Consider the following 144,179-nt stretch of genomic DNA (forward strand, 5'->3'; position numbering starts at 1 on the left):
TTTCGCTGCCACCCTTTTCCTTCACATTGTCCATTCTTCTCTTAAATTTAAATTCTTTATATTATTTTGAAATGCAGTAAGAATGACAAGACAATAAAAGGACTGGCAGCACCTTTTCGATACACAGTGTAGCGGATATAATCCATCTGCACTAAGTAGAGACTACGCGTCATTGCAAAACTTCGCAAATCATCCACGGTTTGTGCAGTGTGGCATCTTCAGCTGCAACAGGCGATTTTTTTTTGTATGTCATCTTTCTTCGAAACCTCAATATGGTTTGAGAGAGAAGGTGAAACGTAATAGCAGATACAGGAGGTTCTACGAACAGTGTATCAAAATGGCACATCAAGTGCTAATTGAGCCCGATAGGGCTGCACTCCTACCTACCTATCTCCCTTCATTTTGCTATTCATGGCCCTTAACGCTGTTTGTCATTCACTATTTAAAAGTAACGAATTTTGTATGACCAAGCAAGAAGCTAACTCATGGCTATAAACCAAAGCTGACAGTGAATGTTAGTGAATGTGATACGCGAACCTCACTAATATTATACATCATTTCGGATAGTCGAGTAAGGAATAGAAAATGCGTGAGAAAGGGTGTGTATAAAAAAATAAATTAAATCTATGTATTTTTATACATATACCATACGTTTATATTAAATAAGTCCTAATAATGACGTATTCTGAAATTCTGTTGCTCTTTTTACAATTGTAAAATTTATACGAGTATTATATCCCTATTTTTCCGCTAAGGTATCATTGCGGCAATGCTCAGAAGATAGACTTTACGCAATTGAAAAACTGAGGGAAAATGCAGCTGCAAGGTTATACACAAATTTTATTTCATAATCTTTTTAATACAGATGACAGCTTGAGTACTTTGGAATTATATCCGCCCAAAATTTTTGAAAAGTGTTTGTGCTTTTTCTTGCGCTACGGCTTAGAAATTAGTTATGAACGAAGATGTGTAAGACCTACGTATTCCATTTACTTCGAAGTTGTGGCACACTCTATCGTCCTTTAGAATTGAACAAATAAAGGATATTGTGAAAAATTAGCGAGTTTCTGTAGTCTTCTTCTTCTTCTTAATTGGCGTAGACACCGCTTACGCGATTATAGCCGAGTTAACAAGCGCACGCCAGTCGTTTCTTCTTTTCGCAACGTGGCGCCAATTGGATATTCCAAGCGAGGCCAGGTCCTTCTCCACTTGGTCCTTCCAACGGAGTGGAGGTCTTCCTCTTCCTCTGCTTCCCGCGGCGAGTACTGCGTCGAATACTTTCAGAGCTGGAGTGTTTTCGTCCATCCGGACAACATGACCTAGCCAGCGTAGCCGCTGTCTTTTAATTCGCTGAACTATGTCAATGTCGTCGTATATCTCGCCTTCGTACAGCTCATCGTTCCATCGAATGCGATATTCGCCGTGGCCAACGCGCAAAGGACCATAAATCTTTCGCAGAATTTTTCTCTCGAAAACTCGCAACGTCGACTCATCCGCTCTTGACATCGTCCAAGCCTCTGCACCATATAGCAGGACGGGAATTATGAGAGACTTATAGAGTTTGGTTTTTGTCTGTCGAGAGAGGACTTTGCTTCTCAATTGCCTACTCAGTCCGAAGTAGCACCTGTTGGCAAGAGTTATCCTGCGTTGGATTTCTAGGTTTCTGTGTCTAACTATGGAATAAAAAATAATTTAAATATTTATGTATATATGCATAAATTTCTAATACCGCCAATATTGAAAATGTCATATTATTTCCAAGAGACAGCGTCATGCGTAGGTATACCTTTGACCTAACCTTCAAAAGAGACGTACATAAATTAAACAGTCGTCGCATAATTGGTTCGTAAAACCCTGAAAATATTATAATACCTTAAATCGTTTATAAATAATTCTCATCTATCATCTTGAAAATGTTTGATGGGAAAAAACGGTGAGAAATTGCTTCATTTTAAGAAAACTAAACTACTGTTCCTTTAGCACATCTCATCTATCCTATTATCCGGATCCAGTTCACCTTTAGACAGAATTTTTTTGTTAGCAGCTTTCTGGAGAAGGTTCGCTTGAAACAAATTTGGGGCCGTTGAAGAGAGACAAAAAGACGTAAGTTCGTATTTGAATCGATAATACTCTATATTATTTCATCCATGATTTAAATAAAAATAAAATTAGGTTCCTTAAAGTTATAGTAATTAGATCCAAGTTTTAAAGAACTAAGAAAATTAATTATTTATTGTAATAGCATTATTTAGTAAACTACAGTTAATAAGCAAATAATTTGTAACTTATAAAATCACAAAAACAAAATTTAAAGCAGTACTTTCCAAACAAATCAATTAAGAGTATGTGTTTTGAACCTTACCTCTTACCAGATAATGTAATACCTTAACACGGGATTATCACAGAAGCGTGGATCACATGTGAACTAAAAAAAAAAATTTAAAACTGGACGTGATTCTTCATCATTAAATGGTTAAATATACAAATCTTCCAAACCCCACAAACAAACTTCTTAATGCTCACCTCTTCACACCCTATGGGAATGCGTAACATCATATTTAAATAACGATGGTATATAAAAGTTATGTTGAAAACTACTTACATTGCAATAATTCAATAAATAAATGCGCCACAAGGATTAAATTTCACATCCATGATAGTAAGAAGGGCTTTATAGGAACAGATTTCAAAATTGGACTAGGGCGTGGCACTGTTCACCCCACTTGACTAATTTCAATCAAATTGGTGAGTGAGTTATCTAAACATTTCCATTGTAAACTGTGAAAAGAAGAGCAATTCAATGACAGCTACGCCTCCTTCCCATATAACAAACTTTTTAATAATATCTGGTTCCTTCATTTTACAGTGCGATATGTGGAGCACCAATGAGGCCTAGTATTGAAAGTTGGAGATATCTTTGTTGTGATGACAGCATTCTTTGTTCCAAAAAAGATAATATCGGGTCGGGTACTTCACTTAGCTACCATATAAGTATATACATAACTAAATAAAATATTTTGAACTTTCGACTAGGAATCAGGCAGTTTTTTCTTTCAAGAGATATATTTTAAAACAAACTGACATAAACTAACTTCAATAATCTAAATAAATTTGAGTCACCCATCATTGATTTTAATTAAAAATTTTTCAAATTACATACATTAAACAATTATATTATAAGTTATATATTATTTATTAAATTATAAAACAGAAGGAAAGTGAAAGCTAAAATTTGTTTTATTAATGCTTGAAATATGGACCAACATTGGACATGCTTGCAAATGGATTTCAGAATTGCATATCCATGTTAACCCATTTGAAAATAAGCACCAAAACGCATTACATTCCTTTGTAATTAAAATCTCATTAGCATTAAAAGATGTCACTCGGCGGTTTGTTTAATGACTGCAAAGCGTTTAACAAAAGTTTTATCTATCAACTTTGAACAATACTGCGTTGCTGAAAGAAGTAACAGACATTCAACAAAGCATTTAATTTACGAGTGTAACATATGTAAATGGTGATTTTTTAAGAGCTTGATAACTTTTTTTAAAAAAAAAACGCATAAAATTTGCAAAATCTCATCGGTTTCTTTATTTGAAACGTTAGATTGGTTCATGACATTTACTTTTTGAAGATAATTTCATTTAAATGTTGACCGCGGCTGCGTCTTAGGTGGTCCATTCGGAAAGTCCAATTTTGGGCAACTTTTTCGAGCATTTCGGCCGGAATAGCCCGAATTTCTTCGGAAATGTTGTCTTCCAAAGCTGGAATAGTTGCTGGCTTATTTCTGTAGACTTTAGACTTGACGTAGCCCCACAAAAAATAGTCTAAAGGCGTTAAATCGCATGATCTTGGTGGCCAACTTACGGGTCCATTTCTTGAGATGAATTGTTGTCCGAAGTTTTCCCTCAAAATGGCCATAGAATCGCGAGCTGTGTGGCATGTAGCGCCATCTTGTTAAAACCACATGTCAACCCAGTTCAGTTCTTCCATTTTTGGCAACAAAAAGTTTGTTAGCATCGAACGATAGCGATCGCCATTCACCGTAACGTTGCGTCCAACAGCATCTTTGAAAAAATACGGTCCAATGATTCCACCAGCGTACAAACCACACCAAAACAGTGCATTTTTTCGGGATGCATGGGCAGTTCTTGAACGGCTTCTGGTTGCTCTTCACCCCAAATGCGGCAATTTTGCTTATTTACGTAGCCATTCAACCAGAAATGAGCCTCATCGCTGAACAAAACACGCGCGTGAAACACATTTCGAACCGAACACTGATTTTGGTAATAAAATTCAATGATTTGCAAGCGTTGCTCGTTAGTAAGTCTATTCATGATGAAATGTCAAAGCATACTGAGCATCTTTCTCTTTGACACCATGTCTGAAATCCCACGTGATCTGTCAAATACTAATGCATGAAAATCCTAACCTCAAAAAATCACCCGTTAGTATGTAATTAAAAATTGGTCACCAAGCACGGGTTTTACACATAGGTACATATGTATGAACAACTTGCGGATTTTTAAAACACAAGTGACACAGAAAGTGTTACTCACAGATTCTCTTTTGGTTAGGCCTACAAGGTTCATTTGATTTAATACCATCAGATTTCTTTTTATACAAGTATGGTTATTTAAAATCACATGTCTATTGCAACAAGCCCACAACCACGTGTGCTTCAAAGGAGGGGATTTAACGTTACACCAATGAAATTCAGCCAGCTTTATCCAGAATAGTCACAGAAATTTTCAACATTGCGTATGAAAAGTACTAAAGTACTAGGTAAGGCGTATGAAAAAACGTGAAGGTTTCCCGATAATTTTCCCGATCATTTTCCCGAAAATTGCTATCGAAGGATGCCTTGATTTTGGGACACCCCTTATTTAAATAACCAAATTTATCATTTGTGCAATCTAAAGATTAAATACACTTCAAATGAGGTATTAAAGACTTAAAATTAATTTAGTGTATAGCACATTAAGCCTTAGTCTCCCAATTCGACACCCTACTTGATTTATACTCAGTTTTGTTTGCTACTTTATAAGTAACTGGTATAAAGTTTGCAAATTGTGCTTGGTTTCGCATCACTTTTACTTTAGTGTTATACACATTCTCAAAGACAGCGTACAGTGCGAACCGCAGCTGCTACTATTGCAGTAGCACAGATCATTGAATAAAGCCTGAATGAGTCTATCCGTTATCGCGCCTTCCAACTGAATCTGTTACCATCGATTTTATTGAAGGATTTGCGGAGGGATCAAGGTTTGACTGACATCAAAACGATATAGCCACCGATCCCGTATACATCTTTTAGCGATGAAGCTCACTTTTGGTGGAAATACCAAAATTTTCACCTTTGGAGTTATGATAATCCACTAGCCCTGTTGAGACACTTTATATCTTCAAAACGTCACTGTTTGATGGGTAGAGAGAATTTTAACCATATTTCTTCAAAAACTCAAGCCGGCCATAATGTTTCAGTCAATGTGTAACGCTCACGCACTATTATTAATGACCTGATCGTGCCTGAATTGGAAGATGTTGATATTTATGACCTTTGGTTAAAAAGAGAGAGTAAACGAAATAATCAATTTATTGAAGGAAAGGTTTGGTATGTACATTATCTCGCCTCATAGGCTCTTAAATGGTATTGAGATAGGTTAATTAAATTTATAAGAGCGAGATCACGTCCACTTTCATAAAGGTTTAAGGCCACAGATGCCCCTCTCATCTGTACTTCGTTAAATTTTATATTCTGGCCTTAGCTTTGGCATTTTATAAATACTCAATTAATGGCAATTTTCGATGACGTCCATCTACATTACCAAATTTATGGTGCCAAGGAACATGTTTTAAGTTTTAAGTTTCAAATAAGAGCTTGCAATCACTCGGAATTCAACTCGATTTGTCATTCTGATAATTTGTATATACATACATAACTCTATATTAGTTTAAGAAGCTTCGGATAACCATTAGGTGAGCGAAACTATAATACTATATATGTTACGAGAGTATAAAAAGACAAGAAATTACTTTTCAAAGACAGCTGAGTGGAGTACGCCAATTTTTGCATAGAACAAGACTATAAGAGGCTATGAAATCCGAGATCGATGATTTGCTCCCCCGCCCCGACGGAAGACAAAGATGCCTTCCATAAGCGCTTTAAGCGCACCTACTGCGATGTCATAATCGTGCATGGCGACTTTTACGCCAGGGTGAATAAAGAAAATATCTCTGGTACAACGGTTGGTAAATTCCACTTCTTTGATGAAAAATTCCCAAAAAACGCGCATCAACAAACACAAGGAAGACTCGAAATCGAAAATCTGCAATCGCATCAGAGCAATTTTCTACTCGACTTGCACATCTACTCTCTGAGAGTTCTCGTCAACAACTCGATCTAACTCGATGTTTTCCATGATTTGATCGGTATTCGTCCTCACAGGTCTTTCGCCGGCTGAAAAAGAGGTGACTTTAAAATGTATGTCTAAAAGGTCTCATCTGCGAAATGGTTTTACCCCGGGAAGTATTAGCTTTGTGACTTTCTTTTCATCTTGCAAAAAGCATTATAGATAATATGGTTCAATTATATAAGATAGTTAAGTGCAGATAGACTATATACGAGATCGATTGGAAAAGTATTAAATTGTTCTATAGAAACTATTATAATGTGTTGGCTGCCGAAAACACCAATACAATGTGTATGCATACTAATGTGAATACATGATATGCAGACCTTCCTAAATGATATTATGATTTTACTTTACAAGTAACTACTTCGTCAAAATATACTAAACGTTTGGAGGCTCTATGCACACACCTCAATTCAAAGAAATGACTCAAATAATTAGAGAAACATGGTGCTGCAGTTTCCTCCTTAGTGCGTAACATAAGAATTAATTAGGCACATAATATTCACACATCAAGAATACTTACTATCACAACATGTTAAGCGATGGAATGGACAGTAATCACTACAAAAAAGCAGCAGCAAATATCTGAATGCTACCCATTTTTATACATATGGTAGACGCTGACCGCCATATTTATGGTTGCACGTTTGCATTTATATCTGTGTATGTACATATGTATATACGAAATTAATGTTTTAGAAAATAAGAGTAGCAGGGCTGCAAAAGAGCCAATTTGGCTGTGGCAACATAAACAAAAATAAATATGACTCGTTTATATAAAATGGTACATTTGCAGGCGAAACCAAACTAATTCACACCTCAAACGCGTAACGACTATTCCAAGAATGTTTATGTATTTACATAAATGATGGCGATCTTTGTATAAGCCGATTCAAATTTACATACATACACGCAAATATAAGACATAACCATCACAAAGAGCGTTTGAGTACTTGAACACACGTTTCTACAACTCAGGGATGTTAAGAATAACTTTTACCAAGCAGCATCGTGGAACATATTAGCAGCCTCATAAAAGATGATGACATCATTTGTTGCGGTGTGCCGCCAGTTAGTAAGAGTCGACCAATCCATATTAATGTAAATTTACTTGTATGTATGACTGCGCATCAGATTCTTTAAATGCGAGAGTAGGAATGTGCAGTCCTTTTCTGCTCTTTTACGACTTCATCTGCCTGTTAGTTTTCTTTGTAGAGAGCAGCAGCCACATAACCACAATGTTCGTTAAAGCGACTATCTCACATACCAATTTGCTTTTGGCTAACAGTGACAAGCAATTTTCAAAAAATTTGCATGTAGTTGCTACTTAGAATTCACTTTCACCTTTTCGTTTGCTGCTATGTTTTCAAGATATTCGTGTGTGTTATGCTCACACGTTTATATGTAGTAAGCATGACTTTGCAGGAAATTCGCAATTGTAAATGTGAGAGTATGGTTATTCGAAACGCTCTTCTAATTTGATGTCTGGCATTTTTGATATGCCAAAGTATTACTTTTTTATGTTCTTTAACAATTTTTATCGTCGTTCCACCTCTTCCGCTCTGTTCCTTGTACCTATCTTATGCCAAAAGTTGAAGCTGCATGTGTGGTTGGGGTCAAAATAAACGATCCATAACCGATGTATACATACACTTAAAGGGCTGAATTTGAATACAAGCAAAAGTGAGCATTGAAGGAGGATTGGACTTAAGCTTTAACATCTTATATAACTGTATATGTATATATTTTACACAAATTGCCACATTAAGTAAAGTGTGATTTGGTTAAACAAGTCGTTGTAATAATAATTGAATTGTAAGCCGTCATGGCAATAGTTTCAACACTCTTGTAAGTTCTACAAAAAATATGGTTTATTTGAATAAATGTTTGTCCACCTAGCTTATATGAAGCTCATAACTAATAAAATGTAAAAAATTGTTAGCGCTTAATTCTAACGTCTTCAATTCCATTTCACATTACAAAGTACCACTAATTCTACAATAAAAAATATTCGAGAATCTGCGATTCTGCCATATCGATTTTTTAAATCGGCAAGGTAGTAGTGCGTATTTAACACTCTTTTGATATATACATATATGTTGCAGAAATTAATGAAGAATTGCTGTAGTTTACAATTACATTACGACTCTGATGTTGGAGGCTGTTTCTAGTTAATTTGGGTTACAAAAACCGAAAATGATAATAAAAGACTCCTAACACGTGGAATCTTTTTGTTGTAGTCAAGGAGTTTAGGGGTCAATTCTGAACTTTAAAATAGTTCGTCTGTATCTTATAAGAAGTAATTATAGAAAACATTTTTATATTATTGCATGTTGCTAGAGAGTATAATAGTTTGTAGTAAAGCCATATTCACATACCCGAACAAAAATCAACACAGTCACTCTTGTGAAGTTTGTGAACTTTGTGAAGTTTTGCATATTGTGAGGTTTTTCGTACGCTGATGTGAGTTCAAAAGCTCAAATGCTCGCAATTTCCTTACTGTTTGTAATATCTGAAAGCAAACACCACAATGAAAAATTGTTGTGTATGTTTTGTTAATTTCAATTTTTAATAAAGTTTCCCAATTTTTTATAGAAATAGAATATAGAATAGAATCGTCCAAATTCGTTATTTATGATAAATAAGTAATTTTCTTTACAATAAATGTGTAACTTACGGTCTTTTTACATTTTACATTCTTATAAATATGCATAAAAAGACATATACAAACCTATTTTAAATATTTTACCAAGAATTTATTTGCAAATATGTACATATCTACTTATATAACATTTGGTTGCTGTTAATACCTTCTTAAGGCATTCAATGTTTCCTGCTAACACCTACCACGACATGCTGTAGCTGCTCCTCAGTTGTTTTTTTCATATTTTGTAATTTCAATACCTAGGGATCTGCATGTACGATTTTAACTAAATTATTTGTGTTACATCTATATAACGGGTGATTTTTTTGAGGTTAGGATTTTCATGCATTAGTATTTGACAGATCACGTGGGATTTCAGACATGGTGTCAAAGAGAAAGATGCTCAGTATGCTTTGACATTTCATCATGAATAGACTTACTAACGAGCAACGCTTGCAAATCATTGAATTTTATTACCAAAATCAGTGTTCGGTTCGAAATGTGTTTATCGACAAATTTTGTTCAGCGATGAGGCTCATTTCTGGTTGAATGGCTACGTAAATAAGCAAAATTGCCGCATTTGGGGTGAAGAGCAACCAGAAGCCGTTCAAGAACTGCCCATGCATCCCGAAAAATGCACTGTTTGGTGTGGTTTGTACGCTGGTGGAATCATTGGACCGTATTTTTTCAAAGATGCTGTTGGACGCAACGTTACGGTGAATGGCGATCGCTATCGTTCGATGCTAACAAACTTTTTGTTGCCAAAAATGGAAGAACTGAACTTGGTTGACATGTGGTTTCAACAAGATGGCGCTACATGCCACACAGCTCGCGATTCTATGGCCATTTTGAGGGAAAACTTCGGACAACAATTCATCTCAAGAAATGGACCCGTAAGTTGGCCACCAAGATCATGCGATTTAACGCCTTTAGACTATTTTTTGTGGGGCTACGTCAAGTTTAAAGTCTACAGAAATAAGCCAGCAACTATTCCAGCTTTGGAAGACAACATTTCCGAAGAAATTCGGGCTATTCCGGCCGAAATGCTCGAAAAAGTTGCCCAAAATTGGACTTTCCGAATGGACCACCTAAGACGCAGCCGCGGTCAACATTTAAATGAAATTATCTTCAAAAAGTAAATGTCATGAACCAATCTAACGTTTCAAATAAAGAACCGATGAGATTTTGCAAAATTTATGCGTTTTTTTTTAAAAAAAAGTTATCAAGCTCTTCAAAAATCATCCTTTAGTAAAGCCATATTCACATGCCCGAACAAAAATCAACACAGTCACTCTTGTGAAGTTTGTGCATATTGTGAGGTTTTCCGTATGCTGACGTGAATTCAAAACCTCAAATGCCTACAATTTCCTTACAAATGTGTGATGTGTGAAAGCCAACCCCACAATGAAAAATTGCTGGGTATACTATGTTAATTTCAATATTTTTTAAAGAAATTTCCCATTATTTTTATTGAAATAGAATATAGAATAGAATCGTCCAAATGTATTATTTATTATAAATAAGTATTTTTCTTTACAGCAAATGTGTAACTTACAGTCTTTGTACATTTTACATTTTTATAAATAGGAATAAGAAGACATATATGTACAAATCTATTTTAAATAATTCGGCCAAGAATTTATTTGTAAATAGGTATATATCTACTTATATACCATTTAGTTGCTGTTCATGTTGGTCTTCTTAAGGCATTCAATGTTTCTGCTACTACCACAACACGCTGCAGCTGCTCCTCAGATGTTTTTTTTTCGTATTTTGTAATTTCAATACCTAGGGACCTGCCTGTACGATTTTAACTAAATTATTTGTGTTATATTCCTTTATAATTTATATAGCACAATGCGAAAATCGAAATTATGTTTGATTCTTTCACTTTCCAAGATAATAATCAAGCAGCAAATAATATAGCCAAATAAAACTTTACACAAATAGTGCCTTTAAAAACATGGCACCTTACTCGTATAATCGAAAATGTTTGAAATCGCACCAAAATTGTTCAAGCGCCTAGGTGCCGAATATGTTGATCTAAATCTCTATAGTTGACAATTTGCCGAAAGTGTGATCCATTTTGAGGTTCCTTACTTTTTTAAAGAATAATTACAGAAACTTCAAATTCGAGGACAGGCGGCCTCAGTTCTTGAGCAAGCAGTATTTTGTATGCATTCAATTTAAGATCTCGACGTCTAATGTACCACGTTGTTCCACGATGGACGTCTGTCCCAGTACGTGGGGTCTAGAGCGAGTTTTTGTCCGACTTTATTCATACTAAGCACAAATATGCATCGTTATAAGAGAAGCACTCTCTCTCAATTTTATTAAAATAAATCCTTATATTGATTACTCGAATTACTGACGCCATTAAACCCACTTGCAGCACACAGATAAACTACTGTCAAAAAGTATTCTGTCTGAATTCAATTATAAATCTAACATATTGACCAATATTTTCGGTAAAAGGTCAACTATAGATACTGGAGCCAAGTATTCGGTACTAGAAGCTTAAACAGTTCTTGTTGGACTTGGATAATTTTTGGCCCTAAATGCTAATCCTATAACCATCTGGCTTAGTTTTAGGTTATTGAGACCGCATATGTGTTTCCATATACATATAAATTTACATATTTACTGGTAGCGAATGTAAGCCAAGGGTCCGAACGTGCCATTAAAGGTGCATATACATATGTACATATGTATATGGTGATTGGGCGTAAATAATCATGGCGTCACTTTTATTATTTTCTGTTGTTGTCATGTTGATGAATGCACAACATTGCAACCAAAACTGTATGCAGTCATTTATACAAGCTCATACGCTTTCAAAACCGCATACAAGAGTGCAATCTGTGGTAAATGAGTCTCTCATAAATTTGTGTATGTGATTGCTTTGTTCCCACATCCTGCACCACATTTCAATACATTTTTTTGCTAAATAAGCTGGCCAATGATCAGTGATAATTATTATGGACCAATACGGTTTTGCTTGCCGCTTATAGTTTTTTTTTGTTTTAAAGGTTTTGTTTTCTCGTAAAATAATCGATTTTTCGGAATCGATCTCCAGTAATCGAAGTCGATTAAAAAATCGGTTCTATTGATTGAGGTAAGGAACTTTGAAGTCACTCATACGTCATGTTGCCCCCTGCGACCTACCAATGACAAACACGTATCATGCCTGCTACTTACCGATTTGTATATGAAAATTTCAATCGAATTAAGTGAAAAAAAGTCTCAATAATCTTAGCTGCGACCCCGAAAGCAATCTACGTATATCATTCCCATAGAGACCTACGAAAGCCCGTCGTTGTCACAGCAAAATAGCCAAACCGCACAAATGCAATCAGGTGGAGCAAATTTGTGCATAATGTAGATTATGCATTGGCGCACGACAATTACATAGCTTTCAGAGAATGAACGTTTCGGCTACTTTCAACGAAAGTTGACCCACTCTGATTAATAAAATTTGTTGCTCACTGCTAAAGTATTGTTCTGGTAATGATTGTGGTATTTATATATAAATCCTTCGCAGTTTATGTTCACTCTACACAGGCATATGGTACATAGTACAGCAGTAGTTTTTATGTTCCGAACAGGCTACATTAAGTTTTCAGCGATGTTTTTAACACCCCGAAGGAAACGTGTGGGATCCAATAAAATATAAATATAAATTATCAGCATGATAAGCTAAGTTAATTAGCGACGAACTGTCTGTCCGTGGGACCGTCTGTCCGTCTGTCTGTCTGACTATATATCTGTATAAAAAATACTACTGTAAGCAAGACATAGTAAGACCTTTGAATTGATCGTAAACCCCATTCGACGAAATTATGCTATGCTGGCTGCCACAAACACCAAAAGAATGAGTATACATACGAATGTGAATACTTGATGTGCAGACCTTCCCAAATATTATTATTATTTACCTTTGCAACTAACTACTGCGTCTAAATATACTAAACAAAGAAGTTCATCAACGAATTAGAGAAACACGGTCCTTCGGTTTCCTCTTCAGTGCAATAACCACTTCAAAGAAGCAGCAACACAAGCAGCGAATTTTTGAATGCTTCCCAGTTTTGTATGTATGGTGAATATGCATGCATGACTGACCGCTTTGTACGTATGTAGGTATATACGAAATCTAACATTGAGAATACTAAAGTAGCAGGACTGCAAAAGAGCCAATTCGGCGGTGGCAATATAAACAAAAATCCATATAAAATGGTACATTTGCCAGCGAAAGCAAACTAATTCACACCTCAAACCTGCGTAACGACTCTCCCAGAATGTTTATGAACATAAATGATGGCGATCTTTGTAAAAGTCGATTCATATTTACATACATGGAAGCAAATATAAGACATAACCATCAGAAAGAGTGTTTGAGTACTTGAACACACGTTTCTACAACTCAGGGATGTTAAGAATAACTTTTACCAAGCAGCAGCGTGGAACATATTAGCAGCCTCATAAAAGATGATGACATCATTCGTTGCGGTATGCCGCAGTTGGTAAGAGTCGACCAATCCATATTAATATAAATATACTTGTATGTATGATTCCGCATCAAATTCTTTAAATGTAAGAGTAGGAATGTGCAGTCCTTTTCTACTCTTTTATCACCTCATCTGCTTGTTAGTTTTCTTTGTAAAACGCAAGCAGCCCACAACCACAATGTTCGTTAAAGCGGCTGCCCCACATACCAATTTGCTTTTGGCTAACCGTGACAAGCAATTTTCAAAAATTTGCATTTACTTTCACTTTCACCTTTTCCTTTTTTGTTTTAAATAAAAAAAAAACCGTTTGCGATATCAATGAAATTCTTTATTTCTGTGAAACTGCATTGGATGCCATTATGTATGGAAATCGTTTTCTTTTGCACGGCCACCACGGGCACGCTTGCCGAAGGCCAGACGCTGAACCCGATTTTTTCAAACATAAATCGGTCGATAGTCCTGCAATTTCACGTTCCCCAAACTTGCTTTTCAACAAATCGATTGTGACATTCGCTGTGTGATTTCTGGCCCCGTCCGTAACCAAACCGTAAATTTGCGGAATGAAATGCTCCAGAACTATTTGTGGATTGCTACCTCACCAATAACGCATATTTTACCAGAAACGAGCCTCTTCGTTGAAGATGATTTTTCTCAGCTCAATTAGCCAAGTAAGCCGAGATATTTTCGCAGAATTCGCCACAACGAAGTCATAGTGTTGCCCAACGCTTGAGAACTTGGGTCTTCCTCAACTAATGCGCTAGCGGCAGCAATGTTTTCGACATTACGAGCTCTTTTTTATCTCACTGCCACGGAAACATTTTGTACTATGCCAGTGGATTCAAATTTTTTCACCAGAAGCTCAATTGTAGATCTGACAAAACAATTATAACGACCATAAATTAGACATAGCGCTATTAAAGTTGCGGCAAATGAAATTACAAATCTTACTGAAGAGGAATGTCAGATTCTTCTGAAAAAATATGGGGTCGTTTTCTATCCCTATCGGTCTACTTTTGAAGCGTCCCTAACCGTTAATATATCTGTGTGTTGAAAATGCGATGAATGGGGTCAATACTTCCATTAACTTCATATACGTAATATAAAGACCTTCGATTTTCCGGGGATGTTATACCGCATACATTTGTCAATACGTGAGCTAGCTTAAAATATATTTTTTCTAACAATGGTGCATCTTTGTGCGAACAATGAATATAATTGTTTGAGTATAAATCTAGCCCCCAGTAAGTAAAGCCAGGTTCGGGTAAAAACCGAACATTTTCTACTCTTGCCATTTGCAAGGATTAAAGTCAGGGAACATAAGCCCTATTAGGAATATGCAGTCTAAGGCGAATTGTCATCCTATTTCTTTCTTTCAAGCACAAGTATTCACCGTTCTCTCAATTTTATTAAGACAAGAGTATAAAAAGTGAGTGGTTACTCGTAGATGGGTTAGTGCGTTTCCGTTTACCTATGTACATATGTGTATAATTTAAGCGAAGGATCCGAACACCAGCAGCGTATCAATTCTTTCAAGCGGTTCAATGCCGATAAAAGTGCATATACACATTAGGGTGTCCGTTATTTACCAAGTTGGCTATTTCCACTTGGGTATCGTCAAAATCGTTTCTGTTTGACCTAAAAACAATTTCGGAAGCAAAGAATTTTTCAATGCCGTTTAACCCTGCCTAAATAAGAATACTTTTCCCATTTAATTAACATGGGATTTTTTCACTATTTAGCAAATAATTCTTATTTCGTACATTATACTCTTTAACTTACCAGCAATGCCCAATTCTGCTATTAGGATCCCCCCCATATAACGGTAATGTTAAAAACTTTTAACAGCGCGATAAATGAATACCTAAATACGCCAGGGGACATTAAATTTTATCTTCGAGATTGTATGAGAGAGGGTCGAGCGGCTTCAGTTCTTGTAAAGCTGTATTTTATGTGTTTAAAATTTAGGATCTCCACGTAAAATGCGCAACGTCGTTCTATTCATCAATACGAATTGCTGCAAACGGCGCCGAATCAACTCTCCACATTTACACACATTATTTACAGAACGTGAGTTTCCGTAATTAAGTTAAACGAATTGTAAACGCTGTTCAGGCGTAATTCTTGCCATGATGAAATGCCGAGCGATACTGAATAAAAAAAAGAATGACAGGTTCATACGACGCACGTGTTAGAAAAAGGCTATTGAAAAACTTACATGTACTTGGATCACCCTTTAGTTGTTGTACAAACTGATCTTATAACATTGAAGTCTAAAATGGAAAACGTGTTTATTTAAAAACATTTTCGTGAGAACTAACATAAATTATTGTCCATCGCAACGTTACAATCTCCACAACTTTCATACAGCCGAAGTTAGCGTCTTTTCTTTTTTTGGTTTAGAAAAGTAATTTTAAGGAAACTGAAGAGATTTTAGTAAACTGAGCGATAAAAAAAAACACATTAACATCATTTTGAACGCAATCCTCATATATAGCGCCGGAGAGAGTATTACCGCGAAAGTGGCTTTTAGTTTCAGGGAATCTGGGTTCTTAAAAGAAAGCGTTTCTGAACACTCGGATATCCAACACACTTTGATTGTATACCGGATCATCTAGATCATGGAGTATCCAAACCGAAAGCTAGCGGCCTCTCCTCTGCCCATACACTGACAAGGGAGCTCTGGGTGGGAAGAAGCCGTTGGAGGAAAGGGGCGAGCTTCTTTACGGTTGAGTAAAAGGTTGGTGGAGAGGTTACTGTCGAGTTTTCTATCAACTCCAGTTTCAGACTTCTTGACTATTGCAGTGTCTTCCAAGCTCAGGTTGCAGCCATTAAGTTAGTAGTAGAATTCGGAGTGCGGTCTCTTTTAGAGAAGTAACCATTCACTCAAATATCATAGCGGCGATACTAGCCTTGAAACTTATTTACAGTGCGTACAGAGTTGGTCGAGGAGTGTCTAACCTCTCTATCAATAGCATCAAATTTTTTTGTGATAAGACTGGTATAATTGCCGAGCCATAGCGGAATCGCAGGTAATTATAAAGCCATCTAAACCTAACCTAACTAAGCTAAACTGAGCGATGTTTGTGATTCCATTTGGCAAATTTTTAAAACCAAGAGGAGACCATAACATCTACAAGTACGATGTAATTTTTTAAGATCTTAAATTTCAACCAAATATCCGTGGTTCCACACGCACTGTTTGAACTTTTGATTGCTCATTATGTAATATGTAATATTTTCGGTGTTAATTGACATGTAATTTATGTCACTTTAAGTAATTTATAAATAAATATAGTATCTGAAATTACAAAACTCAGTATCACAATCTTTGTGTTTATTATAGAGCAAATTTTTAAATATCAATAAACAGCTTTAACTTAAATATATACTATACAGCCTAAGCAAATGCGTTGCTAAGAAGCCTATATCACTACCGAGTCATGCGTTGGTGTAAAACTCCGTTAAGTGCAGAATTAGCTTGAGGATACCCAGAACAATTTGAGAAATGATTGTCATTTACAAAATTACCAAAAACCAAAGTAACCGAGAGCTAGAACAAAAAGTTACATGGAGCGTACAAAGTAAAAATTATATAAAGTAGCAAGTGATGACCAACTTAAGCTTCTGCTCCACTGTGAGTGCAGTTGTAATGTAGGAAAAAAAAATAGTAATAATAGTACCTACTTTATGACATCTATGGAGGTGTGAAAAAATTTGATCCAGCATGATGATGCATTCTTAGCTTCTCTTTCCTTGTCCCAGTATGGCATGTCTACGATTCTATAAGACTTCGGGCATCGCTTATTTTACATAACAGCTAAAAAAAAGATAATATGTCTTATATATTTTTTGCTCTTTTATTGGTCAATAACTTTTCTTCCGCCATTCTTTTTTGTAAAGTTAAGGCTTTATTGTATTAAAAAACGGTCCAAAAGTGTTTTCCCTCAAAAAACAATGCTTAATTAACACACGAAATGCTTTACGAACCATTTTTTTGTAAATTAACACAAGTTGCTTTACAAAAATTCTATATTTTTTTAATACCTAATAGAAGAAATTAAAAAATAAAAGCAAAATTTCCGCAAATGTCGAGAATTTGGCTCAAAACCTGACATTTTCAGTTGAGAGTAAGTTTGAGATGCAAACAGATCTCTACAAATATTTTGTTGGGTTAATGTTGGCACACATGTCCAAAATCGATATAAAACGATTTAATCGATCAGTGCTTGACCCTAGAGACATTGGAAAACGGCGGAAGCAAAGTTGTAGACCAATACTTTATTTGAGTGTAAGGAGCAGAAGACGTACCATACGCATAGGTAGATGCATTAGTTAACCCTTTCATGTCATAATTAAACTGGGCCTATTTAAAAATATTTTGAGTATATGGGGATACTATTTGAGCCTTGAATATGAAACGATATCAATTTCAAACCTGTATCTCTTCTGATTTTTGAGTTATAAGATGTTGCTTATAAGCAACATTGAGCCATGGTAGTATACAATCAAACACATACAAATATTGATAGTTTTCATTTTTTTGTATTACTTTTCATACATTTTATATGTGATATGAGACAAAACAGTTTTTCTGTGGGTTACAGCATAAGTGCACCTTACATTTTGAGCATTTAGATTTTGGAATACCAGTCTGGCATAATCTACACCTTCCTTTTCCTCCCCATTCAATCCAATGACCGGTTTGATCAAGACGAATCGACTTTGGGGGTTCACTTATGTATGATCGCTTTGACGACGAAGAGCTCATTGAAATTTCTGACACGTTAGATGGTACCGGCGACGCTGGTGAAGATGAACCTGGTTCCATTCTTTCAGGTATTTCCGATGGACGACCTCTTTTACGTGGGTTTATTGACGTAATATTAGACGCGTGAAGAAGCTGGTTTGCTATGGATAATTGAAAATCCAGCAATGTCATATATTTCGTTCGTGTGACTTGATTTTTTAGGTCTCGTCTATACAGCAACCAGCTATTGACTACCACTGTGCTGATGCACCAGTAAACTATGCGCATATACCATTTCTTAGAACGGTGGTTGATTTTATATAAGTCTAACAACATGTCAGTCAAGTCTACACCTCCCATGTGCTTGTTATAACATTCAACAACAGCCGGTCTAGGTACATCTAACTATGTATGTACTTTTTTTGTTTACGACACCAGCGTCTGCATTGTGAAACCGGATTTTCAGCTATATAATTTGACAAAAGTTGCACACCTTTGTTATCGTACCAGCGACAGGCAGCTAAATTATGTACAGCTTCATACTTGAAGTCGTATGATCCCCGACCTTTTTTCAAGAGGTCATTTTCATTCATAAGGCTACAGTTTTTAATCCGATTGCCTCGTATTGTTGCTGCTGCTAAAATACCTCGTTCTTTGAGTGCAATCATCAGGCTTATGGAAGAAAACCAATTATCGAAAAATAACTTATAATTTTTTGTCTCTAGGCACAACTAGCCAAATACAACACAATATCTGACGAAATACCCAATCCAAAAGATGGACATGTTCCATCTCCAACATAGAGAGCAAAATCGTATACGATGCCTGAAACTCCAGCTCTTGTAAACATTTTAAAACCCCATTTATTGGGTTTCATGGGTAAGTATTGCTTTAGACTGTGACGTTCCTTAAATTTTATCATCTGTTCATCTATGCTCTGATGTTCTTCCTGCTGTAATTTGTTGCATTTCTCCTTCAGTTTGGCCAATATTGGGACGTATTTTATATAGCTTGTCGTAATCGGGTGATCCTGGTTGCGGCTGCTATCATTTAGGTGAGAGGCTCCTTTGATTTTCTCAAACCGTGTTCTGGATAAAGAATCCGCAACAGCTGATAATTTGAGGTTTGGCGTCCAAGCCATTCACATATTTGGAACTTGTATCACGCCCAAATAAAGAAGTACGCCAATAAATCGTCTGATTTCGAAAGGTGCACAATGAAGCTCTACGCCATTCGTTTGCATAGAATAAAGATTTGTTTCGGTACAAATCTTCGTTATGATCTCATCATCGAAGAAACCATTGAAGTAGTTTTATAGGATCTTTGACTTCTTGTAGGCATGCTGACCTCCATCTCAAACTATCCAGGTTTACTTTCTCATACGTTTTCACTGACAATTTTTTCTGTGAGCACTTCTTTTTCAACTTCATCAGAATTTCCACCGCCTTCAATGATTTCATTTAACAAATTCATTTCCACGTTTTCTCCCTTTTTTTCCCCTCTTCAATTGTTTCTTCAATAATTCTCTCCAAATTCTCTTCCTCTTCTTCTTCTTCATTCTCATCTTCAGAATTATTCCAGTCAAAATTGATAATTTTATTTATTTCTGATTCTGTAAGACCTCTGTATATCTAAAAGAATTTAAAAGAAAAAAAAAAAGTGACTTTGGACAAATGTTGCTTTATAAGCAACATTGTGTTTAAAAAAATTCCTGGAATCACAATATTACACACAATTTTGTTCTGTAAATTTTATTTCATTTTCTTACTTGTTATTTATAAAATAAACCACTTTGTATAAAGAAATGGCAGTCAGTTTACTTTTTATTTAACTTTTTCAAAGCTTATTTTTGTCACTTTCTTTTTCACAAGCTTTTACGCAACTTTAGCTAGTTATCAAATGAACACCTGTTAAGCTATCGTCATGAAACTTCGCAAACTAGTGCTCACAGATATCCGTTAGAGACGAAAATAAACAAATTGTAAAAATATTGATATTTCGAGAAGTTATCGACAGAAATATGCAATGTTGCCTATAAGCAACAAATGACATGAAAGGGTTAATTTTTTATCATCAAAGGATACTGAATTAAAAGATCATATTCTGCCCTTATCCAAGCATTTTCGAGTCCGAATTTATTTAAACAAAATAAAAGTATATTATTTAGTTAAAGAAGATTCTATTTCTATACTTATATTTAAGTTTATTTGGAGTCATTCTCTTTCTCTTTAAATTACGTAGAAGTGTCAATAGAAGCCAAAATTTCTTGTAACGAAGAATTGCATCTGAATGCTACTCCCTCCTTCGCCTATTACCCGGTGTTAAACATATACATATATAATTCTGCTCCTTTAAATAAATGACTGGAGTTTGGTCAAATGCTCACTTCAATAACTAATAATAATTACCTTCACATCAATCATCATATCAAAATCTACTTTTCGAGAACAGTAACAGAGTATTGTCTGATTACCCTAACTAATGCTGTAACAAATGCATTCAATAATCATTAAAATATTAAAAAATAAATACGAGTGTGCGTTTTTACTAGAATATTAATATATATTTTTACTGCTGCAAATTAATCTTTAATTATATCATTAGGCATATATTAATATTACGCACTTAGTTATCTGTTTTAGCGATGATAATATGATGACGGTTTCAGTTCGGAGCGCCATATTTGCACTGAAGCAATAACGGTGGCAGTTTGGAATCGTGTCTCAACAAACGTATGGCAATGTACTTATGTACATCGCTGGGTCCCAGTCATCTATTTTGTGGTTGATAGAGATAGTGCAAGAGAGATTGAGAAATGAGATTATCTTAGTATGACTGATATGTTGCAGACAAACAGGTTGTGCGCGCTTCATATTACTTACTTTATTACTTTATTGTATTAACATCCGTCCAAATACTTTGTGTCATAACTATCAATCACTTGGAATGCAGTCATTGGTTAATATGCGGTGCCTCCTTTGGTGCCGTTCACGAGCATTATCCGGCAAAAAAGTATATTACACCTGAAACGTGAGAAAAGGTGTACCGGTGAAATGGTTGCCGTGACAAAGCAAATATATGGATATTGTGAAATATTAATAAAAAACAAGACTATGTAAACCTGTAGGTCTTGTTAGTGTTGACCGCTCATTTTTTCGCTTTCAGACAAATACATATGTGCATGTAAAGGGTGATTTTTTAAGAGCTTGATAACTTTTTTTTTTAAAAAAAACGCATAAAATTTGCAAAATCTCATCGGTTCTTTATTTGAAACGTTAGATTGGTTCATGACATTTACTTTTTGAAGATAATTTCATTTAAATGTTGACCGCGGCTGCGTCTTAGGTGGTCCATTCGGAAAGTCCAATTTTGGGCAACTTTTTCGAGCATTTCGGCCGGAATAGCCCGAATTTCTTCGGAAATGTTGTCTTCCAAAGCTGGAATAGTTGCTGGCTTATTTCTGTAGACTTTAGACTTGACGTAGCCCCACAAAAAATAGTCTAAAGGCGTTAAATCGCATGATCTTGGTGGCCAACTTACGGGTCCATTTCTTGAGATGAATTGTTGTCCGAAGTTTTCCCTCAAAATGGCCATAGAATCGCGAGCTGTGTGGCATGTAGCGCCATCTTGTTGAAACCACATGTCAACCAAGTTCAGTTCTTCCATTTTTGGCAACAAAAAGTTTGTTAGCATCGAACGATAGCGATCGCCATTCACCGTAACGTTGCGTCCAACAGCATCTTTGAAAAAATACGGTCCAATGATTCCACCAGCGTACAAACCACACCAAACAGTGCATTTTTCGGGATGCATGGGCAGTTCTTGAACGGCTTCTGGTTGCTCTTCACCCCAAATGCGGCAATTTTGCTTATTTACGTAGCCATTCAACCAGAAATGAGCCTCATCGCTGAACAAAACACGCGCGCGAAACACATTTCGAACCGAACACTGATTTTGGTAATAAAATTCAATGATTTGCAAGCGTTGCTCGTTAGTAAGTCTATTCATGATGAAATGTCAAAGCATACTGAGCATCTTTCTCTTTGACACCATGTCTAAAATCCCACGTGATCTGTCAAATACTAATGCATGAAAATCCTAACCTCAAAAAAATCACCCGTTATATATTTTTGTATACATATAGTAAATTTAGGTTTCTTTAAATGCTGTTGTGAGAGTGTCACTGTAGCTGGTGCTTATAAATTTTTATCGAGATATTTGCTAGTTGAGGTAATTGTTTACAAATCACCACATTGACTGAGGATGGCATTTATTAGCAGAGACGGAGCACAACTACAGAACGGATTGAGTTGCCAAAAATTTTCGTTACAGATTGACCATAAGTATTTATACAATAATATCGATTGTCATATAGACCTGTTAGCAGATGTCAAAAGAAAAGATTGGGTTAAGATTTACCTTGATATTGAATCGATAAAATTTCTTTTAAAGGTTTTGCAAAGTTTTGAACGATTATTAGCTTAAATCAAGTTCTTAACTTCTGCATAAATTAGGTAATTTAGGCATGTCTAATTTATCGACCTTCGACAACATACAACCACAACTTGTGTAGCCCTTAAAAGCGACGCCTTCTTCGAATATAACACAAAGTTAAGTTCCACACGATTCTTTCACTTTCCAGTACACAATCAGGAAGTAATTAATAGAACAGGATAAAATAATTCTTATAAAGAGTTGCCAGCTGGCGATCAAAAATTTTCAAGCCCCTAAGTACCGAATATGTGAATCATGGTACCTATAGTTAACTTTTCTCCGAAAATATCATTCAATGTGTGAGATATGCAATTGAAATTCACACAGAACCCTTTCCCGACAATAGAAACGTGGCTGAGCACGAACATGCTTCAAGATAGATTAATCGGCCTGGCGTTGCTGTACACGTGTCATGACATTGAAGTCACTGCAGAAGAAGTTTATATTAGAAGGTCGATTTGGGATTTTTCCAACATGATTCTAAACTGTATAAGGATATTATATTTATTATAATAATCTTCGTGTTTGAAGTAAGTGTTTATTTCTCTCTCAAAAAACTATTTCTGGATCCGCCCCTTTACATATATATAAATTATATAATTGCTTGGATCTTCGGGTTAAGTTTTGTACCTTAAGATATATATACCATCCAGGCACAATTTAATAATATAAAGAAAAATGATTAGTGTAAATGTGACGACATTCACAATTCAGCAATTATTTGGAAAAGACGGCACCGATTTGTGCATATATGTATACGAACCCCTGTTTTTACTTTTATGGAATTTTTATTTCTTTCTGTTTTACTCATTGCAATGAAATTTTAAATTTCATTACCATTAACATTCGTTGATGCTGAGGTGGATTCCATTTCGTTTTCTTTCTACGCTTCTTTTTTGTTTTAATGAATTAGTAGATAATAAAATTCTGCGCGAAAAGATCTGTGTACAAAAAACAAAAAAAAAATTCAGCGATGCTGCCAGTAGACAGTGAGATTAATGTTCACAACAACACAATAAAAGCGATGACATAATAAAAACAAAGAAAGAAAAGCACAGAAACCCATCTGGTACTGGGACATTGTACGGAATTCCCAGTAGCCCCTTTGGCACCCACTAGCGCTTCTGATGAGCACTGAAGCTCTTGACACTCTGTGTTGGCAGGCGTTAATGAGCGGTGACAGAGCGAAGCAGGGCATAATACTACCATCATCGCTTTTCCGCTGAGAATGAACCACCGCAGTTAAGTAGCGCTTACTTTCTTTACACTAAAAGGTTTCCCTATTTTTTACATTTTCTTTTTTTCGGTATTTTTTTTAATTCTTTAAAGATTCTTTCTTGTACATATTTTAATGGCATTCGGAATGTGTAAACAAGCGAGCATGCACAGTTGCCAGTGTGCACAGACGTATTCTTTATAAGATGCGATATTGCAGAATAGTTTTTGGATTTTAAAATAAAAGTATAGGTCAGACAGTGTTGACAAATTTACGGATAAAAATAGAAATTTTTGGGAGGTAATTGACCAACCGTAAGGTAATGTTTAACGTCAGCGGGGCGATAAAAATATGTCGACAGTAAAATTTCAATGACATTAACATTTCGGGTCATAGCGACTTTATTCTTGTATATTAGGGTATCCATTATTTCCCAAATTTATTTTTGAGTCTTCAGCGCCCCCAAAATTTTTAGTAAATGCCCTAAAATAAATTATGAAGCCCATAGTAGTAAGAATTTGAGGCGACACTTTTATGAAACAATTTTAGTAAATCATAAATCTTGCTCACAAGACTTCAATCCCTTTTTGGGCTTGTAATAATTGTTAGAAAACTGCTATCTACTATCTACTGTCATTAAGATGAATTGTAATTAAGGGATAACCCCCTTCCTTCTTCACCATAACTCACTTTGCGTTATGCTTGCTGAGTAGCGCTTTTTATGACACTTGTGTTATCACTGACCATTTTAATGACATTCGACACACAGGTAGATGAATGCATTATCACACATGACAGATTTTAATAATTATCGCAGACATTTAAACTGTACGTACGTATTCTGTTTCTTCCGCGTGTTACAGTACGCGTTCTAATAAGCACTAAAATTACCTTAGAAACTACACGCAGCTTAAACCCCAAAAACTTGCATTCAATGCTTATTAGTAAACGTTGTGTTGGCGTGTGTGTGGTTGCTGGCTAATACATGTTTGTTGATTGGAAGCTGTGTTTTAATGCTGCACTACTGCTGTTATGCTGGTCCTGATGACCCAGTGTGCCGAAAGCAGTTGATTGTTGAAAAATTTCCGTACTCGGCTCAATTCGGTTCATTGTGCTGAAAGTACGAACTGCTGTACTCTCCCATAGACGCGAGTAAGATATAGAAAATTTGTTTCTATGTCACATTTCTCTTTAACATATTGCAACGGTAAGGTAGTATAGTGAAAAGGCTGAGAATATCTTTTTGCATTTATGATATGTTGCATGGCAGTGATTCCAGAAAGCTCGGTAAGTGGGTCAAAAGAAAACTAATATGAAAGGCGTTAGAGTGTAGATTTAAAAGTAACTTTTAATACTAACATTCACTAATATGAGAAGAGCAGTATTGGGGAAGGAAGAGCACAAGAGAACATTTGTATTGTATTAAATACTTGAACAGTATCAACAAGTATCTTCTAGTTATTGACCGGGTAGGTCAGTGACATAAAAGCAATATAAGAGAAATTGAGCGATAATGTAAAGTTGAGTTACTCTTCAAAACTGCTCAACATCCACCGAATTGGTTCGGCTGGGACATCTTTATTTTAAATCTTCTGTTGTTTAGTAACTGTTACTAAAATGAGCTATGGTTAAATTTCCCTAGTCAGCCCTATCCAGCATCCACAGAAATGTTCTTTTAACAGTTGAAATCATTACCTACAACAGGGCGATGTAACTCGGTGAAAAGAGCGGTAGCATTATAAAAGAAATGCAGAAACGTAGAATTCAATTATCTTCCAAAGTTACACATAATCCACAGGATGTCTTTTTGTAACATTCTTTTCCTGCACATGTTCACCGTTTACTAATATCGTAAGCCTCAAAAAATAACAGAGAAGATGAACGAGATCGTAAATTCTTGTTATACTCGTATATACGGCACAGTATTCAGAAGACGATTTTACGAGATTTATATTTTAACATTAAAACCCTTCAGGTGTAGTGAAAACTGCAATAATATGCAAAAAGCGAACTGATACTTCAGTCATTCTTAATATTTGAACAAATCTCCGGGTGTAATAAGAGTACAATTGCGTCAAAGGAACAGTAACAATATTAGAAATGAGCAAGAGCATAGTTCTTAATAAACACTTGGTCAGCATCAGAACGATGCTATAAGGTAGAATTTTTCTGATGAATTGTACAGCATCTACAGATATGTAGGTGGATCTTATACGGTACTTGCATATTTGTGTGGGAAAATAATGCCAGACTGTAAATTGCGATAAGATTTTGACAGTATCCACAGAATGATTTTTACGACATTTTCGCTTATGAGTCTTGAAATTATTAACGAACTAACAGTAAACAATAACCATAATCGCGGTAATATACAAGAAAGAGGGCGAGACCGTAAATTTTGCTGGTAATTTGAGCAAACAGTGCGGCAGCATGCATTTGAACAGCTCTCCAACATACACAGGATTTACTTTACTTAAATTAAATTGAATACCCAAATTAATTTGAAGCTATTAGTACTAGAACATGCAATAAGTGGACATACAGAATCCACATAAGAAATTTGGAAGGAAACAATTCTGTGAAATATAGTATGAATCGAAAAACTTTAGGTATCGTTAAGAGATCGACTGAAAAATTCTTGTGATAACACAAAACACAAACACATTATAAGTCAAATGTACTAAAAAAAGTTCCAAACTTGGTACTTAATTTAGAAATGCTCTCTTAAACGCTACTTTCTATGTTATTGCAACATGTTGCCACAGAGTTTCATAGTTTTTTTCACATAGCGGTTATCCGTATCACCTAGGACTAATCGAGATATATGATGGTTTTATATGTATAAATGGTCAGGATGACGAGAGGAGTTGAAAAATAAGGAGAAGTTCGTAGATGGGCACCATCGGATCACTGTCACGCTTAAAAAACGCCATTAAAAGAAAAAATATAAAGTGCCATAAAGAAGCACTAACATAAGATATATAACTGTAATTTGGCACAGGGAATTGCATTAGCAAGGGACACCTGTGGTTGAAAATTTTGAAAAAGTGAGCATGGTCCCGCCTTCTAATAGGTGTAATGAACATATCTCTTAATCTACTAAAGCTACAATAAACATATTTACCCAAACCAAATAACCATTTATTATAGGAACTACAACCGACTGTATGAAAATGAATAAAATCGGATGATAACCTGTTAAAAACTACTAAAAGCGCGTTAAATCAATGATCAAATACCCCATAGACATTAAATTTTACTCCGAGATGATATGAGAGAGCAATGTATGAGCCGAGATCAAAATTGGACAATAGGCGTGACACTTCCAATTTTTTTGATAAAATCACATATCTCGGAACTCCTCGATCCCTTTCACCAAATTCGTACATAACATTCTCTTATTGTGAGGTTCTTTTATTACTGTGAAAAATGGGCGATCGGACGACAATCGCTCCTACTTATCATACAAAAAAATTTTAAATTTGAATTGAATTTTTCAGCATTCAAATTAAGCGTGAATGGATGAATGAATGAAGAGCTATTGGACTTGTAACATGCTTTGTGCCGAAAATATATCAAACGAACGAAAACTTACCCCTTCCCCCATACAACAAAAATCAGGTTTTCAGACATCCGGTTGACATTAGAGATCTCGAATATAGTATTGATGGTATGAGAGGTACTTTAATAAAATTCATAGATCATATTTTTCTGATATTTATTTCATTTTGTAATTTGCAAATAAATTAAATTTGTTTAGTTTTTAATTATATGTAGTTAGCTATCAGTTCTGGTTTGGATTTTAGCTAAAGAGTGTCGAAAGAAACTTCTAAAACAGAAAACGCTAAAATGTTATTACATTTTCTCTGGTTTTGATTCCAAATGGTTTATTATTCTGTTAGGTGCAAAACTAAAACGTAAAAAAGTTAACATAACGTCTCTCAACTATTATCGTAATTTCTGTTAACATTGTTGGAGGTTTGTTGTTGGGATATTCACATTTACAGTTACAAACACGAAAATCAGAGAGTGATGTTTCATTGATTCAATTCTTACATAAAATTTTTACCGCTAGCAAAAAATGTAAATGGATTAAAATTATAGTTGGTAATATTTAAACCTGTCCTAAAGGTCATATACCAACTTGATTTCATTGTCATGTTTCATTTCATGTCCAAAAAATATAAAAAAAATCTAATTAAGCTCCAAATTTTGCATAACAAAAATCAGTTCTGTAGGAAGGTACAATGGCCATAATGCTTACTACCGAACATAGGTTGGCATGAGTGCAATTGAGACTACTGGCGAACCCGAAAACAGAAGTATGTAATTTTACATTTTGAGAATATGTAAATCTTGAACTGAGTGTACTAAGTCTACCACGAAGTTTGCTATATCCAGAAGGAAACGTAATAACACTTATTTTTAAAATAAATTATCAGTTTGTTGAGCTGAGCCGAACGATAGGAATCAAGCTCTTTTAGGAAAACTCATTTCATTTGAAGATATATTGTGTCTTCAGGATATTTGACATGAGTTATTGATTTAGACAATGCTGCAATATCCGAAGATATAATATCTTAAGTGCAACGAAATTACCTTTTTATAATCGTTCAGCATGTTGCTACAGAGTATAGTAGTATTGTTTCTCTTCACAGTTAGCTGTAAAATAACCAAAAGCTAATCGGAGAGATAGAGTTAAAAGTACATTTAAATGTTCAGGATGATGAAACGTAAGGTAATCAAATTTGAAAAACGAGTTTCCTGGCAAAAAGACAGGACGAGTTCAAAAAAGGGTGAAATCGGAGCCCTTCAGCGACCATAAAACGCCAATAGTCGATTTCATCGAATACTGAATGTTTAATACTTTCGCAACATTTATTGCGTTAACCCAATCGTTTTCGTACTTCCTTTTAGTCATATTTATAATAAAATATATTGGACCCGAACGCGTTAACTTTTCTATCAATTCTGCGTAAATATTTTACATGCGGAACAATATATACAAAGTAGAAAATTATCTGATTTTGTTCTTTTAACATATGTAGTATGTTGTCTTATTTATTGTCAGTGAAAGAGTCAGAAGATAATTAAAATTGTGTTATATGGAAATTGGAGGGATTGTAGTTACATTTCGATCATAACAAAATTTTGTTGACATTGATAAAATTTAGGAGATGTGGGATTTCCATTGCAGTCCTCCTTAACGAACTTTCAGTAGTTTTCAGCATATCTCTGTAATTTTTCTCTTCTTCTGTAACACCTTAAGGCTATTGCTTTATTCAGGTGGTCTTTGTTGGACCTAGAAGTTCGAATTCCTGTCGATAAAACAATTAATTACTACATTTTTTAACAAACTGGGCTTTTGATTTTTAGCTGGTGGTAATTTCAATGCCAAACATCCATTGTGGGGATCTCATCTTACTAATCCCAAAGGCCGCGAACTATACAATGGCATTATTCATCATAACTCTCAACATAGAGATAAACTCAACTAGGAATTTATATCTCAAAACCATAAGACAGGTTCCGGTTAAAGATATTCGGTGTACATCAAACATAAAAAGCACACGCTTTTGCCAACCATCTTAAAGATATTTTCCAGTAAGTAATAAGTATTCAGTAGCACTAGCATCGTGAGGACGTCGAATCATCACGATTGCCCAAGTCTAATGGATAGCCTCTTACATACGTAAGACTCTCAGGGGTCCAATCTGAAATATCGCGTTTAAAAATACAAAGTCTCCAGGTCCTGATAACACCGACGCTTGGACAATCAAAAACCTTTCAAAGAAATGTCTATTACTTTTGGTCTTGCTTTTTAATAGTAGCTTCAAATTGAGCCATTTCCCCACGAAGTGGAAATATTCTGAAATTATAATGATACCAAACCCAAACAAGCCGGAAAATGAATTATCTTCATATATAAGCCTACTGACAATATTCTCGAAAATACTCGAAAAAATATTTCTTCGAAGGCTACTGCCAGAGCTGGAAAACGATCAATTGAAGCATGTTCGCGAATGAAATTGTAAAGCGACAGATTTGGAAATGTTCAGGAAATGAAACCGTTTAAAAGCTTAAAGTTTTATCTATTTTGGATTTTTTTTTATTTTTTCAATAGTAATCTGTCTATTTAGAATGAATAAATTGAAAGAAAAAATTAATAAAAATAGTTAAACTAATAAAAAAAACGAAATTAAACTCTTTAAATGTTAAAACGTTTTATATCCAAAATTAAATGGATGTTAACACGTTATTCCACTATGCATAACATATAGTAGGATGGCGTTTGAAACGTTTTTCCGTCAACGTATTTGGAAAGTAAAGGTTTCAAAACCAAAAAAATTGTATTTCAGTAATACAAACAAACAAAGAAGAACAAAACGAAAAATGTTTTATTTCAAATAATTTAAACGATATTTCCGCAAAATGTAATTCACAACGGATATGTAGTAAATAGTATAGGAGTATCAATATATGTATTGATTTATCTTTCATGGCAACTGTTTTTATAAACAGAAATTTGTATCCACTTTGCAGCAGTTATTTTGCACAAAGGATTTCTATATAAATTTTTGACTAGCATCTCGAAGTTTTTAAATTCATATGGAGCCATTTCATGAATGTGGAATGGATTCGAAGGCCTTGCAAAATGAATCATATGACACACATCTGCTGGTGTATAAAGTTGAGCTGTTTTTTTCTTATTTTCGATAAGTGCAAAATCCCGGTCGCATGGCAGAAAGCTGTGCCCTGAAGTAAGAAATTTTTGATTCACTTCAGAAAAGTATTTGGTCAGAAGGCTGTGGCACAAAGCAATCATAAGCCAGTTGTTATTTTGTCCAACGCATCTATCGGACCATATAATCAATTTTCTAATTTGATCAGTTTCCAGAATACTGAATTTTAATGTGTTTCCAAATACATGAAGCTATACATATCGACCGTATTTTCTGAGATATTATGGACAGCAAAATTATAATTGGAATACTGTCGCTGATAAAATACATCAGAATGTGTGAGATTCGGTGTGAAAATCACTTGCTGCATATCGACACATATGACTACGGTATTTTGTGAATTTTTGCCAGCGTTGGAATCATTTCGAAGTAGCGCATATGTTTTATCTGCTTGCTCGTGATGAGCTGTCGCCAATTTTTGAATATTTTCAAATCGTTCCGTATTTTCAACGGCAATCATATCAATAAAATACTTGTCACAAACCTTGCAAGTATCACTTCTTGGGAAACCAAATCGTAGTTTGCGTTCTGTATGAAAAATGTGCTTATATGTGTTGTACGAAATTTGAGTATCCGGATATTTAACTTTGTATAACTCGTACATTGTTTTAATATTTAAATTGGGGTTAAGACAATTTTTCGGGATGTTGAACGACCATAGTGACTTTCTTGGCTGGGAAAGCTTACTATGTGTTCATCAACGCTCAGTTTTTTCTGTTCTATGATTTTGTGGGGACGATTTTCATGTTTTCCTCGCTGATCATCAATGTTTTTTCCATATTTTACTTTTTCAACCAAAATTTGAACTCTGCGCTGCGTTATCTTCATATTTTAAAATAAAAAGTAAAGTAAAAATCAACGAAAAACAACAGCAAGAAAATATTTACCTGAAATGTGTGACAAAACATTTTTTTGCACACTCTCTCTCTTTTTCCGTTTGAAAGCACCAAAAAATAAAATACTGTTGTATTTCGTATAGAACTCCCCTCTTTAACTCTTCTTCTTTTAGGTTCGCTCAATTCAAGAAGTGAGGATAGAAATAAACATTGCTCGTTATAATTTTTGCTATAAAAGTTATCAAAAAGGTTCTTCATTTGTTCATTATCAAGTTTTGCACAATGGAAATTACAATGGCAATCAAAAATCTATTACAAAATAGTTCAAAATGTATATGAAATAAAAATTATGTACTTAAAACGTTTTTCCACTATACCTGCTTGGGGGCATATTTTGCTGGTATAACTTGTTTTTTTCTATTAATATAAGATTGCCCACTATTTTTTAGCTTTTTATACTCTCGCAACAAAGTTGCTAAGGAGAGTATTATAGTTTGGTTCACATAACGGTTGTTTGTAAGTCCTAAAACTAAAAGAGTCAGATATAGGGTTATATATACCAAAGTGATCAGGGTGACTAGTAGAGTCAAATCCGGATGTCTGTCTGTCCGTCCGTCCGTCTATCCGTCCGTCCGTCCGTCTGTCCGTCCGTCTGTCCGTCCGTCCGTCCGTGCAAGCTGTAACTTGAGTAAAAATTGAGCTATCATGATGAAACTTGGTACATGTATTTCTTGGCTCCATAAGAAGGTTAAGTTCGAGATGCGCAAAATCGGTTCACTGCCACGCCCACAAAATGGCGGAAACCGAAAACCTATAAAGTGTCATAACTAAGCCATAAATAAAGATATTAAAGTGAAATTTGGCACAAAGGATCGCATTAGGGGGGGGGCATGTTTGGTCGTATTTTTTTTTGGAAAAGTGGTCGTGGCCCCGCCCCCTACTAAGTTTTTTGTATATATCTCGAAAACTACTATAGCTATGTCAACGAAACTCTACAGAATCGAAATCGTTTCTTGAGGCATTTCCATATACAGTTCAAAAATGGAAGAAATCGGATAATAACCACGCCCACCTCCCATACAAAGGTTATGTTGAAAATCACTAAAAGTGCGTTAACCGACTAACAAAAAACGTCAGAAACACAAAATTTTACGGAAGAAATGGCAGAAGGAAGCTGCAACCGAGCCTATTTTTAAAAATTGAAAATGGGCGTGGCGTCGCCCACTTATGGACCAAAAACCATATCTCAGGAACTACTCGACCGATTTCAATGAAATTCAGTATATAGTATTTCCTTAACACTTTGATGACATGTACGAAATCTTCTTCCAATATAACGCTATTTTAAATTCCATCTGATGCCTTCTCTGTATAATATACATTAGGAAACCAATGATGATAGCGGAATAAAACTTTACACAAATACGGTATTTGAACTGAGGTATCCCTTGTGGAAAAATTGTCGTGATCGGTATATAACTTTTCAAGGTCCCTGATATCGAACACGAAGAACTCATTGCCTAACCTAACCTAACCTAATTTCCACCGAAAATATCGGTAAATCTCTCAGAATTTCATTCTAATTAATTTTACAGCAAAATAAAAAAATATGTAAAAGACGGATAATGAAATCTCGATTATCACTTTATCGTGCGAGAGTATAAAATGTTCGGTGACACCCGAACTTAGCCCTTCCTTACTTGTTATTATTGAAATCTTTCCAATTTTCTAAATTTATTTTCCTTTTGGAGCCTCTACACAGTGGTTCCATTTGTATGGAGGATAGCGACAAAAATAGTTAGAATAGAGATACTGACCTGCAATATACACAGCATATTTCTGTTCATGCAAGTACGATATTCTGAAAAAATCGCAATTGTATAACGCCCACTTTTCATATTCTACATACATATATAATTCTAACGTTAAAATACCTGAGCATGTAATAAATTTTGTTCCAATTCCCGGATTTATTATTAATAAATAGAAAGGAAAACAGATGTGGCATTTAATTTTATAAACAATTTATTTTCACAGTTCAAATAAAATTTTTATTAATTTGGAAGAAAAATATGGACGTTGTAAACCTCAATAAAAAATTCCTTTACATAATTTGTCTTCCAACAATTCTATTGTAGATTTTAATAATGCGCTTTTCTTTTTGCATGGCAATTTTCGTTGACCTGTAATAAATGGATCTGAGCTCAACAATAACATATTAAGTTAAGTCCGTATTTGTTTGCAATTCGAGAAGTTTTCCTCATATGTTGAAGCCTATACCTCTTAATATCCTTGTTTTTGGCTTCCGCAGCTTCCTCTGATAGTTCTCCAATGGATATTATTGCACTTTCGATGACTTCGGAACCATGCACTAGGATCTTGTGAACTGAAGGTGGAAGATAGAACCAAGGGTACTTCTCTACAAGCCCTTTCGCAGTTTCAAGTGCGAATTGCTTAAATTTGTCCGCGTTTATTTTAATCTCAGAGAGAGGGAGTGAGACAACAACAACTAATTCTACATTTGTTTATTGACATTACTTGCAAAAACCAATGCTATAACACGCACATTTGATGTACAAAATACACTTTGAAACTAAAAAGTTAGGTTAGTTTAATGAACTTTATTTAGAAACCTGCAAATCCCTGCACATGAACTTAATACTATTTTAAACTATATACTTTTATCAACATTTACACACTAATCCGGTCACTGCATTCGGTTGACAAAGTTAGTAAATCTCCAAATACATTTAACAAAGAACAACAAAACTGAATCAAAAAGACACTTCATTAAAATTTGTTATTCTAAAAACAACAGCACAATTTAAAAACTTGTTATTACTGAAAAATAATACTATTACCATCTACTTTAATTTCCATTTTCAGTATTTTTAATTAGACACTTTTTTAAATTAAACTTTTGCAGTTGAATGTACACGTTGCTTTCGCTTTTATTTTTGTCAACTATTTACTTCTGTGCAAGGCCGTACATATGTTGCTTTCACTCAAGAAGTTCCGTTAGAAATAATCAAAACAAACTCAAAATATATAAATTTGATGGCATATGCAACTATTTATTTAGCTACAAGCCCTATATATTAAACATAGACTTTTTTATTTTTGTCGAATGGGAGAACCACCGTGCTCTAACACACTTATCAAGCACACGAAAACACTCACTTTTTGCCATTGTACACACAATAAATAAGTCACTTGGAACGTTATTCCACTGAGTGCTTGTATTAAAATGCGATTTGAATACGAACAAGTGCAATAATATGCCTAATTTTGATTTGAATTGATAAAAGAGAGCCATTATAACAGTAATCTGCAAAAAAACCGGTTTTGAAAAAATTGTCGCTTGCAACGTTATTCGCGAACTTGCTTCAATTATTCAGATCATCAGTTTGGTTTCAGACATATGCACGGCACACCAAGACAATGTCGTCGCGTTGTGAAAACTATACTTAGTAGCTTGGAGGAGAAGAAGTATTTTAGTGCAATTTTCCTAAATATTCAACAGGCAATTGACAAAGTCTGGCACTCGGGCTTACTGTATAATATCAAAGAGATATTACCACCATAGAGTGGAGTACTATCTCTTCCTCAGATCTTATTTGAGTCAAAGAAATCTCAGATATACACAAAATAAGGGTAGGTGTCCTGCAAGGAAATGTTTTGGGACCAACACTATATACAAATTTTACCGCAGTCAGTATTGGTAAATGGTAATTTAACAGTTGCCACCTATCCAGACGACACTGTTGTACTCTCATCTGCCTGCTCGGCTAGCGAAGCTGCTGAAACTGCACAAGCACAGCTAAATGAAATGCAATATAGGTTTTGCAACAGGAACATCTTTGTAAATCTTGGAAATTCAACACATATAACTTTCACTTTGAGGAAGGAAGAGTGCTCCGGTGTGAATCTTAATAATTCCAAAATCCAATTGTGTAAAATTTCTCAGATTATATTTAGAAAAATGGCTTTCTTGGTGTGAGCAAATTAAAGACAAGAGAACACAGCTCAAAACTAAAAGTAGAAAAATGTGTTGGTTGTTTGGCCCTAAGTCTAAACTTAGTTTACAAAACAAAATTCTTCTCTATAAAAATATGTTGAAACTCGTATGGTTTTATGGCATTCAAATCTGGGGTACAGCAAGTAGATCCAACATAGACATAATTCAAACGTTCCAATCAAAAAACCTTAGACTTGCTAACGATCCGTGGTACCTTAAAAATATTCATCTCCATAAGGATCTTACAATGCCTATGGTGATTGATGAAATAAAAAGATACAGCTCAAGGTACATAACAAGATTAAATTGGCTCCCTAATCCAAATGCTCTATATTTATTAGACAACTGCGACTACACACAACGATTGAAAAGACTACATCATCTAGACCTGCCATTTAGATCGTAAGGACTATGTATGCATAAAATGCAAGGTATATATATATGTAAATACTAGTCACTAATAACCGTATATTAAGGCCAAATTGCACTTAATGCATCAATGTGAATCACAATAATCAATTGCATTTACTTATTGTTTTACAACATATTGTAAATTAAGATATATAAATAAAAAAAATCAATGCAGAGGAGTCGATATACAAAGCTTTGTTAAATAACAAAAACCAATGAAATTCTCATATCAAATGAATTAATTTTCGACAAAATGGACATGATAAGAGTATAAAATATTGAACTAAAATGTACTTATTCATAAATTTGTGTAACATGTTGTGACAAAAGCCAGAATTCATACACATGTAATATTTTCATGTATTTTTTCAATTTTTAATACCACATAACATTTCTAACTACACCTTAACTAATCAAAATTGTTTCCTCTATATGAACTATAGAATAGGAAGGAAGTATGTAGGAAATAACATTGTCAGTGAACTTTTCAAGTTTGAATTGAACGTAAATAATAAATGTATAAATCTTCAAGGATATTTGTTTGTTTTACATTATAAAATGTGTTTCAAACAAAGCTGCAAAATGGAATATATACTTTCGAAACTTTTTGGCAGTTTTAAGTTTCAATTTATTTATGCATTTCAAATAAATTTTGCGTGGGCACTAACACATATCACTAGGCTTGGAAGCATTTTATTAACACAATTTTCAAGTAATGAATGGAAAGGGAGAAGTTATTTTTGTGCTGTTGTTATTTTCATTTTTCATTTTAATTCGTTAAAAAGAAAAACTTTTAAGGTAAAATCAATTTATCGTAAATATACATAGCATATATGATAGAAATTCAATTTGGTGCGCAAGCAGAAAAGTGTGTCACGACATATGTCCACAATATTTGCATATGCATATTAGGGTGCCCGTTGATGACACTATGAGGTTTCGGCTTTAGCCCTAAAAAAAATGATCGAACCGAAACAGTCTTTAATTTCTACTAAACTTTGCCTAAATCTTGGGATTTTTTTTATTTTATCCTAGGTAAATAAACTTACAATTTAGAACTAAAAGAAAATTAAATTAATTTGTGCTCTACAGAAATGGTTTTATTAGTTTTTTGCACAAAAAAAACCATTTAATAGTTATGCACAGTTAATGTTATACATCAAATGTGTTGGGCATCCAAACAAGTCTTACAAATTCAATGTTGATCATACAACATGGTGTACTCGTACTCATGAACGAAGTAATAACATTTAGACACAATTAAAACTAAATGAATGTTTATTGATTGAGTGTAAGAACTAAGACTTCAGGGCTAAAAAAAAAATGATTTGTAATAACGAATCCCCTAATGTCCCAAGCGAAATTTCATTTTACTTTCCACACTTACCAACTTTGTGTTTTAAACGGCTGAACGGTTCTGTAATTCCAAAGCACCGGGCCTGAAGGGAATCCCGAACGGGGCCTGCAGCTCGCATGTCTGCGAGAAGAAATTTTTCCTAAGGTAAAGAAAATGCATTTCATGTGATAAACGCTTTTAATTCGGCTTACTGGCACATACATATATTGCATGCATTAGGGGCCAAAAGCACAATTCTACCAGCTGAGCATCATAAAGTTTGAAATGCTGCTATTTTATAACACAGATAAGGAATCATCCAAATTTAGTGCGCAGGAGAAGCGATTATATTTGTAAAAATAATCTTGCCCTCAGATTTCATAAGCCGCAACTATTCTAAAGTTCTATCCATGAACTACTTCAATATATGTATATAAATAACGATAACAAGCACTAGGAAAACATTAAAATCCTTATAAAAGATGAGTAAATAAATGAGAGGTTTTATAGTGAGAGAAAAAAACCGATAAACATAAAAAGATATAAACATAAATTGAGGAACACTATAGCTCCCATAAAAGCTGAACGACCGGAATCAAACGCTTGTGTGGTAAAATTTTATTATTTGACGAGATATCTTCAAGAAATTGGGGTTATCTCCCAAGGCAACGATACATTCATCCAAGAAATTGTACAGATCGAAGAACTATAGCATATAGCTGCCTTAATAACTGAACGATCGGAATCATGTTGTTGTAAGGAATCTTCTGTATTTGTGAAGAGTGATATAGCTTCGGTGCCAACCAAATTTAACTTTTTTTATCAAACCATTTGATAATTTTGTTTCAATATGATAGTTTATCCAAATGCTAAAAGTAATTGCTCGGATCTAAAAATTTTTGTAAGAAAAGTGACAATACGCAGAGTCAGTGCAGTCTGGCTATTATAATTTTTGTACGTCAATAAAGAGACAAAGTTTTAAAATCATTGTTAATGAACTTTCAAATAAACGCAAATTCAACGGTTATACAGGAATAAATTTTATTCAAAGTTTATTTACAGAAATATAAATCTCTTGAAAAAATCCAAAAGGGGTATGCTCTTGCTCTTGCAAAACCTGGTGCACGGTGCAAGCATTGCAAATTTACAACGGCACAACAACAAACACACGCAGAAAAATATTTGCAGGGGCTGTGAAATATGTCAGACCAAAACCCGTGTATATTAGCGTGCAATGTCACGCAAAAATAAAATTGCAACCCTGTTGTAGTTGCCATTTTACATAAAGACATATTACGTCGTTAAATTGTTGAGAAAAGTAAATTTTAATTAGATTTTATAATTTCTATTTAAATTATAAAGTTTTGTTACAGTTTTTTTTTGTTAAAAATGTATGCAGAAGGTGCGCCAATTCACAATAGCCATGCACAATAGTCATTTACAATAAATTGACTGAATCAGTCGCTCATATATCACTAGATTCTGCAATGGGTGCTCTCGTGCCCTTGTAAATTTCGGTGTAGTATTTTTGCAATCTGCAATCTTGCAAGAGCAAGAGAATACCCCTAATATAATGTCTCTAAATAAATAAGAAATAACCAATAACTTACAACTCTGTCTGAAAAAAATAAGTGAAATTCTATAGAGAGATATGTGTATAAAACAAATAGATATTTGTATAAATCGAAGCGTATGAGGGCAAATCCAATTACCAGTAAATAAAATTTGACATTATTGCTTTGCTTGCAACAATTTAAAATTGCTGGTATACCATGCAATTAACAACAACAATGCTTTTATTACACAAAGAAAATATATGGCACGAAATAGTTCTACTAATATGTACATATTGGTAAACCAGTATGGTATATATGTACATACATCTGTGGATGATATTGAACAATGAAAAAAGCTCAAGCGACAAACCAAAATGGGAATGCAGCTGTAATTGCAGAACTTTTGCACACATGCAATTATTTATGGGCGCATAAATATGCACACATACATATGCTCGTATTTGACTATATGGAAATGGAAACGAAGATGCTTGCTTTATATAGTTTCTCATTTCTATAATATTAAGTCATGGTTTTATGTATTTTAGAAAAAGTTGCGACAAAGCAAATTTGCGTGTTAGATGCGCCAAGAAAAACTAGAAAAAACAAAATTTACGATTACTGCAAATTTTATTGTGATTTTATGCACGACCAATTGACTTGATAGTTTTAATCCTTGTTCTAATATACACAATAATAGTACTAGATACATAATATCAAACAATGTATATGTATGTATATGCTACAGTTTAACAAGTCTCTTCTTCTTTAGTAGAGTAGACACCGCTTACGCGGTTATAGCCGAGTTTATCGCACCAGTCGTTCATTCTTTTCGCTGTTTGGCGTCAATTGGAGATACCAAGCGAAGCCAGGTCCTTCTTCCCCTGGTCTTTTCAAAAGATTGGAGTCTTCCGTTGACTTTGCTCTTAGCGTCGGCGCATCTATACTCGTACATATTCGCACTGTAAGACAAACTGAAATAATCGCACATACTTGTGCTGAATATGTATACTTATGGATGTGTGTCATCACTTCGAGCTATAAGGTAAGAACAGATCAATTACCTTAGCCGTTTTTAAAGTTCGTTGAAAATTTAATAAGATATAACAGAGAAACTAAATAAAGTATAATAACAGCGTCGAACGATGTCCGTTGTACAAAGGATACCCCATAAAGAGTTAAGTATTGTATAAAATAAAGTCAGTTAAAGCCTATCATTAGTAAAATATAGTTACGGCCAAACAAGCACATGTGTCTGTTTGCAAGTGCATTTGACGGAAGTGTTTGTAGCAGCGACACTTATGCTAGTGAGAGAGTGATTGGTTTTTGCCATTCAGCGCTAGAATAACATTTCAAAGCGTACAAGGTGCACTCACGATGTAAGTTTTGGTCAACAAATTTGCTTTCACGGACTTAAAAAAAATGGGGAAAATCATATAAAAGAGTTCGGAAAAGGAGAACTGTTAAAAACTTGCCACTTTAGAAATAACTGAACTCGTCTTTGCTTATTTTCTTACATTCACTACATACCATACATATGTATATGTGCATGCGTTTTCAGCTATTTTATACTTTTTTATTAGCTTCACTGGCAAATTGATTTCTGTAAACATTTAACAACGTTACTTGAAAAATGATATGCTACAATACGGTTATTCATGCCACCAATCAAGAGCCACGAGAACAGAACGAAAGCATAGCAGACGCACAGAAATAGGGCGAATCAATGCTTGCAATGATGCTAGCCATATTCTACGTGGTTTCATTATAAAAATTTCAGGCAAAACTCCTTGTCATGCTTTATATGGAATGCAGATAAATGTACCTCGGCCTGGCAGGGCAAGATTTTCATCGCTGAATAAAAAGTGGCGTATGACTGACACAATTACATGCATGCATTTCAAGAAACACTAGCCGCCATAACATTGCTATATCGTTATTTTTGTGCAAATGCATATCATAAATGAAAGTCAAGAACTGGGACAAGCTTTAACTTCTAAGCGTGGAGTTTATAATTTATATCTTTATTTTTTTAATGTTGATGACGATTAGCAGTAAAAATTGTGAATTTTAAGAATCCTTGTTGAAATAGCCAAAATTCTAATATTGAACGTTGCTCGAACATAAAAGAACTGACTACTTCTGAATCATATAGCAGCATAATATCTAAAAGTACTTATCAAGATATATTTTCCATTTAATTATGAAGTGTTACTTTTTTATAATTTATTTCTACCCTGAACAGGGTATATTAAGTTTGTCTCCGAAGAAATTGTTCAGATCGGTTAACTTTAGCATATAGCTGCCATACAAACTGAACGATCGGAAAACAGTTTCTTGTATGGAAAACTTTTGCATTTGACAATGTATCTTCACAAAAGTTGGCATAGATTATTTTCTAGGGCAAAAAAGTTATCTCCGAAAAAATTTTTCAGATCGGATTGCTATAGCATAATAGCTTCCATGTAAACTGAACACATAGTTAGTAAAAGAGATGCATCTGTGACGTGTATATTATTAGCTTCCGTGCAGCCGAAGTTAACGTTTTTTCTTGTTTTTATTAAGGTTTCGGGTAAGAAAAAAATAAATATTTACCCAGAAGAATTGTATATACACACGATCAACATCATTGAAGTATTTTCGTTCGTAGCACATATGAATGCAATTGGTTTAACTAAAATAAATCGTAAGCAAATGAACACACACAAGTTATGTACATATGTTTTATGCTCACACCAAGGCAGCGCGCCAAAAATTATGTTTACATTTTTATATAAAAGAGCATTTGAATAGTGACTGTTGGCGGAACTGAGCACACTTCTCATTAATTTATAAAATCTTTTACCAGAATAGAATCCCATTACCTTATTCTTTCTGTTGAAAAAGCGAATAGAAGGCAGCTTAACCGTCAACATAAGTAAAACTCAAATGCTTTTTATTTTCTAGGTGGTATAAGTAGCCAACGTGCCTTTCCTCGTTTCTCTGGAGGTTCACGTGGTTAACCTGATGACAAGGTGAATACCTAAGGCTAAACCTTTATAATGGCCTAGGAATTTGGCAGTTTGAATGGTTATAATCAAAAAAGTTTTTATAAAAATAATCCTTTGTATCTGTGAAGGGTATTTATTAGCTCCGGTTAACATTTTTACACTTTTGCAACATGTTGTTGCTACAGAGTACTATAATTTGGTTCACGTAATCATTGTAAAGGGTGATTTTTTAAGAGCTTGATAACTTTTTCTTAAAAAAAAACGCATAAAATTTGCAAAATCTCATCGGTTCTTTATTTGAAACGTTAGATTGGTTCATGACATTTACTTTTTGAAGATAATTTCATTTAAATGTTGACCGCGGCTGCGTCTTAGGTGGTCCATTCGGAAAGTCCAATTTTGGGCAACTTTTTCGAGCATTTCGGCCGGAATACCCCGAATTTCTTCGGAAATGTTGTCTTCCAAAGCTGGAATAGTTGCTGGCTTATTTCTGTAGACTTTAGACTTGACGTAGCCCCACAAAAAATAGTCTAAAGGCGTTAAATCGCATGATCTTGGTGGCCAACTTACGGGTCCATTTCTTGAGATGAATTGTTGTCCGAAGTTTTCCCTCAAAATGGCCATAGAATCGCGGAGCTGTGTTGCATGTAGCGCCATCTTGTTGAAACCACATGTCAACCAAGTTCAGTTCTTCCATTTTTGGCAACAAAAAGTTTGTTAGCATCGAACGATAGCGATCGCCATTCACCGTAACGTTGCGTCCAACAGCATCTTTGAAAAAATACGGTCCAATGATTCCACCAGCGTACAAACCACACCAAACAGTGCATTTTTCGGGATGCATGGGCAGTTCTTGAACGGCTTCTGGTTGCTCTTCACCCCAAATGCGGCAATTTTGCTTATTTACGTAGCCATTCAACCAGAAATGAGCCTCATCGCTGAACAAAATTTGTCGATAAAAAAACGGATTTTCTGCCAACTTTTCTAGGGCCCATTCACTGAAAATTCGACGTTGTGGCAGATCGTTCGGCTTCAGTTCTTGCACGAGCTGTATTTTATACGGTTTTACACCAAGATCTTTGCGTAAAATCTTCCATGTGGTCGAATAACACAAACCCAATTGCTGCGAACGGCGACGAATCGACATTTCACGGTCTTCAGCCACACTCTCAGAAACAGACGCAATATTCTCTTCTGTACGCACTGTACGCATTCGTGTGGTTGGTTTAATGTCCAATAAAGTAAACTGAGTGCGAAACTTGTCACAATCGCATTAATTGTTTGCTCACTTGGTCGATTATGTAGACATAAATCGGACGTAAAGCGCGAAACACATTTCGAACCGAACACTGATTTTGGTAATAAATTCAATGATTTGCAAGCGTTGCTCGTTAGTAAGTCTATTCATGATGAAATGTCAAAGCAACTGAGCATCTTTCTCTTTGACACCATGTCTGAAATCCCACGTGATCTGTCAAATACTAATGCATGAAATCCTAACCTCAAAAAAATCACCCGTGAGTAAAACGTATCATCCTTCGTGGCTAGAAGCAATACTTCGTCGCATTATTGCAATCTTCCAACACATGATTCAAAGCACATTATTGCCTCCGGCTTTGCTCTGCAAATACAAATGTATAAAAGCACGCATACACACGTGCTCCAACAACTTTAATAATGTACAATTTATGAACTTTTTCTAAGTTCAATTTAATTTCAAATGCTGCATACTTGGAATATTCAGCTACAAGAAAACCTATGCAATATAAAGCGCGAGTGTTTGAGTAAGCTGTGAAGAATGTGAGAACTATCTGCCTGGTACATACAAATACAAGATTACAATAGTCTGAAACCATATTTTGGCAAGCAATATTACAATAAAACCTTAAATACACGTTTGTAACGATGTATTCGGTAAGGGTGCCTTGAGTTCAGCCGGCCATCTCAGTGTCGTTGCCTGCAGCACTGGGAGGACTTTTAGCAAATACTAAGAAATATAACCTATAAATATATGTAAGTTAATTTATAAATATGAATGGGTCCATCCAATAGTGGTCATAATTGCAATATATTCAACCGTTGGACAGAGGTTCTATGATCATCCTCCCAAAATAGAAAATAGCAAAATTATGCCGAGTAGTTGCGTGCCTTCTGTCGAATGTATGTACAAACGAGGTTTTGTATGCTTAAAGCAATTGTTCAAAGTTCAATAAGCGAATATCTGCATTGCGTCTCAGGACTACGTACTAATGTACGGCGTATATATGTATGTAAATGCAAACCCATAACAAAATATTTGTGCAATGCATCCGCATTACATAAATAATAATGCACATATGTAAGTAGTTATATTTTGATCTATGACTGTGTTTGTTAGCTAAATGCGAAAGTAAGAAAGCAATATTTCTTAACATATTATGCCCACATGGAAACACACGACTTTACATGTTACACATATTAGAGTGTCCTCCAATTCCCAAGTTAATTGATTTTTTTTTTTTTGCAAACTCCCTCTGAATTTTCAGGTTTGCCCTAAAAATAAATATCTAATATAAACAAGCTATTAATTTTGCTTTTACAGTAAGAGCGTGGTCGACTTTACGGATAATGAAAGATTTCGCTCTAATTTCTTCGCGAGCTGATAGAGGGAAGCGTTGTCCTTGATGCATTGTCAACAAAGGTTCAGTTGTCGTTGATCTTTTGAAAGAGAATCACGTTAAATGCCATGAGTGCTACGAAGCCGTGTTCCTTTGCATCCACCTGAAAAGTCCCAATATGTCACAATCAGCGGCTGCTAAATATATGAGAAAGTCGAAGGCATTTGTACAGAAGTGTATACAGATATAGTGGCAAAAAATGTCGATAATTTACCACAACGTGGTTCGATAGAAAAAGTGAACAAAAAAGATGAAAAAAGAATAGTGAATCTGTTTTCACGGAATCCTGCGAACAGAACTAGCAAAATTATTGGCGAAAGGTTAAGACATATCCTACAAAACTATCCGAACCCTTCTTCATAATCATGATCTGAAAAGGCGCAATACAATGAAAGCGACTCGCTTGAGCGCATGAGAATATTGATAGAGATTTTGAAAATGTCATTTTTACTTATGAATGTTCTATTTGGGCACGTTCTGTCCTCACGCGAGCCTGATCAACTTCCACCAATAGGCTTGTTCAGCGGACCGTAAAACATGGAATAAAGGTGCATCTTCGGGGCTACTTCTCAAAACAGGAATTCGGCACTTTGTACCTCGTTACTGACAACCTAAACCGAGAAAATGATAAAAATCTATAAAAAGGCTTAACTGCTACATATTTGCCAAACGATGGTTCATCAGAAAAAATGAAGATTGGATTCTGCAGGAGGACAGCGATCCTGAACACCGCAACAAGCTCTGTACTCAGTGGAAAACTCAATCTGGCATCGTTACATTGGATTGGCCGTCGCAGTCGCCCGATGCAAACCCTATTGAAAATGTGTGGGCATATATGTATGTATTAAACAGAAGACGCACATACACTTTGAAGCAGTTGTCCTACGAAATTCGTCGGATCTGGAGATCCTTGCCACTAGAATAAGCCGTCAAATCAGTAGAAAGCATGCCTCGGAGATGCCAGGCAATAATCGACGCCGGTGGTGACTGGAAATATTATTGACGAAATTGCATCATTGTTTGTAATGTGTACAATGCATAAATAAATATGAAAGTTTCATAAAATATTTTTTTTTTTATAAATTAACACGACCACGCTCTTACTTGACAGACTGTAAATCGTGCTTTAATCGCTTTACTCTTGCCGTATATTTAACTGGGATCTTTTTGAGTAACACTAGCAAAAAACATATTTTCCTCTTTATAAAAATGCGTCCAATGACCTAAGCAGTCCTACAAGTGATTTAGTATACATTTTGTGTTGCTCATACGGCATGGTGTACTATATGAATGAAGTACAAATGTAATCAATGTAAGAAAAATGTAATACAATTCTAGATACAAGGAAATATTTCAGTAAAAATTCAAAAAATAGTTGGTAGTATTTAATAGTTTCTCAATCACAATCGCATTCTAGCAAGAACCTGCAATACAAGTGTAGAAAGCTAGAAAATCGTCTAAGTGTCCAAATATATAGAATAACCGAAAATTTTAATACTTTCTAAATATTTCCTTGGAGTAGAATCGTTTCACACTGTTAAAATTAAATATTTATACTTTATAAGTAAAGTTCAGAAAACTCACATGAGAACAAAGGAGTCCACAATGTGTCATTGCTTGGTGTGAATTTGAGCTGGAGTCATAATTAGACCATACTGTTTTAAAAATGAGGCTGATGTCATTTGCTGGCGCTCGATATCGTTACATGAAAGCTCAGTTTCCTTTGCCGGAATTAGATGATGTTGATGTGACCAATACGTGGTTCCAGCAGCATGATGTCACATGTTATACAGCCCGTGAAACAATTCTTTTATTACATGAGACATTTTCAGGTCATATATTCTCTCCTTTAGGTGCTCAGAATCGGTCCGCTTGATCTTGTGACTTAACGCCATTAGATTGTTTTTCATGGGATTATTTAAAATCAAAGGCCTTTTACAATAACCTCACAACCACGCGTGCTTTAAAGGAGGAGATTCAACATTGCATCAATAATATTCAGCCACATTTATGATAAATAGTCATGGAAATTTTCGCAAACGAGTGCGTATGTGTTAACTAAGTTTAGTTTATCCACAGTATGGAAAGTCGTGGAAGCCATTTGACCATTGTTTTATTTCATAAATAGTCTACACTATGTACTTTAGGGTTAATAAGAAAATGATAATAGGAGGACTAAAAACTTTTGTTTTCTATTTAATTCCAATATTGCGTTAATTTTGAGATATCCTTTATAAGCGCGATTGGGTAAGGCAGTATGGCGGTCGAAAGATAAGCATTATTTATAAAAAAAATAGTTTTTACGAATGTCTAACTTGTACTTAAGCACGCGTAAAATAAATTTTGGTTGCATATTAAAAGCTTCGACAACCGAAAAGTTAAAAATAATAAGACATAAATTTGTTATATAGGTGTGTATAAGGATTTCAAACATTCAATTCAAAATATGGTTTGAAACTAACTTTTTATTCAATTATAAATATGAGAGTTTAAATATAATGAACTGTTAAGCTCAAAAACATCAACTTAGAAGGTTTTATATAGATATATGCAAATATATATGTGTAATATACTTAAAACCTTTAATATTAAGTACAGTTAAAATTAAATTAGGACTTCAGCAAAGTTTGAGAAGAATTGCTTAATTGAGATGCAACATTTTAACTTTTGCTTCAACTATTTATTTCAATAACTGCATCTCAACCAAATACCCGCAGAAAATTGTTTCAGTCAATGAAGCTTAACTATTTCTACCAACTATGCATTCACAAAAAATATATGATTCAGAGGAAGTGCTCTACTGTGTATGGAAAGTGCAAACAAACCAACAATTTCAAAGCTTGACAAAAAATGGCAAAATCAGAAGAGAATGAAGTCTGACAGCAAAAAAAATTAAATAAAAACAAAGCACTGTGGACAAGCTAAACTTAATTGATGCCTTAAATTGAATTAAAAGATTATTAGCATAAATGAATACAATTAATCTGACTTTGTGCTAGTTTTTTGTTTGCTTCGGAAATACATGTTTAATTGCAGTACACCTGAGAATGCTGGCATTTCGAATGTGCATATACATTAAGGTATTACTATGTTAATTGAGCTGTGTTTGGTGTATTATGAGCTCTGAGCGTGTGGCGAATTTCATAGTTACATACTACGCTGCTGCAATTCCATAGTTTTGTTAGAGTAGCAGTGTTCATAGCTGCACGTGTTTGAATAACAACCACATATAAATTATCCTTTATTTATAGAATAAAGCATACAAATAAACTTTTCTATACTTATCTGTTTCGCACTGGTGCGCCTCTTTCGTGAATTTTTTCCTTCAGGGTACGTATCCTGGCGGTTAGTCTTGCGATTTCAATATAGTGTTGAAATCTTCTTACAATCACATATATATTATGTAAATATAAAAAAAATGGTACGATTGTGACCGAAAGCAATGAAACCATCCGTTCGAACAGATGAAACAAAATTCGCCACCTCAAAAAGTACTTATGAAAAGTGTTTCAAGGACTGGAAATATTACTGGCATAAGTGTATTACATCTGGTAGGGATTACATTCAGATTAATGATATTCCAAAAACAAATGCATTTTGTTAAGTTGGTAGGATTGCCCTTAATTACTGTGCCAAATATGAGCGCGATTTGTCAACCAGTCTCTTTACAGCAGTTGCTTAAGTCGGTACACATCAGTAGTGCATTGCAATTTACCATGGATAAAAATATAAAAAAAAGAATTTGTCTCAAATTTTGTTTTTCTAACAAAATTTTGTGTGCGGAATTATTGCGAATATTGGAAAAACACAAGCCTAAAAGTGGTGCAAGGCCGTCAAAGACGGTCGATAGATCGCTGAAAACATGACTCGATCTGAATGACATTCGTCTCTTCAACTGATGAGAATATAATGAATGTGAAGGATACGGTAGTTGAAAATCGTCAGACATGTGCTATACAGATGGAAAAAAGTCTCTCGTGAGCCTTTTCGAATGACTTTTGTGGATATTTTGGATGTAAAACATGTTTTTGACGACTCGTCCCGATAAGACCACATTTTTTTTTCAAAAGTATTGAGGCTGGTTGCGTGAGAACGTCCAAAGTGAAACAACCGGATTGGTGGTCTTAGGTTTGCTATATATCTTTTTCCTAATGAGACTTGAGTTATCTAGTCTAAAGTCAAATAAGCTGATGACATAAGTAATTGCAAAGTTTTTCTACTTGAGGTTGCTACTGCCAACGTAGAAAGGCTAGAATAAATTTTTACAACTTCTTCCACTTAACTTCTTCTTTAGGCTACAACGCAGAATGTGTATGGTGATTGGTGCTAATATTGTGGAGTGGGGCAGACAGTGTGCAAAGGGTGATAAAGTAAATAAAATTCTTAATAAATGTTCTATTAGAATGGTAATCTTATCAAATAAAATCCTCAATAGAAAAGTTGAGAAGCATTCAAACCGCTGCAATGCATACAGCTAATTAGTTGGCTAAGATGTGCACATCTACATCCGTGGTTAGGCCTTTGGCGGGATGCTACAGAGAAACTGATAAGTTTATGTATTTCTACCCTACATTAGTATTCAGAGAATTCATATATACAAACATATATGTATAAGAAACTATAGTTCTATGTTAGTTTGCTCTTCTTACGTTGTTCTGGTAAGCACATACTGTCTGTGGTGACATTAAGAATTTTTCAAAGTTTTCATATCAGTGAAGTATATTTACTCCTAGAAATGCTGTAAAGCTAGTGAAAATGCACAAATAAAGAAATCAACGGAAGTCATTTAAAAATATACAGCTGGCGGAGATGAAAAGTTTAAACTTAAATATTATTTGGTAATGGCAATAAATTAAGACGTCATCTTTAACATTATAAACATAATACAACTTGTAACGGGTGATTTTTTTTGAGGTTAGGATTTTCATGCATTAGTATTTGACAGATCACGTGGGATTTCAGACATGGTGTCAAAGAGAAAGATGCTCAGTATGCTTTGACATTTCATCATGAATAGACTTACTAACGAGCAACGCTTGCAAATCATTGAATTTTATTACCAAAATCAGTGTTCGGTTCGAAATGTGTTTATCGACAAATTTTGTTCAGCGATGAGGCTCATTTCTGGTTGAATGGCTACGTAAATAAGCAAAATTGCCGCATTTGGGGTGAAGAGCAACCAGAAGCCGTTCAAGAACTGCCCATGCATCCCGAAAAATGCACTGTTTGGTGTGGTTTGTACGCTGGTGGAATCATTGGACCGTATTTTTTCAAAGATGCTGTTGGACGCAACGTTACGGTGAATGGCGATCGCTATCGTTCGATGCTAACAAACTTTTTGTTGCCAAAAATGGAAGAACTGAACTTGGTTGACATGTGGTTTCAACAAGATGGCGCTACATGCCACACAGCTCGCGATTCTATGGCCATTTTGAGGGAAAACTTCGGACAACAATTCATCTCAAGAAATGGACCCGTAAGTTGGCCACCAAGATCATGCGATTTAACGCCTTTAGACTATTTTTTGTGGGGCTACGTCAAGTCTAAAGTCTACAGAAATAAGCCAGCAACTATTCCAGCTTTGGAAGACAACATTTCCGAAGAAATTCGGGCTATTCCGGCCGAAATGCTCGAAAAAGTTGCCCAAAATTGGACTTTCCGAATGGACCACCTAAGACGCAGCCGCGGTCAACATTTAAATGAAATTATCTTCAAAAAGTAAATGTCATGAACCAATCTAACGTTTCAAATAAAGAACCGATGAGATTTTGCAAATTTTATGCGTTTTTTTTTTTAAAAAAGTTATCAAGCTCTTAAAAAATCACCCTTTATATGATCTTGTGAATAAATTCATCACAAAAATATCCTCGCGGCCACGCAAAGCTTACCACTAAACATTTTCGAGTGCTGTGAATATTTGTCAACTCTTTATAGCGCTACTTTTTACAGTATAATATTTTTTATTTATTTAGAAATAACATAACCTTCATGTTATTTATCAAAAATATTAAAAATTTAAAAAACATCACATTCAGCTATAGACAAAATCATTTGAGTTAGGAAGCCTTACAAAATAAGCTCAAATGTAAGAGACTGACATGCGATGAAGAAATAATTTTTTTTTTAATTAATTCCATTTATATTTTAAATTAGTGTTTTCTTCTATTATTTTCTAATTGAAACACGAAGTTTAGTTGTGGTATTACTTTAAAAACAATAAAATCTACTTATTAAACGTAATAAATTAGAAACTATAAATATAATTAGATATAATAATTTAGTTTATTTCTGCTTACTAAAAACTTAACAAAAAATAAAATAAAGAAAATCCCGAACAAACCAAACAGACCTAAAAAAATTTAAGACAGCATTGTGGTAAACTTTGCGTGGCCACGGGTGTATAAATATCATAATATTAAGCATATAATATATATACAAGGGATGTACTGTATGACTAAGAAGTATTAACCCTTCGAAACGCCAGGGTATATAGCGCAGGAAAATATTTAAAGATTTCCTTCCTAAGATAACAGCTTTAGATTAAATTCGCTAAACATGGGCCGCTGGTTTTAGAAAATTATGAAAAAGTTGAAATTACACTTCATTCATTTAATAAACTTCGTTGAATCTGGTTTCTTTTTTATCATTTATATTAAGATTTCCCAACTATATCTCAGCCGATGATCCGCAACTCTCGATTAATCTGAAATATAAAGATGCTCGTTTTTCAACTCGGAAATTCATTGCTAGTTAATAATATTGCAATATATACATATTTATATAAAGACTGGTTTTATCAGACTTAACACCACCAACATTTGAATGTATGAGTTTAATAATACACTCTATAAATTGCTGGGTTTAAAAGTCCAATTTCTGTAAAAGGCTTAAATATGGACTTCAGTTTTTGATGCCAATTCGCTCGCATAACACAAAGTGCTATAGCCACTAAGAAAATACTTTCATTTGCTTTACATATTATTATTTCGTTTTCGGATATGTGGTACATTTACTGTCTCTTTAGATTATTGCCTTAGTTGGCTTATGGCTTGGTATTGTATTTTTAAGTGATTTCGTTAAAAGAAATAGTTAATTTTGGATTGCTGTCATCTTGTCAATTTTTGGCATCACGAAGTACTACTACCAAAAAAATACGCTGTCTGATTTTCCTTAAGATAACTATTTATTGATAAGTTAAAAAAAAGTTAGGCTTCGCCACCTTAATTTCATAATGTCACTTTCATATGAACCCTGGTCTTTATTGGTGAAAAACTGGGTGAGTCAATTTTCATAAGCTTATTTTGGGCGAGTTTTTTAGAAATAAAAATATTCACCATAGAAATGAACAAGTGGAATGGATTCATATTAACATCTAAAACAACCTCCCACAAATTCTAGCGAATCACTATTAATGTTGACGTGATGAAACACAACTCCTCTAATGTTGGTCAGCCGGCGGTAACTTGCTCCTGAACATTTTCAAAACATAACGGCAAGCCCTTATCTTTACAATAAAACTAAGTTCTTGGCCATAACATCGAAGTATATACGATTTATTTCTCCCTGAAATATTATAGTACCAAGTTCAATAGCAATATATTTTGAATCAGAAAAAGAATGGTAGGCCAAACATAATTTCTATACTTTCATTAACTTCTATCAAAAATTTTCAGCTTAAAGTTTGTATAATCGTAGCACCAATTAAAGAGCGTTTCTACACACAATCTTCCATGTATGTGGGTTTAGAAACCGAAAATAGTTGCAGTAACATAAATGAGGGCATAAAACTCGTAATTTTATATTCTGTAAATTTATTTTCCTTTACTTTCCAAGTATTAGCTAATCTTCCATTTCACTGCAATTGTGCATTGCTGTAGGAACACGTTTACTGCATAAAGCCACAGTCACTCCACGAATGGTATGCTAGCCTACTCTGCACTCGCTGCATTAGGTGTCACTAGTTTCTGCCTCCTTTAAATTTAAACATTTGCAGCTCCCAAGCCGTAGAAGGAACGCTTGCTGAAATTTTTGTATTCATTGTGTTAGTAGAAGTTTTGTTTTCTTATTTTAGTTACCACAGTTTTTGCAATTTTCGTTTCCGTTGACTTTTGGCGGTAAAGACCAACAACTTTTTGTGGTAATAATGGAATAAATAAAGAAAACTTAAGGAGGGAGTATATTTTTTACATTCTTACTAAACGTATGTTAGCACCATCGTATTAGCTTTCGTCAATCTCGTTAGTAAGCGTTTGGCCTAAAAGAGATTTTAAGCTTATAGCTGCGATAGAGGTTCTTACAATTTCTAAGTTTTATAAATGACTGGAAAATAGTCCACACTTACCGATATATTGGGACCGACGAATGTGCGTAAAAATTAAGATATTAACCTGTAATTTGGCACAAAGTATTGCGGTCGCAGGGGAAACCTTTAGATAAAAAAACTTGAAAAAATAGACGTAAATCCCCTTTTTAATAAAAAGCTATAACAACCAAATTCGTTCAAAACAAATGCCTTAAGCATCCCCACCAACACTGTTATAATGGACAAAAATGGTTGATTTGATGAGACATCCACCATATAGTCCTGACTAAGCACCGAATGAGGTGCCTCTGAAGAGGAGGTATATGCGCTCAGTACGCGTGTTTTGGAGATACCTCAATAAGAATTAAAAAGAGCTTCGAAAATTGGTTTGAACGTATGCAAAAATATATAGATCTTAATGGAAAATATTTTGAAAAATCATAAAGCGGTTTTCGTTGATAAAAATTTTTTTTTGTTCTCTTATCCCGTAATACAAAACCAAGCTACGTATATAAAATAACCGTTGCGATTGTACTACTGTCTATCGCTTTTTGTTTATATAATCAAAATATTTCATGTTAAAGTTATGACAATATAACATAGCTAAATTGCTTTATGCATGAACTCTTTGTCACTTTTATCTAATTCCCTTGAATTATATCGAAGTTTTATTCAAAAAAATGTTAAACAAAAAAAAAATAATAATTATTGATTCTAATTTTCAAGCAAACGCAGTGAGGCATATTTAAAAAACAGTTATTAAGCTTATAGCTCTATAATACTCTAATATTTAGTACGTAGTGCTAACTTGAGAATGAAAATATATTTTTTGACCTTTTGGAGTTATTTGTCAATGATCTCAAATAGGAAGACTCACATAAATTTAGATCAAAGGATAAGGCTATTCCTACCTTTTTAGGATATGATAAAAAAATATCTGCACGTAGCAGTACATACAGCTATATAAAGTATAGCTTAGCTTAACCCAAATAAATAAAAAATAAACTTTGCTTCTTATAAAAGTAATATTTTTAAATGTGTGCTCACATTTGCTGTCAGTCATTTGTGCATGGCAATAACCCACTTACATTATGTCATTTCAGGTGATAAAGTATAAAATTTATGTTCATAACGCACATGTGTATAAGCCTCAGCTCATAGCACTGATATAAATTGTAGTCAAATAACCTTTTATTAACATGCAAGCGTATGTGATACTTAGAGTACGATTTATACTATATACCACTAAAATGTATGGATATTATAAAAGTCATTGCAGAAAGTAACGGCAAGTGCTCATATCTTTACGGAATTATATTGATATAAGATTCATAAATATGTACCCTATATGTTGGATAGATTTCCATGTTTGATAGCAAGATTAATAGCACAAATTTAATTTAAGCAATTGTAGCTGTAAGAGGATGGAGTCATGTGTAGAAGTTCACGCAAGTGAGGAAAGTTCTCTGATCGCCATTCACTTGGGAGTGGCCAGAAACGATTCTTTTACATATGACTCAAGCAGATCACGACTTCCGGTCTTTGACCAAGTATCCTCTGTGTAGCCTAAGAACATCCATTTGAAGGCGAGCTAAAGTGAGATGATATTAGTATCATCGGCCTCAACACCCGCGCCGTTAGTTCTGCTTTCTCCAGACTGAACAAGGAAGCAACGCAAATGGGTCTGGCAGTGAACGAGGGCAAGACGAAATATCTCCTGTCATCAAACAAACAGTCGTCGCACTCGCGACTTGGATCTCACGTCACTGTTGACAGTCATAACTTTGAAGTTGTAGATAATTTCGTCTATTTAGGAATCAGCATTAACACCACCAACAATGTCAGCCTGGAAATCCAACGCAGGATTACTCTTACCAACAGGTGCTACTTCGGACTGAGTAGACAATTGAAAAGTAAAGTCCTCTCTCGACGAACAAAAGCCAAACTCTATAAGTCGCTCATAATTCCCGTCCTGCTATATGGTGCAGAGGCTTGGACGATGTCAACAACGGATAAGTCGACGTTACGAGTTTTCTAAAGAAAGGTTTTGCGAAAGATTTATGGTCCTTTGCGCATTGGCCACGGCGAATATCGCATTCGCAGAGAAAAGACAGCGGCTATGCTGGCTAGGTCATGTTGTACAGATGGATGAAAACACTCCAGCTCTGAAAGTATTCGACGCGGTACCCGTCGCGAGAAGCAGAGGCTTCACTTGGAAAGAGAAGAAACGACTGGCGCGCTGTTGTTGACTCGGCTATAATCGCGTACGCGGTGTCTATGCCAGTAAAGAAGAAGAAGAACTGTAGCTAGTAAAAGGAAACAAAAAAAATCAAATAAAATACAATTACGAGTACTTATTAATAAGCGCAATATATAAATAAAATGTAGTTGAAACGTAAAATTACTCTGGAAATTTGCACTGAACTGTTTGGTAACACTGTGGAAAATTTTTGGGATTATTATCTGGGGGGTGAGAAATTCCAAGTCAAGGTGGTGGTACTAGGTCAGTACAGTAAAACCCTCAAAGGGTTTGGCGTTCGTATGTGTCAGTTTTTTTTTTATGACCTTTTAAATTTTTTCCTTATCTTGATTTAGTTTTACATAACTCGCGAACCACTTGTCCGATTTTGATGAAAGAAATTTAGAAAAAGTCAGAATTACAATTTCTATTTGTTTAAATTCAGAAAAGGGTAAAAAAAAAGTGTGTGTGTGAAGCTTTTGGCACAGGAATGTGGTCCGATTGAGGCAATGGTGTTACCAACGTAATTATACGATTTTCTTATCCTTTTTGCGGCTCCTTTATTCGCACATGCATAACAATTCAATGGATTGTGACCTTAGCCAGGATTAGTCCAAGTCTTTAGGATACCGAATGGCATACTTTCACGTCTTCTATTTTTCCAATCCATTACAGCTTTTACACACTATATTTGGTACCCAATTTTCGTTCACTATAACATTTTGGTTGAAGTACATCTCGTACGTTTGAACAAAATCAGTACTGAAATTTCTCCTTTTTTATGTGTTGAGGCATATTGACCACAGTAGTAGCAAAAGCTATTTATATCTGGCTTGCACAGTTCCATATTTTGCTCTCTTTTGTTTACTTTTAAAAAATTTGAGAAAAATTACTTTTACTGTTCGCGTTCGTCGGCACTTGTTGAATGACAAAAATCACAGAACCAGTGTGAGAAAAAGAAGAAGTATAATGACAATGCATGTTTTATGTGAACATTACAGAACCAGTATTGTTGGATTTTTTATGAATTAAAAAAAAAAATTTAAATTTTTAGGAAATACATTCATTTTTAACTTCGAAAGTGTTGCACATATAGGAAAACGGTATAGAAACAGATTAGAGAAACTGTAATTCTTAATTTTTCTAAATTTGTTTCATCAAAATCGGACAAGTGGTTCGCGAGTTATGTTAAACTACATCAAGATAAGGAAAAAATTTAAAAGGTCATAAAAAAAACTGACACATACGAACGCCAAACCCTTTGAGGGTTTTACTATACTGACCTAGTACCATTACCCTGACATGGAATTTCTCACCCCCCAGATTAGCTGTTGTACTGTGTAATTAGAAAATAATTGAACTCTTACTGAAGAGTCTGAACTTTCACTGATTCTGTAAATATACGAAGTCATACGATAAATAATTTAAATATTCATATCATAATACAATAGACAAATACATATAAAATTTTTCCAAATATAAAAAAAGCAATGCTAAGTTGGAATAAATTTCATTATATATTATATTTAAATTACTCCATTCATTGTACACTCTATCAGTAGTAATACAATCAAGATTCCATATCTGCTATTTGTTTAAACTTCAGCTGAGCTAACAAGCGTTGCCCTCTTTTTGAAAATAACTATTGTTTGGTTTTGCGATCAACTCCAATCGATTCAGGAAATTAAGAATATAAAAAGGAAACTGGAAAGTTGATGACTTAAATTAAAGTCAATAATGAGAGATTGTAAAAAATTTCACTTATTCAAATCATTCAAATTTCTCCTCGTGCAGACCTTACATAGGAATGTACAACTATAATGATATATGCGAGATTAAGCTATACCAAAAACTCAAAAAACTATGTTCTTTTCCTGATACTCATTTGGGAAAGCTTTTTGATATGTTTGATATACAATACTTAATTACCAAAAGGCTTTCGTTTGTTTCATTTGTTAAGAGAGATTTCTTTGTAAATCAGCAACAAAGGTTTTGCTAAAATCACTACCACCGTAAATCACAACTTAATGGGTCAGTTTTCTTGTATAAAACATGGCAGAAACTATAAGCTTAGTTGTTACTTGAAGCTGGCAGCTGCGTATCGAAAGGTGTGGTAAAGTAAGTATGTATATTTTGATAAGTGCGTGTAGTGCCCATATGTGCGAGTATTTATCGTTCTCGTTTCCCAAACAGCGGACGCTTATAACTTTATTAGTATTTCACAAATTACTTTTTGCTTTCTTTCCTTTGCAACACACAAGATTTTCAGGGTTGGTTTTGATCTGTCAACGCAATATGTTGCGTCGTAGCAACTAACTTTGTTTCCTTTGTTATGGATGTCAATAACAACAAGAAAACTTGTCATAAGCTATCGAAGAGTTTTGATTTAGCGCCAGCCTAAGCAACAAGCGATTAACATTTAATAAAAACTTTGTAACATGCACATAACTCATTGCTAGTATTTGTGTTTTGGTTATGTAAGCACTGGTCTACTGCTTTTGTAGCAGTATAGCTAATCCTTAATAGTTTCTGTATATTTTATAGAAGAATTCGCTTAAACACATGGTGGACATGTTAAGAAAAAGTAATTTGTTTTCTGATTTATGATATCAAAGCTATTTAAGTTCATGACAAATACATATTATTCATGGCATATTCGTATTTTTGTTAAATAGGTATACATTACATTAGGGTGTCAGTTATTTAACCGGTTGAAATTTCAGTTCTTACCAGAAAAGAAGCATACAAGGTAAGTAGGCTTTATACCCTTATTTTAATATTGCATATTGCAAATAATAGTACAACAATTAAAAAATATTGTTTGTATTAAGTGCTTGTTAAGTATTTAATAATAGTAATACCGACAAGTTTCGTAGTCACATATACCGAAACAGGTATTTACACAATTGAAGAAATATCCCCGTCGTATACTACGAATTACAAGGTAACATTGGAAATGATGTGAGCTGTGGTTTGTAAGCAACCTCGGACCATTCCTAATTTGCAAAAGTTACTAGTTTTTCTTACGTGTTAAACAGGATTTTAAGTGAATGACATGGCGGAATGACAAGAAACCAACTACTGCGATCTGTTTAGTGATTTGTTTGCGTGTGTTTATTTGAATATATTGAAATCTCAAATTTATATCTTCAAAGGGAACCACAAAAATTGCCACTGAATCGCTATTAGTATACTTGCACTTACGTCCATGCCTCCGCACCGTATAACAGGACCGACAGGATGAGGCACTTTACTTTTCAGCTGCCTACTCAGCCTAAAATAACACCTGTTGGCAAAAATTATTTTGCATTGGATTTTGAGACTGACATTGTTGTTAGTGTTAATATAAATTTAGTTGTGACTGTCAACAGTGACGTGCGATGCAAGTCGGGAATGTGATGACTATTTTTTCATGACAGGAGATATTTGGTCTTGTCCTCATTCAGTGCCAGACCCATTAGCTTTGCTTTCTTGTCCATTTAAGTCTGTAATGTACTCAGATCAAAATTATCAGTTCTAACAATGAACACAATGTCATTAGCTGATTTAAATTGTGTTCACTAATAGCAGATGATTCAATATTTTGAAGTAGTTAAAACCACGTGCTCTACCACATATATATATACATATTTACGACGCCATGTGATTCCCTTGTCATCTTTAATATCATCAACAAGCATACAATACTTTAAAAGGATGTGGAAATGTTTTTGACAAAGCTGCATTGCTAACATCTCAAGAGTATCAAGCACCACTTTCATGCGGAAATCCCTTCTTATCATCATCGTCTTAACTTTCAAACTCTTTTATCACGCTTAATTCGCTCTTGGGCTATTGTGAATGCACAGTTTTATTACATATGTATGTATACTGTATTTTCATATCCTCCTTCACATCTTACTTGTGCGTATTCGCTTAGTATTTAAATTTCTACTCGCTTTAAGGGGTTATAAAGAATTTTCAAAAAATTGATTTTGTTTACTTTATTTTCTTAATGTACATATATTTAGGGATACACATAGAAAACTTCATATCTTTCCGGTGAAAGTTTTCAAAGTTACACACAAATTTGAAAAGGCGTTTCAGAGTGCGTGGAAGTACAATGCCAAACTTTAAACGCTTTTTTCTCAAAATAGTGTTTTAAAAGTTCAGTTCAGAGACTTAGTGGTAATTTTAAAGGTTTTGTCAGAAAAAATTCTGAAAATTCAAATTTTTTTAATGGTTCGTTTGTATGGCAGATTTATGCTGTAATGGTCAGAAATCGATGGTTCGGACAAATTCGTAGCTTTCTGAGGACAAAAGGACGTCTACAAAATTTTTAATCGATATCTCAAAAACTAATGAACTAGCTTGCATATATACAGGCAGACGGATATGGCTAGTCTCTTTTTAGGATTAGCTCGAACAAGCGAATTAGAAGGAATGAAAACTGTATTAACCCCATGAAAAATACAGACTCAGCGATTTTGGATTGCATAACCACATATGTGTACATATAAAATGTAGTAGTATACAAAAGTATACAACAAATAAAAAAGGGCTAAGTTCGGGTGTAACCGAACGTTTTAAACTCGCAATGTGAAAACATCAAAGGCTTTGAAAAACTTACAGTTATTGTAAAGCTGCATATAAAAATTTTTTTATGAAACAATTGATAATAATTAAATCAAATAAGATACGTGTGCAACAACCGCGATAAGACCTAATTTTAATAAATCGAGTCTATGAGAAAGACATGAAGGAATAGATGGGAAATCTCTGTTGTATTCTTGACAAATATAAACATTATATTGTATGTAGTATACATAATAGAGACGAGGTAGATATCTGATCGAAATGACACATTTTCAGCATTAAATTAAAGTATATTCAATATTTTACTTTCACTTAATTTTGCTCAGATGTCTTACATATTAACCGGTAGAAAGCCATCAGGAGTGTAAAATTCTTTTATATTTTTTGACAATTTTCTGATATAATATATGTTAAAATGATGACACTAGTGAATATTTTTCCTGATTTTATCCAGTTTTGGAGTTATAACATATCATTACCAATCAATTAGTCTCTATGATTTTTTTAAAAACCTATACATACCTTATACATTGGTCGATCTGTGACACCAATGTATAAGGTATAAAGAACATGCGGATGTTTTCATACCAATGTCAACTACGAAGGTCGTAGCCGAAGTTATCATTTTTTTTTTGTATATATACTTTTTACCACTTGCACATACACAATTAATGCAGCCCTTCTTTATAGATGCATGCTTCCATGCTCAGTACCCTCTCGTTTCTATCCGGGTAGTTTATCCCTTGCGAACTAAGCAAGAGTCAAAAAAAAAGTATTTTTGAACTCAAAAACAACATACAAATTTTAACGTCATTACAATAATATATTGGCACAGATTACAATAATTAAGTTCACCTAACCGTTGTTTGTGTCCTAAAATTAAATTAGCTAGATAATTTAGCTGCATCCATTCCACTGACTATGTAGAGTCGATTCGGCGTCGTTTGCAGCTACTCAGATTGATGTTTGGAATGACTTGGTGCAATTTACGTCGAGATCTTAAATTAATGGCGTACAAAATACGGCTTGTGCAAGAACCGAAGCCGCTTGATCTTAGAAACCGACTTCGCTTCGCTCTATGGGCTCTTGAAAGTTCCAAGGAAATCCGACGATTTCGAGCCAAATTTTGTTCAGCGATGAGGCCTATTTCCAGCTCAATGGGTATGTAAACAAGCAAAACTACCCTGTTTGGAACAAAGAGAAATCTGAAGAGATTCCAGAGCTGTCATTCATCTAGAAAAAATAACGGTTTGGTATGGTTTGTGGGCCGATGGGATAATGAATAAACTAAGCTTGCTGAGAGGAAGTTTTTTTTTTTACACTTTCTTATAGGAACTAGTATAAAAGTTGTACAATCGGCATCACCACTTTCAAATAAAATTCTATACCTCTGCAAGTACGTGACCAACCATATTTTTTTTTATTTAGCAGAATATCAAATTCCATCCAACTACTTTATTTTATACGCGAATAGCTTTTAAGTTGCCAGGTAACAATTGTGTGGACTAGAGTGCTTACAGTTGACTTATTACTGAAAATAGCAATTAATCCCGAAGACAACGTGATTATAATTTTTCCGCCTTTGATCTTTTTCAAATTGTTAGAGTATCAGATATTCAGTTACAAACGATCTTAATTCTTCCTTACTACTTAAATAAATAGTTTTGTCAAGAATGGAAAGTATTTCACCGACTTTAGTCCTTGCCAGTCGCAAAAGTACAAAATGTTATACCCGAACTTAGTCCTTCCGCACATGAATTTATTTTTATTTTTGAGTGATGATATTATATACGTACTATATTATGTATGGAGTCTTTCTGTACTTATATACGAGGGATAAGCAACCGTGGCCTGACCACTTACTATACTTAATACACTCTGTTTATATTGTAAAATTCTATAAGCTTAGAAGTCCACTAAAACCCACTCAGCTTGAAAGTTCGAAAAAATTAGTCTAAAAAAATCTTACATTGTTCATACTTATCTTCTTATGAACGACTTACTAAGGTGCAAGTACTCAAAGTTAATTTGTGGCTTATGATTCAGTAAAGTGTTTGTGTAAAATTAGTTTATTAGTAATAACAAAACACGACATTTGAAAGCGTAAAGGCTAATTCAATGCTTAGGAGATAAAAAAAATGGAAAGACTACCAAAATTGAAAGAAATTGATAAATTGGCCAAGTGTGTATTAGCCAAGATACAGCAGCCGCAGCAGAATCGTATGAAAAAAGTATATAGGTTGAAAAAATGTAGAAAATAGAAAAACTGAAAATAGACAAACTCTTCACTGTAATCAAGACAAATGGGCGACGACAAAGTTTTTATGACGTTAATTTTGTACACGGTGGCGCAAATACTGTAGGGGTACAAAAAACGAAGTGAAAACGAAGAAGTACGTTAATTTAATCTTTTTTCTGTAAAGAGTGTGTACCGCCACGTATAAGACTCTAAAGCATGCATGTTTATACGTATGTACATATACGGCAACAATGCATTGCTCTGCTCGCACAACAACTAACATTACGTAGTACAGTAATACGCTTTAAATTGGCTACATCCGTTTTTGTGATTCCGTCATTGATCCAGCGGAAGTGTCACTGATTGAGATCTCAGACGATTTTCCGGCAATCAGTGCAAGTATAAGAAATATTTAATGATGTAGTGATGCATAGTTTCAAATTCTAACCCTTTGAAAGCTTCTAAGTACAATTTTAAAAATTATTTCTGTGTGTTACATTCCATTTTTATATTCTTGCAACATGCTGGTACAGAGTATAATGCTGTGTGTGTAAATAGACCAAACTTGATGAGAGGAAATTATTTTAGCACTTCTTCATCTACTATAAAAATTGTTAAATTAGGCATAACTAATTACTAAATTAAGATATAAAACTATAATATGGCACAAGGCATCGCAGAAACAATGGGTCCTCTAATATGTTTAACGTGCATATCTTCCAAACCACTAAAGCTGCAAAAATCAAATTTACTATGCTCGCCTTCTTCCAATATACCACAATTTTAAATTTCACTTGATTTATTTAGTTTTTAGTACACAAATTTAGAAGCATTTAATAACGGGTGATTTTTTTGAGGTTAGGATTTTCATGCATTAGTATTTGACAGATCACGTGGGATTTCAGACATGGTGTCAAAGAGAAAGATGCTCAGTATGCTTTGACATTTCATCATGAATAGACTTACTAACGAGCAACGCTTGCAAATCATTGAATTTTATTACCAAAATCAGTGTTCGGTTCGAAAATTTTTTATCGACAAATTTTGTTCAGCGATGAGGCTCATTTCTGGTTGAATGGCTACGTAAATAAGCAAAATTGCCGCATTTGGGGTGAAGAGCAACCAGAAGTACCGTTCAAGAAGACTGCCCGTGCATCCCGAAAAATGCACTGTTTGGTGTGGTTTGTACGCTGGTGGAATCATTGGACCGTATTTTTTCAAAGATGCTGTTGGACGCAACGTTACGGTGAATGGCGATCGCTATCGTTCGATGCTAAACAATACTTTTTGTTGCCAAAAATGGAATCAACTGAACTTGGTTTGACATGTTGGTTTCAACAAGATGGCGCTACATGCCACACAGCATCGCGATTCTATGGCCATTTTGAGGAATAACTTCGGACAACAATTCATCTCAAGAAATGAACCCGTAAGTTGGCCACCAAGATCATGCGATTTTAACGCCTTTAGACTAATTTTTTGTGGGGCTACGTCAAGTCTAAAGTCTACAGAAATAAGCCAGCAAAAAACTATTCCAGCTTTGGAATGACAACATTTCCGAAGAAATTTTCGGGCTCTATTCCGGCCGAAATGCTCGAAAAAAAGTTGCCCAAAATTGGACTTTCCGAATGGACCACCTAAGACGCAGCCGCGGGTCAAACATTTAAATGAAATTATCTTCAAAAGTAAATGTCATGAACCAATCTAACGTTTCAAATAAAGAACCGATGAGATTTTGCAAATTTTATGCGTTTTTTTTTTTTTTAAAGTTATCAAGCTCTTAAAAAATCACCCTTTATAACGGGATAAACTTATGACCAAAAATAAAAACTGCTCAATCCCCTAGTTACCGAATATTTAAACCTCGGTACCCTATGACTTTTGTTCGAAAATCTTGGTCAATGTGTGACATATAACTTAAATTAAGGGATAACCCTTCTCTCATAAATCGAATCAATACTTCAATTAGCCCCCATATACTATATATAAAGATTTTTCAATTTTCGGTTCACTTTTTACCGCATACATGAATGAAGATATGAGAGCGTGTAGGCATTCATAAAATACAGATTTGGTTTAAATTAACACTTTAACATTCGCTAACGACTACAATCTCCATCATTAATACAAAAATTTCTGCGCAACAGAACTTTGTAACTGTCAATCAGCGCTAATTTCATTTACAAACTTGGGAGTCTAGGCGTATGAGTAACCTGTTGTTGTTGAGTAACTGAACACAAACTATGCGAAAGTTTATGTATGTTACCGCAAAATATATTTTAGTGAGAGGAGCTTTCAACAAAAACTAACAACTTATTTTCATAGCTGTCTGTACATGTGTCAAAGATAATTTTAGCTAAGAAGTTTATTTTTTCTCTATGGTGGTTTCAAGTTAGTTTGTTGAAATCGAAAGATCCAGGGGAAAATTATTGTATTTATAGTGAAAATCATAACAAACTTGTTTAATTGTGGTTCACTGGTGTCGATGTTACGATTGACAGCAAAAATTGTAACTACTACAAAAGAGTAAATAAATGAAGAAAAAACAAAAAACGACTGAATCTATTAATTTATTCATTCCTACTGTGCTGTATTGTCCTACAGTCTTTGCGGTTCTTGCCCTTATGACATAACATAGCACCAACACCTTGAGAGGTAACAGGTATATCGGATTCAGAATATTACAGGGATGGAAACTATTTGGGCCAGGAATGGAATTATGAAATCGTGATTACTTCAAAAAACATAATTCAAGGCATATAATTAATATTTATACATAATAGTGATATTACCATAAGTTTGAACGGATTCGATTAATTAATTTTATTTAGGTAAAGATTTTTTAACTTTTGATTTTTAAGGTTTCTGTTCATAAAACCTATATTATATACAATGTAATGTACAATGTAATATCTGAGCAAATATTTTTTGAATAATTTAATCTTATTTATTTCTAAAAATTATATTTCTGTTTTTTTTTGGAATTAAAAAGGAAACAGGTAAGGAAGAGCTAAACTTGGATGTAACTGAGCTGTTTATACTCTTGCAATACCTTAAGGTGACCTACCTTAAGAGACCAATTTTAAATAGTTATACATATACCTATATAACTCATACATTGTTTGTTAGAAAATCGAAAATAATTATTTGTAGTATGTGGGAGTTCGGACAGTATCGACCCGATTTTATCTATTTTTCTATTTCCACATGCTATTAATATGCCACATACTCAAAATACATATGTTCTCTGGGTTTCATTAAGGAACCTTACTTTCATTCGCCAATCATATGGGCCAAAGTCAAGTGGAGATTAGAAAATCCTGGTAATAGTTATATTGGAGGTCAGGTCAAGTTTTCGCCCAATTTTATCTCTTTTAAGCACTACGATACACTATCATGAGTTAAAGATGTTCTATAATTTTCATTGAGATAACTAAAACATTGCTCAATATATTCAGCACAAAGGCACCTTGATGTTCGAAAATTATTATATTAAGTATAGGGTGATTTTTTAAGAGCTTGATAACTTTTTTTTAAAAAAAAACGCATAAAATTTGCAAAATCTCATCGGTTCTTTATTTGAAACGTTAGATTGGTTCATGACATTTACTTTTTGAGAAATAATTATCATTTAAATGTTGACCGCGGCTGCGTCTTAGGTGGTCCATTCGGAGAAGTCCAATTTTGGGCAACTTTTCGAGCATTTTCGGCGGAATAGCCCGAATCTTCTTCGGAAATGTTGTCTTCCAAAGCTGGAATAGTTGCGGCTTATTTCTGTAGACTTAGACTTGACGTAAAATAGCCCCACAAAAATAGTCTAAAGGCGTTAAATTCGCATGATTCTTGGTGGCCAACTTTACGGGTCCATTTCTTGAGATGAATTGTTGTCCGAAGTTTTCCCTCAAATGGCCATAGAATCGCGAGCTGTGTGGCATGTAGGCGCCATCTTGTTGAAACCACATGTAAAACCAAGTTCAGTTCTTGCAAACCCATTTTTGGCAACAAAAAGTTTGTTAGCATCGAACGATAGCGATCGCCATTCACGTAACGTTGCGTCCAACAGCATCTTTGAAAAAATACGGTCCAATGATTCTCACCACACGTACAAACCAAACCAAAACAGTGCATTTTTCGGGATGCATGGGCAGTTCTTGAACGGACTTCTGGTTTTATCTCTCTTCACCCCAAATGCGGCAATTTTGCTTATTTACGTAGCCATTCAACCAGAAAATGAGCTCATCGCTGAACAAAACATTTTGTCGATAAAAAAGCGCGAAACACATTTCGAACCGAACACTGATTTTGGTAATAAAATTCAATGATTTGCAAGCATTGCTCGTTAGTAAGTCTATTCATGATGAAATGTCAAAGCATACTGAGCATCTTTCTCTTTGACACCATGTCTGAAATCCCACGTGATCTGTCAAATACTAATGCATGAAAATCCTAACCTCAAAAAAATCACCCGTTATAAGGGGGCTCGAGAAATTATTGAGAATGTAAAATTTTAATTTTTAGCAAATTATGATATTTAAAAAAAAAATGTAAAACATCTTTATCTATTCAAACGGATTTCGAGTATTTACAACTTTAACGGCTTTTGAATTGTCTGTGGTTCAGTTAAACTAACGAAAGCATTTAGAGTTTTAAGATAATTTTTAAAATTAAAATACATACTAACATAATTTTCACTTCAACACAGAGAACCCTCATTAGATATGAACACATCCACCTGTTCAAAGGCGTTCTTTGGCTAGGAACCTATTAAGAGTTGCATTTCCACATAAGTACTCACATTTTCCGGCTATAATTTGTGGTACGGCAATAAGATGCGTACATTATGCCACTTTAGGTGATAAAATATCAAATTCATGGTTGCACCGCATATATGAGCAGCTGCTTAAGGTACCTACTTAAATTGTAGTCCAATATCCTTTTATAAGTATAAGGAGGTGGCTGCCATGCATGCTTTTAAGTCACATGTAAAATTTAGATATGCCATTTACAAATGTTGACTACGAGTATATGCAGGTGTATACTTAGCAGGTACGGGTACCGTGTATAAAAATGTCTGACGATTTTACCAAGTAAAGTCACAATAAAAAGAAATTATTTTCAGAAATAACTTAAAATGTAAAATTCGCTGCATTTAATTTAGGATCAGTTTAAGAATCGAAATATGCAAAATGTTTGACGATAACTCATACCCCCAAAGTATCGCACCAGCCAATATATGGGATATACCAATAAAACATTTTGGCATCGTTGTACAATTTTATTGGAATCCTGACTAACCGCTTTGTACGATACTTGTGATACGAGGGCTGCTATATATATTTCTGGCCTAATAATGAAAAGAGGCATATTTATCAACGAAACTGTTTTTTTTTTCGTTGGATTTGGCTCGTATTGGAAGACCCACACGGTCGATTGCTGTTTTGTTTCGTGCTCATACGCATAGATCCATGATTCGTCACCTGTGACGTCTTTTTTAGCACCGCGATCGTATTTTTTCAGCATTTCTTTACACCAATCCACACGATCCTTTTTTTGAGCGATTGTCAAATTGTGCGGGATCCAACGAGAACAAACCTTTTTTACGGCCAGGTGTTGTGTTCATGCAATATCGAATGTATGCTGGTGGGAGAAATATAGGCATGCCTCTATCTGAAGGTATGTTACATGACGGTCTTGCATTATCAGTTCACGTACGACATCGATGTTTTCCGGCACAACGGCTGTTTTTGGACGACCTTCACAGAATTCGTCTTTGAGCGAGATCGGCCACGATTGAATTCGTTGTACCAGTTTTTCACAGTGCTATAGGATGGTGCTTCATAGCCATACAAAGATTTTTGTTTATCGATGTCTCTTGTCGTAATAATCCACGTCGAAAGTTGTGAAAAATGATCGCACGAAAATGTTCACGAGTTAATTCCATTTTTTGTCCGAGATGAATTTTTTAATTCCCTGTAAATAAAACAATTCACGATTAAATGACAAAACGTTCTGAGTGATGTTATGCGAAAAAATGTCAAACTTTCCAATGGAAATGTCAGATTGCACTGGCCAAAACGATCGTAAATTATTCAAATTTTATTCATTCGTGTTTTCACAGCACATTTAAATCAGAATCAGTTTGAATTTATTCTCATAAAATTATAAATTTAACCAAAATATTCTCGTATTTATCTGCTTAAATATCTTAGTAACTGAATCATCCTATCCTCACACCCCAAACAACAGCTTTTGTATTCCAAGGCAAAGCTTTGCTTACTCAGCGCTGTGTGGACTTATTGATTGACAAAATAGAAAATATAACATCCGCTATCAGTTGCCGTCTTCTTGTTAGCTGCTTTGGCATTTGATATGATACCTGCACTCTGTGCGGTATGAAAACCTTCGGTCGGAGTATAAGCTTGCAAAAAAGTTAAGTACGAAGTATATTAAATTTCTCGTCGCAAATTGGCACCAGAAACGGAAATTGGCTCCTCGCAAATTGCCTTGTTGCAGCTAATAGATTTCTCCTTGCTATTTCAGTCGAATATACGTCAGTTCGAAATTTGTCATCGGTTTTCTTTAATTATTGATTTGCCGATACATCATCATTGCAAATGTTGGAAAAGTCTTACGGTGATTCAGTTTAATCAAAAACACAAACTTACGAGTACTAAGTCTTCAACGACGGCCGAAAGATCGTTGAAGACTTACATACCTCGTTTTGGACGACCTTCAACATTTTCAACTGATAAAAATATAAAAAAGTGAAGTATATGCTGCTTGGAAATCGTCAGGCAAGTATTACAGAGATTGCAAAAGAGCTCGACATTTCTCGCGAGTCCGTTTGAATGATTTTGGTGGATACTTTGGGTATGAAACGGGTTCTCGCTTGACTCGACCCGATAAAGCAGAATTTTTTTCAAAAAGAGTAAGGTCTTATGGAAAGCATTATAACTGCCGATGAGATATGGGTCAATGAGTTTGACCTGAAAACAAGTTAACAATCAGCGAAATGGAGGGGAAAAAAACGAGCCGAAACCAAAAAAAAATTTTGAATGTTTTGTTTCTTCTTATTTAGTGCGAGTTCACTTGCTAAACGTTTTTCCTATTTAAAAAAGTTTCATTGCTATATTTGAGGGTACGTCTCCAAGCGTACAGTCAATTTATATTTATGAAGTCACCTTCCATTTCTGCTGATGTCATTTTGATTTGTTGCACATTATTATTTTCCGTATCTTGCTTATTTGCAATGCTCTATTCTTAATCCTATTAGGTCCAACCAGAGCAGGTGCGTCCCAATTCTTTTTTTATATATTGCCATTTCAACGCACTAGCTTCATTATTATACATACGAGTATAAGCAGATACTTGTACAAATAGAGTTAATGTACATACATGCTAGCTTGGTAAAACGTACTATTGTTCCTCGATTCTATAACCGTACAAAAGCGTACAGACATATAGTACACATACATATACGTTTGTATCTAGGTACAATTATATAAAATCTTCTTTGAAACTGTCACCCTACTATATGTATGTATATTCAACAAATATGCCTGTTCATTTTACAATTTCCTTTTTCTTACCTTGTTCTCATGCAGTCCAGTGCTCATGATCTTTGCAATTTTTTCTCTATTTAATTTCTTCTGTGAAATGTGTTCAAATATGTATGCACGTGCGTTCATATATTTACCTTTTTGATACATTGGTGTATAACTGGACATAATTGTATTGACTTATGTTTATATAGATCTGTATTCTATTCTATTGTATTTTATTCCACATCAAAAGCGTGTTTGCTGATGCGTAAAGAGAAATTAACAAAAGTAAAATCCTCCTACGTATGTGCCTGGTTGACATCACCACATGTGTGGTTTTATTTGTATGTATAAAATAGTTTAAAATAGTTTTCTGACTTTGAAAAATGTGTGTTTCCTCGAACATCGCTTAATTTTTCATGTAATGCGATTTTTATAGCACTAGTCAACACTATTTTTGTCACACGAACTTTGTGATGATTTTTGTTTAAGTTGGCGTACCTTAATTAACAATAAATAATTTTGTTCAATCACGTTCAGTTTTTTTATGACAGCTACATATTCATTTATTATATACGTGTATTTTTATTACTGTTGCTTACAGCAGACATACGTTTGAACCGAACTAAAATATTGATGAAAGTTTTTCAATTTGACTAAAAACACAAAGGCATTACAATCACCTATATCCAAACTGCGTACGGCTAACAGACTTATCCGAACTTACTATGCCAAAACCCCAAATCAATTTGTATATCTAAAATAGAAATTCCCCAAATTCAGTGAGGCAAAAATTAACGAAGGAATATTAGTATGTTCACAAATAAGATTACTGATGAACTGAATGATCAGGAAATACTCACCTGGAAATGTTTTATGAACGGAAACCATAAATCGGAAAATCGAAAATCAGAATATTACAAAGACTTAGTATATTAATTTATATTGTCACATAAAGCTTTGGGGTGTAATATGTCCTTAATAATACATATACCGTACTCTCATCTAGATTTCCTGCTGATAAATTTGGGTACTATGAATGACGAACACTGCGAGAGGTTCCATCAGGATATTTCCTTTATGCAGAAGCGATATCAGGGAAAATGGAAATGAGAGACTTAAAAAGACCTTGCAAAAGCCAAACATTTACGAAAATCATAAGTACTTTTCCACATTAAGCAATATCTTCTCTGAATGCAGCTAATATTTTTACGTTTTAAGAAATTACATGTTCTGCTGTCACAATAAAACCTTACTCGAAAATTTTTTTTCATTTTCGTATTATTGTTTATAGGCCCTAGTATACTCAAAAGTTTATATAAGTTTTTGTGTCACAAAAGTTTAAATTTTGCTGGTAGTATAATTAATGCGACCTAATGGGAACGTCTGCTCCATCGTCAAGAAAACACCACCCCCAAATAAAAGAAGAAAACAGCCTTGTATAATAGACCCGCCTTTTTTATGAAGACCACGCATTATGGAAAAAAATTTCGGAGCCAGAAATATGTTTATCTGTAGTACTAGATTCTAGCATAGGAAAACTCATCAAGCTACCTGGCTGTCTCCGAATCAAAAAGCCACCAAACAGATCGATCATGTTGTGATAGACGGAACACTCAAGCTTCTTACATACAGCTGCAAACGAAAGTATTGGTTTTTCGAAAGTCAAAAAAAGCAGCTAGTATCATGAGCAGTGCCGTCGCAGGGGAAAGAAAACAGAATGCCTACGTCGACCACAAAACGTGTGGGATGGGATAGATACCGTGAGCTGAAGAGGGGAAGCGAGACGCGTTTACTGATGAAAAAAGAGAGAGACCAAAATGAGTGAGTACGAAGAGCTTGACAAGCTGGCCGACAGAAATTTTTACGGAAAAATTCGGCGAATATCAGAAGGTTTCAAGACCGGAGCGTACTCTTGTGGAACCCCCAGAGGTGATCTATTGACTAATGTCCAGAGTATACTAAAATTATGCGAACCGGAATCCCCAACCGATGACGATGGAGCAGACGTTCCACTGCCCGACCATGAAGAAGTTCGAATAGCAATTACCCGTCTGAAGAACAACAAAGCGTGGGTCGATCAATTGGCGGCCGAGCTATTCAAACACGGTGGCGAACAACTGATAAGGAGCATGCATCAGCTTCTTTGTAGAATATGGTTGGACGAAAGCATGTCCGGAAAAAGGGAGACCACAATCTGCCATGGGATAAGCCTGCTCAATATCGCACACAAAATTATATCTAGCGTATTGTGTGAAAGATTAAAGCTCATCATCAATAACTAACCAAAACCTGTGAGAAGAGGATGGATTACTTTTTTTGTAAACTAACACAAGTTCCGCAAAAATGCCATATCTTCTTAACTAATAGCCATAATCTAAATATTAGTAGTACTGCCTATGTAACAGCCACAGTAAGACGTGGACGGGTCCTCTAGTTGTTTAATAAACATCAGTGGTTAAAAAAACTATTACAAAAGTGGTAGCCATAAAAATGAAAATATGTTACCAGGAAAATACAAGTAAATGTAGATATATGTATGTACTTGGTATTGACTTTAATGCTGATAAAGTCATCAACAATTTCGTGCAATTCAATTGCATGCCTTTGTTTGTTTATTGTAATTTGTTAGTTTGATGGTGTGTGAAATATTTACGATGAAAATATTGGCATATGAAGCTGCTATATGTTTGTTCATTTGTTTTCGTGCATCCAATAGCTTTTTTGGGTTTTTTTGGCACTGTCATGTTTTGTTTTCGCCAATGTAAACCTGAAATCAGGATTTAATTGAATATTCAAATATGCAATCGATAAAAAAGATGGACCTACAATAGTATGTATTGAACCAAGTGTGAGCCCAACGTCAATGGAAGTGATAATCCTTTCTCGGAAAGAAGTTTATATGATAGAAGTGCAATAAGTTATTTTATTATAAACAATTTTTTCTGCAAAAATTTATTTTTGTTTGACAAAATCCGTACTAATCCTGAAAATTGTGAAGGGATGTGTGTTCCCACTTCTTTAATGACAATATATTAAACTATAACCTCCTTATTATTCAAAGCACTTTCGTACCCGAAAATTGTCGGAGCTCATGTTCCAAAGCACGATAACTTTAAAATCAAAATTTCTCCTTATTTTTCAAATTAACTTTGCCACTTGCATATTGTTTATCGTTTGAGATGCCTTAAGCTTTTGGTTTGTTGGCAAAAATTTACATACAATCCGCATAAATGTTTCTCCTGCCAAAAACGAAAAGAGACTACCACTGTTGATACTCGTATTACTGCTTCTCTCGCAGGGCTTCAATAAATTGCCCCGATTATTTTGGTTTTCCCATTTAGTTGCCAGCTTCGTTGGCGCATGCATTATTACTAAGGAATTTTCATACTCTCTGTGGCACAGTATACTTATAGAATAGTAAGATGCGATTCATTATTTTGCACTTGACAGTTTTATATTACTTTCACGAAGTTAACTTGTTATACAGCTGCATAGGCGCACTTGATAAAGTCGTTTATATGCCCAGTCGGTAGTGTGTAGTTTTTATTTTATTCCCCACATTGTGTACGGTTTACGATTTCTTGCTTTATTTATAATGAACACCAGAATTAAGCGCATCTAAGGGATTATACCTATAAACTCAGTGAGCGTACGATATATGGCTATACAACGTGCAATGTAAAAAACACCATGCCACATTTAAAGGATAAAATTAGTGAGGATAATTTTGCTTTGCATTAAAATGTTTTTGAACTAAAATATTTATTTAAGAGTGGTCGGCGATGCTTCCTCTTTCATAAAATCAAAGGGTCTATAGGTATAACTTCATAAAAGGTCGAATGCGGATATATCGAATACCGATTTTGTGAAGCTCTTTCACCAAAAATATGAGCAATCTTTGGAGTTTTGTTACTGAAATTCAGAATATGTTAATAGTTCTGCTAGCCCACGTAAAACTAGAACACATATGAAATATAAACATTTTGGAACTTCCGAATGACTTCATACCGGATATACCAGTCAATATATGAGATTGTTCACTGGCAATCGAAAACTAAAGTAGTATAACTTAGACATAAAATTATAAATTTTTTTTATTTTTAATAAAACTATTTTTTTCTTTTATTTATATTTTATTAATATTTCTTCACCTATCGCCCACACATATTTCGAGAGTATAAAATATTCGATTCCACCCGAATATAACTCTTTCTTATACAAGTATGTTTTAGCTAATTTTCCCCACACGAAAATACAGTGACATCAATGGACAATTATCATAATGTAATTAACTCCTTATTAAATAAGTTCGTTAAATAAAATGATTACTGGATGTAGTTACATACCTACACATATCAACTAGAACCAATTTAACTTATGAAAATTAGTTAAAAGCTTTAGTAATTGAATTATTCAAAATATTTATTCTCGCCTAAAGTTGTGAAAATTAATGCTTGTTTTTGGCGCTTTGCAGTTAATTAACATTAAATTGCATTAGTAAAGCTATTTCAAGGAAACTTGAGTGAGGTAAATGCATTGGTCGATACCAAATATAAACATCTTTAAATATCTCATTCTGTGAACATGGATATACTGTTTGGTGTCAAAAACGGGTGAAATCTAAGTATTATTGCGGCATCAAAGCCTCATACTATTAAATAATAATGTATACTGTTTTACGTAGTGAGTTATAATAATGAATTTGGGTAGATATGTTTTCATTAGTATAATATATATTAATTTGCGTCTGAGGTCTGTCGGCTGTCGATTTCACGACTTGTTGCAGTTAAAAAATATTTAACCTATTAAATTAGTCCAAAGCATTTACTACCACTACAGATAAATAACGCATTTAAAAAAGTAGATCCCGAGTCTAAAGGTGTTATTATTACATAGATAATACTAGTATATATCACTGCAATTTCCTGAAAGAAATTTTATTTTTTTTATATCAGATGAGCACCACTGCTTGCACGTCAAACGAATGAGTCTACATCCGTAATTTTCCAATATACATTTCAATTCTTAGCAAACTCGCACAATAATACTCGTACTTGAGCAAAAAATAATTTTAATCACCTAAGTAAACGACATTTTCGTCTTCTAACCGGAAATTAATTTTATATTTTACCTCTTTACCTTTATTTTATCTTTTCACCTTTACACATGACTAAATTACCATTTCTTACGCAACTCTTTGGAGTCATTTTCAAATTTCCTCTATCCGTAATCTTTTAATGAAATGATTTGGTACAGAAATATTGCTCAATGTCACGTAGAAAGCGTAGCAAATTATATGTGTTTGAAAAAAGTTTCACACAGGCAATTTTGCTATTGTACACAGTTCCATATGTAACGCTAATTCATGTGAAAAAGCACATAAGGAGCTGGCATAAATCTTTTTATTATGTAACGAATTAACTTATATTTTCTTGCAATATATTGCGTCAACTATCAGTTATTTTTAATATATACGTGAAGGCGATGAATTGAGATATAATATGTTGGATCAACTCTGTACAAGTATTCTCTCTTTCGGATTCGAACTATTGACCGAAGAATCAGTCTTATTTGAAAATATAAGCATTTCTTGAAAAAAAATGAGTGATGAGTACAGTTGAAGTAAAAGTTCTTGTTAAAAATGAGTGATGATCTTTGCAACATCTGGTTCTAACATGACGAGGCTACCAGACCCTTTTTAGAAGTCAATTCATGCCATACGTTTTAATGACTTAGAAATTTTGAAAACAATAGCCTACGGAAACTGGTTTACGCCAAATTTGCTTGCAATAGTTGTTATACCGAATTTATAGATGGAGTATTTTAATATCATCTTAAAAAGATTTTTAACTCTGCATGGATCTAATACCCACCTTTCGCCATTGTCCATCTAGAGTAGACTGAGTAGCAAGTTGTTAGAAGAAAATAAAGTAAACATATGAAACTTTCGCTTCACTTTCGGAAAAAATTCTAGGAGTTCTAACTCAGAACATTATTTATATTTTCTACACTAAGTGGTAAGGTAAATAAATATGCAAATGGCATATGCCAATTAAATTATATTAAATTTAAAATATTTAAAGATTAAGCAAACTATATCGGAGACATGCTGTATGGTTTCATGTTTACAAAAGAATCCCTGCCCAGCCGAAACTGTTCATTATGGGTTTAGTCAATGTATTACAACTATCGACGTTTAAACCACATTATTTAGTTAAAATACGATTAACATCACATTAAAAAGCCTTTCCTTTTTAACCAGAAATACTGATAAACAAGAAAATATTCAATATCAACTTTTATATTTCTAATGCTACTGAAGTTATCGATTGTACAAACAGAAGAACCAGAAAACATTGAGAATATGTGAACTTACTTAATTTATTTTCAAAATAATTTTTATGGGTTCGGTCTAATTTCGCGTAGTATTTCAAACGAAACCAACAGCTGATGTGATGTTGCCACGTAATGAAAAAAATTTCAACCTTGCCTTGCTGGTGTGAATAGCCCTAATAAATATATTTGTGCATAGGCATCATTTCTTGAATTCGAGGATAGCATAAAGCATTGTAATTGCTTCTAAATTGTCAAATCATAGACCAAATGTTATTTATACTTTCATTACGTTTAGCCTTATATATGAGATGTAACATTTTCCATGCGGTGACTAATATGTGCTTTAATTACCTATGGAACTGTCCCAATATTTTCATACTTTTACATACATACATATGTATGAATGCTATCACTTTTAAATAAATAAAGCAACGCAAGAGACTAATGCTAGAACACGATTCATTTTTCACTTAGTAAGTACAATCGTGACATTGGTGATGAGTTATATATGTCAATTTAATAATCCATACAACAGGATATAAGTATAGGATATAGATATGTATTAATAGGAATATACAATATGTGGATAAATATGTAGCTACACATATTAACGCGTGTATGTAACACAATAAAAGCAATCAACCAAAACTCTCCTATCTTTGACTTAGCGAAATTGTGTTTTCATTGAATCATACACATTCTATAGTAAAGAGTGAAATAATAAGGTTATGCTGCTGCTTAATTCCGTTTCCTCTTCCATTATGAACAAGATGTAAACACACAAAATACAAAGTTAATAATGTGTAGCAATAAAATATTTGTAGTTTCATAATTGTAATGCAATATTAAAGTCCAAAAATTCTATTCAATTATTGTTGTATAAAGAGCTTACTCACTAATTGTTATTCGTCATCCAACTTATGTGCAAAAAGCAATTATATTCATTTCTCAACAATTTCAATGAGAAGCAAGATTAATTATGTTTTTAAGCTAATTATGCTAATATACTATTATAATTATTAAATTAGAACTTTATATTAATATATAAAATATATATGTTGTTTTCCCGCAGATTCTTAGGGAGTAGGATATCACCTAACGATAGCGGGTGGTCCTTTGTACAATTTTGATGACGACTGCTATGTGACCCTTCTCTGCAATAAAGGATATGAAATTTACGTCATATCTAAATTTATTTATTTAAATGCATTTATTTTCGGACTTAGTCATTTTTGATATATGTATGTACAATAAATCTATGAGGAGTCGCTAGATGCTCCACCCAACCGCAATTCGCTTTACCTAATAAAGTTTTGCATCTGAATTTGTAGTTTAGATTTGGCACTTTAAAATGTTTCGATATACATATGTATAACATTTTCAAGTCTGAACTATTAGGTACTCGAAAATTGGGTCCATCGAATTTATATAAACGCCTACTGATTTTTGTAGTAACAGAACTCATAAATAACTAAATACGAATACTTAGGACACAATTATATTTTATTGTATTTTTTAAGTTTGAAAACACATTTTTTATACATATATACATATCTTGCTATCAATCTTTAGGTCAGCTGCAAACTATTCATCAATATCTCACTTTTATAAAATGCAAATATAATATAATAACGTGAGATAATTCAGAGATAATTTAAGTTATATGTAACATAAATATCGAGTGAGAGAGAGTGGCCTCCAGTCTGATTATCCTCAACTTTATGTAAACTTGATAGCTAAAGGGTTTCTAAGAAACTCTTCTTCGATAGCTTTTACATTGATTGATATATTCGCCACAAAGTTTGATGAAATACCGAAAATCATTATATGTAGAACATGATAGCTGAAATAATTCGTGGACAGATTTCACTCACTTTATTGTTTAAAAAACTTATATAGGAGTAAAATCGATTTCCTAATGCTTGGTTAATTTTAAGTTATTTGAACCAAATTTCAGTTTTGGAATTTAATTTTTGCCCTAATAAATGTGACAATAATCCAATTCCGCCCACCTACAACACCAACCTTCCTAAAATATTTTCTCTTTGCACAAGGTCTTCTATCAAACTCGATATGTTTAAATAAAGAATCTATGGTATTATTTAGTTAAAGTTTTTTATTTAGATCAGTTTTCCCACCTCACTAATAAATTCATACAGTTTTTCTTTCAGTATACACCTTCTAATCACACTCATCATTCCTTGCTGATTGATAATTTTTTAACTTGACTGCTACACGCCTTGATTGCACGACGAGCGGAAACTTTCACTCAGTAGCGTTTGTTTGAGTAGACACACCAAATTTGTAAAACGCAAGATACGGGTATCAACATCCAAGAGATCATTGCTGTCATTATTTGTTCTTGTGATACATGAAGTATACGTAATATGGATTACCGAATAGTTGTGTGGCAGTAGAAGTATTGAATTGTGCAGTTCAAGTATATATGTAGTTATGTAAAAAAAATATTACCTTTCGGGACGGGTACATAGACTAATCGAATATCCTAACGCTTTTTAGGTATGTTATGAGAAGAATTCATATATACTTGGTCAAATGAAATTCTCCTTCATATGTATTTCGGGATTTGGCAACCCAAATTCTTTTGAATCGACACCTGAAGTGGCGATTGATACGCTCAGAACGCTTTTTTTGAAAACACCCTAATCAAATTGGCAAAAGTGTATATAAACAACCATAATCGAAAATATTTTGAAAAACAAAAACGCGAAGCGATGACTGATATTTGTTTTTGTTTTCTAATCCCGAAATATAAATGAGTTTCCAATAAAATGTATATGATTTTTTTGGAAAAAAAACACACATACAAATTTTTTTATTTAGTGTGAAGTACAATTAAAACAATTAAATTATGAATATAACATCATTCAAAGGGCCTCCATAAGTTCCTTAGAAGAAATGAATTCGATGAACCCAATTTCCGAGTATATTTTCCACTAAGTCAAGTCGTATGTTATGAATATTCTTCTAAAGCTTGAAGAGAGTCTGGTTTATTGCTAAAGGCCAATGACTTCAAATAACCTCACTATAACACCTAATGGTGTTAAATTACTACTTATTACTATACACTATTTTTCGGAGACAGTGTCACAATTTCTTGAAATAATCGAATCTTAAAACTTTTCCCATAATAATTCGGTTGTTCCACGTACTGTGTTCCCCATAGCCCATATTATTAGTAATTACTTGGCGTTTTTGGTCATGGCGTATACGTAAAATCAGGTTGCATGCACTATATGTATTCTCGCGCTTTGCTGTATGTTTAATGCACTGAATTGTGAGCGATGCCAGCGTTTCAATAATGAATTGAAAGCAATGTTAAATGATATACATATATGTTATGCAGAGAAAATAGGGAATTTTAAAAAGGCAATTGACTCTGTATTATGTGAAACAAAATAAATTGCCTGGCGCGGTTTTGTGGTTTCGGGTCGTTTTTCCCATTCCGATGATTGCAGCCTTGCTTGCATGTTTCATTGGCAGTTGTAATGCTTTCCATGAATTTGGGATCGGAGTTCACACGATCAAGCATGTCCAAAAAGGCTTGTTTACGGCCCTCTTTTTGAAAAAAAATTCAGCTTTATCGGGACGAGTAGAGCAAGAACGCGTTTCATGCCCAGAATATACATTAAAATCATTCCAACCGACTTGCAAGCGATGTCGAGCTCCCCTGGCATCTCTTTAACGCCTGTCTGACGATTTTGAAGCACCATATCCTTCTCTGTTTTTAAACTTTCATCAGTTGAAGATGTCGAAGGTCGCACAGAGCGGCACATGTCTTCAATGATCTCTCGACTATCCATGTTTTGAGTTTTAACTATTAATATTGTACACCAGTTCCAATCTTCAGTTCCACTGCGTGAATATCTTACTGTCACAAATCACTTTCTTGTAGACAGTGCCTAATAAAATGGAAATTTCAATTTTTACGTGCAATCTATTCAACTTAGTTGACATCATAAATACACAATTTTCTGACGAATATCATTACATTGTTTATAATCTCAAACTTTCAAGTTGCTGTTACCAATCAGTAATTAGTAATTACTTTGAAGTTTCGCAAATTGAAATTGAGCAATTCCAAAATAAAGTTCGTCCGAGGATTTCAATCACGCTTTTAATTCTATTCCAAAATGAAAACTGCAAGCACTGAAGTAACAAAACTTTTACCTAACAGGTTGCACATGAATACAAAGTGTTGCTGCTTGTAATCGTAATGCAACAGTTTTAACTACGGAATGTCCTAGTAAGTTCAGTATGCCCATTGAATTGGAAATAAAACGAAACGATTCTTTCCGACTTCCAAACGAAGGAAAAGTTCCACGGCTTTACAAATTGGTTTCAGTTGTACCTACAAATTTCTCGTATATATAAGAAATTTGGTGAAAAAAGTTATAAAATACAAAAAAAAAAAAACTTCTGTCATTCTACGATCATTCAATTGACATACATGTTACTACTGAATATAAAATTGTTTATAGTTCTGCAACATGTTGATACAGAGTTGAATATTTTTGGTTTTTTATAACACATAACTAATCAATAAAAATGTGACTAGAACGACGAGATGAGTTGAAATCTAACGTGTAATCGATGTGTTCCTTGGCGACAAAACCGGACCACGCCGCCAAAACACTACTAGACAAGATTCACCGAAGCGAAAGAAACATGTGGGTTAAACATTGTTTAAAAGTGTGCCTGACACCATCTCGTGAATGACTTAACGTATAAGTTACTGGTAACACATTAGGCTGCTAGTCTGCCCACTGTTGTGTTCTTAGAACTACTCCACGCCAGCCAGTAAACGCGGGAATAGTTCGCGTCAACGTTTTCCCATCAACTTGCAAATTCTTCGCTATAACAACATCATCACGGTAACAGCAATTCACCTGTTGTCTAAACAACAACAACAGAAGGTGTAGTTAAGCATTAACATCAGGTGCAGTAGCAGCAGTAGTGCCATTGCGGCAAGTGTAGGGAAATCAAGCAGCGTTCCTATTTTTAAGTTTCAGTTCTAATTTGAATTTCAACAACAGGACATAGTGGTGAGAAATAATTTAAATCTTTTTTCATAAATCAAAAACCAGGGAAACTTCAAATTTAATGGGAAATGTTTATTTTGATTCGAAAAAATATTCTTTGGCAATAAATCAATAGCTATATACGCCAGGACACTAAATTTTATCACCGAGATGATACACGAGAGCTCTATGATTCTTTTCATATTTCTATATCATGTTATGAAACTTAGTGACATCGAACAATAACCAGGTCTACTTTCCATATAACACAATTTTAAATTCCATTTGATGCTTTTACTTTTAGTACACAAATCAAGATTTAAGTAATATAACGGAATAAAATTTTTAAGTAATAATTCCCTCAACCACCTTTTAACCAAATATTGTTCAAATCAAACCAAAACTGTTCAAGGCCCTAGGTACCGCATATGTGTACGCCAATATCTATAGTTGACTTTTGTCCGAAAATAATCCGTCTCGTTTGGCTGTATGCTTAAAATGGTTTGAACCGGTACCATACTTCCCTTAGCCCCCAATATGTTAGTTATCGCAATATAAATGAAAGAGCGGGATTTACTCATAATAGTGTATTTGTTTGTTTTTTTTTTTTTAAATAGATAATATTGAGCGGATACTTGAACTAGTTGCATATAACTTGCTTGTATATCAAAATTTTCGAACATCCGGCTGACTTTACTCTATATGATTGCTTTTTAGTATTTGGTATGTTAATAGTATGTGGTATTGGAAAATTTTTGGATAAAATAGGTAAAATCGGTTCAATACTGCCCCAACTCCCAGAAACTACATATAATTATTTTCATATTTTTAACAAACCTTATGCCGAATATGTCTGCCAGTTTATGAGGTATATGTATATAGTGTATGTATATAATTGCTTGGATTCTGATCCTCTGGTTGACGTTTAACACAAAAGTATAGTATATTCGGTTGCACTCGAACTTAGCCCTTCCTTACTTGCTTAACATTATTTTTTTAAGAAATATTTCTCTGGTTCAAATTTAAGGCAGATTTCTGTATATTTCTTTTAGTTTAAACAAAAACGCCTGAACTACAATCAGCGGTCTATAAAGTTGAAAGAAGATAAATTATTTTCACTCGCAGATCAGACAATTTGGTGTTACTTATTGTTGCTTTCCTAACAAAAACTTATTCGAGTGCTTCAGCAAAAGTTTCCATTTTGTGAGTTTCTTTCGTTCTGTTCATAAAAAATTCGAAACTTTTTGATTGTTTGACCCATTAGCATAAGCACTGAAAATGTAATCAAGAAAAATAAAATTTGAAATGTTTTCATCACTTGGCAACTGTTACTTAATACTTATGTTAACCTCATACGCAAGCAAATATGAAAAATGCTAGAAAGTGTAAAGCAATTTGCAAAAATTTGCCAACAAAGTTTATCGGTCAGTGGGTTTTGTCGTTCGGTTCGTCAAGAGCTTACAATTTAGTGGTTTGTTTCACTTTTGACATTGAAGTGGTGGTTCACGTTTGCGCCTTCACCAGATTTAATTTAACTTAAATTTCTTACTAAATTTTGAATTTAAATTTTTTCATTGTTGTTCTTGAAAGCGTACCAATGCTGTTTGAAATATTAATTAAATAATTATATCCCACATAAAAAAGCTAATAACTGTTGTCACGCCACACAAATACGCCTCTGAGCTTACTTTTGCGACAGAATATTCGAACGTGTGGAGCGGACGAGAAGAAAAAGAAAAAATAATCATCGAAGATGGGTTGACTTTTAATTTATTAATTTATTTTTGTATTTTGATTAATTGTTTTGAAATGAATTTAATTTGATTCTAAAAAACTCGTTGTGGAAACATGTGTATCGTGTCACTATCAAATTTTGTTCGTAGGAAACCTTTCATGCCTGCTTTACAAGTTAAAAGTGCACTAAAATCCTTCTGCTGCAGCAAATTAAAATTTTCGAAATTGTTCACATTTCGTAATACCACAATCGCCAGGTTGACAAAGCTCAGCGTCGTTGTTCGCGAGTAAACGCTATGACAGAAGCAGTTGCGATACCAACATCTCGACTTCACAATAATAGATTATATTGGGAACACATGTTGACGCGCTGTTATTTAGAACAGAATCTAAGCCAAAAGTTGCCACAAACGCGTAAATAGAAATGGTTTGGTTGAAGGCGGTAATGCGTTGCATTTGTAAAAATACAATATGTTCACAGATAGAAAACAACCGTAAAAGTTGCAATAGTTAAGCAGCTTATTGGCATATCTGAGAAATAGTAAACATACACTACTTACACAAACGGAAAAACACGAATAGAAGGAAAAGCAAATTTTAAAAAATCTTCTTTTACCTTTACGTACAATTGTAACTTATATAATTTTTGATTGCAAACTATTAATTTAAAACTGTAAATTAAACATGTTTTAAGTCAAAATTCCACAATAAAATTCTAAATATAAAATCATTCGAACGACCTCAGCGACTTATTTTAAAACATATTCGATAAACCCAATTTTCGAGTACTATTTCCAATAAATCAAGTCGTATGTCATAAATGGCACATTCAATATTGAAACTGAAGCTTGGAGAGAATTTGGTTTATTGCTAAATACTAATAACTTCAATAAATAACAATAAATCACAACTTCTTGGAGGCCATACAATGTCATTTCTTGAAATAATTGAATCTCCAAACTTTTCCCGCATTAATTCGATAGTTCAAGTGCTGTATGCCACTTAATCCCGTCTGGTTAGAACCAGATTTTGTCAAGATCAACTGCTCTCAGTTGCAGTTAACATCAATCTGTACTGCTACGGATTGGTGGTTCCAACAGACCAAAAACCGCACTATAGTAAACTAACAATTTAGGTGAATGTAATGGTTGTTCGAGAATAATTTGTGTATTCTTCGCATTAGGATTCACAGTCTTGTTTACCGTACCATTCGGATGAAATTTGCCTCATCGGAGAAGATTTAACGTTTCAAGTTGTTCGAAGGTAAAATCAACACTCTCACGACGTTTCCGGTGGTTCAATGAGTTCTGTTCTTAAGTAACAATAATTTTTTATGGTTTCAAAGCCAATACTTTCTCAAAATCCGCCAGATTGTGTTTTGAGACAGTCTCAATTTTTGATAACGGCTTGGAATCGAAGAATTGCAGTCTTCAACAACGGCAGCAATATTTCTCTTACTCTGCTGCTCTTTTTTTAATTGGCACTTGAACAATATGAAAAAAACAATGTATGTTGTGAAGAAGTGAATATTGTATAAAAACAAAGAAAACAGAGAATTAAATCCAATTAAAATATTTCCTGACCCCACCGATTAGCCGGTCCCAAGGCTGTGTTGTGAAAGAAGGAGGGTTGATTGAGGCTCCGATTGGCTTCTAGTAAGCGTCTCGGAAGGAAGAAGAAGCAAACAATACCCTCTGAAAACCCCTTTCACCTTTTAGCATAAGGTTAAAATGTTATTACCTATGTTCAGGAATAAGTACACTTATGTGTATAAACTGGAACACATATGTCGCTCCATTGATACTCTCTCAGTACCTGACTTGATAAATTCCGTGCCAGACATTGACTTAGTGGGAGAAAAAGTCACACAATGCATGATTGATGCTTTTGCAAGAGACAAACCTTGGATAAATGGGAAACTAAAGAGCCTTCAGCGTAACTCTCGCAGAACCCCTTTTAAGGTCAGGTGATTCAATTGTGACGAATGTTGTTATGTATGTACATATATCAGACCAAATTTCGTGAATACAAACGCAAACTCAGAATAGCAAAACGTAATTCGCGGTGTTAATTCTGTGGTCAAGTTAACAGCGTAAGTGAAACATGGAAAGGGCCCTTTAGATCTTCTCCGACTGGATGGCGGGCTTAATCCGAAGAAATCAAAAATTTGTCTCTCACAAGTAGAACGAAAACTTTTAGCAATATCCACTTTTGGAAGGGTAGAACTCGAACTAGGTAAAATATCTCGGAGTTACCCTAGAAAATTTGCTGGAGAAAACATATCGAGAGGAGGTGCTTCGAACATGGAACTCCTGCAGAATTGCCATTGCCGTCAATTGAGGATTACGACCCCGCATGGTCTATTGGCTCTATACAAGTGTCATCCGGCCCTTACTAACATATGGTGCAGTGATCTGATGGACGGCATTATCGGAAAAGTGCCGAATTAAACCCCTGGAACAGGTGTAACGTGCCAGTTTCGGACCTTCGCATTGATAATGGTGCAACCGTTCTGCCGGATGAAAAGAGATATATTCCACGTTCCCCACTATTTCAACAAATGGACAGTGATATGTAAATGCCCCAAAAAAGACCATGACCAGTTTTGACATTAACTTGCAAAATACTATGCATAATATGCACTGTACAGCATATAGATATATGTATACGCATTTATTAAAAAAAACCTTATAGATACAAAACCGCAAACAATTATGGCTTCGTCGCAAATATTTGTCAAATCAGATACAAATCAAATTAAATAATATTTTATGCATACTTTCTGGGATACATGAATTATTATTCAAGCCCGTTGATCATACATATGAAAGATAGTTTTATGAATTTGGGAAAGACAAGCCAGGTGATTAAATAGATTAAGATTTGTGTTTAAATAAATATTTTAACATTTCGGACTTGTAATTAATTTATAATTATTATAACCACATTTGGGAGGTAATTTATACTTTTACCTAAATGATAATGGTGAGGAAATATGTACATACTATATATATTGCGTACCTATGTATGTATTACATATTGCAGCGTAATTTGATAAATCAGTAAACATCTGTGTTTAATTTTGGACCACAAAGTGTTTCAAATAGAAATTTTGATTGAAACCGCAATTGCCACAGATTTCATTATTAATAGACTGCGCCATTATTGCGCTGAGTTGCATTTCCAGTTATAAATTCAGCAAATGGATATTTATAGACAGCGCTATTCGTAAACGAGTTTATTGGATGTTAAAAAACGTAAATCTCTTCTTTAATATGTATGTGTATTCTAAATTGTATAAGGTGGAATTCCAACCGAATGAGACTTTTATAAAATGGTTATGATAGTATTCCTACCAAGCAGCTTTAAGTTTCAAAGCTGATGGAAAACAGAAACTTCCACTGAGATTATTTTAGATATCTCTGAATTAAACAGAGCTAGAATTCGTATAACAATAGTTGCTTTGTTCAAAATTCAAAAAAAAAAAAACAATTTAATTCACTGCAGTACCAATATTATCAAAATCTCAATATGTTACCGCTGTGTTGCATTAAAATATGATTTGGCACACATTCATATAAGAGTACGTACATAAATAATAACGGAAACGAACCACGAATCAGCAGCACTAACTAAAGGGGTAGCAGTTGCATCGGAAATTGTGGTATTCGCAATTTTAACGTTGAATGGTCACCGCAAACCGTTAAACGCGATTCGCGAAACATAATATACCCAAGCCAATAATCACATATTAAAATTTAATAAATTCAATAATGGAAAATTTATTTTTTACACACTCGCATCAGAGTATAAAAATTTAATTCATATAAACGTTATTTATATGAAATGAAACTAATCGAAACAGATATAGAGTTATACATACGAAAATGATCAGGATCAGGACGAGCCTTATTCAATTCTCTTTAATCACCTGTCGGCTCATCTGTTTGTGAGCATGGTACCGACTTTAAATAAGTTTAATGTACAAATATCACAAACCACTTGAGCGAAAACTTCCAAATTCATTCAAGCCAAATATCTTTTTGGTCACTGTTAAAATGGGTGCAATTGGAATACATAACATTACTTCCACTTCCTTTCAACGTATTTTCAAAATAGGAGAAATCGAACTAAAACTACTTGTACTTCCCATTTATACTTGTGTTAAAGTGCTTCTGTTTATTTTATAAAACATAATTGAATAACGTTATAAAAACATAACTGCAATAATTTGCAAAACTTTTTAAAAACGCTCTAATCGAACCATAACTTTTGGAAACCCCAAATTTCCGATTCCCTGGTTGACGGTTTTCTCATATTCTATATATAAACAAGTAAGAAAGGTTTAATCAGACGGAGCCAAATCTGGCAAAAACGGTGGTTGATCGATGGTATTAATTGGGGGTTGACCTTAGTCACAATCATACACAATCGTACTCTTTTTTGAAAAAAAAAATATTGAGCTTTATCGGGAGAAGAGCAGTAAGAACTGGTTTCATACCCAAAATATTCGAACGGACTCGGGAGAGATGTCTCTTGCCATTTCTCTAACACTTTCTTGTGGATTTTCAAGCACCATATCCTTAACATTTTTAATATTTTCATCCGTTGAAACGAGATTTGTAAGTTGGAAAGAGGCGAAACGACCACCAATGATAATGAAGGCAGTGGACGCCCTAAAGGGACGAAAACTCTGTGCAAAGTGGGGCCATTTTGCGGCGATTTCATCCTTCAAACTGTTCAATAAAGCTACATACTAGTCGTTGTTGATGGGCCTTCTTTTTCAAGGTAATTATTAAAAAATATTCCACCCAAAAATACAAACGCTGTAAGCTTGCCAACCGATTTTTGCGGTCTTTCACACTTTGGAGTGGTCGGAGTGAAATGAGGGAGCCAAAGCATCGGGCTTATTAAGCTTGAACATCTCCAAACACTGCTTCGAATCATCAACTCGTCGTAGTTTGTGGTCAAAAGAGAGCTGGAAGGGCACCCACTTTGCACGGAGCTTTCCAATACCCAAATTTATGTATCTTTAAGGTCACCCTTAACTACTTTGTGGATTTTTTTGGGTATTTTCCACCGTAAGAACCTCTTGTGGACGTCCACTGCGTTCACCATTTTCGGTGCTCTTAACATCATGTTTAAACTTTGTATAACAAAATTGAGCATCTAAATTGACAGTTTGGTGTGGTTTTTGGTCTGATGGAATCTTCGGTTCATACTTCTTTCGCAATAAAATTGGTAACATGGTTACTGTCAATGGAGATCGCTGTAATTCTATAGTTACCGCAATTGGAATAAGCTGATCTTGACAACATCTGGTTCAACAAGACGGTGCTACGTGCCTCACAGCCCGTTCAACAACTGAATTATTGCAAGTTTGGAGTTTCGACTACTTCAAGAAACATTGTGTGCCTTCTGAGAAGTTGTGATTTAGCACAATTAGAATACTTCTTGTGGGGTTATTTGAAGTCATTGGTCTTGAATAATAAACCAGACTCTGTTCAAGCTTTAGAAGCCAATATTGAACGTTGTATTCATGACATATGTTTTAGTTTAGTGGAAAAAGTACTTGAAAATTGGGTTCATCGAATTCGTTATGGGAAAAATAGTAAAAAGTGGTCGAACAAAATGGTACATATTTGTTTATTTATTTATTAGTATAAATATAAAAAAAATAAGTTAAAGTTTGATTAGAAATGCGAAAAGACTTTTTTGACTACCCAATATAATCTTTGAGGTAAAACCTAAGAATATTTTAAAAGCTATTACAGCAACAAAAGAAAATTTAAGATGCAAAATAAAAAAATAAAATTAATAACCTTCCGCTGTTAAACTGCTTAAATATACTGTACTCTAAAAACATTTCAGTCAAACTGCTCACTTTCTGTCCAACAAATCTAAATTTTAAATCTAGTCATGATGTAACAACACAAGCAACACCAACAACGGTGGAGCTACTTCATTGGCGACCAGCCTTCTTCACTTTTACTTCTATTTTCTTTTTGCAATTCAACTGCGCATAAAACAGTCTGCACAGGCGCTTTTCATTTTAATCTGCGCTGGAGGAAATTTCAAACCTCGCTCTGCACGCAGACATGTTTTCTACTATGCCTTGCTTCGCTTTACTTAGCGTCAGTTGCCGGTGTTATGCATTTTATTCCTAATCGCTGCACTTAAACGACACTGTTTTATTTTAGTTCCTGCAAAAAGAATATTAAGAGAATTTGACATTTAGATGCAAGTTTTAAATGAGGAAAAAGACTGAAAGGGGCGTAATGCTTTATTAATATGTGTGTAACTTGAAGTAAGATACAAAGAAAGATTTAAATTAAAGGTGGTTTTATGGATTTCAGTTTAAGAGTTCCGAAGTTTATACCTTTTAAAGTCTCTAAGTTGGTTTGTAACCAAGGTAGAGTTACATTAGACATTACTAATATTCAAAATATATTCTTTGTTAAAAAACTTAAACGACTTAACGATATGAAAATAAATTGTTTAATCTTGAAACCAGTTGGAAATTATTAGACAACTTAAGCAAAAATCAATCTGAACTGCTAGCAGATTTAGGTACTACTTACAGTGGATTAAGGGGATGCCGAGCAAACTCAAACACAATAGACGATAGATTGTCCGTAAAGCATTCATATAAAAATATGATATATGTATGAATGGATATACATTTTTTTGTTATTCATATTACCAATTATACTAGTATTGGTATTACGAAAGCGACGAGTTTATGTTAACGCAATATTATGCACGATGTTTCCATTAAAGTTGCATTGCAAAATCTCACTCATCCACATATTAACATCTGATCGGAAGTACCACACCAGGGCAATAAGCGATTTCGGAAGCGGTGGTTATGCAAAATAGTCAAAAATACTAACTGTTCAAACATATACAAGTACTGTTACGCGCCTACGAAAATATAATATGCACGTTTCCTACTTTTTGGCTGCTTAGAGCGGCCTGCACACGGCTCCCCTTCGAAGCTTATATTCACATAAGCATATTTCCATAAATTTTCAGTTTTGCATACTGGTTTGCGCTACACAACACATGCGGGAATAGTTTTCGTGCACTTTGCTATATTTTACGTGCTTACATTTTAATCGCATTGTGGCGCCCTGCATTCTTGAAAGTTATTTAAACGGAAAAAGATACCTGCAAATTTATGCAATCATAAAAAAGTATTTTTTTATTAACTGGCGGGTTCAGGTGAACCGACGCTAGGCTGTGATATAAAGATCAGCTATGTAGAGTCTCGACATGTTCTTGTCGACATAACCTTTCCTTTGATGCAACATTTTGTTTTCTGTAGCGATTTCGGCGCATGCCATCTGTTTCTGTCGTCAACAACAGACGTTTGGGAGTCTCTAGTTCGGTTCTGAATAACCAAGAGATTCCAAATAGTTCTAACATTATTACACTATTTTAACTACGAGTAATAAACAAATACATCACATATTTCTTCCAAAACGATACCGGTGAGAACGTAATCGTCAATGGCGACAGTTATCACGCCATGATGAAATTGAAGCTCGTGGTCTCGACGACATTTGGTTTCAAAAAGATAGCGCGACTTTTTACATATCGCATGATTCAATTGATTTATTGAGAGAACATTTCGGTGAGCAGATAATCTAACGTTTTTAGCTGGTGAAATGGCCACCAAGATCATGTGATATTATACGGTAAGACTTCTTTCTGTTGTGATATGTGAACAATCTCTCTTCAATTCAGGCCTTGGAGCAAAACATTAACCTTGTCGTTCAACCGTTATCAATTCTCGAGCAAGTAATCCAAAATTAGACTCAATGCATACAACAGTGAGACGTAGCCGCAGCCATCATTTGAAAGAGATAATCTTCCATCGCTCATTCAGTATATGCATTATTCAATAAGACATATTCTATTAAATAATCTACTAGATTTCGATTTTTAAAACGGCCTGAACTTGTAACAGAACTTACCACTTATTTCTATGCCAAAAGAAAGTTTAATAACCGCTAAAATTGCTTATAAGCAAAAATGTCAATAACTCTTATGTAAAAGTACTTATGTGGACAGACATATATAAATTGAAAACTAAGAAACCCACATTTTCAACTGATGACGAGCTGAGCGCAAAACGCTGGCAGTCAAACTTGACGGGCTAATTTATGTAAATAGCTTTTCACTTTGCAGCATTCACACTTTCTCTCCGCCAAGGGTTAGCTCGCAATAGTTGTTGCTACCTGTTACCTTTTTGTTGTTTTTGGTGACGACAAAACTTCTAAATTTGTTTTCTTGGCTGCATTTTCAATGCGTTTGTTAACGGGTCAAAACATCAGAAAGTTTCAAAGTTTTTAAGAATAACAACAAGAGAGTGAAGAAATTTTATGAAAACAAAGTCGAAGGAAAATCTTTCGAAAGAACACGAAGTGTCTGACCTGTGCATGAAAACAATTTTTTATTTCGACTTTGTAAACTCCCGAATGTGATACGCCACTTGACTTTAATTTTCAAAACAGAGACACTTTTGTGAAATCTAGTTAAAGTAATTTATTTATTTTTATATTATATTTTACCACTTAACACCTTTTGTGCAGGAGTTTTTAGTTTTCTTTCATGTTCGAGTAGTAATTAATATATTTCCCTGCTTTTTTTTAATACAATATACAAGTAACTATATAAGAATACACACAGAAAATTTAATATCGTTCGGGTGAATAAGTTTGCAGGTACACGCAAAAAACGTTTCAGAGTGCTTGGAAGTGCATTCCAAACTTTAAACGCGTTTTTCTCAAAATAGTGTTTTCAAAGTCGGTTACCAATATTACTTTAAAACAGTTAAACCGATTTTAACACGAGCTTCTAAATATGTTTTTAATAATAAATCGAAGATTTTTTCTCCCCGATAAATATTTTTTTTGTATAAAAAGCCGAAATTTTGATCTAAATCGATTTTGTTTTGGAGAAATCGCTACCGGATATTCCCTTCCAACATTTCAATTGTCTCTGGCTCACAAAAAATTTCCGTCAATAATTTGAAAAAGTTCGTCTACATTAACATCCTCCAATCCAGGTATGAAAAAGTCACTAATCATGGCTCTTTAGCGTTCTTCATTGACCGTAACATTATTTTGAAGAAATATGGACTAATGATTCCTTCTATTTATGGATGCATGTTATACTCAACACCAAATATAAAGTTTTCGTGGTACTGTTACCACGACAGTCTGGTCCATGTAAGCAAAAAAAAAAATATTTTTAACAAAACATGGAATGTCAACTGTTCAGTGGTGCTAAAGTACCTAACAGATCATATTTTAAAATAATCAATATCACGAGGCAACGACTGGTCACAGATTCCATTTTCGTATTTTTCCAACTATTTACAATATACATTATTATATTTGTGTTAGGTAATTAATATACCGAATATTTGTGAAAAATAATTTTTTTTTAGCGTTAAAAAATTTGCAAGATTATAAAATATTCTATCGTAAATTGACTGCTGTTAGGAGTAATCCTTTAATTAAAGTTATGCTAAGATCTTACTGCTGTGCTCTCTTTCAACCATGATGTACCTGCATTGCAATAAAATCATTGATTTCAAAGCTTATTCTATTGAGTTATTTTCTTTTTTTAACACCCGTTTACTTTCCGTTTTCTGTTTTCTGGTTATTTTTATAAAGGGTGGGTCATATAAAATTTTAAATTTCGAAGATAGGGCGTAAAAGATTGAGTGCAGCGTTTGCTGTATGGCATGTAGCGCCGTCCTGCTGGAACCAAATGCTGTCCAAGTTTTTCTCTTCAATTTGCTTGAAGAAAAATTCAGTTAACATTCCGCGATATCGCTCACCATTGATGGTTACGGTTCCTTCTTCATTTTCGAAGAAAAATGGGCCGAGGATTCCACCAGACCAAAATCCGCACCATACAGTGATTTGTGCTGGGTGCATTGACTTCTCGACGATTACGTGCGGGTTTTCTGTGCCCCAAATGCGACAATTCTGCTTGTTAACGTAACCATCAAGGTGGAAATGAGCCTCGTCTGAAAAGATGATTTTTCGGTAAAATTGACCATCTGAAGACTCACCACTTCTGCCCAGTCTATGAATAGCGACCCATTTCGAAAATTATAGACTTTTAACTGAATATCTGTCACTTTCCGAATGGTATTTGACGTTTCTAATGTCGTTAATTTAGATAATTCAAATTTAAAACGTTAGATGGCCCACCTTATATTTCTTGCAGGGACAATAAATCACATTATAGCAAGAGGACGTAAGGTATTTTGAATAAAGAAGGGGCGAATGGGAGCGGTGAAAAGAGGAAATAATAGAAAATCGTAATAACTAAGGAAGGCGAATGTTGCTTATATTAATTTTTAGTACCCAAATACTGGTACTGGTATTACGAGTACACTACAGAAATTAGATAAATTTTAATAATGAAAATATTTACTTCAAAGCCAACCTAATTAAGCATGAGATGATATGGTATAAAAATGCTTACGAAAGGTTATACATTTTCTTATGGGTAACATATTAGTAATACCATTGGTACTATCAAATGTAAATTTTTTATGCTGAGTGTGGTAAGTAGACGATTAAAAGAAAGATTAAGACCGTATTTTTACTTCATAATCCATTTTTATACCCTGAACAGGTGTTATGAGTATAGAAACGTCTCTTAGTCTCTCTGTATATACGCAAACTAATTCTTCTGATATCGATCTGAAACTTTGCAAACGTCCTTTTCTCCCCAAATATCTGCTCAATTGCCGGAACCACCGATATGGGATTAACATAGCTTTTTGCTGTCATACAAATTTAACGAACTGAATCACGTGCTTCTGTGGAAAACTTTTTCATTTGAAGAGATCTCTACAAGAAAGATTTTGTCAGAAGAGAGAAAAGTTGTTTGCAAGATCTTAGCGCGTTTATGTGTTGACAACGACTATCGTTTTCGCCAATCAGCGGCTGCGAATCTTAGTTATTTTGTAAAAGTTGAGAGAAATGTTCGTCTGAAAAATGTTTTCGAAGCGAGAATCGGAGGTAAAAAACCTGCGGTAGAGCGTGTCTCCGGTTTAGAAACCAAGTAAAAGAAGCGGGGCCAAATCGATAATTAAAAGCTGAACGAAACGCGAGTCGCAAAGGCGTTAATACGTCAGGCCGAAACCTAATAGAGTTGATATAACTAATTAAGTAAAAAAAATTATTCCAGCTTATAAGAAACTGTGCACTTTCAAATTTTTTCAACTAACGCCCTTATCGATCTAGTTTAGTTTTAGGTGTTGGAGACAACCGTTGAATGGAAAAGTCTTATACATTCAGTGAAGCGTATAATTGGGAGCATAAAAAGAAAAGGTTTGTTTATATTTCATGCCACTTACAATTTCTTCAATCAACTCACATAAAGTCACAATTTTTCATGCCTAATTCTCCCGTTCGTCTTTAATAATTCTTTGAGCAAATGCTCAGTTACGTGCGTTGCTCATTTTAGTCAAATTTGCTACAAAAACATTACAAAAAAGATATACGCAAATGCATATCAAAAGGCATATAATTATAAGCAAGGTGGATAACAGGTTCAGTTTCCTAACACACATCCGAGATTAAGATTTCATATGTAAGACACATCAAATCAAAACCAAATTGCACCCGAAGGGAAAATGACGACAAAATGCTTTACAAACCAAATAAAATCTGAATGGGAACCAACAAACGACAACAACTAAAAACCAGGTAACGTTTGTCACTATTTTAGTATAAATGTTGTTGTTGATGTGATTGTGGTGTGGGCAGGCGGTTGAATACGATAGATACGTAGACGACAGCCTAGAGCGGACGATTGTTGTGGCTTTGCGTGTGAGCACGTGTGCTACGCATGGTGAAATTCCGCAAAGTAAACTCTGACTTCGTGCTGCTACTTTTAAAGGCATGTTCCTAGGCAGAGTGTGCGTATACGTATGTTGACTGTTGCGACACAGTGGCTTTCCAGAATATAAAATATGTAAATATTCACCTTGAGGGTCGCTAACCGTTCGTAGTATCTACTTGTGTGTATACTTGTTGGCTTTACGGTTAGGTTAGTCTCTTCTTTCATGGTTTATTGTTTGCTAGTTAACCAGCTCAACACCGATATTCTAAGAAAACAAAGAAAAACATCAGCCATCACAGGTAGATAGGTATTCATATAAGGAGATATTAAAGCTGTGGCGGAATAAGCATGAAAAATATGTTTGTTGTCAAAGCGGGGATGTAACGCTTGGAGGAGCGTGCGCTTCATAAGCAAAGCAGGAACAAAAGATCAATATATATGCAATATGAATTTAGTGGGTGACAGTGATGACAGAGCATGATGCTGGGTGTGGGTGGCTGTGAGCAGAAGCTGTAGTTTTAAAATAGGCTTATACGGCAACCAAAGAGAAAATGTCAACACGTTGATAATTGGATTAGCACTAACAAACAAAAATGTATATCTAGACATTTGGGCTCTTCGTGTGAGTGTGGGTTCATATGACAGTGTTGTGTTGTATGCAAACTTAGAGGGGGGACTATACCCTGTAAAATATCTCAATCTTGAACAGAGGAGAATAATTAAAATTAAAAACGAAAAATTTCAAAAATCCCGACAGTTTTTGTACAAATCTCGTAAATTTTTGCACAACATTAATCAAGACATTAACATTTTTACTTATGTTATCGCTTAAATAGTCGGAATTTTATCCGAAACTCAACTTATGGCATTATCTTAATAATTTTTATATGCGTAACTCTATATCTACATCGCTTATATTTACGTGTTACGCTCAACCATTAGATGAACTAAACCATTATCAAAGTGCTGACAGAATAAACTAACTGTTTAGACAGGAAGACATTCTTATTTTTATTTTTATACATCCCCACTAGTTTATATTTAGCTGTGTAGAAATGTAGAACAGCATGGTGCTAGCTAATTAATCGACGAAAATGTGCTGGATGGTCATAAATTAATTATCAATTTTTTTTTAAGGCACATTTACAAAGAGAAAGTGGAAAATGTTACAAAAGTATAAAATTATGATGTGCAAAACGGAGGGCGAAAGCAAAATAAATGATGAATGAAAATCTATCGTTAACCCTTTGGTACATGTTCGACGTTCAGTCTAGTAAACATAAGGCTGCAGTATATAATATCAGTGTCACGGCGTATGAGCAACTTTTGGATAAATTATTTTGTTGCACAATTGGCTTTCTTTCTACGACAAAGCCGCAGGATATATATTGTATGTATTCGTAGTCTTGAAATACTAAGAAACTAAAATTTATTTAAAAATTCTAAATGATTAAAAAAAAAACAAATAATTTCATTTTTTATTTTAAAAGCAGCTTCATTTATACGAAAAAAGGCAAATAATCTAAAATTTTGTTATAAAATAATCCTCTTTAAATTATACGGAGGGTTAATCAAGTAAAGCTTGCAAAATTCACTAGCCCAAGGGATTGCATTATTTCAATTTCAAATTAGTCAATAGTAAATGCTGCAAAACACATAAGTATTGCATATTAATTAGTTGCATGTCCCATCACTCAATGACTGAACGACAAAAATTTTCAAATCAAAAATAATTGATGAAACAGTGAAAAGTGTTGCGAAAATGTGTTAAAACCTTTGCACATTACTAGTTTTTCCCACACGAATTAAAAATCTTTGGAAACTTTTTTTGTGGGTATTTGCACTTATGGATGTTAGAAAAATTAATTATTCGTATTTATTTATAAAAATTGTTACCGACGATTGCACCGAAGTCATAATAACCTTTATAAATATAAAGAAATTTTTTACAAAAACTTTGATCTTCTGATAGTATGTTATCTATATGCTATAAGAAATCAATCTCAGCCATTTCTTCGAAGGTTGCTTAGTTAATAATGCATGCCAAATATATTGTCAACGTTAACTGAAAAGCTTTACAGGTACATACAGACATTTCATTCCGATATTACAGCGTGTATGTTTAATAATCCGAATTTGGCCGTTTTGACCAATAAGCAGCTTTTTGCTGAGAAAAGAACAGGGTAAAATTTCTGATCGATATCTCAAAACTGAGGGACTAGTTATCGATTCAGCTGTAGTTTCAGAGGATTTTAAGGTTATGAACAAAGTCTGACCTTTTTTGCTCATAGTAATATACTAACTCAATTCCTTTTACATTCATTTCTTTAAATATTTTCACTGTCAACCAGGAAAGTTCTTATAAACGTAAATCCACTCATATCTTTTTTTATGTATTGTTCCTTTAAGATTTCTTAAAGCTATTCACAAATTATACTTATCTACCCTTTATTATTTTTAACACATTGCAGTTACTCGAAATCGATACTCTCATGTACAGTTACATATTAGTAATGAAATTATTGTTAAATAACCAGAATACGTAATCATCTCGATAACAAAAGCTTTGCTTCAAACACACTCTTAAGCTGGGTGTCATGATTTTAAATAGATTACATTCGAGGTATAAGAACTTTGCAGCATTAGTTAATTAAATTGATGAAGATGCGTCCGCAATGAAATATAGTACAGTACGGTTTCACTTTTTTAAATTGCAAAACTATCTAAGCTTATCAAATCCCTAAAGACTTTCCATCCCTGCAGCTGTAATCAAAATTATCATTTTAATTAACAGCCTGAGGTAGCAGAAATGCAATGGGTATCTCATGTTCCTTGTTAGTATGATAGTGTGCCAGCTTTAATCGGGATATACGTGAAAAGTACACATACATACATTGTAAATCCAGAAGACATTACTCTAAACGGGATATATCAGTTATTATCGAAAGTTTTTTCATTTCAAGTGATATCTTTATGAAATTTGGCGTGAGTTATTGTTTAATACAATCTTCAAAAAAATTGTTCAAATTGGATTACTATAGCATATTTTTATTCTACTATTTCGCAGTTACTTTGGAATTGAGTTTCAGTGGAAACCGTTAAGCCATATTTGTACAGTTTTGAGCATAAAAGTGGATTACTGCGAACAGTTTACAATTTTTCCTTTTATTAGTTTTTGTGAAAATTTTGTGGCTGGAACAATTGCCGGTATACGAGGTTTGACAATTAAGTAATGAGACTGATTTTATTGCCGCGCTCTGGCTCTTTTTCTCTTTTTCCGGCGCCCCTCCCCTTTCCATTGATATACATATGTACCATCGCTCTAGCTTGTTTAGTTCGCCTGCTGCGTCAAGTTGAGTACACGTGTGTTTGTAATGCTCGTCACGAAAATGGAAAAACAAAATTAAGAAGACGCGAAACGCGTCGCGATAAAATTTTGCACCAGATTGGGCGAAACAGCTTCGGAAACGTACGCTAAAATTGTAAGAGTGTATGGTGATAGTGCTCTTAGACCCGGAAACCAAACGCCAAAGCTCACAATGGTTGTTACCGTGCGCCCCCTGCCCGAAAAAAGCTCGCATGAGCAAGTCGAAGGTGAAAACGATGATTATTTCCTTTTTTGACAGCCGTGGAATCGTCCACAAAGGATTCGTTCCACTGGGGAAAACTGTGAATCAAGTCTGCTATTGCCAAGTACTCGAAAGATTGCGAAAACGAGTCAACAGGGTACGCCCAGATATCGCTCGTAACTGGATCCTTCATCACGACAACGCGCCGTGCCACACCGCCCTCAGCGTGCCCCAGTATTTGGCCTCTAAAGGGATCGCCGTGTTGCAACAGCTGCCTTATTCGCTCGACATGTCACCCTGTGACTATTTTTTGTTTCCTCAAACAAAATCGGTGGTCAAAGGAACGCATTTTGAGTCGATTACGGACATCAAGGCGGCCGTGACGAGGGTACTCGCGGACATCCCAGTCGAAGCGTTCCAGAAATGTTACGAAGCATGGAAAACGCGCTGAAATCGCTGTATAGCTGCCCAAGGGGACTATTTTGAAGGGGGTGGCAGAATTGCAGAATAATTTTCAAATATACGGTTTTTACTGAATCAGTCTCATTACTTAATTGTCATACCTCGTATGTGTGGTATATATTTTAATTATGTGGTAGAATAGCATCTACATTTTATGTATTATAAGAATATTTATTCCAAGCCTTCAAAATACACATAATTCACTGTTAGTACTATAAAATTATGTAGAACCATTTGGTTAAGTTTTTGGTTGCTTTAAAGACGATGGTATAGTTGCTGCTCACAAGTTCCTAACTTAAATTGACCCATAATGTTTACGTAGTATCTGTTCATATCAAAGTTATGTGCCTCAGCTAAAGCAATGCACACGACGTTTTAACGACTTTATTAGTCAGCCATCAAACTCAGAGCAATAAAGAAATATGTCAATAATGGAAACTGGTAGCCTAAACTTAAAGCTTTAAAAGCTTTTTCGAGAATTTGAAAAGACTCATACTACATATCACCGAATGAACGTTTTGCATCTACAAACCCAATGAAGGGATAAACAGTTTTTATATAATTTTATTCTGCTGACTTTTTCTGAAGAAACCACGAACAATATGGGAAGCATCATTGCATGCCACAGATGAAATTAAAGTAAAGAACTTTTGAATTAATATACATATGTATGTATGTATAACACTAGCTCTAGGAAAACCACATTTATTTTCTTCTATAAACTTCTTAAATTTGCTACTTATAAATACAAAATCTCTCAAAAGTTATCAACACTTCAACTTACCCTGAAGTGCAATTTTTCAAAAGGCAGTTTAAGCATATAAAAACACTCTGGCTACCAACTCTAATACACACCACTAAATGTAAACAGAATATATGAACTCCCATGCAGGGTAACAAAGTAAATATAAAGTGTCTTTGCTACAACAACAGTAGAACTTACTGAACAAAAGAGCAAAATGCAACAGTTGTATGGCAACTAAGCTGTAAAGGCTTAGCTTATCACATAGAAAGCGTCAAGTGTATGATATGAGGACACGAGTGAGTTCTTGGTTGAGTGTTAGCATTGGTGCAATTTTCTCTAAATTCACACACATATGTACATACGTAGGCTGCCTTTTATATATACTTCGGGATTTGGTAACCATGGTGTTGGAGTCTGACAGCTCACAATTTCGTCGTAAAGTTTGACACTTTGAAGTGATTTTTTTGTTTACAGTAACTTAAAATATTGATTTTGAGCAAAAAAGAGAAAATCGCTAATATTTTCCCTCTATTTCTTACAATTTACGACGAGGATTATCTCAGTAACAGTGCTTTGGTGAACTAAATTCAAATTTTGGCGACTAAGATCCATCAAAATTAAAATATCTTGATAAAACTTGGTATACATGCTTCTTGGCAAAGACGCGGAGGGCATAGCTGTCGAAAACATATAAAGTGCCTTAACTAAGTATTAAATAATGACATAGAAGTGCAATTTAGTACAGAGCATTATAGCAACAAGGGACGTTTGTGAACAGAAAATTTTGAAGAGGTAACCATTCTTCTTAATATTTTCATCAGTGGAAGATATATATCATTTGAAGGTCATCCAGAACGATGTCTCGACCGTCTTTGAAGGCTTTAAACTTGTTTTTGGTAAAACTGAATCACCGCAAGCCTTTTCCGACATTCGCAACGGTTCTGCACATGAAATTTCATTACAAATACAAAAATTTGGCGAAATTTATTGTCTAAGGCAGCAGTTGTCTCGAAAGAAATTCTTAGATTGCACAACTATTGGGGATATGTGCTGCCATAAGCCGATGAAAATAATAGGAATTTACAGATCGCTCTCATATTTTAGTGTATTTTCTAGCACAATATGTACAGGCCTTGGGCCAGTAAAATTTTAACTTAAAGTCTAAAATTTTCAGGAAATTTTTTTAAGGTATTTCAAAAAATTTCGTGACGGGACTGAAAAAAATTAATAGTTCAATAAAAAAATATATATATATATATATTTTATATATATAATTGATCGTATGCCGATTCTTTGGTTGACGAAGGCTTGAAGCTGCAAAACTTAAGATATTTCCTTAGCTTTGATTCTGTCAAGTTGCAAGAGTATAAAATATTCAGTTGCGCCCGAACTTAGCCCTTTCTTACTTGTTCTTGTTTACTTTACTTTCACCACAACTAATTGCGCTGTAGCGTGATTTAATTAGTACGCATTATAAATGCAGAGCTTTATCTGTTCTAAACAATGCAAAATGCAATCGTAAAATGTAAATGAAATATATACAAATTTGTTTATGGCTTCAAGAAAACTTTTTCCATCTTCGCTGGTGTGAATCCGGAGTTGCAATGAGTAATGAAGTATAAAAAGTGGAAAAAATGTAAAAATCAGCACTATATTTTAGTGTGAGGATGTTTGATTAGGAGGTAGTGTTGGTAAATTAAACACTATTACAGAAAATTATTGGTTGAAGCATAAAAGAAATTTAGCATAATTGTATTATATCCGAAAAAAATTTGAGGCGGCTGTGGCATCATCTCAAAAAGTTAGTAATGAAATAAAAATATAAAAGAAAATATATATGTATTATTGTATGCAGTAATATTTTGTTTACATATGTATGTATATAATAAACTCGCATAATTATTTATTGTACAAAGTTTTCTCAAACCCTTCTCCATCTATTCCATAATTTATTTGCACACTACACACACATCTCCAAAACAAAATTGAAGCTCAAACGCCGAAAAGCTTTCGCCATTGTTAAGTGTGGGCAATGTTAAGTGGCGTAGATACGCCGCTGTAAGAACTTTTAATTATTCATAAATTTGTGTTTAAACTTTGCTTACAAGCAATTAAGCATTTTTGGTCATAATTGCGAAGCATGAAATACATGGTTGCTCTTTCGATGATGCTGCAACTTTTCAGTAGCTTTGCTGTGCATCCATTTGTTTAGCTTGATTGTTTATGCCACTTATACCATCTTACAACTCCCCTCCAAATCGTTATGTCTAACTAGTAATGTATCCTTGTTGTATGGCATTATTGCTAGAAAAATATTCGAAGTTTTGTGGCGCTTCCAAAGGGGTCCACATAAACCTCTTCATATATATATATTAGGGTGTGCATTATTTTCCAAATTGATTTGGGTTTTGTAAACGACCCTTATGTCCAAAGCAAATAAATCTACAAAAGAGGTATTAATAAGTTCTTTTACAAAACCATTAAAGTTATGCATTAAAGGTACTGTTTACCTACAGTACACCTTGTCGTATGAGTAATACGGGATGTGTAAATCATTTGTATAAATGCTAATACGAGTATATTTCATGTATAAATCTAACTGCATATAACTTTTAAAGGAATGTTTTGATAAAAAGTATAACTAAGATCTTTTTATTCAAATGATATATTTTGCTTAGTGCAAAAGAGTTTATAAAATATATATACATCTTAATATATAAAAATCACGTGTCACGTTGTTTGTTTGCGATGGACTCCTAAAACTACTGAACCGATTTTAATGAAATTTTTAACACTGTGTGCAGTTTGGTCCAACTTGAAAGATAGGATAGTTTATAACTCTCCTTATAGCCGCATTATTTATTTATTGCAAATTATTTGTTTATTATTAGCAAAGAGCTATCCACCAGTTGGTGGCGCTAACAGCGGTATTGAGTGCGCTATGTTACAGTAGATGGCGCTACAAACATTAAAAACATTAAATGAAAATGCGTTGTTTGAAGTTTATATTATTTGTGGCAAAGTTATACGAGTCTATGACTTCCAAAAAAAAATAAAAATTGGGCGGGGCGAAGTTCGCCGGGTCAGCTAGTGGGAAGATAAATATAATTAACACGGGCAGATAAGGCTTGTCGATATTGCAATATGGTGAACCTCAGAACTCAACATAAAATATAAAACTGCTATTCATTAAATTACGTACCCCTAGGATTAAACAACCCTAATTCAAGAAAAGTGTTTAAAAATTAAACTCCGTCGAAAATAAAATAGTTAGTAAAATGTATCCATAAATTAAACAACTAATTTCTAATTTTTTAAATATGTTGTTTTCTAATTAATAATGAAGCTGTTGGCCTTAGTGATGACCTTTTTGTACTGTGAAGATTTCACGTTCAATGTCTTTAAATGACTCAAAACGGTTTCCTAGGGGCAGTCGTTTGCTGAATAGCCAGAAGTCACTCGGAGCTAAACAGAATACGGTGGTTGCGGCAGGATATTTGTTGAAAATTTGGCGGAAAACTAACGAAGAATCATTTTATTATGCGACGGTATATTATCCTGGTGCAAAAATCAAGAGTTGTGCGCCCATAATTTCCACCTCTTTTTAGCTATTCCCGCACAAATGACACATAACATTAAAATAGTATTCTTTATTGACAGTTTGCCCAGTTGGAAATAATCGAAGCACACTGTCAACACAACCATGATTTTTGACTTGCTTTGGCGTGGTTTTTTCGGCTTCAGCTCACCTTTGCCACGATATTCGACCGATTGATCGTCTGTTTCCCGAAGATATACTTAGATTCAAGACTCGTCGTTAGTAATAATACGTTTCTTGATATCCAGGTTGTTCGGAAGCCTTGTTTCACAGACCGAATTTGGAGCCAATCATGTTTTCACTTTCCTTAGGTCCAAATGATCTTTTAAAATAGTTTCCACTTCCGATATACGATGCCACTTAGATCTTTGACTATCGCCGATTCTCAAGAACTAATTCCTTCATTTTATTGAATTATTATTGAGAATCATCAGTTGATGTTGAACGTCGTCAATTTGATGATGGGCAAGGTACCGCCCACTTTTTTGTAATATCACATTTCTCGCTTCCCGCCTTACCGATTTCAACCAAATTTCATACGTGGTAGTCCTCAAACATTCAGTGTGAAAATGGGCGAAATCAGACTACAACCACGCTTACTTTACAAATAACATAATTTTTAATTCCATCCGATTCTTTCTTTTCGTCTGGAGTGGATAAATCTTTGCACGAATAATGCTCGTAGTGTATGGAACCTTGTGGCCAAAAATTTTCTAAATTCAACAAAAAGTTTTAAGCACCTACGTGCCGAATATTTGGACCCCAGTACTTATAGTTAAGTTTTTACCGAAAATATTGTTCAATGTGTTGGATTTATAATTGATTTTCAAAGAGAATCCTTTCCTGATGGTAGTATGTATGTACATACAAGTATATTATCTTAATCGAATTGAGAGAACAGTGCTTTCTTATGACGATGTATCTTTGTGCTTTGAGTGAATTAAATCGGATGAAAACTCACCTTAGACCCCATAAAACGTCCCTGGCTTTAATTCTTGCAAGTTGCAAGAATATAAAATGTTCAGTTATACTCGCACTTAGCTCCTCCTTACAAACCTTATATCGATTTCTTATTCCTTTACCTCCTTTGTTTATAATATGTAAATACTATGGCATAATTAGATCTGTTAAAAACCATTACTTGCAAAACATAGTTGACAAAATTAGTTGTTTATCAGTTACGATAAGCATCACGCTTCATAAATAAGCTCATACGCATAGCGATGTTTAAAATTGTTGAAGCGCAAAATGTTCTACCACAAAAACCACAAAATGTGTGTAACACGAACTGTTGGAGCAACAGCTTTCCTACTTTTAACACTTTCATAAGCAAACTATTGTAATACTCTTATGACAAGTATGTGTAGGCGCTTATATATAGTTTAAGAATTTGGTCTTGATTCTAATCCAATTATCTATGTGTATTTGCTCTTTATGCGGTTTGTAAACCTGTTTTAAAATAAATCCTTTATTCTTGTCATATTGCTATCGTTCACTTTCCCGCAGCCAACCTTGTTATGACTATGAGCATAATTTCCTTCCAATATCTTTCACATTGTCGCATAGTTGCACCTTTGAAGTCGTTGGTTTCGTGGCGTGGCTTTGTTGTTTTAACACACATGGTAGGTATTTAGGCAGTTAACTGGTAAATAATAAAGTATGAAACAGGAAACTAACCTAGCTATAAACCTAGCAGGAAAGGTACAAAGATTGACAATCAATATTTACTTACTTTATATTTTAGAACGCCATTGTTTTCTACTATTAGTACCACAAGGCCACATCTATGCATGTCTTTCAAAGTACCTACGTCAAAATTTACAACGTTTTAGCACGCATAACACACGTGTAACGTGTGGCTACAGAAGTGTTTGGCTTTGGATACCTTTCCCACCTGCCCACACTACAATTTCATGAAAATCTTTTGTATTCAAATAGGTAGTGACAAACGTTTATTAATTTTTAGTTGTTGTTGTCCGCCTTTTTGTGGGTTGCAGAAAAACTTTTCGGATGCAACGTGGTTTTCATTCAATACACAAGTACAGTCTGTCAAGTAAGATCGTGGTCGTGTTAATTTATAAAAAAAAATGATTTTATGAAACTTTCATATTTATGTATACATTGTACACATTACAAACAATGATGCAATTTGATCGATAATATGTCCAGTAACCACCTACGGCGATAATTGCTTGGCATCTCCGAGGCATGCTTTCTACTAATTTGACGGCGTATTCTATTGGCAAGGATCTCCAGATCCGCAAAATTTCGTAAGACAACTGCTCCAAAGTGTATGTCCGTCTTCCACGAAGCTTTTGTTTAATATATGCCTACACATTTTCAATAGGGTTTGCATCGGGCGACTGTGACGGCCAGTCCAATGTAACGATACCAGATTGAGTTTTCCAATGAGCACAGTGCGGTGTTTAGGATCGTTGTCCTCCTGCAGATTCCAAACTTCATTTTTTCTAATGACTCATCGTTTGGCAGATGCCAGTAAAGCCTTTTTGTAGATTTTTATCATTTTTTCGGCGTTTAGGTTGTCGGTAAAGAAAAGCAAAGTGCCGAATCCCTGCTTTGAGAAGCAGCCGCGAAGATGCACCTTTATTCCATGTTTTACGGTCCGCTGAACAGACCTATTGGTGGAAGTTTACCAGGCTCGCGTGAAGACAGAACGTGTCCATCAGAACATTCATCAGTAAAAATGACATTTTCAAAATCTCTATCAATATTCTCAAGCGAGTCGCTTTGTCACAAGTTTTTCAGTCAACAGAGGCTTCTTCATTGTGTTGCGCCATTTCAGACCGTGAGTATGAAGAAGGGTTCGGATAGTTTCGTGGGATATATCTAAACCTTTTGCCATTAATTTTGCTTGTCCTTGCCGCAGTGTTAAAGCAGGATTCCGCGAAAACAGACTCAATATCCTTTTTTCATCTTGTTTGTTCTTTTTTCCTATCGAACCACGTTCTGGTAAATCATCGACCATTTTAGCCACTTTATATCGCTATATCCACTTCTGCCTTCGACTTTTTCATATATTTAGCAGACGCTGATTGCGACATTTTGAGACCTTTGGGTGGATGCAAAGGAATACAGCCCCGTAGTGCGACGAATACTTAGCACTCATGGCGTTTAACTTGATTCTCTCTCAGAATATCAACGACAACTGAACCTTTGGTAACTATGCATCAAGAATAGCGAAATCTTTCATTAACTGTCGGTAAAGTCTATCACGCTCTTACTTGACAGACTGTATATAATTTCGGATAAGTGAAAACAGCAATCCACTTTGCTGTAAACATTTAATGTACATCGCCAACATTGCTTACTACGCAGATTAAATTAAAATGAGCAAGTATTACATGAACATAATATTATCAAATAAACACGACTTGTAGAAAAGTTATTTTTCCTGTAATACCAAGCTAATTTTGGCTTGAAAAATTGCTATGTGACTAAATAGATTATAAATAATATAGTGGAATTTGTATACAAGTATGTATGTACTTCAAAATCGCAATATGTTTGTTTCAATTTTGAACGTTCTGCTCTTATCGCATATACGAGTATGTTATAGTCGTCCGATCTAAAAACTTTCTAATCTTGAAGATATTCGATATCAGAACTTTATTTTGATCATTCAATTTTTTTGTCGGCTATATTCTATTGTGGTTCCGACAGATAAGCAGCTTTTTGGGGAGAAAAGGACGTATGCGCCATTTTGGAGCGAAAGCCAAACAACTGAGGGACTGGTTCGCGTATATGTATATGAACGATCGGTCAGACTGACATGGCTAAATCCACTCAACTCGTTACGCGTATTATTTATATACAAGTAAATCTCTTATTGTTTCTCCAACGTTTCTTTCCAGTTGTATTAAACTTCGTGGCAAATTTAATATACACTGTTCAGTGTAAAAATAGTAAAATTCCCATAATTTAGAAATTTTGAATATAGTTTTAAGTTTAAGATGCATATATCAAACTTTTTTCTGTCATATGAGATTAAGAGATCCATAAATTAAACTGTACTTTTTTACAGGTTAAATTATGAAGCTAAGACACATTATAACGGGTGATTTTTTTGAGGTTAGGATTTTCATGCATTAGTATTTGACAGATCACGTGGGATTTCAGACATGGTGTCAAAGAGAAAGATGCTCAGTATGCTTTGACATTTCATCATGAATAGACTTACTAACGAGCAACGCTTGCAAATCATTGAATTTTATTATCAAAATCAGTGTTCGGTTCGAAATGTGTTTCGCGCTTTACGTCCGATTTATGGTCTACATATCATTTCTCATTTCTGGTTGAATGGCTACGTAAATAAGCAAAATTGCCGCATTTGGGGTGAAGAGCAACCAGAAGCCGTTCAAGAACTGCCCATGCATCCCGAAAAATGCACTGTTTGGTGTGGTTTGTACGCTGGTGGAATCATTGGACCGTATTTTTTCAAAGATGCTGTTGGACGCAACGTTACGGTGAATGGCGATCGCTATCGTTCGATGCTAACAAACTTTTTGTTGCCAAAAATGGAAGAACTGAACTTGGTTGACATGTGGTTTCAACAAGATGGCGCTACATGCCACACAGCTCGCGATTCTATGGCCATTTTGAGGGAAAACTTCGGACAACAATTCATCTCAAGAAATGGACCCGTAAGTTGGCCACTAAGATCATGCGATTTAACGCTTTTAGACTATTTTTTGTGGGGCTACGTCAAGTCTAAAGTCTACAGAAATAAGCCAGCAACTATTCCAGCTTTGGAAGACAACATTTCCGAAGAAATTCGGGCTATTCCGGCCAAAATGCTCGAAAAAGTTGCCCAAAATTGGACTTTCCGAATGGACCACCTAAGACGCAGCCGCGGTCAACATTTAAATGAAATTATCTTCAAAAAGTAAATGTCATGAACCAATCTAACGTTTCAAATAAAGAACCGATGAGATTTTGCAAATTTTATGCGTTTTTTTTTTAAAAAAAGTTATCAAGCTCTTAAAAAATCACCCTTTACATACTAGTTCAAGTTTTTTAGAAGATAGACTTTGTAAGTTTAGGTTTCAATTTCTTCTAAACATTTACATTACAGTAGGAGAAAAGGCCACGTGTTGCTGTAGCTATGACACATATATATTAAATAATGTTATAATAAACTATTCAATGTAGTCAAAATATTGTTTCCGAAGAGAGATGAAACCGCAATTGCCTGTATAAGAAACTGTGGGTTTATTTTTGCACTAAATGTACTGAAAATTATAAAAATAAATAATTATACAAACAATAAATAAAATTATTTGAGTTATTTATTGAGTTAGGACTTAGTTCCCGAGAAAATGTGAAACATAATTTGTACATATCTAACAACTAAATTATTATTTGATAGGATTCCGTCTATTTGTTCATACCATCATATACACTTTATGATCTTAAAATCATCTAAATAATTACGGCATGATTATTAATTTGTTCGTTATCTTTTGCTATCCTTATTGTTTCCGTATTCTCCTGACGGTTTAGTAATGATACGAATATTCTCTTTCATCACAATACCTTACTTTGTGCTCACTTAGGATAATTTGATTTGTTGTCGTTTAGTAGAGAATTGTCGGTCCACAGTTGCTGGTGCTGCACCACCTTTGGGCTCATTATAGTCATATATGGCTGGTGGCTTTGGTACGGGAATCACTTTTTCGATGGCATGAGCAGTTGAAAGCAGTATCAAATTTTTCTTCGAATGTGTAGTAAAGCTGACTAATTGCATTGATTTTGAAGAACGAAACACTGATTCAAATACACCCCTTATTTTTCTCAGGGGATGTCAAGAGTTAAGCAGTTGCGGATATTTTCCAATCTTACAGGAAAGTAATTGGTGGAAACTGCATTGATTTCTTGTTGAAAGTAATTGCTCATCAACTGTCAATTTTATATCTGGAACTAATGGCATTTTGAAATTCACCAAGAATAATGTCCACGCATGACGAATAGGCACCAATTTGTTGTGTCGTGGTCTATCAGCGTGAGTCCGAGAATCATAAACGCGTAAAATTTGCACAAATCAATGTAGTGGCATCACTGCCCTAAAAAGGCCATGTTTCTTTTGTGAAAAAGATCTTTAGCAGTTTGCAGTTTAGTTAGTGCCGTTCTTTCATGGTTTTTCAGTTTGGCTTGGCATTGGTCACTATACAGTTTGATTGTTCCTTGCTGATCGCAATATTTTTCTCCACGATTACTCTCAATAGCTGAATTTGGCATATTAAACGTGCTTTTGTCAGGGTTCAAATACAACTTATGTGTGGAAATATTCTTCGAAACGTGGATCTCGAATGCGCTGAGCATTCTCATCTCCAACGTCAGACTGGTCATTGGGTATCGGCTCGTAGTCACCACTCATGGTAAGTTCTTTTCTACCATCATCGTCATCATCGCAATTGAACTAATATTATGAATATGAATATTTTCATATTCTCCTTCGGTCAATTGACGCCGTCGGTTGGCCAAATAAATCGACAATTTCTCACTCATTTGAAAAATAATAATATTAATAATCACCAAAATTAGTTAGAAAATATGTTTCTTCACACAAAATATATAAAGAAATATTATAGGAACACAATCCCCAAAGTCACGTATAGCATACTCACCATGTATTCACGAAATTTGGTATGAGTTATTGATTATACAAATAATGTAATATCAGAAGAAATTGTTCAGATCGGCTCACTATAGCATATAGCTATCATACAAGCCGAACGATCGGAATCAAGGGCTTGTATAAAAAACTTTCGCATTTTGACGTGGTATCTTCACGAAATTTGGCATGGATTACTGCTTAAGGTAACAATATAATCTCCAAACAAATTGTTCGGAACAGATTACTAAAGCATATAGCTTCCACTCAAACTGAATACATAGTTACTAACAGAAATGCACCTGTGAAGGGTATTTAGCTTCGGTGCAACCGAATTTAACGTTTTTCTTGTTTTTAATTTTCATTAACAGATCGGGATGGCCGACTCCCATGAGGCAAGTTTTCAGTACTACCCTTTCTTTACTGTGTGTTTTGAGCTACTCAAATACTTTTGAATCCGCTCAGTTCACACGTTACGTCTAATTACACAATTTTTCCTTCTGGTATTACAAAAAAATGTATAAAGCAGTTATTTGCATTCCGAACTTTAGAGATCAATCATAATAATCTATATTTATTACAAAAAAAATTATTATGTTGAATGCATAACTAGGGCTTTCTCCAAATGGACAGAAAATGTACTTTTGACCATCTGTAAATTTGTTACTTTTTCTTTTGTATAACGATGACAGCTTTCAAAAGTCAGTGAGAGATTGCGTTTCAAGTGAAAATTACACTTTTTCAATAATAAACAATTACGAAGTTGTTTGGCCTTGTGTTACGGCTGACTAGAAAGCTTATTAAAAACTTGCAGGGACGAAAGTTGTAGCATGATTTATGCAAAAGTTTTGCGGGCATCCGCTGCAAAGAAGTTCAGCAAAAGGGACACCAACTGCAATAACCAACTGGCATCGCAGTGCCAGCCGCAACAATTTTGCTTTAAATATAATAATTTTAATGTAAATATGTATTTTTTACATTCATTATTGGGCAATTGTTTGCAAAAAGTTAGATTAGTCTTTGTGAAAATTGCTAAGAAACACAATTATTATGGTCAATTGCCTTTTGCTGCCACTTTACGCCATCTCTCATCATTTGTACGTCTAAAATATGCAAATATTGTATGTCGTTGCCGTAGGCACGACGCGACTTGACAAAGTCTTTTGAGTTTACGGAGCACAACGAATTTTTCTATTTTAAAATGGATCTATCTGAAGCTTTGCATTCTTCACAGTAGGTGACAACAATGAGCAAGGGGTTTCAGCGGGATGTAATTAAATTGTCTGCGGAGAAAACAGATAATTTGTAATTACAAGCGATAAGATGTCTCCTTAGCTTACATTTTCTCCAAAGACTGAATGGCGGTAACACTATTACCCATAATGAAACAATTTTCACCCACTTCGCTAATTGGGTTACAATTTAAAACTGAACTAGAAATATGGCTTTTATACACAACACACTGCGCCATACACTTCATGTATATATTTTATTTTAAGCTAAAAGTTTAATCTATTGCCGGAAAAAGAGAAAGGGAATTTCAAGGTCACATATTTACCACAAGCGCGGCAATAAATTCAGTCTCATTACTTAATTGTCAAACTTCGTATATTCATATTTACAGTTCCAAAATTGCACTTCTGCTGACACAATAACTTATATTCTTTAGAATTTCCCTCCAACATTTCAGCTCACGGCGGAAATAATGTTCTTACTTTCCCAAATTTGCATTCACTAAGTAAGGAATCCATAATAAATCAAAAGCATCCAGTACAAAAGAGAAAACTGAGCCCCCTGGTGACGCCATCTATATATCGACTGGTGCGTTAGAATCTGCTATCTTTATCGATTGTCCAGTGAATGTATGTAGGCCAATCAAAATCCGTGATAACCGGAAATTCCGTCAAAACTGTGCGTGAATTTATCAAAAATCAGCCGAAATCACCATTGTAATTCAGAGAAATGGAATTGAACATATGCAAAACAACGATTTATCGCATTTTGACTGAACGTTTGGGCTCACGATAGGAGTGTGTAAAGTTTTTTCATCACAAATTCGCTGATGACCAAAAATTGGTCAGAGACGATTATTTGACCAAAAATCACATTGTAGCCATTTACCAATCCCCGTATTCACCTGATATAGCAACATGCGCCATCTTACCTTAGAGGCCATTCAAAAGGCTTGCATCGGCATACTGGCGACCATACCGGCCAACGAGCTAAAACACTCGTTCCACATGCTTTTGAACCGTGCGAAAAGCTGTATTGAAGCATAAGTAAAATATTTTGAATAAAAAAAATGGATTTTGCCGAAAAAAACCATTTGTTCTGTTTTTTTTTTTTAAATCCTGTTTACTTTGGGACGCTTCTTGTAGTTTGACGAAGAAGTTGTCAAGTCAATCAAATTATCAGTTTAATCATTGTAGCTTTTGCTTATAGTGTCAATGAAATATGATAGCGACACGATCTCTTCATATAACTACGTATATGAAAAGCGAAGTTTGATCCTTTTGCAACTATCTACATTCTAAGACAAAGCAAAAATAATGTAAAAGATGTATACAGGTACTAATATGGGTCTTTGCATTAAACCAAACTTAAATATTACTCCTTTTTGACTGACATTATAGTTGCTAACATAACTGCATACAAGTATATACAATAATTGGTCTCAGGTCAAACACAATGAAGGTTCGGCGTCGAAAAGATGCAATGACAACAGACAGCCGAACAATTTTCTACTCGGCTTGCACTCCTATTCTGAGAGCACTCATCAGCAACTCGGCATAAGGAAACTGTGGGACGGCATTGCAAGCTCCTTACGTACAGCTGCAACCGAAACCACTGATTTTCAGAAAATGCCAAAAAACAGCTTGAAGGAGTGCCGTGTCGCAGCGGAGAGAGAGCAGACTGCCTACCTCGTAACGTTACGATCGAAAACAACAAGTGCGGGATGGGATAGATACTGAGAGTTGAAGAAGGAAGCGAGGCGTCTTTGCAGACAAAAAAGAGAGAGGTCGAAATGCTCGAAAATTCTACAAAAAGATGCGGTGACTAACCGAAAGTTCCAAAGACCAGGTGGAGAAGGACCTGGCTTCGCTTGGAATCTCCAATTAGCGCCACCTTGCGAAAAGAAGAAACGCGTGTTGTCGTTAACTCGGCTATAACCTTGTAAGCGGTTTCTATCCCGGTAAAGAAGAAGAAGATTAGGCATATGTATCGAATGTAACGAATACTTCAAAATAGATTTAAAATTGGCAAAAATATCAATGAGTACAACCTTAAGGTATTCTACAAATTACTTAACCAAAATTTATACATATTTAGGCTGTTCACGCTAAGGTGGTTATCGGGTTATGTGATTATTGGATTAAAAATAACCTCTATGCTCCGTGAGCACCCTATGTTGTATGGTTATTTGCTTATTTTTACACAAACAGCTGTTTTAAAATTTTAGTTCAATGAAATTTCAACTTATAAAATGCCTAAATAAAGTTTAAAAAGCAAAATAATCGGATTTAAAATAAGTTCTGCTATTCAGGAAATGGACTTTATTGAAGGTATGTGCTTATTAAATAATCCGAATTTTAAGGGTTCAAAAAATTCTTTGTACAAAATTTGCAGACATCTTGCATAATTTGCTGATTGTAAACAAAAACCAGCTGTTAATAGCAGAATTTCCAATAAGAAAATCTAAATTGAAATGCCATTCGCTTAGTTTTATTTATTTTTTGTGCTGCCATTTAGTAAAATTCCAACGACTTTCTAACACTGGAAATAAGCAAACAACCACATAATCTGTAAACAAGGGCCTAGGTTGGTCAACTTTGGTTATTTTGTCATAACGCATTTGTTGTTGTTTACTTAATCACATAACCCGATAACCACCTTATCGTGAACAGCCTAATTTATTGTCAATGAACAATATGACACTAATACTACGGTCACTGAATATATTGCCTTTTGGAAGCCTCAACTTGGATAATAGGAATAGCAGAGAAAATGCATCACTCATATAAGCAACATTTTATACACACATCCAGGAATGCTCGTAAGATGCAAGATAGAGATAATCAGCTTTTGTGTGCAACACAAAATAGTGGAGCATCTAGAGCAGAAAAGAAATACAGCTGAAAGAGCAGATGCAAAAGCAGAGATGGCTGATTGTTAATGGGGCCTATTTAACTACCAGATATGTTGGCAGCATTTTTTATGTATTTGAGCTGAATGCTTAATAGCCGGAAGGAAATAATTTAAGATCCGGAGTAAGGCACAGCATTTGTTGTTTGCCATGAAAAAAATTCAAACCATTAGATATGAAAATTGCTTTGCAAATATGGAGAAAATGAGAACATGTTTGAGACATGATGTTGAAATTTTATATAAATTTCAAAATACGAGTATTTAATTATGCTTTAATTTTATTTTATCGCCTTTAAAGTAACCTCCAACAGTTGTAATACACTCATGCCAAAACTGTTTCAGTCCTCGAAACACTTTTCATAATACTTTTTGAGATGGCGAATTTTTATTTATTCGATCGACTGAAAACAGGTTCTGCGGAGCGGCAATTTCAGTTTAGGGAATGAGAGAAAATCACACAGAGCCTAATCTGATGAATAAGGATGGTATTCCTTACGTTTTTGGCTTTAAATTCGATTACAATTGTACACCTTTTGAAAGAAATCAGCTTCATTGGGACGAGTCGAGCAAGAATACGTTTTGTACCCAGAATTATCACCAAAATCATTCGAGTGGACTAGTAAGAGATTTTGTGCTCTTTTGCCATCTATTTAACACTTGTCGGACGATTTCCGAGATCGTCCAGAAAGAGGCATAACTTTAACGGTCTCTCGACCGTTTTTGAAGACTTTGTTTACTCATATGTTTGTTTTTTTGATAAAACTGATTCACCGTAAGCCTTTTTCCACATTCACAACGATTCGCCACATAATTTTGTTATAAATGCAAAATATTACACAAATTCTTTGTTCGATATTTTTATCCAGGTCGAGGTGTACCGACCGAGAGGAATACCAAATTAGCAAAATACATTTTTTTGAAATATCATGTACTTGGGGAATTGAATTACAATTTCCTAGTGCTTTTTTGTACCAACGTATACTAATTGCTTGCTTAAAAAATGGAAAGCTTTATTCATTGCGAAGGTAGAGAATGTCAATTGGTCATAATTGCACAAAATACCGTAACTTTAGAGTAACATTGCTTTTACTCATTAGTGTAGGTTAATTTTATTCTTCCTACTATATCTTTCGTACCTATTCAAACGCGGCGGCGAAGAACTGATAAGGAGCATGCATCAGCTTTTTTGTAAAATATGGACGGTTGAAAGCATGCCCAATGTTTGGAGTTAAAATGTGCTCTGCCCAATCCACAAAAAAGGAGACCCCACAATCTGCGCCAACTACCGTGGGATTAGCCTCCTCAACATCGCGTACAAGGTTCTATCGAGCGTATTGTGTGACCTTATCAGTGTGGCTTTAGAACTGCAAATCAACAACCGACCAGATATACACGATGCACCAAATTTTGGATAAGAAACGTGAAAAGAGAAGAGAGAGACACACACCACCTCTTCGTCGGTTTCAAAGCTGCTTTCGACAGCACGAAGAGAAGCTGCCACTATGCGTTGAGTTCTGCTTTTTCCAGACTGGATAAGGAAGTGAAGCGTATTGATCTGGTGCGGAGACATGGACAATCCTCCCTGGATGCTAAGGAATATGTGTACCAAGTGTCATCGCTCATTTAGAACGTATTTAAATTCCATTTGATTTTTTCATTTTCCGTTATACAAATCAAAAATCTATTAATATACTACTTTATGACAAAAATTGTTCAAATAAAACCGAAACAATTCAAGCCCCCTTGTACCGGATAGGTGGATCCCAGTATCTATAGTTGACATTTGAACGAAAATATCAATCAATGTATGGGGTATACATTTGAAATTAAGAAGAAATCCTTTTCTGACAATAGCAACTCTGTGTATCAAAAATGGATTGAATTGAGTCAATTCTCTGAGCCCTCATACTTATATCTTCCTTCCGTGTGACTTTATATCGCATATATCGACCAATATATGAGTCATCGCAATGAAAATGGAAGAGCTTGTTCTATTCATAACCTTGGATCTTTGTGCTTAAAATAAATGAAATTGGACGAAAACTTGACCTAGCCCCTATATAACTAATATTAGAATTTTCGAAGATCTGGCTGACTGCGCTTCATATGATTGGTGTTTATATGTTATGTGAGGTACTTTAATGAAGCCTAGAGAACATTTTTGTATGTGGCATAATAACAGTATGTTAGCAAAAATAGATACATTTTTCGGACTTTATTTGTTCCAAGTTGAAGGATTATGAAATATTTGAATACTCCCGAACTTAGCTCTTATCTACTTGTTTTGCTAATTTTCGTTAAAGTTATCTTAATCTCATTCATGGTAGGATGAAATATTCTAAAAATATGATTTATTATATTCTAGCCCAGAAAGTATTGCCCTATTTTTCCATATGAATCAATAATAAAAGCAATGCAAGATTTGAATTATAGAATTATTGAAAAGAAGAAAAAGTGCAGTGACAAGTTAGTCCCGCAATAATTCATTCAGACTGTCATTTATTCGTTTTATCCTTTTCTTTCTGATTTTAAGATGTTGGCGAAAATTAAAATGTGCATTCATGTATGCCATTGCACATTTGGGAATTAACCTAAATAATATGAAATATGAAGAACTTGTATATGCATGTACACATATGTGTATATATTAGAGGGTATGTAAACTATTTTGTGTACGTTTATGCTCTAGTGTCAATGAGACGGCAAGAGAGTTGGTAAGGAAATTTAGAATATTTATTTAACATAAGAAATGAATATCGTAACAAAAGCTGTTAAAACGACTTTTATTTTTTTTATTGTCGAGGGACATTGGGCATATTGAAGTTTTTGAAGTGGTAATAATAAAATACCTTTATATGCGATCTATCCGATATTCCAGACAGCAAGCATCGCACATTAACGCACATATTCTACATACATACATACATATACGTACAAATATAATTCGACACCAATCTGATAACATTACAGATATGCGACAAAAGTCCGTCCTGTAGCGTAGGCAAAACAAGGGAAGGCAAAATTCAAATCACCATATAGGTAGCAAGAAATGCCCCTTATACCAAGAAGGGTAAAAAAACTACAATAAATAAACGTCATTCAAGCTAATTTTTATTGAATCACTCTAAGGCTGTGCAGAAACTGCTTAGACAGACGGTGTACGAGGAAAAAGTGGACGTAAAAATACTAAGCGAACAGTACAAAAACGTAAACAACGCACGATGGGTGTCCGACATTACGAACAAAGTCGCCATATGGTCCTGTGAAGGCAAAGCTTCTCAAGAAACGTCGCTATTGGGAAAGGCCTACTACACACGAGCCTAAAATCTGATAAACTAAATTTATAGCTGCTACATATTACCTTTTCCAGAAAAGATGACTAATGTAGCAAGCATCGAAGCTATCGAAAGAATGAGATAGATGTACATCAATATATTTGTTAAGAATAACCAAATATCTGTCAAATAGACTGTTACTGTACGATACCGTTGATGGACCCAAAGAGTACAGGGTGACGGGTGGGGTACCGCAGGGCTCGACAATGGGCCCACTGCTGTGGCACTTACGTTTGACGAAATTTTTCGACTCATACTATCGAAAATGCTCAAACTACCGGCACAAAAAACCCAAGCAGTGCTAATTTTAAGCCGGAAAAATAGAATTTGTGGTTGTTGTTAATTTCGACGGCTATAACATAACTACCCAGCAGACGCTAAAGTACTTAAGACTAGGCGCAATAAGGGTTATCAGGGAATTCCGGTTACAGCATTATGCCGTCTGAGATAATGATAATATGATTTAAAGACAATTTATGATAAATTCAGAGACATTGGCAGACGCCACACAAAAAAAAGAGCGAAATGAAAAAAGGCAGAAAATTATGTGCTGGTGATAAAGACGTTAGAACATGGCAGAAGGACGGTGGACGTACAAGCTTATCGGAAAGGTGCAAGCCTTGGAAGATAGAAAACGCGGCGACACTGATTAGTACATGATGCAATTTCTAACCGGATATGGCTGCTACAAATAATATCTCTATAAATACGTTCATAGAAGCTACTTCAAAAAAATCCGAGTGCGGTTTAATTAGACTCTCTTTCATTATAAAAGAAATCAAATTATTATTGATGCTTTGCCGACAAATCTAAAGTGATCAAATTATAATCGAAGTAGGGAAAGCATAAAAGCCCGAAATTAACATTTCACGAGATCAGTTTGCAAATACTTCAAGTGACAAGTGTTAAGTAATTCAAGTGATTGAATCCGATGACCAGGAGGCAGGGCAATGAACCAGAACCAGGACAACATCTAAACTTAATAAGTATCCTTTATAAATATGTACATATTAAAGAATTTATTCTAAGAGCCTTTGCAGCTCATATACTATAAAATAAAAATCACGATTATTATTTTTTTCAAGTCATAAATAATAAAAGTTGATTTGACGTTGTAAAATTCATTAGTAAAGGGTGATTTTTTAAGAGCTTGATAACTTTTTTTAAAAAAAAAAACGCATAAAATTTGCAAAATCTCATCGGTTCTTTATTTGAAACGTTAGATTGGTTCATGACATTTACTTTTTGAAGATAATTTCATTTAAATGTTGACCGCGGCTGCGTCTTAGGTGGTCCATTCGGAAAGTCCAATTTTGGGCAACTTTTTCGAGCATTTCGGCCGGAATAGCCCGAATTTCTTCGGAAATGTTGTCTTCCAAAGCTGGAATAGTTGCTGGCTTATTTCTGTAGACTTTAGACTTGACGTAGCCCCACAAAAATAGTCTAAAGGCGTTAAATCGCATAATCTTGGTGGCCAACTTACGGGTCCATTTCTTGAGATGAATTGTTGTCCGAAGTTTTCCCTCAAAATGGCCATAGAATCGCGAGCTGTGTGGCATGTAGCGCCATCTTGTTGAAACCACATGTCAACCAAGTTCAGTTCTTCCATTTTTGGCAACAAAAAGTTTGTTAGCATCGAACGATAGCGATCGCCATTCACCGTAACGTTGCGTCCAACAGCATCTTTGAAAAAATACGGTCCAATGATTCCACCAGCGTACAAACCACACCAAACAGTGCATTTTTCGGGATGCATGGGCAGTTCTTGAACGGCTTCTGGTTGCTCTTCACCCCAAATGCGGCAATTTTGCTTATTTACGTAGCCATTCAACCAGAAATGAGCCTCATCGCTGAACAAAACACGCGCGCGAAACACATTTCGAACCGAACACTGATTTTGGTAATAAAATTCAATGATTTGCAAGCGTTGCTTGTTAGTAAGTCTATTCATGATGAAATGTCAAAGCATACTGAGCATCTTTCTCTTTGACACCATGTCTGAAATCCCACGTGATCTGTCAAATACTAATGCATGAAAATCCTAACCTCAAAAAAATCACCCGTTATATGGTCATGCGAAAATGGTCTGAAAGCTTCCTGGAGTTGATTGTTATCTTCACATAGCTTTCAATTTCTCATACGAGCGTTCTTCTATAATTTCATGTCTTTCAATAGTGAATGCCTTAAGTGAGTGATGCTCGTATACTTCTACAACTTATGTAGTATTAATTTTCTATGGTTGTTTGGGATATATATAATATATTGACTACTCCTATAACTTTTACATCTTTAAACAGCATGAAGTCTCTTCCAAACTTGTATATTCCTATTAAAATTTCTGACAATATACGGTGGTGTTAAAAGTGGGTTAAATATATGTATTTCCAAGCCTCTATAAATCTATTATAACGATTTAAAAAATTCCGGTTGACCCTATAGATCATTATGAAATCTATCTTAGCAAAATTAATCGAATATATTAAATCGGACAGAATATAGTTTGAAATTTTGATATTTTAATGACTCAGAATATATTTTCATCTTTTTATTTCTAACAAATTACCAGAGTTTTTAACGCTTTGATGCGCTCGAACTTAGCCACTCCTTATTATTATTATTCTGTAAAGTATTTCCAACTTCCCATTACAAATCAACAAACAAAGAGATATAATAGTGCAATGGTGTTCTCATATCTTTTTCTTCTTTACTGGCGTAGACAACGCTTACGCGATTATAGCCGAGTTAACAACAGCAAGGCTGTCGTTTAGTTTTCATTGGTGCTGTTTTTTACGTGGCGTCCCAAACCCAGCGCACAACCCTGCGCAGAGAATGTTTCGCCTTCTCACTTTAGCTCGCCTTCAAACGGATGTTCTTAGGCTACCCAGAGGATACTTGGTCAAATGCCGGAAGTCGTGAGCTGCTTGAGTCATATGTAAAAGAATCTTCTTTTGGCCACTCCCAAGTGAATGGCGATCAGAGAACTTTCCTCACTTGCGTGAACTTCTACACATGACTCCATCCTCCTTGGTTCATATATTCAGAGAATTATAGTGATTATCTTATAACTACCAGGGGTAGATAAAAAGTTTTGTACAAAAAACTATACGACTTTAAGTGAGTAAACATGTTTCTTAGTTCGCGAGTGTGCGTGCACTTGCGTGCATGCCAAAATTTCCATCGACATTAACTTTGCCATGTCATTAAGATTGTATATAATTGCGTATGGCATACAGGCATTTTCAATTAAAAATTGCATATGTAGTGATTTCATGAATGCAATCACGGCGGTTCCTTTATTATTTCCTCTTTTAGGCTTATGTTGATAGATGCCCAGCAGCGCAACAAATTGCATGCAGTCGTTTTTGCAACCTCACAAATATAGAAACTACATGTATATCAAACATAAATGCATTAAATGAACAATACAAGAAGCGCTCACATATAGGTTTAATTGTACACGTTCGGTCGTTGCCTTTCCATCGCACTTTTAAAATACCATTTTTGTGCTTAATATGAGTAACAATGAACAATGGAATGTGTTAAGGACTGCACAGTTCTGTTTGGGCTGCTATTGTTTGCTCGATTATTTATTGTGTAAAAAAAATAATTAATTGCTCAAAAGTAAGTACACTTCTTAAAACAGAAAAAAACATCATAATTAGTGTGAACAATGCGCATAAAATTTACGTAACGTGGTTAAATTTTTGAGATATAAAGGAAATATTTTTAGATAATCACGACTGTACTTTCGATGCGTCAAACGTCTCAGATTTATCTGCGCAAGGAAGCGACTCAACATACCCCACCAAAAATAGTAAATCACACGATTTTGTAGGCCACGCCAAAGGCTTACTAAGCGAAATAACGCTCACCGAAAATTTCATTCAATAAGTTTAGCGGGTCTTTCACTGTATAGCACTTAACGTCATCTTGTGTTGAAACCAAAGTTCGCCCACATCAACGTCATCCAACTCAAGCACGAAAAGGTCACTAATCATGGCTTTTTAACGTTCTCTATCGGCTGTGACATTATGAGTAACTTCATTTTTTAAGAAATATGGACCAACGATGCCCTCTGCCCATAAACCACCCCATAGAGTGACTTTTTAAGGACTTGTAATGCTTGATTATTTTAAGAGCTCTTAATCTATATTTTAAGTACAGTCTGTCAAGTAAGAGCGTGGTCGAATTTACCCACTGTTAATTAAAGGCTTCGCTCTAATTCCTTCGCGAGCCGATAGAGGGAAGCTTTGTCCTTGATGCTTTGTCAACAATTTCAATTGTAGTTGATCTTTTGAAATAGAATCACGTTAAAACGCCATGAGTGCTAAATACGCATCGCGCTACGAAGCTGTGTTCCTTTGCATCCACCGGAAAAGTCCTAAAATGTCGCAATCAGCGGCTGCTAAATATATGAGAAAGTCGAAGGCATTTGTACAGAAGTAGGTACAGCGATATAAAGTGGCTAAAAATGTCGATAATTTACCAGAATGTGGTTCGATACAAAAAGGCTTTACTGCTATCTGCCAAACGATGGTTCATGCGAAAAAATGAAGATTGGATTCGATCCTAAACACCGCAGCAAGCTCTGTACTTAGTGGAAAGCTCAATCTGGCATCGTTATATTGGACTGGCCGTCGCAGTCGACCGATGAAAACTCTATTGAAAATGTGTGGGCATACTATACTCGTATATTAGACAGAAGTTTCGTGGAAGACGCACATACACTTTGAAGCAGCTGTCTTACGAAATTCGTCGGATCTGGAGATCCTTGCCACTAGAATACGCCGTCAAATTAGTAGAAAACATGCCTCGGAGATGCCAGGCAATTATCGACGCCGGTGGTGACTGGATATATTATTGACCAAATTGCATAATTGTTTGTAATGTGTACAATGAATACGTAAATATGAAATTTTCATAAAATAATTTTTATAAATTAACACGACCACGCTCTTACTTGACAGACAGACATATTCAAATAGTTTGGCATACATATGTATATAGAGCACCAAAAATGATGTCACCAAACTCAAGTTCTGTTATACTGCTATTACTACTAAATACAATATAGATATTTTAGTAAAAGGTCTGAAAATATATATATTGAATGAGCTTTCCTCAATTGAACCTGTACGCGAAAAAATTATGGCGACGCGCATTGAAAAAACTTGAAGACCTGTCCAGGGTTTTAACGAAACGGAGGTGAGTACAGTATTGGTCTATCAGCCATTTCGATATGATGTCGCTCTTATCTACTGAGGAGCTAGAATACTACCCTCACCAGCCCTTTCTCAAACTAATACGTTCCAGGTTTCCAGTACTCAATAATCAGAATCTTACAATCCTCGATTCTGATGGGTGCTTGCCCAGAGTTTTCATCGTAGCTTGTGCACTTCTGATGCTGTTCGCTGTATTGTTCCCTCGTCACTTAGCTGCCTCCCATTCATGTGTAGGTTCTCTCTCGATGCAACCCCGGTGGGGTTTGTGGATGCTTATTTAAAGGCGGCATCTTCTCGCCTTTTCGCCGGTGGTTCAATGGGTTCATGAAGTATTTTGAACCCCTCCTCTCTCTTGGTCGGGGATGGATATTACTATTTGCTGCTAACCTACTTCGCATTGGCCGTGCACTATCCGCCAGTTGTGGCCAAAGTCTGAGCGCAGCTTTGCCATATACTTCAATATGTATTAAATATGAATATATATTAAAGTATGTAATCATTATCAATTCATGCTTATCTATATTTAGTTTTGTTTTTCCTTTCAATATCTCAAACTGGCTTGCAATGCTCTCAGCGATACTCGGAAAAGCTTTTAGTGCACAAGCAGCAAAGCTACTGACAGTGTAATTCCCTACGTAACTCAACTTTTATCATACATTTTTGTTGCTAAGATTGGCGTGCTGTTGTACCACCTTAACCATACACTTGGTATATTCGAGAAGCGTACGTATGGCTTGCTTCTGGAAGTTATTCCAGTTTTCAATATTTATGTAGATATGTGCATATGTGTGTGCCATTAAACTTCAGGACTAAAATCTCTAAACCTCAGAACTCGTATCATAGCAAAAATTAACAGAAGTGAGCAAAAGATTACAAGTATAACGCCTTCAAAGAAATAAACACTTTGTGATGCTGGACATACAATATCAAATATGAATAAATCCAAAAGGCACAACCGATAATTTTCTCATGATGGGAACCCTATGGGTGCGATATTGGTCCAAAATTACCCAATTGCAATTTTAACTTCTCAAGATATCTAAACTTAAGTTAAATTTATCGCTTGTATTGAAAAATAGACGTACAGAATAAACCAAAATATACCTCCAAATCAGTTTTGTATAAATAACTCAGCGTCAATCTCGATTAGTTTTAGTTGTGACAGGCAAGGGTTAGGTAAACAAAATTATTATACATATACCATGTACAATACAACATGTTGAAGTTATTTCCAGTTGTATCTTCAAGTATAAATGCGTTCTGTTCTCGCCCTGGCGGCGTTTATAAGTAAATTTGTTATATTACTCATAAACGCCGCCAGTCTCACATTCTCACACCCCCCGAGTTTGCAAAGTACATTGCTCGAAACCACGCTCAAGGAGAACGTATTAAATTAAATGATGTTCATATGAGAAATTAAAAAATCTCATAAAACAGATAAGTAAGTCAAGGTGAAAACATTGTTGTAAAAAGTAATAGCGAAAAGACCGCACACAAAAGTGAAAACTACAACCATTTCCAATGTTATATTTAATTGAAATTCTTGGTTAAAATTTTAATTAATTTCTTCGCATATGTATGTATATACGTAAATGCATATGTTCATATGTGTTTGTATAAAAAAAAGTACAGGGTCATTCACGCCCACAAACCAAAAGCGCATAAGTGTGTCAATGTAATGAATCGGTTTCACTGCTGAAAAGAAAAAGCGCGTGGTGAATGGCGAAAAACTAATGATGATTGCAGGATTAAAATATTTCAATTAAAACGCTTTAGCTGGCTTTTATTGCACAATAAAAAGCGTACACACAATTGCAATTGTAATTTCACGAAGCTTACCACGTAGAAAGTATAGTTGTGAAGGTAAAACTTTTAAATTAATATTATTTGTGGAATAAATGTGGTCTGATATGCATGTGTGAATTTGAATCCTCTTTGGATTTCAATTTTCTATGCTTAAATTTTAGATTTAAGATCTAGAAGAATTTTCTTAAAAACTTTACCAACTTTCTTAAACCTAGTACTGATACATACACATATGGAATGTGGTAAACACTGACCTTCCGGGCGACATTTTGTAGTTTACATATTAACCATTTCCGACAATATGTGAGTTATTGCAAAAATTTAGTCGAGTGTCTTAATTATATTATGGTGGCACTATTACTATGTCTAGCTCTCTTGTCATCTCTTTAACACTTCGCTGACGATTTTCAAGCACCATATTCTTCACTTTTATTCAAATTTCATCAGTTGAAGAAGCCAAAGGTCGTTCAGAACGAGGCATGTTTACACCGATCTCTCGACCGTCTTTGAAGGCATTGTAACACTCGTAGGCTTGTGCTTATGATAAAACTGATTCCCGGTAAACATTTTCCGACATTAGAAACGATTCCTCACACGAAATTTGGTAAAGAATACAAAATTTTAGACAAATTATTTCTTCAATATTTTTATCCATAAGCGTTCACTATCCTTACTGTTGCTCGCTTTTGCTATCATAGACTTCCTGTTGAATACGGTGTGGCCACACTTTGAGCTTAAGTGGGTGATTTCACTCTACTCAAATGCTATCGTTATGACTTGGGTGTCGCATAAAGTGGCGCAAATTGCATTTATGACTGCATTATGTCAGATTCATATTTATACGAGTATCTACAAATGGTATACACATCCAACTAAGTGCAGCTATATTTATGTAAGTTGATGTGCACGATAGTTCACACAATATCACATTATTCGCAGTGAAATATTTCCATCCTGCTGTTGTTGGTCACATTTGCATTTACGGACACATACTAACACGTAAAAATATTGTGCTCACAACTTTTCAGTTATTTGTCTGACTCCACAGATGCACATGACATACTGTTTGCCGACTTGCATGTCGCATAGAGACAGCTCTCTGATCCTGCCTCATTACCCGCTCAAAACGGGAAAAGATTTTTCCGGTCTTCATAACTAATGCACAAAAGAGTCAAGCAAGAGTTAACAAGCCATGCTCTCTTTTTGATCTTTGAAGTGTAAAATTATGAAACAAAGCAAATAAGAAGTAGCCATCAGCCAGTAATACTTACTCCACTTACCACTGACTTTCTAAAGTATGTACATTGATAAATTTCAGTATGCTGATGAGTGCGATTGAGGTGATGCCATCCTTCTACAGAAGCTTGGATCCAATGGCCTTAATTCTACGTCTGCAGATTGCTTTGCAGTCTATAAACAGATGAGCGGTAGTTTCTGTCTCTATGTCGCAGAACTGGTATTTTGTACAAAAGGCAAGGCCTATGTCGTATAGGTAATTCTTGCGCTTACAATGGCCAGTATAGAATGCGACAATTAGCCATAATCAAGTCGTCGGGGTTCCACTTAAATGTGCTATCAGTAGGTCAGTCGGTATGTCGAGCGTGCAATCATTACATTCAGCTTAGCTGACAAGATTAACTGCTAATGCTGAAGATTGGAGGAAGAACTGGTAGTATTTCATCACATAGATCCTTCATGTGTCGGGACAAGACTACCTTTCCTCTGTCAAACCCTTCTTCTATCATATGAAGTGAATAAGATTAACTAGGTGAACCGGCAGAAATAGGTGAACCGGCAGAATTTCCAGCATGACATCCAAAAATATTTTTTGAATAAAGATTACCCTACTGACCCCTTAAGAATACGTCTGCATGAGAATTGGCTGACATCTACTTTCAGTACAAATCTTATGAAAACAACCGGTGGTTCAGTAAAATTACTTTATTCTTTGCAACATGTTGTGAGAGCACAGATCGCTACTACTTGTACTATTTATACTATATATTGATCACAACCCTCTCACTGCAACGAGTAGTTGTTCGGGTATTTGCAACCGTTTGAATAAGAGATTATTAATAATAGTTAAAATTACTTCAGTATTCATAAATCCAAATTAAAATTTGTCGTTCCGCTTTGACTTAAAACAGAATCATTGACGTTGTATTAAAGGGTGATTTTTTAAGAGCTTGATAACTTTTTTTAAAAAAAAAACGCATAAAATTTGCAAAATCTCATCGGTTCTTTATTTGAAACGTTAGATTGGTTCATGACATTTACTTTTTGAAGATAATTTCATTTAAATGTTGACCGCGGCTGCGTCTTAGGTGGTCCATTCGGAAAGTCCAATTTTGGGCAACTTTTTCGAGCATTTCGGCCGGAATAGCCCGAATTTCTTCGGAAATGTTGTCTTCCAAAGCTGGAATAGTTGCTGGCTTATTTCTGTAGACTTTAGACTTGACGTAGCCCCACAAAAAATAGTCTAAAGGCGTTAAATCGCATGATCTTGGTGGCCAACTTACGGGTCCATTTCTTGAGATGAATTGTTGTCCGAAGTTTTCCCTCAAAATGGCCATAGAATCGCGAGCTGTGTGGCATGTAGCGCCATCTTGTTGAAACCACATGTCAACCAAGTTCAGTTCTTCCATTTTTGGCAACAAAAAGTTTGTTAGCATCGAACGATAGCGATCGCCATTCACCGTAACGTTGCGTCCAACAGCATCTTTGAAAAAATATACGGTCCAATGATTCCACCAGCGTACAAACCACACCAAACAGTGCATTTTTCGGGATGCATGGGCAGTTCTTGAACGGCTTCTGGTTGCTCTTCACCCCAAATGCGGCAATTTTGCTTATTTACGTAGCCGTTCAACCAGAAATGAGCCTCATCGCTGAACAAAATTTGTCGAACAAACACATTTCGAACCGAACACTGATTTTGGTAATAAAATTCAATGATTTGCAAGCGTTGCTCGTTAGTAAGTCTATTCATGATGAAATGTCAAAGCAAACTGAGCATCTTTCTCTTTGACACCATGTCTGAAATCCCACGTGATCTGTCAAATACTAATGCATGAAAATCCTAACCTCAAAAAAATCACCCGTTATAATAACAAAAGTCCTAAGCACTTTCCCTCCAACTAATTAGAATAACTTCAGGTATTAAGATTTTTTGTTAATGTGTGAAAACTTTACCTGAAACTAAACTTTAAAGCAATATTTTAACATTATTTATAATGTATACAATTCGCTCTAAGTATACTTGTTTTCAAGAGCTATACCATTCTTAACCTTCAAGCGGTCGCGCGGTCATTTGTAACGGGAGCGGGCGCGCGTAACCGAAAAGACGTACAAGAAATAAAGCACTAATTATTCAGTAATTATTTATTTATTTGTACTCAGATATATTATCATTGTCCTTAAAGTCTATTTTGTCAAAAAAAGTAATTAAAATTATTAAAAATGTAATGTGTAATAATAGTAACATAAACGAAAATCGATTCGACTACGCGCGCCCGCTTGAAGGTTAACAACTTTATCAATGTCAACAATTCAATATTATTTTGCTGTAGCCTAGGCATTAAACTCACTTCCTTTAGCAACATGAGTGGATTTCTTTAAAATTACAGCAATCGATCAACAACAAAAAAGCGCTGAAAGTTGAGTAATGTCGCCCGGTGTACCTAACCTAGCGTAACGGAAACGCTGCACATAAGCTCGATTATCAGCTTGTGTACAGTATTTACAAAACCGCTCAACGGGCAGAACAATAATCACTTACGCTAATGAGTTTAAGTGGCACCACGGATTCTACGCAGCCATTGTTAGCGAAAATTCCTCGAGTGATACAGTATAATACTAATTTTGCTTTACTTGTTAGCGTGTACTCGTTCGAATGTACAGCAATGCCTAACATGTCGTTTGGTTTAACGGTTAATGAAGGTAGTAGGTGAGAACTAATCAATCTTCCTAGTAAATTATATGACAAGCACTTCCATTGCGTGCTCGTGTACCACAAATCGGCACCGGTGCCTGATTTGAACAGTAGAAGTATAGTATACTCGCGTAATATGCAGTTGTGGTGTTAAAATACTGCAAAGCGTATGAGTGGGACGCAGACAACGCACAAAAAAATGCGGTGCACAGAGCCGCACTCAAAATTTTACTATGTTTTCCTTATTTTTCTAGATTTGTGAATTTTATTTCGCGTAACAGAGCACGCCAGCTGAAAATCGGCCATTGATAAAATCACATAAAAGAACGACAATATGCAATACCATAATTTGAAGTTTATCGTTACATTGCTCATTTCCTTCTTATATCCCCATTCTCTTGTAAGATGTTGCTTATCTAACGGTTGTATGTATTACCTAAAACTAATCGAGATAGGTATATGGGTCATTTAACGTTTTAAATTTGAATTATTTACATATATTTCGACATTAGAAACGTCAAATACCATTCGGAAAGTAACAGATATTCAGTAAAAAGTCTAAAATTTACGAAATGGGTCGCTATTCACTAGAAGAAAACTGGGAAATATTGAAAACTTGAAAAAACCCGAGGATGGTCAATTTTACCGAAAAATCATCTTTTCGGACGAGGCTCATTTCCACCTCGATGGTTACGTTAACAAGCAGAATTGTCGCATTTGGGGCACAGAAAACCCGCACGTAATCGTCGAGAAGCCAATGCACCCAGCACGAATCACTGTATGGTGCGGATTTTGCTCACCATCAATGGTGAGCGATATCGCGCAATGTTAACCGAATTTTTCTTCAAGCAAATTGAAGAGGAAGACTTGGACAACATTTGGTTTCAGCAGGACGGCGCTACGTGCCATACAGCAAACGCTACACTCAATCTTTTACGCCCTATCTTCGAAATTTAAAATTTTATATGGCCCACCCTACATATATTAATAGTCTTTTTGCGTATATAATTTGAAGTTTAAAAAATTCATAAAAATTATAATATAATTTATCAAGAATGGATCCCTGGAACCAATTCTCGAAATGTGTGTATTAAAGTTGAGTGCAAATCATGCGGGTGCAATGAATTCAAACTATGTACAATACGAGTATTTATTAATAAAATAACTTTTACAAATTGTTCTATGTGTGCCGGCTGGAGGCGTGATGACAAATGCGAAAATGGCGCAATTAAAAATGCATTTACATTTATGTCCGCCGTCCATTACAGCTTGTGATAAATAAATGGTTTTGTAGGTATGCATGTTGTGTTCAGTTTACGAATATCATATACATACATATGTATGCAAAGCATCAGTGTGTGAATGGCTGCTTCGAAAGCAATTTGCATGCGCTAATAACTTTGAATAATTAATCAATAATGGTTGTTTGCATTTTGATTATCATAACAAATAAATGTGTTGCAGGTTCACAACAATGCAATATGTTTTAAATTGTACTAACTATTTATGGACTTTTACAGAAATTTATTGGGCTTTAGTTTCGTATGTAAACCCGAGTAGCTACAAATTGGTCTCAAAGTTGTATGTTGTATTCGCACTTCTTTTAAAAAAGATTTGGTATTATTTAACAAAACTGTTCTAGTACCGACAAGTTGGGCGTTTAGTTGATAGTAAGATCAATTTTACAATGCTCCGACAGACATTTAATCCCGATACTTAAACCAAGTTGCGACCAAAAATAATTGATTAAATAGCATTTAAGCTGTTCAATAATCTAAACTGTCAGCACTGTCATTGAAGATTTTTAAGACAGTTGCTTTTGACATAAAAAATCCACAACGTTTCATATTTATTGAAAGAAAACTGTGTTACAAAAGTCGTTTCGTTTAAAATATTTGCATCCTAATAGAATTTTTTTTAACTGTATACATTTATTTTTCCCCTAGTAGTTTCTAGATCAGCTGGGTTAATGTAATAAATTCCTTACTGACAAACGGATCGCGCTAAATCAGTGTCGCAGCCGGATATTTCGAGTAGATTAGCTTCAGTTCTCTTAAGTGATGAGATAGAGACGTAATAGGGTATAGGGGGTGTATTGGAATATACTCATACTTCTGGTAAGGTTCGCTGAAGTCTAATTGCAGCATCTGCGGTTGTCGGTCAATTCTACTCGCCAAGCCAGGTTGTGCGCTTAATTTTGGACCCCCTCAATGAAAAGGAAACAACAGCTTCGAATGAGGGCATGACGACCATTGCATATGCATTAAGGGGGGGAGGGGGCGGTAAAGTTATTTTTTTTTTTATTTATTTTTTCTGAACGACCAATTTGTCGAGAATACAGTGAATAATTGATTCAATTATAGTCAAACTAACGGAGTCACAACGTTTTTAACGACCGGCCGTGCTACCCTGACTTTTGATGTTTAAAAAACTTCAAATCAATTTTCCCGAAAACGTTATTTTTGAAGTTTGTGAACATTAGAATTCAAAAGCTACTGAACCGATCCTTTTGAAACAGTATTTCTTCAGATAAATCAACAGGTAATCAACTGGAGTTCTTTTTAATTATTTTCTATTTTTTATTAACAAATTAACTGCGACTTTTTAGGCTAAAAGCCCGCTATTTACTTCCAAGTTCAGTGAAAAAAAAGAAAAACAAACTTCCTTTTGATTACCGCGGGAAATACATCACCTTTAAAACGCATATCATTTTTTTTTTGTTTCAGACGATCCGTTAACGAGTTATAATGTTCCACTTTTTTCAAGGCGTTTCTGGAGATTCACCGTCACCGGCTTATTTATTAATATTTTTCACTGAATTTTTTTTCTAATATACTTCAAAACTCATACAATAATATGTCATTAAATTTTATAAAATTATATTACTCTTGTCGTCTTTGTGATATTTATTACAGCGGCCATGTAAAAGAGTGCAAATTCGGTGCGGGATTCATGGTGGGAGCGAGACTCAGTCGTCAAGCCCTGGCATTCACTCCGGGGGATGAGCATCCTGCCACAATACACATCAGTGCAAAATTTGCGCTGATTCACGCCAACGTCTCTACCGAAGAGAAGAACGATATGTCCAAAGATGCCTTTTATGAGCAGCTAGAGCGCGCTTGTGACGACTGCCTGCGCCACGATAGAAAAATGGTGCTTGACGATTTTAACGCCAGGGTGCGCAATAAAGTAATCTTTGGTAAAACAGCCTGAAAATTCTCATCATGTTACTGTTGCAAGGGTATGGAAATACTGGTATACTCTGCATATATTATACAAGTGAGTCATAAAAATTTAACTTAGTTAAAATTATGCTTATTCAGATCAGTAGTTCGTCCTAACATGGTGCCAACTCATATCGCTCCACTTGCAATGAAAAAATGATTTTCCAGCTTTCGTTTCAAATCATCTTGTAAATCGGTTTTTTTGCAGTTCATATTGTTTCCATATTCTCCGGGTAGGTTATAGTATAACATCGAGATATATGTATATATAGATATACATTGTGACAAAAAAGTACCCGGAAGTTTATCGATGGCATTAATTCGTTTTTGGCTTTAACCGTTGGCTCCTTATTGACCGTCTGTCCCTCGGGAACAAATTTATGATACACCAAAACACGAATATCGAAAAAGGCAATGAGCCTCACTTTGAATTTTTAGCAGCTTTTGGGTGTGTTTATTTTTGGTTTCGGCTGGTGTATTTCGCTCCATTTCGATGATTGTTGACTTCTTCAAACTCATAAAGCCATGCCTTCAGTTATAATTGTGAGTGTGGAATAAAAATTTGCAGGATCACGCATGTTCAAGGAGACATGTTTACTGTACTCTTTTTGAAAAAAAAATCGGCATTTTTAAATTATAATTCATAATCTGGCCACCTAAAACACCTTGCAGACCACTCATCAAATCTGTTGCAAATTTTTTCTTCAGATTTATTGGGTAGTGTAATTTTTACTTGGAGATTTTAAGTTACATTTATTTATAATAACTTGAAGACGTAGGTAAAGGTTGTATCAGTAATAAACCTTAAACCATTATAAAATTTTCATCAGCTTCATTTAGCACATACATATGTATGTTTTATGTTAAGGTAGTAGCCTGGTAACTTATGCCTAAAATAAAAATGAATTATCTTGAATATTTGGAGTGTTTTTATTTACATATTGAAATTATAAAAAAAATGTATTTGAAAAAATTTAATACTTTATTACTATTATTATTTTCACTCGAAGTTGGGACCTCAAAAAAAAATTAACGTGGGTGGCCCGGGTGATTTTGGCTCTTGATGTTATCTGAAATCAAATATTCTTGTTTATTCTTAATCTATACACATGTCATTCTGGTCGGAACTACTGAATTTAAATTTCAAGGGTAAATAACAAAATGGCGGACCTTGGAAAAAAATAGTCCTTTTATTTTGTAAAGAAAGGGTTTTTAAATAAAAAGTTAGGGGTGAAAAAAAGTCTCGTTTGTTCCGATGAGAACTATAAATGTGTAGAACAGCCTGTTAAAATTTGAAAGCAATCGGTTCAGTAGAAAAAAAGTTAGGACCCGGGCCGACCAGAAAAACAATGTTTTGAGAAAACGCGTTTAAAGTTCAACAACTCCGAGAGAGAGGACTCCGAGACGCTCTAGGAAACTCGTTATAACTCCCGAAATATTTCGAATTTCTGTCTGAAATTTTCACAGTATATTCTCAAGACATTGTACTTTCAAATTAAGCAAAAAAAATGTTTCGATTTTTTGAACCCAAGTTACCAGACTACTACCTTAAAATAAAAAAACTTAATTAAGTGCGACCTTCACATGGTTCAGATATATGAACCTACTTGTTCATTTTAACAGAATTTTTTTCGCGCATTTCTCTGCTTCTACCGTATTTTTACTATGCGACACAAGCCATTAGCATTCAGATTAAAAATTTCTCCCGCCCTTAGGTTGCACACAGCTGGAGTTTGAAATTTTTGTTTGCTCATTCTCATAAAAGTTGTATGTTACTCGAAATTGTGGCCGCCAAGAGCGACGGCAAAAGAAATTAATTTTTAAAATTGTCAAGTTTAAAATTCAAATACGGCTTTTGCCGACTTGCTCTGTTAAATTTTGTAAGCGCTGCGTTCTCTCCTCATGTAAAGTAAAACAGCATTTCATTTAAAAGTTGTATTAAATATTCAGAAAAACAAAAAAGTTCAACCGAAAAAATATAACCGAAAATTCCCATGACAATTATTGTGCTCGTAATAAATATAGTTATGGTTCCTTGCGGACAAATTTTTTTCCATATTCGCTTATGGCCTTTTACGAGCTTTCCGCGCTGTAAATCATAATGTTAAGCCTTTTTCATTTTTTCTTTATAAGGAACTCGCAGTTACCATAGTGTTTCAAATTTGTAGCCTTATTTGCATATTAAGAAATAGAATATTAGATTAGTGTTGCCATACAACAACGGTTGATTCTGGTTTCGAAAAATAAGTATTGCCGCAATATGTAGGCCACCTAGACACATTATCAAAAAAGACTTGTACCATGGGAAATTCATCAAGAGTGGTGACTTTAACACAAACACTCGCAATTGAGTTCAAAAGTTACGACAAGGAAAGGGATGGAGCTCCTTAAAGCAGCTATGGTCACTGGATGCGATTTCATGCATACTGACAAGCCAACTTACTGGATTTCCGACATATGTAAATCCGACCTGATAGACTTTTTCATCACACGACAAATACTCAAGGCCTTCATTAGATGGAAAATGAATTGCACTTAAATTTGGTACTCTCATTAGGGAAAATATTGATTTTAAAGTAAATATAACAACTTAAGATATTTTGGAAGTTGAATTTCATACATTTACGAAAACTATTCCAAAACCGACTTGGAAAAGTACTCCTGTTCCGAAAGAACAAAACTTTTATACTAAATATCCATCAGACATTATAGTTCTCATAAAAAAAAAGCTACGTAAGAAATGATAAATCACACGTTTTCCTCAATATAAACAATTAAACTAAACTTCTCAGCACCAAATTTTTTCTTACAAACTTTGCTTGAAAAACTATACATCAAGTGTACGAGGCTTGTTCAAAAAGTATCACAAACTTTGTATTTCTGAAGAAAGTGTTTACTTATTCATGAATATCTATTTTTACCCGTCAAAGTAATTACCCCAAGATATGTCGTAATTCAGCCAGAGTTTTTTCCCAATCTTCGTTTGGAATAGTATTTTTTGTTATCTTATTTAGCTCCTTTTTCGATGCAGTTTTTATCTACTCATTCGTACATTTGCATCGTCCTTTCATGAGCTTTTTAAGTTTGGCAAAAAACTCGCGCACAAACAACGATGTGTGAGCAGAGGCGTTATCACAGTGCAAACGCCATCGTATGTTTTTTCGACATCCGGGCGTTTCTTGCAAATTGTTTACCGTGAATTGCACATTACTTCGAGGTAATATTTTTTGTTAACCCTACGAACCTTGGCTACGATTGTACCATGAATGGCCAACGCTATTTTATTCACTTTATTAATGTTTTCGTCATTTCTTGACGTACTCAAACATCCGTGACGACCTTCGTCGACCCTCTGAGCTGATCTTGTACTACCTGTAAACATTGCTTTTCTCGGCCTTCAAACAAAACAGCTATCAAAAATTAACGAAAATTCATGTCAATCAAAGACCGGCCTTATCAGCATAACAAAACAGTTCAAATTCGAATACACGTAGTCCCCGAAAATTCAAAATTCACGATGCTTTTTGTATAAACCGCAAATTGTATTTATATAGTACACTATGGCGTATGAGCACGCAGAATGTATGAAAACTTTGTATGAAGACTCAAGTCATTTGAATGAAAAAATTTAACTTTTAAGAGAATGTTTAATAAAAAATAAGAAATGTCTGCTTTGTTAAACGCATAATTTTGTACTAGAATGTAATTTTTTAAGTTTTCAGGTTTACTTAATTAATGCAAAACTTCAAAACAGACCATGTTAAACAAATGTGAAAATAAATATTTTTAGGCACAGTTTAAATTGCAAATAAAAGTCTTGAAAAACTAGGAAAATAACATATACCCTGAAGGTGCATACATATATCACAAAGTAACCGAAGAGAACTGTATTGCAATTTATGCTTGCATTCTCAAACACATCCCATATGAGTATAAATAAATGTCCCCGGTAAGCCGTTGTGTGGTCTGTCAGCCAATAAGATACAAATGGCAATCTGCTTTAGCATGACAAGTCCATGCTTTTCCTTACAATCAGAATGATGTTATCACTTGGTGTTGTTGCAATGTTCCTCATTGTTGCGTACGCGTACATTTTCTGCTGCGTAAGATTTATACTGTTAAGCAATTGAATAGCATGTGGGGAAGGTCTGCATTAAGTGTGCTATTGTTAAATCTAGCATACGCATACATATAACATGTGTACATTCATTTCTTTCCTCCGTGTATTATTTGAAATCAGCAAATGGAAGAAGGTAGAACCGGATGAGCTAAGGCACGGAAGATGCTTGCACAATGCATGTGCTTTTTGTGCGTAAGTCGGAATCCATACAGAAACATGAAGTGAACAATACAATTGCTGAAAGCAATACAAAGCTTAATAATGGACATATTCCAGATTTCAGGAAAGAAAACTGCATTATCTGCTGACAAAAAGCACTACACGATATTGAAAGGATGCTATTAAAGTGAGGTGTATGAATAGTACACTTGCGTGTATAATGTATTTATATCGATGTTAGTATAAAAGTTAGTTAGCATATTGGTTGGTATAATAATATAATATGTGCTTAATCGTTTATATACAAGTATATACATAATTAGGCGACATATACTAAGTACATAAATATTTGGAAGAACGTTAACTCCGGTTGCACCGAATGTAAAAGTTTCCTAACTAGAACTTGATTACGAACGTCCAGATGGTATGGCAGCAATATGGTGTAAGCAGCCTATCTGAACAATTTATTCTGAGATTGCATTACTGCCTTAGACAATGAGCCATGTCAAATTTTTGAAGAAAAAAGTTTTCCATACAAGCATTTTGTTCTGATTATTCAGTTTTTATGGCAGCCTTATGCTATAGTGATCTAAAATCAACGGTTCCGACAAATGAGCAGCTTCTTGGCATTAGTGTGCTATATTCCAGATCGATATCTCAAAACCTGAGCGAGCAGTTCGCTTATATACAGACAAACGGACAAATAGACGGCAGACGGACATGCCTAAATTGACTCAGCTCATCATGCTGATCACTTATACATATATAGTATATATTTATGGTTTCTCAGGCATCTCTTTCTGGGTGTTATAAACTTCGTGGAAAATTTTTTTTGTAGAAAAACTGTACGCGTTCGCAGAAATACAAAAGGATCAAAGAGACAAAAAATGTTTTTCCAAGAATTCAACTTACCATTCAGCTGCAGTAATTGTTTCCTGGAATGTCTTTTGTAGAGGCATTGCAATTCCTTATTTCTGTGAAAAGTGGTCAAACTAGAACAAGAGCGTCCCAATGGAATTTGTATCTAGAACACAAGGGAAAAACCACCCAGAAGTGGCTTAAAAATAATATTCCTGTTTTCATGGCTGCAGATGATTGCCTCTTTGGAAGTGTAGTTGGAGGACATCCTGTCGAAAACGCTACAGAAATTTGGAGATTCTCAAAAAGCCTTTCTTGGAACAGTGTTGTCAATTCTAAAAATTATTTTACTGAGGTTAAGATGTTGTAATCCAGTCACCAATCATCCCATAAGAGTGAAATTTGACACAAAGCGCCACAGAAAAAAGTATAAAGTGCCCCGGTCAATGCACCCTCTCCTCATACTCTTCTCTCTTATAAACTGCTAAAACGAAATATATGAAACAAACTTGCTGAAAACATTTAGCTTCACCACTTTATTTTGATTCATTTCATTACTTGTTTAGATACTGTTGATTACTTTTGCAATTTTCGCTTATGTGAAGATACTTTGTCAACCACAAAATGGTCGTTTAATTAAGAAATGTGAGCTTGTGGCAATTTGCATAAAATCAATTGTGCTGCAATAGTGTTCTGCATTGACACTGTCTGCAACAGTTGAATTGAAAGTAGTTCATTGCCTCTGTTCCTTTTATTATTGCATTTTAGTTGGGAGCGAGTAATTAAAGGATTTTAAATTAGGGAGGTACGTCATAAGTATTGAAAATGCATTGTCAGCTTGATTTGCAGTAGAAAAACAACAATAGAAAGCAGAAGTCAAATCATAGAAATGTGGGACCCAACACGTGATTATTCTTTCATTATGCTACTTTCTCTACTGCGAACGGATGAGGAATGAGACCACCTACAAGTTCTTGGGGTATCTCGTAAATTAGTACACCAAACTTTGAAATTCCCTTCAGTTACCAGAGCATTGACCTAATGTCCAACAAACAAAAATCAATCTATTTATCGTATTGATGCTATACCTAATCACAATATTCCTGATTACGTGTGGAAATGGAAATTATACTGAGGAACTGCTGTACCGAATTTGACTAAATTGGAAATTTTATATTAGTAAACACTTTGTTAACGTTTTGATACGAAACTAAATATAGAAATCGGAGATTCTCTCTGTTCCAAGAGTGCTAGTGAGAGTGTCATAAACCAAATTTGATAAAAATTTTCTTAAAATAAGCTTTTTTTATGCTACGCAAATTGCATTGTCACTTGTCCCGTCACTTTGATCATTTTGAAACATTTCACCTTATAAACATCTTAATTAAGTTTTGATATTTCTAGATTGCTGTTAAATGAACGAAATAACTAAGGTTATTTTATTCAATAGAGCTCAGATTTATTTCCATCGAACAGGACTTTTTTGGAAACCCATTATAGAAGCTTCGCCAAGCTTTGAATTTATTACACTAAAAAATTTTTCCATCTGTTTAAAAAAAACTTTTGCAATTCAATTGCAGACACAGTTATTGCATGCTGAAGGATAATTAGCATTAATCACTCAAAAGCGTCTGGTTCATAGTCACGCCAAATTCAGCGAAGGCAGAACGCAGCTGTCGTATTACACTTGCAGTCATCAGCATAGTTATCTCCCGCGCCTGGTCTCCATATCCTATGTGCTACACAAATGTATGCGTAATTTCATTGTAGCATTTTGTGCAAGCTTTTGATAATATTGGATATCCAGGGATATCCTGTCCGTGTCGGTTTAATAAGCAAATAAAAATCAAAGCTACAGTTAAGGAAAGAAAACAAGATACGATATACTCTTAAAAATATTATTCTATTTAATATTTAGTTGTAGATATTTGCTTACACCTTTTGGTGAACAGATTATAGCGACGAAAATTTTAATGATGTCAATGTATTTTACATTTAATTATATACGTAAACCACCAATTAGAGTCTATAAACAAATATTTCCAATAGTGGTATAATTATACAAAAGGTTCACAACTATACTTTCCTTTTTCATTTCTTTTTTTTATATGTTCAGAAAAGTTTTCTTGAACCAGTCCATTTAACTTCGATACCAATTAGCTATGGTTCACTAAATTTTAATAATTCTTATCGAATACAGAAGAATAACACTCACAGAAATGAATTGAATCTGGCCTACTTCGAATATCACTTAAGGGGGAGACTGCTTTAGAGACTTAAAAAAATCGATTTTTCGAAGAGTTTTTTGGGAAGGAAAAAAATAATTGATTAAAGCTACATTTTTAGGGTTTATAGCTATATGTTTAAACATCATTCAAAAATTTTTCGGATACGAAATCTTTGATACTCTTCCTTTGGGAAGCAATTGCCCGAAACATCTCGCATGCGCATTTGTCGGCGGGCAGGATGCAGGTCGCAATTTATGTCGGAAACAAAAAAATTCAAAGAGATTCATATTTTCCAATAATTTATCTTCTAGTTAAACTAAAACATTTCAAACAAATTGTAAAATTTTACTATTTTTTATAAATAAAAAAAAAATGGTTTTTGACCAAAAAAGTTTGAATTTATTTTGTTTAAAAATATGTTCAAACTTGACTATTCTTGGTTTTTTTTTAGTTTAGATAGTTTAAATAGAAGATAATTGAATGCCAAAGATAATAAATTTTGCCCCGATTCCATACAACGTTTAGTTTTTTTTTCTATCCTGCCCGCCAATTAAGAAAAATCGTAAAAATGAAGAGAAATCGCGCGTCAAAGTTTTCGGTTTCTGCCCAAGCGCTCATATATTTGCTAGACGCTCAGCCACTATTTCCCTTCTAGCTTCGAAAATATTTCGAATTCCCATGTATAACTTTGAGAACATGTTTTTAGGTAATTTTCAAAGCGATTTAGCAAAAAAATCGATTTCTGAAGCGATATCGAATGCGATATTCGCCGTGGCCAACGCGCAAAGGACCATAAATCTTTCGCAGAACTTTTCTCTCGAAAACTCGCAACGTCGACTCATCGGTTGTTGTCATCGTCCAGGCCTCTGCACCATATAGCAGGACGGGAATTATGAGCGACATATAGAGTTTGGTTTTTGTTCGTCGAGAGAGGACTTTACTTTTCAATTGCCTACTCAGTCCGAAGTAGCACCTGTTGGCAAGAGTTATCCTGCGTTGGATTTCTAGGCTGACATTGTTTGTGGTGTTTACGCTGGTTCCAAGATAGACGAAATTATCTACAACTTCAAAGTTATGACTGTCAACAGTGACGTGAGTGCCAAGTCGCGAGTGCGACGACTGTTTGTTTGATGACAGGAGATATTTCGTCTTGCCCTCGTTCACTGCCAGACCCATTTCTTTTGCTTCCTTGTCCAGTCTGGAGAAAGCAGAACTAACGGCGCGGGTGTTGAGGCCGATGATATCAATATCATCGGCATACGCCAGCATTTGTACACTCTTATAGAAAATGGTACCTTCTCTGTTGAGTTCTGCAGCTCGAACTATTTTCTCCAGAAGCAGGTTGAAAAAGTCGCACGATAGGGAATCAAAAGGGGGGTCTCTCATCCGAGGCTGTTTACGCTTTTTCATTGGGGGTGTTGTTTTTTACGTGGCGGGTCCCAAACCCAGCGCACAACCCTATGCAGGGGATGTTTCGCCCTCTCACTTTAGCTCGCCTTCAAACGGATGTTCTTAGCCTACCCAGAGGATACTTGGTCAAAGACCGGAAGTCATGAGCTGCTTGGGTCCCATGTAAAAGAATCGTTTCTGGCCACTCCCAAGTGAATGGCGATCAGAGAACTTTCCTCACTTGCGTGAACTTCTATACATGACTCCATCCTCCAATATTTCTATATCACATTGTGAAAATAGACAAAATCGGACTACAACCACGCCTACTTACCACATTACACATTTTTAAATTCCATTTCATTCTTTCACTTTGCACACAGAAATCAAAAAGAAATTAATGTAACGAAATAAAATTTTGCAGTAATAATTCGCTTAAGTGAATCAACTTTTGACAAAAATTGTCCAAATTCAACGAATACTGTTCAAGACCGTAGGTACCGAATATATGGACCCCAGTGTCTATAGCGGACGAAAATGTCGGCCAAATAGAGAGAAATGCAATTTAAATCCGACGGGAATCCTTTCCTGACAATAGTATTTCTGTGTACCAAAAATGGAATGAATCAGATCAATACTTCGCTCAGCCCACATATACTTAATAAAAATATTTCCGAACTTCCATTTGACTTTGTACCGTTTATATCGGTCAATATGGGAGTTATCGCAATGAAAATAAAAGAGCGTGTTTTACTCATAACAGTGTGTCTTTGTGCCTAAAATAGATATATTTGAGCGAAAACTAGGCCTAGTCCCTATATAAGTAATATCAGGATTTTCGAGCATCCGGCTGACTTTAACCTATATAATTGGCTTTACACCTTAAGAATTTCCCTGGCTTTGATTCTTGCAAGTTGCAAGAGATAAAATGTTCGGTTGCACACGAACTTAGCCCTTCCTTACATATTTTTACTAATTATCTAAGTAAAACTAGGTGAAGGTCAGTACTTAAAGCCTTTTAAGAATAAAATATACAATTGAATGAGTTAAGTTTTGTATTCAGGAATACTTAATAAAAATTTGCTTTGACTAAAAGGCAAACCACAGAAAAACTTTCGATAGATGTACTTGCTTCAACGCTCTTTAACTGCTTTGTAATTGCGAAACCGCAGCGTTTTTTTATGTGTTTGTGTTATCTGTATTTGATTGGATTTTGTGGTATAGAATATGTTCAATTGAAATGAGTATACGAGCAAATACTTATTTGTAAATGTACAGTTATGATTGAATAAGGAGAAGGAATGCTGAAAGTTGTAAGATATTTAAGAATTTAAAAGCAGTATGGAACCAAAAAATTTAAGATTTTAAATCACTAAGCATCAAAGCTGTATAAGTAAGCTCATAAAACCCAGATATAACTTTAGTATAAGCAGGTTTAAGGTCTGTCTACAGGGAATATGACCCAAGTTTCTGACCCTCGGCATGCATTTAAGTGCAGTTTTGTATATTCCAGCTCAAAGTATAACTAATGTAAACTGCAACTGCAAACTTACTATGATTAAGCGCGTAAGGTAATATCTCTCTTTCACTCATGCTTTTTAGTCTTTTCCTCAGTCGTTGCAGAGTATGAAAAATGGAGACAGAACGAACAGTGAGCTTTGGCTTATCAGCTCGTACACAGTTTCTTTGCAATATGCGTGAGAACTTTGCTGATAAGTTGACTTATAACTGCAGATGTCATATACTTACAAAAAACTTCAGTAGCTGATGAAGAGTGCATTCGATTTGATGCAAGAATAAAGAACGTTAAAAGCTCACGTAATTGAAAACCATACAGATTAGTCTTATCATTTGCTCGTTCGTGTACATAAACTATTTTCAATGTAACGTAACCAACGGTAATTCATTTTGATGCGAATAAAATAACACGATGTATTATTTTATGATCCAGAAAAGGTGTTTTTGACTTTAAAATCTCTGCCTCTAGAATAAGTTTAACTCATCAGGGGCCACATTACAGTGCTTCAACAACACTCCATCTTCATAAAGCTAATATTTTTAGTGAAAAAGTAATGGTTTGTGCTTACAATTTTTTAAAGAAATTAAAATGTTATCCTAAATTCATTTTATTAAATACCGGAAACAAATTTATTGCTTGCTCTGTTAAAAAAATAATTAAGAAAGCGGTTAAAATCACCGTCTGAGATCTGGAACAAGGTACAAGTCTTCTCAAAGTTATAAACTTGGAAGTAACTAGTGTACTTCCTTGCGTATACGTAACCTTTTTGAAGTATTGATCTAAAATTTTGTTTACGCCCTGCTCTATCCAGATAGCCGCCATTCAAACTGACCCAACACAATGATGATATAAATTTTCATGACCAGTCTTTTTTGCTCAATAAGAAAACTTAATTCGATTTGAAGCTTATTTAAGGGGCACACCTAGTGTAATGGCCTAAAAAAATGTGATTTTTGGGAATTTTTTATTAAAAAAACTACTTTATCAATTATTTTAAAATTTCAAAAACATATTTATACATGTTTCAAGATTATACAGTGAAATGTTTGAAGAAAAAAATGACATAGTTTTTAAGTTATAGTCGATCTCCAACCGCGCGAAAAAAGGTCCTTCACTGCTGCAGTGGTTTCGGCCTTCTCCGTGGATGAAATCTAAAAAAAAAAAAATTCTCGTTAAGCTAAATAATATTGTCTCTACATTGACCTACGATAAAAAAAATCAAAAATTGACAATATGGCGACGTTTTAAATAAATATTCGAATGTTACCCAAAATTTTAGTCGTTTTTGGCTTGCCAAAATTCGATTTTTTGATCAGATCAAAAATAGATAGGTCATTGCGATCATTGCAGCAAATTCGAAAAAATGCTGTTTCGAGAAAAACGCGTTTAAAGATAAAATGATCGTTATCTAACTACCGAGCGGCTACTGTTTTAAATGGCTGTAACTCAAAAACTGTTTCAGATATCGATTTGAAATTTTAGTATGTTATTTTTAAAGGTATAACCTATCGAAATATGAAAAAAAATAAAAATCGATTTTTTGCAAATTTCGCACTAGGTGTGCCCCTTAAAGAGAACGTGACTAGAAAGAACGGCTTATAGTTAAATGAAAATTTATTGGATAACGTTTTTAGTCGCACTTATGGATGCTATCAGAAATACGCACGCGAAGGATGTCTAACTTTGGTTCAGTCGAGTTTATCGTTTTTATTATTTGAAAATTCTGTTGGAAATGATATGATGGTTTAGACACGGTGGTTTAATGCAATTTACAATTTTTAATTAACCGTTGTGCGTCTGGATACGTTTTTACAATGCAATATTTTTTTCCCTGGCTATATTATTTGAAGTTATTAATTTTAGTTCTTTACCAAAACTGTGTAATTGCTGGAAGCTTAAGAGTCGATAAATTGTATTTCAATTAAAAAAGGCGGAACTTTAACAAAAACGTTTGTTAAAAGTAAAATATTACTCATCGATGTTAGCTGTCAAGGAAAAATGCGAACATCACTTTGGTAGCGTTACTACTACTTATATTTCGAATACACTACTGACAGAATTTTGGAGAAATACTATAGTTGAGAAATGTTTATAGTATACACTTATAACGGGTGATTTTTTTGAGGTTAGGATTTTCATGCATTAGTATTTGACAGATCACGTGGGATTTCAGACATGGTGTCAAAGAGAAAGATGCTCAGTATGCTTTGACATTTCATCTTGAATAGACTTACTAACGAGCAACGCTTGCAAATCATTGAATTTTATTACCAAAATCAGTGTTCGGTTCGAAATGTGTTTCGCGCGCGTGTTTTGTTCAGCGATGAGGCTCATTTCTGGTTGAATGGCTACGTAAATAAGCAAAATTGCCGCATTTGGGGTGAAGAGCAACCAGAAGCCGTTCAAGAACTGCCCATGCATCCCGAAAAATGCACTGTTTGGTGTGGTTTGTACGCTGGTGGAATCATTGGACCGTATTTTTTCAAAGATGCTATTGGACGCAACGTTACGGTGAATGGCGATCGCTATCGTTCGATGCTAACAAACTTTTTGTTGCCAAAAATGGAAGAACTGAACTTGGTTGACATGTGGTTTCAACAAGATGGCGCTACATGCCACACAGCTCGCGATTCTATGGCCATTTTGAGGGAAAACTTCGGACAACAATTCATCTCAAGAAATGGACCCGTAAGTTGGCCACCAAGATCATGCGATTTAACGCCTTTAGACTATTTTTTGTGGGGCTACGTCAAGTCTAAAGTCTACAGAAATAAGCC

Source organism: Bactrocera dorsalis, chromosome 5 (assembly GCF_023373825.1).
Source record: "Bactrocera dorsalis isolate Fly_Bdor chromosome 5, ASM2337382v1, whole genome shotgun sequence".
Classification (NCBI taxonomy): Eukaryota; Metazoa; Arthropoda; class Insecta; order Diptera; family Tephritidae; genus Bactrocera; species Bactrocera dorsalis.